Source organism: Narcine bancroftii, chromosome 2, assembly GCF_036971445.1.
Source record: "Narcine bancroftii isolate sNarBan1 chromosome 2, sNarBan1.hap1, whole genome shotgun sequence".
Lineage (NCBI taxonomy): Eukaryota > Metazoa > Chordata > Chondrichthyes > Torpediniformes > Narcinidae > Narcine > Narcine bancroftii.
This window is the reverse complement of record NC_091470.1, coordinates 341,993,910-342,138,088: the sequence shown is the minus strand read 5'-3', so window position 1 is coordinate 342,138,088 and position 144,179 is coordinate 341,993,910. Positions and strand designations below refer to the sequence as shown.

Below are 144,179 nucleotides of genomic sequence, written 5' to 3'. Positions count from 1 at the left end.
GCCAGCTTCATCCCGTCTGTGATGAAGATCTCAGTCTTGCCTCCAACCTCCAACTTGAATGTGGCCCCGTTGTTGCTTACATCCCGGAAAGGTCCTTTGTACAGTCTTTGTTGCAGAGAATGATGTGAGCCCCTGTGAATAAAGACATACTCACAGACCTGCAGGTCCTTGGGTACGTTGGTCCTCGCAGTGCCATGCTGGGATGGGAGCTGGGGCCAAGTTGCCAACTCTTTCTCTCAGTCTGCGGAGAAGGGCTGGTGTGCTGTCTTCCTGTCTGCTGGGGGATGGTGCGAATACCCCTGGGGTGACCAGTTGAGCTTCGTAAACAAGTTTGGCTGTGTTAATACGCTGTGGTACATCGCTCAGCCAACAGGTGGCCTAGAGACACAGCACACAGCCTAATGACATCCGACCACCAGGTGGGCCCAAAGGGCCCATGGTATAAAGCTAAGGTCCCGACCGTGTGCTCTCTCTTTCTCCCCCAGGATCACTTCAAGCACAGCTAGCAGCCAACTAGATATTTATATGAGTGGAATAAAACTGTGTTGCCCCAAAGAGTATTGTGCCTGTGTTTTCCTTTGGCGCAGCCTGCCACAGGCTAATGAGGTATTGAGGTCCTCTTTGGGTGCAGTGCGTATCCACAGTAGTAGCCATGGTAGCTCATCTGCCCAGTTGGGTCCATGGAGTCTGGCCATGAGCACAACCTTGAGGTGCCTGTGGAAGCGCTCTACCAACCTGTTTGACTGCGGGTGGTAGGCTGTTGTATGGTGTCGGACCACAGGCTGGAGGTGAACTGAGCTCCCCTGTCAGATGTGATGTATGAAGGCAGTCCAAGCCGTGCCACCCAAGACAAGATGAGGGCCCTGGTGGATGAGGACATGGAAGTGTCTGCCGGGGGACTGCCTCCGGCCACCTGGTGAAACGATCAACCATCATGAAAAATTAGTGGAAACCCTGAGATATAGGGTATCGATCCAGTGTGGGGCCTCACTGAGATGCTGGTAGTCACCGTATCATCTCCAACCCCCAGTGGCCTTCGGCACCATGTGTAGGGGAGAAGCCTACGGACTCTCTGACTGCCTTATGACCCTCTTCTTACAGTTTTTTAAACTCCTCCTTCGTCAGTTGGAGCTTCTCTGATGGCAGGCATCTGGCATCTTGCTCAATTTTGGAGTGGCAAGCCCTGGATGAGGACGTGATGCTGCACCCCATCCTGTGGCATCACCATGGAGAACTGGGGATGAGCACCACCGGGTACTCGGCCAGGATCTTGGCGTATTCGTCCGTAGAACTTTGTACGGAGTCCAGGTGGAGGACCAGAAGATTGGCGTCTCGGAGGGGGACAGTCTGGAAGGTCTTGGCATGGACAAGGAGGCTGTGGGCACATAGGACGTCAGCTCCAAGGAGCGGTTGCTCCACTGCCTCTAGCGTGAATACCCACAAAAAGATGCTGCCACCCAACTGCAGTTGGACCTTGCAGGTACCATAGGTTCAGATGGTGCTGTTGTTGGCAGCCCGCCCATCTGTTCCTGGTGTCCTGTCCCAATGGGGGCAGGACACTGACCTTTGCTCCTGTGTCCATGAGGAAATTTCATCCAGACTGAAGGTCCCAAATGTACAGGAGGCTATCAAGTTGGCCAGCCACCATGTCCATTAGTGACAACTGGTCCCAGCATTTCCCTGAAACGTGGAGGGAGGCCTGCAGTGGTGGGCTCTGGAACTCCATCACTGGTGATAGAAGCACCACTGTCCATTAGGGTCGCTCCTTCTGGGGGGCTGCTGCTTTTTAAGTGGGTCTACCCTGGTCTGGTTGCAGGGTCTTGTGATGAGCCCCACAGACTCCAAACACTCTCTCTTCTGCTTCCATAGGACATCCACTTGCGCAGTGACTTTCTGGGGGTCACTGTAGTCGGCATCTGCTCGTAGCATCTGGATGTCCTCAGGTAACTGTTCAAGGAAAGTCTGCTCGAACATGATGCAAAGGAGCGCGAGTTTCTTGTTCTTGAGTTCCAAAGGGGGCCTATCCCGTAGTTCATCCAGATGGAGCAGACGTGCTCCTCTCTCGTGCCATGAGCGCCCTCCCGATGAATAGCTCTTTGAAGGCAGTATAAGCTCCATTAGTTGGGGGCTCTTGGATAAAGTTGGCCACCTGGCTCACTATGTCCTGGTCCAGGGCACTCACCACATGGTATTACCAGGTGGACTCTGCCATGATCTGCCGGATCTGAAACTCTACCTCAGCTTGGTCAAACCAAACCCGTGGATGATTCATCCAATAGGTCGGAAACTTGAGGGTGACTGCGTGGCTTGCTGCTGGCTCGCTCATCGTTGGGTTTAGATGTTGTCTAAACTGTCGGGGTCACCGATTGTAGTACACGAAAGAACAACACTCACAAGTGTGGTCAGGTTAAACTCTGCTTTATTAGGGTTCAAGCCCAATTTTTATATGGGTCAAGTTCCCACCGTTTGCCTCAATTACTGATATCACATTCTGCATGACAAAGGCAGGTTTTTTCCATGCGTGGGTACACCCTTGCATGACAATGCCTTCTTCGCCCCACTCTACCCCAGTCTGTTGGTTGTACAGCGGAGGCCAGCACCATTTTAGGGTCACTGGCCCTTTAGGCTGCTTTAGCCATTCGTCTGCCGGTTTGCTTGCTGGGACCAGTGCCACTGCGTGGTCTGCTGGCTTTACATTGCGCTCACTGCCCGGAGCGCCAGCTTGCTCGCTGCAGCGGTGGGCCGCCACACCTGCAACATAGAAAAGAAGTGACCCCAGGTTTGAATCTGCGTTGTCTGTCAGGAGTCTCCCCCTGACTCTGTGGGTTTCGTCCAGGCACTTCGGTTTCCTCCCATTCTTCAAAACATATTGGGGCTGGAGGTTAATTGGGGTATTTGGGTGGCACAGGCTCGTGGGCTGGACACTTGGGCTCGTGGGCTAGAGAAACCTGCTACCGTGATGTACGCCTAAATTTAAATATTCTAAACTTAAAAATTTTAAATCTTCAACCAAAAACACTGGACAACAAATTTTTTCCAAAGGTTTACTTCCTGAAAAAAAATTAGGGATTTTGATTGATAAATTCAAGCTGAACAGGAACATAATCCAGTACTGATTTGGAAACTACAGATTGGCTGGCTTGGAAGATAGAAGTACTGATGCCGTGTTATGATGCAGAAGCAAAATTACCATTTACTACTTTCATGTGTCAAATCCACCCAAGAATGACAAATAGTTTAAAGAAAAACAGGAAATACTGGAGAATGATATCAATGTCGCTGAGGTGCAGATAGTAAAATGCTTTAACTTTTTAGGTGTAAATGTCACCAGTAATCTGTCCTAGACCAACCACATTGACAAATTGGCCAATAAAGCTCTTCTTCCCTGAACCCTACGGTAATCCAGCATTTGCCTAATGCCTTCATCCAATTTTTTTTATGGATGCACCTTGGAAAGTATCCTGCTCAGTGGCATAACAGCTTTGGTCTAAGAATTATTCTGCCAAAGGCTGCACGAAGCTAAACGCTGCAGAGGTTATAACACAAGCCAACCTTGCCTCCTTCAAATCCATCTACACTTCATGTTGGAAAGTAGCCATCAGGGTAAAGAGCCCATCTCATCCTGATCACAAAGTCTTCCTCACCATCCCCACCCTTCCTGTTGGGCAGAAGATTAAAAACACACACCACCAGATTTGAGGATAGTCTCTTTTCTGAATGTCCCTCTCATTAGTAAATGATGAACTCTTGATCTTGCAAGCCCTCCTTCAGCATTGACTTGGCACTGATTTTACTGTGCCGGTCTCTCTAATATAATACTTTGCACTTTTAGTTTTACACTATACTTACATGTGGGCTGACTTGCCTGTTCAGCACACTAAACAAAGTTTTTCACTTTATCTCAGTCCACATGACTAAACAATTCAATTAATTCAAAGTATTTGGGCAACAGCTGAGAGAAGAGAAACAGGGTTATCATTTCAAGCCAATGATCTTTCAGGGGGAAAAGGAAACGACTGCAGAGCAAAGTTCTCTGGAGACTGTTGCTAGAAAAGGAGGAATCAGCTTGATGTGAGTGCATTTCAGAAAGGGAGCGGAGAGCAAGTTAAAGGTTAAAGAGAACAGTGATGGATGGGAGGAGTAACAATGATAATAGTCAGTGACAAAGAAAAGGAGGAGCGGCCAGAGGAGAGAGGCTCAGGGTAGGAGTCGAGCTTCCAGGCTTTGGCTCACGAGGCTGAGGATGAGCTTCTTTCCACCAAGGTGAGGCCAGGTAAGATGTTTGTATTTCAATTAAGAAGAATTAATGGAGACAACAGCTAGGGCAGTGGAATGCTCCTACTGCAGCATGTGGGAAATCTGGGACAGCACAATTGTCCCTGATGACTACACCTGCAAGAGGTACATCCAGTGACAGACCGAGTTAGGAAACAGGAGCTGGATGAACTCCGGACCGTTCGGGAGGCAGAGGTAGTGACAGAGAAGGAGCTTTAGGGAGACAGTCATCCCTAAACGTCAGGAGGAAAGTAACTAGGTAACTGTTAAGAGAGGGAAGTGAAATAGGCGGACGGTACAGGGCACCCCTATAGCTGTTCCCCTCAACAATAAGTATACTTTTCTAGATACTGTTGGGGGGAGGCGGGGGGAACGATCTATCAGGGACAAGTCAAGGTGGTCACGTCTCCAGCACAGAGGCTAGCCCCTTGGCTCAGAAGGGTAGGGGGAGAAGAAGAGAGCTGTGGTGATTGGGGATTTGTTAGTTAGGCTTGTGGATAGGAGGTTCTGTGAGTGACATTAAGGCTCGTGGATGGTATGTTGCCTCCCAGTTGCCAGAGTCAGGGATGTGTCTGATTGCGTTCACAGCTTTCTGGAAGGGAAGAGTGAGCAGCCAGTTGTCGTGGTCCATATGGAGATCAATGACATTGATAGAAGTAGTGATGAGGTCCTGAAGAGGGAACATGGGGAGTTAGATAAGAAGTTAAAAACCAGGACCTCAAGGGTGGTAATCTTAGGATTGCTCCCTGTGCCTCACGCAAGAGAGGGTAGAAATAAGAACTTATGGCAGATAATATGGCATGGCTGAAAGGGGGCAGGGCTTCAGATTTGTGGAACATTGGGATCTCTTCTGGGGAAGGTCTGACCTGTACATAAAGGTTAGGCTGCACCTGAACTTGAGGGGAACCAATATCCTGGTGCCAAGTTGCTAGAGTTGTTGGGGAGGGTTTAAACTAGTTTGGCAGGGGATCCAAACGAAAATGTGAGTGCAGGGAACAGGGCAGAAGGTCAAAAGCATGATGCTATATGTTCTGAATTTGTCAGGAAGGACAGGCATAAATGTAGCAAATTAAAGCAGTTGAGATGTGTCTATTTTAATGCTAGGAGTATTAGGAATAAAGGGGATGGATCAGTATGTGGAACTAACTACAATGTTGTGGCCTTACAGAGACTTGGCTGGAGTAAGAGCAGTATTGGCTGATGCAATTACTGGGGTTTAGGTGCTTTAAAAGGAATAGGGTGCGAGTTAAAGGGGGGGATTGCATTACTGGTCAGGAATAGTATCACAGCTAAAGGAAGGGAGGACTCTGCTGAGTTTACTGAGTTGGTGTGGGTAGAAGTCAGAAATAGGAAGGGTGCAATCAATGTATTAGAAGTTATCTATAGGCCCCCAAATAATCCTCGGGACACCGAGGAGCAGATAAACAGGCAGATTTTGGAATGGTGCAGAAAATACAGGGTTGTAGTTATGGGTGACTTCAACTTCCCTAATATTGACTGGCACCTCCTGACCTCAAGAGGGATAGATTGGGCTGAATTTGTCAGGTGTGTCTAAGAAGGATTCCTGACACAGTATGTGGACCAGCTGACGAGAGGAGAAACCATACTGAATCTAATTCTGGGTAGTGAACCTGGTCAGGTGGCGTATATTTCTGTGGGGGAGCATTTTGGTGAGAGTGATTACAACTCCCTGACTAAGGATAAGGATAAAAGCAGACAAAATGAGAAAGTGTTTTATTGGGGAAGGGCATGTAGGATCGAGGAGAACACCAAGGCATTCTATGCGTATGGTAAGAACAGAAGGATGACGAGAATGAAGGTGGGGCCGCTATAGGATAAAGGAGGCAACATGTAGGTGGAGGCAGAGGAGGTTGGGGAGGTCCTAAATGAATACTTTGCTTCAGCATTCACAAGAGAAAGGGACCTTGATCAGCATGAGATCAGAATAGAACAGGCTTGTGTGCTATTCTATTCTGGAGATTATGGAAGAGGAAATGTTGGATCTTCTTAAAAACATCAAGATTGATAAGTACCCAGCACCGGATGAGATATACCCCAGGTACTGTGGGAAGTGAAGGAAAAAACAGCTGGGGTAGTAGCTATGATCTTTGAGTCCTCTTTGACTACAGAGGAGGTGCCACAGGATTGGAGAATCACAAATGTAGTCCTCTTGCTTAAAAAAGTAATAGGAGACTCCTTGGACGTATGGACCGGTAAGTCTTATGTCAATGGTGTGCAAACTGTTGGAAAGGATTCTTAAGGATAGGATCTATGAGCATTTGGAGAAGTAGAATCTACTCAAAGATAGTCAGCATGGCTTTGTGAAGGGAATGTCATGCCTCATGAGTCTAATTGAGTGTTTTGAGAAGATAACAAAAGAAATTGATGAGGGTTGGTGTGGTCGACATGGATTTTAATAAGACATTTGACAAGGGCCCCACGAGAGGCTCATTCAGAAAGTCATGAGGCTGTATCAATAAAAAATAGGCTTGCAGGTAGAAAGTAGAGCCGTAGTGGAAGGAAAGTATTCTGCCTAGAGGTCAGTGACTAGTAGAGTTCTGGGACCCCAGCACTTTGTGATTTTTATAAAAAAAAATGGGTCAGTAAGTTTGCAGCTTATATAAAGGTTGGAGGAGGTGTGCATGGAGCTGAAAGTTGTTGAAGGTGACAAGAGGCAGAGTTGGGCAGAGAAGTGGCAGTTGGAGTTCAATCCATATAAGTTTGAGGTGATGCATTTTGGAAGGACAAACCAGAAGGCTGAGTACAGGTTTAATGGTCAGTTACTTAAGAGTGTGGATGAACAGAGGGACCGTGGGGTCTAAATCCATACATCCCTCAGGTAGCCACACAGGTTAATAGAATAGATAAGAAGGCCTATGGGATGCTGGGCTTCATTAATAGGAGGATTGAGTTCAAGAGTAGAGAGGTCATGTTGCAGCTCTACAAATCTCTGGTGAAACCACACTTAGAGTACTGTGTTCAATTATGGTCACCTGATTATAGAAAGGGTGTGGAAGCTATGGAGAGGGTGCAGGGGAAATTTATCAGGATGTTGCCTGAATTGGAAAATGTCTTTTGAGGCAAAGTTAGCAGAGCTGGGACTGTTCTCATCAGAGAGTAGAAGGATGAGAGGAGACTTTTAATAGAAGTCTACAAGCTCATGAAGGGTATAGATTGGGTGAACAGCCAGCACCTGTTTTCCCAGGCAGGAATAGCAAATACCTGAGGACATATGTACAAAGTGAAAGGAGGAAGGTTTAGGGGAGCCATTAGGGGAGACATCAGAGATAAGTTTTTTAAGAAAAGTATGGGGTTGTCTGGAATGTCTTGCTGGGGATGATGGTGGAGGATGAAGCATTAGGGGTACCAAAGAGATTCTTAGACAGGCACATGGATGGAAGAAAAATAGAGGGTTACAAAATAGGGAAGGTTTCATACTTTTTAAGGACTATATCGAGGGCTGAAGGGCTTGTACTGTGCTGTAGTGTTTTATGTTCTAGTTACAGCATGAAAGAAGGCCACTTGGCATCTCAAGTCCATATTGTCTCCACACAGGAGCAATCCAGCTCATTCACCTCTTCTTACCCTCTCCCCATAACCCGGGAAATGTGTTCCTTTCATACATTATCCTTGAGTTTAATTTGGATAAGAATGAGGCATTGCACTTTGTGAGGAGAACGCATACATATCAAGCAACATTGTTGTGCAGAGAGGTATGGAGGTCCAGGTCTATACCTCTTTGAAAGTGGCCACACAAATTGTATAAAAGGTGACAGTATCCTTCCCTTGAGGCGATGGGGGATTGAGTACAAAAGTAGGAAATCATGTCAGAGTCAGAATTTATGGTCATGATCATGGATCATGGATCAAACGTTGTTTGGCTCACATTTGAAATACTATGTGCAATTCTGATCACCCCATGAAAGGAAGGATGTAGAGACTCTGGAAAGGTTGCAGAAGATCGCAATCAGAATCAGAATTTATTGTCATGAACAGGTCATGAAATTTGTTGTTTTTTGGTGGCATCACAGTGTTCACAGTTAGATAAATTACCTTGCAAAACAAATAAAAAGAGTGCAAGAAAAAGAAAAAGAAAAAGGCAAAATAAGGTAGTGTCTTTGGTTCATTGGTTATTCGGGAATCGGATGGCGGAGGGGAAGAAGCTGACCTTGTGCCACTGAGTGCTCGTCTTTAGGCTCCTGTACCTTTTTCCCAATGTTAGCAGAGTGAAGAGGGCCTGGTCTTGGTGGTGGGGGACCTTAAAGATAGAGGAAGCTTTCTTAGGACACCGCCTTTTGTAGATGTCCTCGATGGAGTGACCATAAATATTTGTGTATAATGTGTCCCATGTATAATGTGAACCCCCACCCAATTTTCGAGGGGAAAAAGGGGGAAAATTTTACCCCCATGTATAATATGACCCCCCCCTCCCCTCACCTGCCTGAGTCACATTCATGTCTCTCCACCTGCCCAGCCTCCTGAGTCGCACTCACGTCTCTCCACTCGCATGCCCGAGTCGTGCTGCTCATCTGGCCAGCTGCCTGAGTCACGTTGTCGACTACCACTCGCCCGCCCGCCTACAGAAACAAAATTTTTAAATCTTACTCTCATGTATATTGCAACCCCCCCCCCCTCCCCTATTTTTGAGGAGAAAAAGGAGGGGGGGGGGATTTTTGCATTATACACAAATATTTATGGTAAGTCGGGTGCCTGAGATGTTGCAGGCTGAGTCATCAACCATCTGGAATTTTTTTCTTGTCCTGAGTGTAGGCACCTCCTGACCAGGCAGTGATGCAACCAGCCAAAATGTTCTCCATGTTACACCTGTAGTTTTCAAGAGTCTTCGGTGATGTACTGAATCTCCTCAAAATCCTCACAAAGGATAGCCAATGGAGCCTTCTTCATGATTGCATCAACATAGAGGCTCCAGGACACATCTTCAGAGATGTTTAACCAGACATTGCCTGATTTACAGGGTATGTGTTATAGGGAGAGGTTAGACAAATATTGTGTCCAGTTCTGGTCACCTCACTACAGGAAGGATGAGGATGCTAAAGAAAGGATGAAGGGTGGCCTGATAGATGATGAGAGGCATTTATTGTGCAGATCACCTGAGGTTTTTCCCAGGGCTGAAATGGCGACATGAGAGGGGATAGCTTTACGGTGCTTGGGACTAAGTTCACGGGAGATGTAAAAGGTAAGTTTTTCCACAAAGATGGAGGTAAGTGCATGATATGCACTGCTAGAAACAGTGGGTGAGACAGGTACAATAGGATTTTTTAAGAGACTGTTAGGTACATGGAACTGAGAAAAATGGAGGATAATGCAATAATTCTAGGCAGATGTTAGAATGGCCTGCACTGTGTTCCATATAAAACTGGGTTGTGTTCTCTGGAACATAGGGAATCAGGGATGAGCTGATAATGGTATTTAAGGTGAAGGAAGAAGATGTACAAGGGACCAGAGGGGTGACTTTTTCACATGAAGGGTGGTGGATATATAGAATGCGCCGCCAGAGGAAGTCACAAAGCCGAGTACAATTTAGACAGGTTTTGGGTTAGATTCAACCGGTTTAGATAGATATGGGCCAAATGCAGGCAAATGTAACTAGTTCAAGTAGACAATTTGATTGACAAGGACAAGGTGGGCTGAAGGGCCTCTTTCCATTCTGTATAACTCCATCACTCTGACTCTCACTGTCAATACGATGAACTGGTATATGGAGTAAAACATGAAAGTCTGCAGATACCCTGATTTGAAGGGGCACCTGCCTACATTTTGTTCATACCTTGGTGAAAGGCTCAAACCCAAAATGTTGGTTCTGTATTTTTATCTTTGCAGTAAACAGTACACTGTCGGACCTGCTGTGTTTCTCCAGCATTGTGTTTGTACTTAGAAGTGATATTCGGATTCACCTGATTTTTAAATTTAAAAATATATGGTGAGTTGTGCTCCAAATGTAAGATGAACAAATGGCTGATATAAAGTAATGAAATAGAACAGCATGGAAAAACTGACATGAGGTATCTGTTATCCGAGCTTAGGCAGCTTCCTGCCTTCCATAAAGTACAAATCTGTGCAAGTTAGATTAAAAGGCGGAAAGAAGATTCAACCGGCAGTTTATTATTTATTAGTGTCACCACATTTCCAAAATATCTTGAGCTTCAGAATCCCTGATAGGTTTTACAAAACATTTGGACCTCAAAATTTTATGAGGTGCCTTTGTCTCTTCAAGTTAATGGTCAATGTTCATCAAATCAAAAATTCTGGAGAAAATACATTCTTCTTTCTTGTCAAGTAACATTTTCTTCGCCCATTTGTGTGACAGGTTCAGTGTTGAGCACAGCACGGAATCTTAGAGAATAATGCATCTCCAAACATGGCTATTTAAAGATTCGTTTTGTATTTTGAGAGGTAGTGTGAAATAAAGGCCTGCCAGTCCTTCACTTCAGATCCAGGCTTGTCAGGCTGACATTAATTACTAATTCACCTGCATGTTTTTAATTACATGAACAAAATTCTGAAAATCTTTATTTATGTACAAGGAGCAATTGTCAAATATCTCAGAGCTGGTGAAAGGGGTGCAAATATTGGGCATGCTCTGCCACACCTCTTCTTCTTCTTTGGCTTGGCTTCGCGGACGAAGATTTATGGAGGGGGTAAAAAGTCCACGTCAGCTGCAGGCTCGTTTGTGGCTGACCAGTCCGATGCGGGACAGGCAGACACGATTGCAGCGGTTGCAAGGGAAAATTGGTTGGTTGGGGTTGGGTGTTGGGTTTTTCCTCCTTTGCCTTTTGTCAGTGAGGTGGGCTCTGCGGTCTTCTTCAAAGGAGGCTGCTGCCCGCCAAACTGTGAGGCGCCAAGATGCACGGTTTGAGGCGTTATCAGCCCACTGGCGGTGGTCAATGTGGCAGGCACCAAGAGATTTCTTTAGGCAGTCCTTGTACCTTTTCTTTGGTGCACCTCTGTCACGGTGGCCAGTGGAGAGCTCGCCATATAATACGATCTTGGGAAGGCGATGGTCCTCCATTCTGGAGACGTGACCCATCCAGCGCAGCTGGATCTTCAGCAGCGTGGACTCGATGCTGTCGACCTCTGCCATCTCGAGTACCTCGACGTTAGGGGTGTGAGCGCTCCAATGGATGTTGAGGATGGAGCGGAGACAACGCTGGTGGAAGCGTTCTAGGAGCCGTAGGTGGTGCCGGTAGAGGACCCATGATTCGGAGCCGAACAGGAGTGTGGGTATGACAACGGCTCTGTATACGCTTATCTTTGTGAGGTTTTTCAGTTGGTTGTTTTTCCAGACTCTTTTGTGTAGTCTTCCAAAGGCGCTATTTGCCTTGGCGAGTCTGTTGTCTATCTCATTGTCGATCCTTGCATCTGATGAAATGGTGCAGCCGAGATAGGTAAACTGGTTGACCGTTTTGAGTTTTGTGTGCCCGATGGAGATGTGGGGGGGCTGGTAGTCATGGTGGGGAGCTGGCTGATGGAGGACCTCAGTTTTCTTCAGGCTGACTTCCAGGCCAAACATTTTGGCAGAGCCAAACAGAGCCAGCTCTTCAGCGCTTGACGTCCTGCTTTGCGGAAACTGCCAAAATGTCTGCCACACCTGACATGCCACAATATCACTGATAAATGTGACAAGGGATGAACTTGAAAATTATGAAAAAGCATCGATAGAGTGGGTCAAGGATAAAAGGAAAAGCTTAACTGGAGTCCGTTATTATGAGATGATCAGTAAATACAAACTTTGATGAGAATGTGAAACTTGCTAAAACATTGAGTGGTTGAAGAAAAAGTACATTTGAAGCGAGTTAATAACAGTGAAGTTAATAAATTATCTCTATATACTTTCCTCAAGATATATAGGAAGAGGCTCGACTGGAGCAGAAACACTGGAATGACCAGGTCAGACTGAATATGATATTTAGTTCAACTTAAAGCATAGAACTAATGAAACATTCCTTCTGTCAGTCTGAATTCAGGGAACCGTTAAGTTGAAATTAAGAAGCCGTGCAGGGAAAATCACCTGATTGCTTTAATTAGAATTAAATATCATATTCAGTCTAACTTGGGCATTCCAGTGTTTCTGCTCCAGTTGAGCCCCTTCTCATGTATCCTTAGAAAAATATATAGGAATAATCTATTACCTTCACTGCTATTAACTCACTTCAAATGTACTTAGACTTTTCTTAAACCACTCAATGTTTTAGCAAGTTTCACCTTCTCATCAAACTAAAGTTTGTTTTAAACTATCATAACATAATAATGGTCTCCAGTTATGGAACATAGAACAATACAGCCCTTCAGCTCTTGATGTTGTGCCAACCCTTATATCCCCTCCATAAAAATAGTATTAAACCTTCCCAACCCCATAACCTTCTATTTTTCTTTCATCCATGTGTCTAAGATACTCTTAAATGCCCCCAATGTTTCAGCCTCCACCACCATTCCAGGAACCCACAACTCTCTGTGTCTCCTCTAAACTTCCCTCCCTTAATGTTGTACCTATGTCCTCTGTTGTTTGCTGATCCTGTCCCATGAAACAGTGCCTCTCATAATCTTGTAGATCTCTATCAAGTCTCCTCTCATTCTTCTACACTCCAAAGAGAAAAATCCCAGCTCTGCTAAGATGCCAGGGATATATGTGTAATGGATTATATCATATTTTATATTGTAGATCTAAGAAAGGATGAAGGGTGGCCTGAGATTGTGGGAGAAGTGTAAGTCACAAACAAACTCAAACACTTCACAAACACAGGCAAGACCCCCCCCCCCCATAAAACTTGTTTCCCGACGCAAGCAACATCTTGGTAAATCTCTGCACCCTCTCCATAGCTTCCACATCCTTCCTAAAATGAGGTGACCAGAACTGAACACAATACTCCTAGCGTGGTCTTACCAAAGATTTGTAGAGTTGTGACATGACATTTCTACTCCTGAATTTAATCCCCCATTAACGAAGCCCAGTATTTCATTGGCCTTCTTAACTGTCCTTTCAATCTGTACAGCAACCTTGAGAGATGTTTGTGTAATGGATTATATCATATTTTATATTGTAGATCTAAGAAAGGATGAAGGATGTCCTGAGATTGTGGGAGTAGTGTAGGTCACAAACAAACACAAACACAGACAAGACCCCCCCCCCAACCAACTCTTCTTCCGGTACATCAACAACTAAGGGGCGGCCTCATGCACCCGCGATGAACTTGTCAATTTCATCAATATTGCGGCCAATTTCCATCCTGATCTCAAACTCACTTGGTCCATCTCCGATGATGCTCTTCCTTTTCTGGATCTCTCTATCTCCATCTCAGGAGACAGACTCTTATTTATTACTAATCCTCTAACTCCCATTACTACCTGGACTACATGTCCTCACACCTTGTCCCCTGCAAGGACTCCATCCCCTTCTCCCAATTTCTCTGTCTCTGCTGCATCTGCTCCCAAGATGAGGTCTTCCAGTCCAGAGCCTCTGAAATGTCTGCCTTCTTCCACAAACATGGATTCCCCTCTCCCACATCTCCTCCATTCCTCGCTCATCTGCCCTAGCCTCTCCTGCCCCTAGAAACAATAAACACAGAATCCCCCTCACCCTCACCTCCCATCCCACCAGTCTTTTCATCCAACACATTATCCGCTGGAATTTCTGGTATTTACTACAGGACCCCACCACTAGACACAGTTTTCCTTCTCCTCCCCTCTCAGCCTTCCGTAAGGACTGCTCCCTTTGTGACTTCCTTGTGCACTCTTTCCTCCCCACCCATTGCCCCCCTCCCACCCCGGCACCTTCCACTGTGGTCATAGGAGGTGTAATACCTGCACCCACTCCTCCTCCCTAACTGCATTCTGAGGTCCCAAACAGGCCTTTCAGGTGAAGTAACACTTCATCTGTACCCCACAGAACTCATTTACTGCATCCGGTACACCCTCTGTGGCCTTCTCTACATCAGAGAGACCGGCCACAGATTAGGAGATCACTTCGCCCAGCTCCTCCTCTCCATCCACAACAAAAGTGACCTCCCCGTAGCCGACCATTACAATTTTGAGTCACACTTTCAAGCCCACATGTCTGTCCATGGCCTTTAACACTACCCCACCCTGACTGCCTGCAGATTGGGGAAACAACACCGCATTTTTCGTCTGAGCACTCTCCAACTCCAGGGCATGAACATTGAGTTCACTGCATTCCACTAATCAGCTTGCCTTTCCTCCCACTTTAATTAATTATTCCAGCTCTTATTTCCTTTCTCTCTCCACCTAGCCTAGACTCCTTCCCTCCCCACCTTCCTGCGTTCCTCCCCCCTTTCACATCATCTCCCACCCGCACCACCACCCCCTCCACCTATCATCTTCCACCTTCACCAACTCCCCCTTCCCTGTTCCCTCTTTTGTTCGAACATCTCTCATGTTCCACCACACCTTGATGAAGGGCTCAAGCTCGAAATGTTGGTGATGTATATTTTACCGTTGCTATATAAAGGCATTGTTTGACCTGCTGAGTTTCTCCAGCATTTGTGTGTTTTTTTTTCATTTAACCATGGTGTCAACAGAATTCTGTGTTTTACCAAGGCAGATGAAGGTAAATGTCTAAATATTAACCATTGAGTGGTACAGGTAACTGATGTGGATCATTGACAGGTAAAGGTAAAAAAGGTAAAGGTTCCATTTTGCACAGGAATATTTAAGTAGATCATTAACCAGATGTAGGTTATTATTTCATTAGGCTACATTAGAAACATATCAATGACATGAAGGGGAACTATCAAGTATTTACAGGTGTAGGAGAGTGAGTGTTTAAATACTCATAGGTAGAAGGCTCGCCTTTGTTTTTGTACAGGGGAATCACTCTGCTCTCCATTGCAGGCAAAATCTTCGGTAGGATTCTCCTGAATAGACTAATACCTAGTATCGCCGAAAATGTCCTCCGAGAATCACAGTGTGGCTTTCGCGCAAACAGAGGAACTACTGACATGGTCTTTGCCCTCAGACAGCTCCAAGAAAAGTGCAGAGATCAAAACAAAGGACTCGACATCACCTTTGTTGACCTCACCAAAGCCTTTGACACCATGAGCAGGAAAGGGCTTTGGCAAATACTTGAGAGCCTCGGATTGCCCCCCCCAAGTTCCTCAACATGGTTATCCAACTGCACGAAAACCAACAAGGTCGGGTCAGATACAGCAATGAGCTCTCCGAACCCTTCTCCATTGACAACGGCGTGAAGCCAGGCTGCGTCCTCGCACCAACCCTCTTCGCTATCTTCTTCACCATGATGCTGAAACAATGTAAAAAAGACCTCAACAATGAAGACACTGTTTACATCTGGTACCACACGGATGGCAGTCTCTTCAATCTGAGGCACCTGCAAGCTCACACCAAGACACAAGAGCAACTTGTCCGTGAACTACTCTTTGCAGACGATGCCGCTTTAGTTGCCCATTCAGAGCCAGCTCTCCAGCGCATGACGTCCTGTTTTGTGGAAACTGCCAAAATGTTTGTCCTGGAAGTCAGCCTGAAGGAAACTGAGGCCCTCCATCAGCCAGCTCCCCACCACGACTACCAGCACCACCACATCTCCATCGAGCACACAAAACTCAAACCAGTCAACCAGTTTACCTACCTCGGCTGCACCATTTCATCTGATGCAAGGATCAACAAAGATAGACAACAGACTCGCCAAGGCAAATAGCGCCTTTGGAAGACTACACAAGCGCCTTTGGAAGACTACACAAAAGAGTCTGGAAAAACAACCACCTGAAGAAACACACAAAGATCAGCGTGTACAGAGCTGTTGTCATACCCACGCTCCTGTTCGGCTCTGAATCATGGGTCCTCTACCGGCATCACCTATGGTTCCTAGAACGCTTCCATCAGCGCTGTCTCCACTCCATCCTCAACATTCATTGGAATGACTTCATCACCAACATCGAAGTACTCGAGCTGGCAGAGTCCACAATGATCGAATCCACCCTGCTGAAGACCCAACTTCGCTGGGTGGGTCACATCTCCAGAATGGAGGACCATCGCCTTCCCAAGATCATGTTATATGGCGAGCTCTCCACTGGCCACCGAGACAGAGGTACACCAAAGAAGAAGTACAAGGACTGCTTAAAGAAATCTCTTGGTCCCTGCCACATTGACCACCGCCAGTGGGCTGATATTGCCTCCAACCGTGCATCTTGGCGCCTCACATTCAGGGGGCTGCAATCTCCTTTGAAGAAGACCACAGAGCCCACCTCACTGACAAAAGACAAAGGAGGAAAAACCCAACACCCAACCCCAACCAACCAATTTTCCCTTGCAACCACTGCAATTGTGCCTGCCTGTCCTACATTGGACTTGTCAGTCACCAACGAGCCTGCAGCAGACATAGACATACCCCTCCATAAATCTTCATCCGCGAAGCCAAGCCAAAGAAAAAAAGAAGGCTATAATGTTAAATAGGTTGTTAAAGGTAGGAACCTAATTGAAGATTATGCAATAGACCAGTGGTTCTCAAACTTTTTCTTTCCACTCACATACCAATTTAAGTAATCCCTATTCCATAGGTGCTCTGTGATTAGTAAGGGATTGCTTAAGGTGGTATGAGTGTGGGAAGAAAAAGTTTGAAAACCAGTTTTAATCATACCTAATTGACTCATCATGTGCACGGTTTCATAACTCCAAAAGGAAAGGGCCAATGACAATTTTTCTCAAGCAAAATATTTCAATAACAATTGGGTCGAGAGCAGTGATTCTCAACCCTCCCTTCCCACTCACATACCACCTTAAGCAATCCATTACTAATCACAGAGCATTTATGGCATAGGGATTAATTAAGGTGGAATGTGAGTGGAAAGATAAAGGTTGAGAACCAATGGATTAGACACTTATCATTTGATCTTTCCTTCTCCATATAACTCCTCATTTTCCTCTCCTCACCATTCTCTCTTCAAGTGCTTTTTCATGCTATCGTTGTCTCCACCACATCCTCACATCATCTCCATCACACCCTCACGTCGTCTCCATCACATCATCACATCATCTCCACCACATCCTCACGTTGTCTCCACCAGATCCTCACATTGTCTCCACCACATCCTCACCTCGTCTCCACCACATCCTCGCGTCTATTTTGTTTTTTTTTAAACTTTATTTAATATTTTCCAAACAAAAACTTTTACAAAATTCATAATATAAAAATTAGAACTACTACTATCCCACCCCCTTCCCCCACCCTCAACAGTCTCCACAAGGGAAGCATTTTTAAAAATACATACCGCAGTTTAAGATATTACTAAATTCATACATTTCAAACAAGGTGACCACATCTTAACAAAAAAAATCATAATTGTCATGCAAATTATATGTTATTTTCTCCATATAAATACAGAACCTCAACTCATTATGCCAACGATTTACATTTATCTCAACTTCGTCTTTCCAGGAAGTCGGAACACATTTACACGCAACTACCAATACTAAACACAAAAATGCTGTCTGAAACTTATCTAACCCTAAGTCCATAAATGGAACAATATAACCCAACAAAAAAATTTTGGGATCTAATAAAAATTGAATTTTAAACAAATTTTGAATAAATTCCCTAATTTTATACAAAATTGATTGAACTTTATCACAAAGTCAAACAGAATGTAAAAAAGTTCCAACACATAATCCACATCTAAAACACTACTCTGAATTACTAAATCCATATTTTCTCAATTTCTCAGGGGTTAAATATAACTGATGCAAAAAATTATAATTAATCATACCATATCTTACATTAAACAATTTATTCACACCATCAAAACACATCATCTCCCAGTTGGCCTGACTGATATCACAAGTTAAATCATTTTCCTATTTAATCCTGGATTTATCTAAATATATTTTATCCATAGTATCTTGTAACAGAGCATACATCTCTGAAATAAAACCCTTATCCAACAAATGAGAAATCATAAACTCAAATTTCATTAACTTGGGAGTTGTAATTTCTTTTCCAAAATTATCTTTCACTAACACTCTAATTTGATAATAAGCAAACAAAGAATTCCCTGAAATCCCAAATTTCTCTCTGAGAAAATGATTAAATGATAAAAATTTACCCTCTTCAAAACAATCCTGCAATAACTTTATTCCTTTGATCTGCCAATTTCCTAAAAATCTATTATTCCATGAAAAAAGAATTAATTTATTTTGATATATTGTGACCTGAACTTTTGACCCTATTAGTAAATTCCTTTTGGTCCAAATCCCTAATAAATGTTTCAAAAATGGCATTATAACTCTGTAATAAAACAGAGTTCAATTTAAATACAAATTGATATGATACCAGCCAATTCTACCCTGATCCAACTAGGTGGACACGAAACATCTAACATACGATTAATAAATCTTAATTGAGCTGCCTCATAATAATTTTGAAAATGGAGTAATTGCAAACCTCCCAAAGCATACTTCCAAGACAATTTATGCATTGCTACTCTTGCTACTTTTCCCTTCCATAGAAATTCTCGAACTACTTTATTTTACATCATCTCAACCACATCCACACGTCATCTCCACCACATCCTCATGTCTTCTCCATCACGTGCTCACATCTTCTCCACCACATCCTCACGTCTTCTCCACCATGTCCTCACGTCATCTCCATCACGTCCTGAAGTCTTCTTCATCACATCCTCACATCTTCTCCACCACATCCTCATGTCATCTCCACCACATCATCACGTCGTCTTCACCACATCCTCATGTCGTTTCCACCACATCCTCACGTCGTTTCCACCGCATACTCACACTGTCTCCACCACCTACTCACGCCGTCTCCACCACATCATCACGTCATCTCCACCACATCCTCACATCTTCTCCACCACATCCTCGTCATCTCCACCACATCTTCACGCCTTCTCCACCACATCCTCATGTTGTCTGAACCATGTCCTCACATCGTCGCCACCATGTCCTCACATTATCTCCACCACATCCTCACGTCTTCTCCATCACGTCTTCACCATATCCTCACGTCTTCACCACATCCTCACGTCTCCTCCATCACTTCCTCACGCCATCTCCATCACATCCTCACGTCTTCTCCTGCACGTCATCACGTTTTCTCCACCACATCCTCACATCTTCTCTATCACGTCCTCATGTCTCCTCCATTACGTTCTCACGTCTTCTCCACCACATCCTCATGTCTTTTCCATCACGTCATCACATTTTCTCCACCACATCCTCATGTCTTCTCCACTACATCCTCACATTCTCTCCACCAAATCCTCACGTCTTCTCCACCACATCCTCATGTTGTCTAAACAACATCCTCACATCTTCTCCATCACGTCTTCATCACATCCTCACGTCTTCACCACATCCTCACGTCTTCTCCATCACTTCCTCACGCCATCTCCATCACATCCTCACGTCTTCTCCATCACATCATCATGTTTTCTCCACCACATCCTCATGTCTTCTCCATCAGATCCTCACGCCGTCCCCACCACATCCTTACATCTTCTCCACCACATCGTCATGTCATCTCTACCATGTCCTCATGTTATCTCCACCACATCCTCACATCTTCTCCATCAAGTCCTCACATCTTCTCCACCATGTCCTCACATCTCTTCCATCACGTCCTCACATCTTCTCCACCATATTCTCACCTCGTCTCCACCATATCCTCACATTGTCTCCACGACATCCTCACATTGTCTCCACCAAACCCTCACGTCTTCTCCACCACATCCTCACATTGTCTCCACCACATCCTTGTATCATCTCTATTACATCCTTATGTTGTCTCCACAATGTCCTCATATCTTCTCCACCACATCCTCACATCATCAAATCCACATCCTCTCATCACATCCACCACATCCTCACGTCGTCTCTACCACATCCTCATGTTGTCTCCACAACATCTTCACATTGTCTCCACCAAATCCTCACGTCTTCTCCACCACATCCTTACGTCATCACCATATCCTTGTATCGTTTCCATCAAATCCTCACATTGTCTCCAGCACATCCTTACATCATCATCACATCCTCCCCTATTTTCGTCAATTCTCCCTTTAGATCCTCATTGGTCCATCCTCATCATGTCTTCCTTATTCTCCCTTATCATCAATTCTCTCTCATAACACTCTATTTTTCTTTCATCCATGTGTCTATTTCAGTGTCTCTAAAATGCCCCCAATATTTCAGCCTCCACCGCCATCCCTGGCAAGGCTTTCTAGGCACCCACACTTCTCTGTGTTAAAAAAAAACATGCCCCTGATGTCTCTCTTAAATGTCCCTCCCTTCATTTTGTACATATATCCTTTGGTGTTTGCCTGTCCTGTCCTCGGAAACAGGCATGGGCTGTCTACCCTTTCTATGCCTCACATAATCTTGTAGACTTCTATCGAGTCTCCTCTGATCCTTCAATGCTCCAAATAGAAAAGTCCCAGCTAAACTTGCCTCATAAGACTTGTTTCCCAATCCAGGCAACATCCTAGTAAATCTCCTCTGCACCCTCTCCATTAGCTTACACACCCTTCCTATAATGAGGTGACCAGAGATTTTTAGTGTTGTAACATGACCTCACTACACCTGAATTCAATCCCCCATTAATGAATCCCAGCATCCCATAGGCCTTCTTAACTATCCTATCAACTTGTGCAGCAACCTTCTGCGATGTATGGATTTGAACCCCAAGGTCCCTCTGTTCATCCACACTCTTATGTAACTGAGCATTAACTCTGTAATCAGCCTTCTGGTCCTTCCAAAATGCTTCACCTCACATTTATCTGGATTGAAATCCACCTGTCTCTTTTCTCCCCAACTCTGCATCCTTTCTATATCATCTTGTAACCTTCAACAACCTTCAGCTCCATCCATAGCTCCTCTAATCTTTGTGTCATCCACAAACTTATTGAGCCATCCATTCGCATCTTCATCCAGGTAATTTATAAAAATCACTTGCATGGGGTCCCAGACCCTGTGGAACTCCACTAGTCACCGACCTCCAGGCAGAATATTTTCCTTCCACTATGTTGCTATGCTCTGCTTTCTTCCTACAAGCCAATTTTTGATCCATTCAGCTAATTTTCCACTCATGACTTTCTGAATAAGTCTTTCATGGGGGACCTTGTCAAATGACCTCTCCTTCTCTCCTCATTACCCTTCTCTCCCTCCCTCTCATTACCCTTCTCTCTCCTCATTTCTTTTCTTTATCTCTCTTTTTTCATACCCTTCCTTCATGTTATTCTCTTTCTTTCTCTTCCTCACCAATTTTTATGTCAGAATATCATTTTTGTTTCTTGGGGGGATGTCAGCAATGCATGCAGTGATGGTGATGAGTTGCCTGTACAGATGAAAGTAATAAAACAAATGCATGTGATAGTGAATTCTTCCTCCTGAGACCATTATCCTGTAAAGCTTCTGCCTGATTGATCAAAATCTTGTGATCAGGAGCCAGCGTTTTCCAGAGTGGTGGGGTAACTTCAGATAGTAGACTAGGAAGGAAGGAAAAGGACTTGAACAGGAGCTTTGCACAGCATGGATCAAATATACTAGCTTAGATATGGCTAAAGACTGCAGTTCAGACACTACTAGGCTATGGAGACTACTTATCCAGGACATTTATAGGGGCAAATAAGATCATGGACAAATAGAGCAGAATGGCACAGTGCTAGCAATAATAGCACAGTTAAATAGATTATGAAAAGAAAATGCAGTTAGAAGGATCACAGGCAAGAGTTCATGGACTATCAATAAGCAGTGTTAAGTGGATCACTGACAGGCACAGTTAAATAAACTATTGACAGGTACCATTAATATGGCTCACTGATGGCTGCCGTAAATAGTTCATGAAGAGTGCAGTTAAATAGATCAGCAGCCATGGTTAAATAGACCACTGACAGTTGAATGGTCCATTGAAAGTTACATTAAATTAGACCTTGAGGGGCACAGTTTCAGGTGCAGTAAATTACAACATTGGCAGCATAAATAGATTATTTACAGTTCAAGGTTGTTATCAGCAGGTGTAGTTACGCTTTAAAGAGGTCATTGGTAGGTTCAGGTAAATAGTTAATACACAATAGTGCTGGAGAACCTCAACAGGTCCTGAAGCATCTATAGGAGGCAAAGATATAGAATCATAGTACTATTGAACATTACAGCATGGAAAACAGGCCCTTCAGCCCTATTATTCCAATAGCCAAACTATTATTCCGACTCGTCCCACATCCCACACCCCTCCACGTACTTCCCATCCATATACCTGTCCAAATTTTATTTAAATGTTGAAATTCAAAACTTCAGCTGGCAGCTCATTCCACACTCCCACCATTCTCTGTGCGAAGAAATTCCCCTTTGTGCTCCCCCTCAACTTTTGCCCTTTCACTCTTAACTCATTTTCTCTAGTTTGTATCTCACGTACCCTCATTGGAAAAATCTTACTTGCATTTCATCTACCTACACCTCCCATAATTTTGTATAACTCTATCAAATCTCCCTTCATTCTTCTACGCTGCAGGGAATAAAGTCTGAACCTGTTTAACCTTTCCCTGTAACTCAGTTCAAGTGCCAGCAATATCATAGCAAATCTTCTTTCTATTCTTTCAATTTTATTAATATCTTTACTCTAGTTAGGTGACCAAAGCTGCACAAAATACTCCAAATTTGTTTTCACCAACGTCTTCTACAGCTTTACCATAACATTCCTGCCCTCTACTCAATGATTTATGAAGGACAATGTGCCAAAAGCTCTCTTTATGATCCTTTCAAACTGTGATGCAACTTTCAAGGAATTATTTATCTATTCCCAGATCCCTCTGTTCTACCCCACTCCTCAGTGTCCTGCTGCTTACTATATATGTCCTACCTTGTTTTATCCTTCCAACATGTAACACCTCACACTTGTCTGCATTAAATTCCATCTGACATCTTTCAGCCCATTTTTCCAGCTGGTCCAGATACCTTCATACTTGCTGATCTAATTGACCACATTATCATCTAGATCATTGATATAGATAACAAACCACAATGGACCCAGCACCTATTCTTGAGGCACACCACTAGTCACAGACCTCCAGTCAGAGAGCCAATCATCCATACCATCCCTGGCTTCTCCTACAAAACTTTTGTAAAATCCAGTTTATGAGCTCACCATGAATACCAAGCATCCTTCCTAACTAACCTCCCATGAGGGACCTTGTCAAAGGCCTTATTAAAGTCCATGTAGACAACAATCACAGCCTTTCCTTCAACAGCTTCCCTGGTAATCTCCACAACAAACTCCTTATGATTTGTTAAACACAACTTACCACACACAAAGCCATATTTACACTTCCTTATCAGTTCCTGACTATTCAAATACTTGTATATCTGATCTCTTAGAACATTTTCCAATAACTTTCCTACTATTCATGTTCACCAGCCTATAATATCGTGGGTTATTTTTGGAAACTTTTTTAAACAACAAAACAATATGAGCTACCCTCCAATCAGTACCTTTCATCACGAAGGACCCAGGGTGGCAATGTTGGTTATGCAACCTATGGACTCTGCTGAGTTTCTTGAACACTTTTGTATATTAATTACAATCACCCTGTCTGAAAATTTTCCTGTTTCGCACTAGGTTCAGGTAAATGCTTGAATTTGTCAATCAGGTATATTCCTCTAAAGAGAAAAAGAAGACAAGAATCCGTTTTCACGTCCTCGGGATTTCCCGGAATGCATTATAGCCAATTCATTTTTTTAAAGTTTAGTTACTGCTATAAATTGAGCACAGCAAGGTCTTAGCAAAGAATCCTGTGGTAATGATCACATGCCTGAGTGGATAATGATGCAATTTGAAAACAAAATGAGGATTGCTTCAGTGGGAATTTGATGTGAGCAGGGAATAGATGGATCACAACAGTAGTACTTACAGAAGAAGTTTGTACTAAATTAAGGAAAACCACAGGGGAATAGATTGCAGTGGATATCAACAGTTGATGGGAGCAACCAGAACTGGTGTAATGACAGAATGGTCTCCATTGTTTCTCTAAATTCTATGAATCGAATAACCTTTGAATGCTGACTCAATGAAGCTTGTAAATGAAGAATCCTCCTTCAGGTGAAATACCTGAATGAAAGCACTTACATTTTTTTTAGTCTGACTCAAATGCTTTATAAATTTTTGCATGGTCAGGTCTGCATTATCAATCCCTCATATATTCTAATCCTGCGCTAATTCCATTTCAGATCTCCCCACATTCTCATTAACTTCCTTGAGATTCCGTCACTCAGCTGAAGACAACTTACGTTGGCCAAACACATGTCTTTGGGATCTGAGAGGAAACCAAAGCACCTGGGGAAACCCCATGCAGAGTTTTTTTTAACTATGGGCACTGCTGCGTGAAAGGAACACCGCTGCAAGTTTGTACATGGCAAAGGAGCCTATAAAGAACATCATAATTGCTGGTTAATTTGTTTGGAATTGTTGTGTGATAATTAGGCTACTGGACCAATGCAGAACACTCAGCATAGAACATTACAGCAGAGTGCAGGCCTTTCAGCTCACAATGTTGTGCCAACCTCTATAAACCTGCTCCAAAACAATCTAATTTTTCCCTATCACACAGCCATAAGCCTCCATTTAAATCCATTTGCCTATCTAAGAGTCTTTTGAGTTTCCTTATTGTACCAGCCTCCACCAGCATCCCTGTCAATGCAACCCAGGCAGCCACCACCCTCTGTGTAAAAGAACTTGCTCTGACACCTCCCCTGAACTTTCTTCCATTCACCATAAACTGATGTCCTCTGGAGTTTGCTATTGTTGGCCAGGAAAGAGGTGCTGCTTGCCTCTCATAATCTTATATACCTCTATTAAATCACCTCTCATCCTTCATCGATCTGGAGAAACATCTTGAGAAATAGATTATTAATCCAGACACACAAATATCTTATACAGACATAACTGAATCTTTCATACATCACAGGAACACATCAATTACCCATTTATGCTTATCCCACACTAATTCTACTTTTATTCTCCCTTTGTTCCCATCAGCCTCAGATTTTACCACTCATCTAGGGACAATCTACGGAGGGGAATTTACCTTCAACCAGCCTGTCATTGGAAATACCATGTGTGGGAACTGTAGTCACAACAAAAATGAGCAAAGTGGGGTTATGAGTGTCTGCAGGTGTTGGAACCTGAAGAAATAGCTTGCTGAAGGAACTCAGTGGGCTGAGCAGTATCCGTGGGAGGAAAAAGAATGGTCGATGTTTCAGACTGGAACCTTTGATCAAGTCTCAATGAAAGGGTCCAACCCAAAACCTCGGCTACTCCTCTTCTCCCTCTGATGCTACTCACCATGTTGAGTTCCTCCAGGTAAATATGCAAAGTCCACACAGGTCGGGTTTGCCGTGGCACTAATTTAACACAGCTTACAAACAAATAAAGAATGCACTTGCTAGTTTCTTTCTCCACACCATGAAGTCGACTTTCTTTGTATTCTATACTTGACACAGCATTGCATTCTTCAACTCTGCAACACCACCCAGCTAAACTCCTCTCACCTTCTCATTGGCTCACTGTCACACGGGTGATCCTGATGCTCTCACTCTCCTCCTGACAGAGGTAAGTACGCGATCGCGGCAGCCCGCCCTCCCACCCCCCCACCCTCAGCCTCTAAGCCATGCAAGGAGGCCACTGATTGGAACTGTGCTGCCATGTAACAGTCTAGAGGGTTGACAATTCATCCCAACCTCGTTCGATAGTGCAAGAGAGTGATGTACAGCCCAAATGGTCTGACTTTGGCTCTGTTGCAGAACATGGACTGTCGATATATGCCGGCTTCAACCTGCCGATGAAAACTGTGTCATCTTTTCCATTCCTATCGATCACAGAAGTCTTTGGGATGTGTCTTAAGACCTGAAAAGGACCATCATAAATAGGCTGAAGTGGTTTGTGAACAGCAGCGTGCTGGAGGAACATGAGTATATCATTGTAAATTGCTCGACTCATATACTGCAGGTGATGCCTGCCGCATAGGAGTAGGTTGTAGTCATTTCATGATTTCCTGAAGACAATCAACATAACTAGTCAAATCACAGAGCATGGTGCATGGACTCGGATTCACAAACTCGCCTGGCAAGGTTAACGTAGTTCTGTCACTGAACACCCAAGATCTGCCTTAACAGCAGAATGCATTCCAAGGAGAACCATGGGAAAATGTTCATTCCATGTATGCATCACCACCTGCTCTTAATGCTGCCTTCAATTGTCAATGGAAACACTCAATGAGGCATTGTTCGGCAGGTGGTAAGCTGTAGTGCAAGTACAGGTAGTGCCCAGAAGTTCAGTGAGAGCTCGGAACAATGCCGACTTGAACTCTCGATCCATTGTAATAGTCTCCGCAGAGATGTCAGTGATAGGAATGGCCTCCTGCCACCTGGCTGTCCAGTCTTCGCACGTGAGCAGATAAGTATATCCTCGAGATGGCGGAAGTGGACCTACCAAGTCCAGGTGCACGTGCTGGAAACGGGAATCTGGAACAACAAAATCCCCCATCTTGGATTTTATGTGTCTGGAGACTTTAGATTGTTGATATGGCAAGCAGGTCCTTGCCCATAATCCAACATCCTGTTTAACATGAGGCAAGATAAAACGTTCTGTAAATAATTTGATTGATGCTCTTCTACCAGGATGCGATAAATTGTGAAGAGACTCAAAAATCTCCAACCTCATAGCCATTGGCACAAAAGGCCTCAGCCTTCCTGTGGAAAAATCACAGACTAATGTTACCCGATTCATCCAGGATCACATCTTGAAGATGGAGGCCAGAGCTGATCCAGTGATGTCGGATGAGATTGGGATCAGTATCCTGTGCACGAATCGTGACAGTGAAATCAATGGCAGTAGCTTTATGTAAGGCATCAATATCGATCCTAGACAGGGCATCAGCCATGGCATTTGCTTTTACTTGGATGTGCCGTATGTTCGATGAAAATTGTAGGATGAAGTGCCGAATCTCTCTGGTCACAAGTAATGAGCAAAATGGGGTTACAAGAGTCTGCATATGTTGGAATCTGAAGCAATAAAACTCAGTGGGAGAAAAAGATGGTCAATTTTTCAGACTGGAACCTTTGAAAGTGTCCAACCAGAAACCTCGACAATTATTCTTCTCCCATTGATGCTGCTCAACACGTTATGTTCCTCCAGGAGAATATGCAAAATCACACAGCACTGGTGTTAAAATGGGTTGCGAGAAGCATGAGGCAGAAGTTCTTCAAGCTGCACCACTGTGTTGCTCTGGTGGGCCGAGATGTGCTCTTCGATTACTGTGAAACCTATCAGCCTACTAGACCACCCAAGCTCAATACGTGGTTGATTCTTAATACCCTCCAGAATTGCCTTGCATGGCACTTAATTCAAGAGGCATAAATATTGACTTTGTAACTCATCCACTTTTGTCATGCATGGCGAAGCAGAAAACCTCAAGTGAGGGGTTAATATTTTCCAAGGAACTAGAGATAACACCCCTGTCTTTTTTTTTGTCAAAATGTCACAGTAGGAACTTTCACACCCAAGTGAGCCAATGCAGCAAGGCTTTGTTTTAACATCTCGACTGCTTGTGAAATTATACTTTACCAAGAAGCCCACATTCAGAAGCTGGGGGGCGGGGGGGGGGGGGGGGGGGGGCAATAGCAATGGATCACTGTCAGTGGGGGTGTTGTTCACTGAAGTTTCGTTGAGTCACATTGGAGAAAGAGGAAAACCTTACAGTGAATTCTGACAACAAAATGCAGAGATCTTCTCTTGTTTTTCAGGAAGTGGAGGCTTTGATTGCTTTCCAGTTTCATTTGTGAAATAAATCTTTTAGAGACATCTCTTTCATAAAACCCTGGAGAATTTATCAAGTATATTGTCAAGAAAGGAAGCTGCTACATAATTAATATACCTGCCTCCCGGCAGGTCCCTGCAAATGGACTTTTTGTTAAACATAAATCTGTTCTATATTTATTCTATAAACAATCATTAAACAATTGTTCCATATAGTCCTGCCACTGCCATCAGAAGTTGCTGTCACTGCTCTTCTTGTCCCAGATTACCTTATTTTTCTTGCATTTCAATAAGAATTAAACTACAAGGATAATTAACTGGTTTGAAAATCTGTTAAGCAAGGTGATCTAGTTGACTTGACCGTCAGTGAAAATAAGCAAACGTGCATCTTGCCTCAAGATAATTGTGCGTTTAGCTGGTAGTCCAGTTGCTGGTTCAGTCTGACTGTCAGGGGCGGTCCAATGAATAACCGTTAAAGTCACGCTTCTCGTCAAGGTACAAAATGTTCAGCAAAACCACAAAGTACAAAACACAGATTTTATTGAGTCACACCAGGGGGAATAAGCAGTATTAGATGCATGTAGACGAGGTCACCTCACTAATACTGTTGAATCTCATTCAAAGAACCCAGTCGACAGGTACAATATTTAAGGACTATTCTTGAATACAAATTTGAGAGGTATCTCTTTGAAAGCATTGTTACAAGTTAAGGTTTTATTCAGTATTTGCGTATTTCTAAAGTCAGGAAAATGATTGATGTCAATTGCCTTTTTGCACATACATGTTATAATTAAAAGATATGAATTTGTAGCATTTAAAATTAGAAGCAGTCTGGAAAGCTGCCTGCATTTCCATGGTCCATATAGGCCTTTTCATAGTCAGTCTCTGCATGGAGCCTGGCTAAAAGCCGAATTAAAGGTATTTCTTACCTTTTCATGTAGGCCCAGAAAAGCCTGCTCCAATATCCCTTTCGAGCCTGGAGACAGCTGGGATCTTGATGCAGCATTCGGAAGTCGTTGCTACTGGTGCCATACATACACGCCAAGCAATGGTCGACTTTGCTTTTCCAAGAATGGTTTCAGCAGCATGGGGGATTATGGGTAGGGTAGACAGCCATTGCTCTGCCACATATTGAGCCACTGGTGCCAACAGGTGGCTCCAAATTGCGAAGCCGCCCTGTGAGGTGCTCTCACAGCCCGCCCCGGCCACCCCATGATGTCCCGGCTCCTGCTGGCCGCCCCTACCCTGAGGGAGTCATGGAGGGAGAGTGGTGAGTGAGTGGGAGAGCTAAAAGTGAGATGGAATGCAGGCTGATGACTTCACTGTGACATCATCAGCCCACCCCTAGCCAGCTGCTTGCAGTGTCAGTACATTCATTTTGCGTGGTGGAGCACCCCTCTCCGCCACTGACACCACTTCGGAGAGGGATTGGAGACGGTGCCTTGGAGCCAGTCAGGGAGCATTCATGAAGGTAAGTTTTCCAACATGAGGGCGGAGAATCTCCGCCTTTACTTATTTTTTTTTGCTTTATGAAAGGACCTAGTGCCTCAGTTTCAGTCATTCATTAACACTTGCAAATGCCAGTTCCACCTGAAACAGAAAGTCATCGATATTAACAATAGGGAGGGAACCTGCTAGTTTGAAGTTTTGGGAAGCCTTCAGAGTGGGATGCACATCCTACAGCCTTTGTCAGTGAGATCACTTCTGACAAGTAGTGGAATCAATCAGCCATGTTTGGTCAAGAAGCCGATTTACGAATGGGAACCTGTTTGACAAGTAGTGGAATCAGTCAGCAAGGCACTTTGTGTTATGCATCCTTAGAGCCTGGGAATACTGTGGTTACTTTGAGATGATCAGAACAGAAGAGGTAATCGATTCTAATTTTCTATCTGGAATGTTCCTTAGCTTAAAACTTGTCTCTCCCTTTCAGCCTGTTCTCTGGAAGCCTGTGACATTATTTCTGTTATAGAGGAAAATCTATGCTGATTTTCTCATCATTGATATTTCTAGATAGGCTTTAAACACAAACTTCTGCAGGATTGCAGTTCTATCAGAGGTACCAGATTAAACCAAGGATCCTTCTTCCCAGCAATGGAAACTATCCTTTGGCACTCCCTAAATAATAGGGAAATTGACCCCAAGGTCCTAATTAAAACTTAACAACTCAATTAATTTCACCAAAATAAATTATCTGTTCATATTCGAATCTAGAAGCAGGAGGCCATTCAGTCCTGCAACCCTGCTCCATGATTCTATACTATCATTGTTGATCACATAACTTCAGTACCCTGTTCTTGCTTTCTCTTCAAGCCCCTTGGTCCCTTTAGCAATTAGGGCCACATCCAATTCCCTTTACAATATAGAGTGGCCCTGTTATAACACTATCGTTGGGGTCCATAAAATGTCATCGTTAAAAAAAGCAGGGTCGCACTAAATCGAGTTTCTTTGTGTATAAACACAGTATACAGATTGGCTTGGAGTTAGAGAAGTGGGGGCAGTTTGACAATTGCGACAGATTACCAGAGGACAGGAATTTGGGGTATCTCCAAGTGGCACTAACTCATCGACTGGGCCAGAGGCAGAACCTGTTGCAGTTGGGTGGGAGAGGAGAGGGGAACCCGAATCCACCGGGATTTGGGGGGGTGGGGGGGGATCCTGCTTCGGTAGCTCCAGGCTGATTCAGTGTTCTTGTCTGCTGAACCAGAACCATATTGCACAAACCTTCTGATTGACAGGTTCCCCAAAACGGCTTTCAATGGGGTGCATATCAAGTGTTTATTGTGACTTTAGTGTCCGAGCGCCCTTCATCCCCAGTATTTTTACTCTCATTTAGAGTGTCTCTACTAAGTTTGTACTCCCAGACTCATTAAAATGTTGCGTGATTTCCTCACCATGAAAAATATTTGTTTGATTCACTGAGTATGCATGTCATCTTGCAAAAACAAGATAAATCATTACTTACCTTAATCTTTTGGATGCACAACTTCTAATCATCCAGTGCGCCACTTTTGACACATGCACCACAGATTGGCCATCCCTGGTACCATATCTTTTAAAATGGGCCCATTTAATGTCCCATCTTGAAGAACAGAACATGACGTTAAGCGGCACATACCTTTGTATATCAGTGTCCAATTACTCATCGCGTTATATCTGAATTCACATTAAATCGGGGCACGTAAAATTGGGATTTCTCTGCATATCTAATCAACTGGCCTCAATTATGCTAGGGGGTTCCACAAGCTCCCAACTCTCAGAGTGAAGAAGTTTCTCTTTATCTCAGCCCTAAATGGCTTATCCCTTATCTTTAGACTATGACTACCCACTCCCAACACCCCCCCCCCCATTTCTCCAAAATTGGGAACACTCTTCCTGCATCTAACCTGTCTGCTCCTGACAGCACTTTTCATGTCTCAATGAGATCCCCTCTCATTCTCCTAAATTTCAATGAGAATAGTTTATCCTTTCTTCATGCATCAGTCCTGCCATCCCAGGAATAAGCTGATGAACTCCTCAATAGCAAGGCTGTGTGGTGCCACCAAGGCCCAATAAGATGTCCCTGTTTCTATACTCAAACTCTCTTGCAATAAAGGCCAACTTGCCATTTGATTTGTTCCCAATCAGCCGTACCTGCATTTCAACCCTCAATGATTGATGCACCATGACACCCAGGTCTCGATTCATCTCCCCTTTTCCTAATTCATCACCATTGAGGTAATAATCTGCCTTCCTTTTATTGGATAACCTCACAACTATCTACATTATGCATTGTTCTCCACACTTACCCATTCTCCTCACCTGTCTAAACCACCCTGAGCCCTTTTATAATATTCCTCACAGCTCATACTACGACCCAGCGTCATCTGCAAATTGAGAGATTTTACACCTAATTTCTTCATGTAGATCAACCATTCTAAACCTTTTGTTCTGGCTATGCCGCCCCCTCCCAGTAGGATTCTGCTCAAAGTTGATGGCCCCCTTCACTGTGAAACAGTCACGTTTTGGTTTCTTCCCTACTTCTGCTGACTGCATTGAAAGCATTAAAAAGAAAACAAGATGTTTTATTAAATGTGCTGTGACTCCCAGGATTGAAAATAGCCAATCTAGATCATCAATATATATTGTAAATAGCTGGGGCCCCAGCACTGAGCCATGTGGTACCCAACTAGTAACTGCCGATCTGAAAAGAACAATTCATTACCACATTCTGCTTCCTGCTTGCCAACTAGTTTTCTATCCACATTAGTACATTACCATCTATACTGCGTTGTCTAATTTTGCACACCAATCTCTGTGCAGGAACCTATCAAAAGCCTCTTCAAAATCCAAATGCACCAAATCAGCTAATTCTTCATTGTCCACTCTGCTGGTTACATCCTCAGAAAATTCTCAAAGATCTTTTCTATCTATGCAGACTTAGACCAATCCTGTTACTCCTCTCCAAATGCACAGCTCTTTTCTCTTCTGGCTGTCCATCCCATAGGATGATGATGATTCTCTTCAGTCAATTTGTGGGATTGATAGGTGTGCCCTGGAGTGGCTGAAAAAGGCCGATCCTTGACAGGCACTGCTTCCCACATACTTGGCAGGTGAGGTCTGGAGGGGCAGCAGGGGCACAAGCTCTTAATCTTAGCCTTGGACACCCGCCAGCTGCGGCAAACATGCCAGATTGGTGTGAGTGGGCTTGTTGAGCTACATTTTCTAGGCCCTTCCCTTATTGTAGGGTGAGCAGTGTCTCCCTAAACAGGGCTGCTCAGATGCAGAGGGTGCTGCCTCACTGGATCTCTGCTCTGTAATCCATGTGTGACCACTAACCACCCCCTCAGCCCCACCTCCATGCAGACTTGTGACTACATCTCCCAGCCTACCACCTCGCCACTTGTCCATTGCTACAAGACTTGGGTGTATTGAGGAAAACCCATTACTCAGAGAGGAACAGCGTGAGCAGAATGGATTTTAGGTGAGAAGGGGGTTATACAGGTTGAGACCCACCCTCTTGACATCCCCTCCCTGATCTAGCAGCATGGTGAGGTCCAAAATGGTTTGGCAAGTTCTGTTACAGTGAATAGCTAGACTAAGCTTCGATGCAAGGCATGCCCTTATTACGTTTCATGACACATTTACTAGATGGCCATTGACCCTATGAGAGAGTTTGTCTGCCCTTTGACTGGTTTTATTTTTCATCCTGCTGGGTGTCTAACCACCCTCCACACCAGGCAAGCCTGTTGGGGGAGTCAGTTTAGTTGCTGACCACACAACCATGTGACAGGTAGTATTGGGTTACATGGTACCAGTAGCACTCAGACAGGTGACCTGACCGGGCACTCAACGCACAGCAATAATGCCTTTAATAACATGCCAGCATTTTCCTGACCACTGAAATCAAGCTAACTGTCTATAATTCCCTGATTTTTTTCTACCTCCTTTCTTAAAATTTGGTGTCACATCAGCTACCCTCCAATCCAGAGGAACTGAACCAAAGTGTAGAGCAGTGGGTCTCAACCTTTTTCTTTCCACTCACGTACCACTTTAAGTTATCCCTATGCCATAAATGCTCTGAGATTAGTAAGGGATCACTTAAGGTGGTATGTGTGTGGGAAGGGAAGGTTGAGAATTACTGCTCTAGACCCAATTGTTACTGAAATATTTTGCTTGAGAAAAATTGTAATTGGCCCATTTCTTTTGGCGTTATGAAACCATGCACATAATGAGTCAATTAGGTACGATTAAAACAGTGGTTTTCAAACTTTTTCTTTCCACCCACATACCACCTTAAGCAATCCCTTACTGATTGCAGCGCACATCTGGCATAGGGAATACTTAAATTGGTATGTGAGTGGAAAGAAAAAGATTGAGAACCACTGATGTAGAGAATGTTGGAAAATAATCGCTATCTCTAGGACCATCTCTGTAAGTGTTCTGGGGTACAAAGTATCAGGTCCTGGGGATTTATCAACTTTCAAAATCATAGAGTTCCACAAAATGAAAACAGACCTTCCCACCAATGTCCCTCTCATCTTAAATCTAGTTTTAGGTTCAGCCACTCCAAGAAAAAGGCCATGAATATTTATCTATTCTGTGCCCCTCATAATTTTATAAACCTCTATTTGCTCTGCCCTTCCCCACTTTAGCCACCCATGGACCAAGGAGAAAAGACTCAGCTTCTCCCTATAATTCAAGCCCTCCAATCCTGGTTAAAAAACAATCCTGCACCCTTTCCAGTATAATGATATCGTTCCTATAGCCGAGTGAACAAAACTGCACACAATACTCCAAGTGCAGCCTCACCAATGTCCTGTTAGGATGGCCCTGTGGAAGTCCACTCCTGGCTTAACCTCCCAAGTTAAATCCAATCTGCCTTTCCTGATTGCACTTTCCCCAGTAATCTTACACAAACTTCTTCACCACCCAGGAAAAGGCTGTGTTGCTGAGAGCTGAAATTCTCTGTCTGAGGTGTGATGCAGAGATATTCAATTGCCATTTTTCAAAGAGAATTGGATATACATTATAAATCAAGGTTGCTAGAGTTTATAGAGAAAGAGGGATGAGGAAAACTAATTGGATAGACCTTATGAAGGGCCTGCATGATAGGCCTCTTCTTAATCTGCAAGGTTCATAAAATTTAAAGCAAATACATATCCATCCATCGCAACCAGCAATGATTTCTCCTCCCGTGTCCATACGATTGTTCCCAGTATCTGCCCAGTGTCTATTCTTTTTTTAATTTTTTTTAATTTTCACGCTATGAACCATACTAACCAAAATACACACAAACATTTCCCTCTTGAATATACACAGTGTCATTTTCTCCCCTTTCTCCCCCTCCCTTCCCACCTTCCTTCACCCCCGCCCCTCCCCACCCACTCAATGTTCAACCTATATGATACATTAAACCCATTAAACAATGTCATCACACAATGAAAATAAACAAGAAATTTGTGTCATCTACTTTTACGTACTGGGTCAGTTCATTTCGTCTTCTTCTCCTTCTGTCATTTTAGGCAGTGGAGGTCCGCGGTAAGACTTCTCTGCTGTGTTCCATGTACGGTTCCCAAATTTTTTCAAATACTGTGATGTTATTTCTTAAATTATATGTTATTTTTTCCAATGGAATACATTTATTCATTTCTATGTACCATTGCTGTATTCTCAGGCTATCTTCTAATTTCCAGGTTGACATAATACATTTTTTTTGCTACAGCTAAGGCTATCATAATAAATCTTTTTTTGTGCTCCTTCCAAATCGAAGTTCTTTACTTCTTATATTACTTAGAAGAATGATCTCTGGATTTTTTGGTATGTTACTTTTTGTGATTTTATTTAATACCTGGTTTAGATCTTCCCAAAACTTTTCCACTTTCTCACATGCCCAAATTGCATGTACTGTTGTTCCTGTTTCCTTCTTACAATGAAAACATCTGTCTGATACTGTTGGGTCCCATTTATTTAACTTTTGGGGCATGGTGTATAGCCTGAAACAAGCTGTAAACCCAAACAAAAATGGGAACAAAACCTAAACATAAAGATAAAGCATGTACCATGGGAAAAGCTATGCTCTGGAACTATGAAAAATACAATAAACATGAGGTTACGCATGATACAATATAATTGGTTACCCAGTGTCTATTCTTGGCACTAACTTATCCGTTGCACTCAAGAGGAAGTGGGTAGAGATGGGAAGAGGGGGGAAAACAGAAGTGAGAGTTGATGAACAGATGGGGGAGAAAGAGAATGGGAAAGGAGAGATGGGAGAGAAGGATTGAAAGATGAGAGTGAAGAAAGAAAGGAGAGAGGGAGAGAGGGAATGAGGAAGAAAGTGAGAGATGTACAAAGGGATGGGAGATGCTGCAGTGTTCTGACTATCCAAAGGATGGAACAGAGTCTTGATTCCATTGACAATGACAAGTTATCAGCTTGATTCACTGGGTATTCTCCACTAACTGAAGCAGAATAACAGTAACATTTGACTCTCTCCCACCTCGATCTGCCACCCTCCGCCTCTCCATTCTCCAATCTTCCTTTTTCTACCTCCTCATTTCTCTTCTCACTCTCTTTGTAAAAACTAAGAACTTTCCAATATTCAAAGTGTAATTCCATTATTGTCCTACAATGGAATTAATTCCACAATCGACTCATGACATTAGTTTATAATCACAAACTTAATTGCAATTAAAATTTTCTTAACAAATAAATTTCTAATTTTATGATGAGAAGATATTTTATATTGTAAACCACTGCTAGTAATTATTTTTTGTTATGCTTGTAACTTGAAACTTGGTTTTTGAGGCAAAGATGGATTGCTTAAGGGTCTGAGAAAGCTCTTTTATACAATTTAGGTCCAGAAAGCCTCGTCAAGTATGCTTTTGACATCTCCACACAGTTTAGATTCCATACTGGATAAGCAAAATGTTGAGAAGGTCAAAATAATTTTGTTTGGTTTTGCTCACAAATTCCATTTCCTCACAATTAGCTCCTTCTTTTCCTTGGCAACTGCTTAAAAGTTAAAGAGGCAGTTTCCATGGTGAATATCAGATTTAACCCCACAATGAGCTCAGACTCTATACAGTATGTTATCTGTACCATCGCTAAAAACATCATATTCCTACCTCTGTAATAATGTCTGACTACCTGTTGCTGAAAGCCTTATCTATGGTTTTGTGATGTAGATTATTTCAATGCAATCCTGACCCTTCTCTTATTCTGGTCCCCTTAATCTTTAGTTTAGTCAATTTGCTATTGATGTCAAGCCCCTCAATTCCTTCCAGATACTGTGCACCTCTTAGTCCTCCTTCAAGATGCTACTTAAAGTTTAATCAGGTTTTTGGTAATTTGCCCTCATATACTGTATGTATCTGAGGTTCAATGTTTGTTTGTTCCAGTGAAGTGCCTTCAGGTATTTTCTTTTATGAAAGGCACTCTGTATTAGAAAATAGATGCTTTTGTTTTCAGTCTTCTGGCACAGAGACATAAACTGTCAAATGACTCAAGAGTACACTGGCAGAGAAAACTCAGAATGCACTCCTGGTGTCTCACCCATCTCCTTGAAAGCAGCTTGTGATCACTAGTGGGTAAAGGAATTATGAGATAAGCTTCATATCCAATCTCTTTCCAGCAGTTTCCCTTTTATGTGGCTGAAGGGGACAGAAACCTCACATAAATGGGTAAAAATATTTAATTTTGTTCACTAAGATGATCACCGATGTTTGAGATTTTTTTTAAATCAGAGTAATTAATATTGAGTGCGATCAAATATATCGAAGATTGTTTTGAGCAGGGACATTTATGACAGGAATAAATTTGGAGTTTTAAATATATCCTTTTGTTGCTATCTTTAGTTAAGATCTTATTTAAGGGACAAATTAGGTCCAGCCCTGACCTTACTGCAATGTACTGAAATAAAGACTCTGGTTCGAGGGGGAATCACAAAGAAATTTATCTCAAAATTATATTTCTTCCTTCAGGTGGAAGCTCCTAAACAAGGGCTAGATAAGTCAAGAGAGAGATGGCAATCAGATTTGGGTACAGAAATTAATTCATTTTGCTGGTCTGTCCTGTGTCGGGACAGCATGAGCAACTCAATTAATGTAAGGTATAGGCTGGTACAATGTCATTTTTTACATCAGCGGTACCTTACTCCACAAAGATTAAATAAATTGAAATCTGAATTATCCAATTTATGTTTTCAATGCAGGCTAGATATAGGGACCTTTTTTCATTTGACCTGGTCATGCCCTAAGGCAAGATCTTTCTGGGAAGATTTGGGAAATCTCCTGGAGCAAATTACTGGAATTTGATACCCTCAGGTGCCAATATTGCTTTTATTGGAGAAATTAGCAGATATAAGACCTAAAGTGATGATGTCAAAATATCAATTGAAATTTGTTAAACTCGCTTTAGCGGTGGCCAGGAAATGTATAGCCATTACTTGGAAATCTGATTCCCAACTCACTGGAAGTCAGAAATGAATAGTTGTGTTCCCCTGAAGAAGGTTATTTACAACCTCAAAAATTGCTACAACATATTTTTAAGATTATGGAACCCGTATTTAAGCTATTCAAGGGGTTAACCTTTGATAATTCCCCCCTCCAGTCTCCAATACCACTATCTCCAGTATCCCTGGTTATGTCTATGTCAAGACATTTATCCCTTAAGGGAGGACATAAACTCTGGATGAATCATGTAATGTTTCATCTGCATGTAATTAATGCTTTTGGAAAACAGATGATTTTGTCACCTTATATGGGAGAATTACCTCTTCTTTTTTTTTCCTTTTCCTTTGGGGAAAAGGAGTCTTTCTCTTTTTTCTTTTCTTTTCTGTTTCCTACTCTTTTTAAGGATCAGCACGGTGTGTAATTTTGTATTTATAAACAATAGTGCAGAATTAGAGAATTCTGATAATGTGTTGATTCTTCTTTCTTTGTATATCAACATGTAGTTCAGTTTTGGTATTTTATTGTATATATCTGTGATGTTTCTTTGATTTTGCTTGTTTCTAACTTCATATTGATTGAAAATTTTAAAAAAGCAAGAAAAAAGAACACATAAACCTTTGGTGAAGATGGGAGCAAATATTCAGCCAGCGGAGTGCCTTGGTCGTGCTTTGCTTGTACCAGCTGTTTGAATAAAATGGTGTCAGCCAGGATGAAGAGCTGGTTGATGCTGCTTGCCATTGGGTGACTCTCTTAAAGGGTCTCCTTGAAACAAAAATCGACTCTAACATTTACAGTCTGCTGCTAATTAATACCACAAGCGTGTAATAGAGCTGAACCCATACTTTCTTGACAAGTGGCCATTTGATCATCAGAACACAGACGATTATTACCTCCAGAAATTTCATGAAAATAATTACTTCATGGATTTAAGTGGAAAATTTTTTAAATTTTATTTTAATGTCATTTTTTAAAAACTGATCATTACATTACAGGCACTTACTTTTCTCACTCTGATGGAAGATCATCCTGAAGCATTGGTGAAACTTTTTCCATCACAGACGTTGCCCAACTTGCTATTATTTACATCTTTTTTCTCTGGTTTTAGTTCAGGGCACTATATGGTGCAATGCCTCCCCCTACTGCCACTTAGCTGAACTGGTTTAATTTTTAAATGTTTTAAAAATTGTGTACACAACACGGTAACAGACCCCTTCGGCCCACGAGCCCGTACCGCCCAATTAACCTACACCCCCCCCATATGTCTCGAACGGGGGGAGAAAGCCAGAGCCCCCGGGGAAAACCCACACAGATAGGGGAGAACATAAAAACTTCTTACAGACAGCACGGATTCAAACCCAGGTCCTGATCTCTGGGGCTGTAAAGGCATTGTGCTAACCACTAGGCCAACCATGCTGCCCTAAAATTGAATGAAAGCATGGTGAAAAATAATGGAACTCTTTAATTCCCCAAAACGTATGCTATTTTGTTAGGCAGGAGTTTTTTTAATATTCAAAATCTGATTAATACTGCATTCCTGTATTCCTGTATTCACAAGGATGGGATGAGAAATGGGCAAACAACCCATTTGAAAGACACAGGTTCTCAATTTAAATATATAAGACTGTGCTCTTCACTGTACTACCTTTAAATCTCAGGAAAACCCGTAACTGAAGGCATGGATGTTTGTCCATTACTGCTTGTGCACCAGTTGGGGGAAAGGTAACAAAGATTTAGACGTTCTTAGCAATCAGAACATCTAAAGCCTGTAATCCAATGCCTTCCCAACATTCATAGAAGAATCCCCATGACTGAAAATTATCTCCTGAAATCTTCATCTTCCTTGACCTTTCTGTTATCTTCCATCATGTCCTTCCTCTTCATCTTTTGCTCTGCAGTCTTCATGTACAATCCATTTCCCAGATATTACTGAATTCCCCTTCCCTCATTCCCCATTTGCATCTGAACCAGATGAAAAATCAAGTCAAGTTTCTCGTCATCTGATTGCACAGGTTCTTCTTCTTTGCACAGGTACAACCCAATGAAACAGCGTTCTCCGGTCCTCAGTGCAAAACACACAGACACACACCGACATAACACACATACAGACAAATAATACATATGCAGGACAAGAATTTTATCTTTAAAGATAAATAAATAAATTATTTTTGTTTCATACAAATGAGAGTCTCGGATGGTTAGTGTGAGCAGTTCCTCTAGTTGTTCAGCATTCTCATCGCCCATGGGAAGAAGTTGTTCCTCAGCCTGGTGGCGCAGCCTCTGATCCTCCTGCATCTCTTCCCTGATGGGAGTGGCTGAAAGATACTGCACTCCCTCTTCAGACAACAATCCCTGTAAATCATGTCAATGGTGGGGGAAGGGGGGGGAAGACTCCAGTGATCCTCTCTGCCACTCCTATGGTCCTGTGGATTAACCTCACATCCATTTCTCTGCAGCACTCTGATGCAGCCGGCTAGGATGCTCTCGGCAGAGCTCCTATAGAAGGTTGACATAATGGTGGCCAGTATAAAGAGCTGCTGCACTATGGCCATTACAAAAACGTGGCTCCAGGGCACCACTCCAGATATGGTCATCCAGCAAGTAATGTTTGTTTTGATTGTTCAAGTTATTGTTGTGTATTTTGTGTGCCCCATAGTCCAGAGAGAGAGAGACGCTGTTTCATTGGGTTGTATATGCGTAATCAGATGATAATAAACTTAAGCAATACATTTCCCCACACATATCATCTCTACCCCACCATTTCTTTGGTGCCATTTAATCACAAAGTTAGCCTGCCTCCTAGTTATTTAGTTCATTCAACTGTAGTCATGAAACAGACTTCAGACAAAAATAAAATAGCAAATGCTGAAAATTGCAAATTTAAATTTGAATTAAATTTCTTTACAAAATGGTAGAAGCTTATACTAGCCAATTAAATGTAATTAACCCAACCACCTCGTGCATTTTTGGAAGATGGGAGGGAACTAGAGTATCTGGGCAAAACATGACCTTAAAATAGAGATCACTGTAAATACTCAGCAGGTCAGGCAGGACCTGCGAAGAGAAAAAAAAAAAGGTCAATTACCTTACTTCAGGATCATTCTAAGGGAAGATTATTACGCTAAATTATTTCTCCATAATAGTCATCATATCTTGCTGGTATACTTGGCAATTGACCTTACAGAATTAACTATGGATGGAAACTAACACCTAATACCCAGGCTATCCTCCAAATTACTCTTCTTCTGAATAATGAGAATCATCAATGCCACTGACGGTCAAATCTATATCGGGAGATGATATAGTAACAGTGTCACTGAGAGATGCATCATGGAAGCAAGCAGAAGAGGCTTACCAGGGTGTTGCTGGGATTAGAGGGTATGAACTGAAAGGAGAGGTTGGAAGAACTTGAGTTTTTCTCTCTCGGGTGTTGGAGACAAGGGGAGTCCTGATAGAAGTTTATAAACTTATGAGAGGCATTGATAGGGTAGACAGTCAGAATCGTTTTCCCAGGGTAAAATTCGTATTTCTAGAGGAGATGTGCTTAAGGTGTGGAGGGGAAAGAGTTTGGGCAGTACAGTTAGTGTAGCAATTAGAGCAATGCTATTACAGCGCTGGCGGCCCAGGTTTGAATCCAGTGCCTCCTGTAAGGAGTTTTTACATTCTCCCCTTGTCTGGATGAGTTTTCCCAGGAGTTCCGGTTTCCTCCCACTCTTCAAAACATGCAAGAGATGTAGGTTAATTGAGATATTTAGGCGGTACAGGTTTGGGGGCTGGAAGGCCCTGTTATAGGGCTGTATGTCTAAATCTAAATTAAAATTTAACATTTATAAAAGTTAAATTTTCATTTAAGAAATGTGGAGAAAGTTTTTTTTACTGCCTGGAACTGGCTGCCAGCATGAGTGGTGAAAGCAGATCCAATAGTGTTTACAAGGCCTCTAAATATGAAAGGAATATCAGGATACATATGATGTGCAAGCAGCAAAGACTTGGAATCATGTTTGGCACATCATGTGGGTCGAAGGTCCTGTTCCTGTGCTGTCCTGTTCTATATTCTATGTTCTAGCTCCATCCATCAAGACTGCAACAAACATCAACCATCCATTTATATATCCAACGTTAATTCCTTTTTTTCTCTTTCCATATTATAATCAAGTGCTCCAACTCCTCCAAGGTTCTACCACTGCACACCAGGAACAACCTACAGTGATCCTCAAACTGAGCAGGCCATGTGTCTTTGGGGTGTGGGAGGAAATGGAAGCACTCAGAGGAAAGCCGAGCAGATACAGGGAAAATGAGCAGGCAGGCGGCACCTAAGGTCACAATGGAAGCCTGAGCTTCTGGTGCTGTGAAGAAATAGCTCTATAAGGCACTATGGAGCTCCACACAGATAGTGAACAAAAGATTATAAGTAGTGTTTTAACTGACAGCGTTATTACAGGATATCGTGCCGCAATTGCCAATCCTCAAAATGTTGTAAATTGGAATGAGAAACACAAAAGCTGCAGATACTGGAATGTTGAGTAAAAAGAATTGGTGGAGGAACTCAGCAGGTCAGGTACCATCCACAGGTAGAAAAGATCAGTTAACATTTGGGTTTGAACCCTTCATCAAGACTCAGATAGAATAGGTGAAATTACATATGTAAAGGAGAAAAGCTGACAGAGTGAGTAAAGGACGAGGTGTGGAAGATGGAGAGTCGGAGAAATCATCTCCATCACCTCCATCCAAGGCCGCCAACAGACCTTTCAAGTGAGGCAGAGCTTTACTTGCACGTCATTAAACCTAATATTCTGTGCACCTGATGTGGCCACGTCAGTGAGACCATCAAAGATTGGTTCACTGCTTCACTGAACACCTATGATCTGTTTATGGGTCTAAAGCTGAGCTTCATGTAGCCAACCATTTTAATTTCCCCAACCATTCCTGCAGTGACATGTCTGTTCCTGGCTTCATCCATTGTCAGAGTGAGACAATGGCATAAATTTGAGCAAACAACATACCTCATATTTTTCCTGGTCTGCCTTAAATCTAACGGCATGAACATTAACTTTTCTAATATTCGGGAACCTTCACCCCAATTTGACTTCCATCTTTTCTTTACCTACCTTTTCTTTAATCCTCTATCCTTTCTTTCCCCACTGTCCTTCCTAATGGTTGCTCCCTCTCTGTGTTTCTCTGCTGTCTCTCCATCTCTCCAGCTTTCTGTCCTATACACTGTCAACATTGGGCTCCTTCATCAGGCTCATTCCCCCTTTATATATGTGATTCAACCATTCTGTCATAGTCGTGATAAAGGGTTCACACTTAAAATACCATTTCTATCCATGGATGCTGTCTAACCTGCTGAGTTCCTCCAGCAATTCTTTGTCTGCTGTTGTATATCAGAATATTGGTCTTAATCTGCATGTTTGATACATATCACCAATTTTCCATCAAACAATTTAAGATAACTAATGGTGTTGCAATGCAAAGAAGGCAGTGAGAGGTGATGTGCTTGGGGGCACTAATAAGGGTAAGCTGTACACAATGTATGATCGGGAATTATTGCACAGAAGGACCTTTGTGTACAAGTCCAAGGATCCCTAAAGGTGGCAACAAGTTAATAAGGTAATAAATAAGCTTATGGGATATTTGTCTTCACTCGCCTTGCCATAAATATAGCGCAGGGAAATTATAGTACACAATTATGGGCGGCATAATTAGCGTAGCAGCTGTCACAATGCTATTACAGTGCCAGTGACCCGAGTTCGAATCCTGCACTGTCTGTAAGGAGTTTGCACATTCTCCCCATGATCATGCGGGCTTTCCTCAGTTTCGTCCCACCCTCCAAAATGTATGGGGTTGTAGGTTAATTTGGTTGTAATTGGGTGCCACAGGTTTAAATAGCAAGAATCAGCTTCAACCATGTTGTAAAGTTAAGATTAACCTTAAAAAGCATTGGTTAGATCTCAGCTGGAATTGCTTTGGAGAGGGTGCAGAGGAGATTCACCAGGATGTTGCTTGGGATGAAATATTTCAATTATGAGGGGAGAATGAATGGACTCAATTTGTTTTCCATGGAATGGAAGAGGTTGAGTTGATCAAATGGAGATGCTGTGTGTGTGTGGAGTTTCTGCATTTTCCCTTTCACTACCGGAGTTTATCTCAGGCATTCTAATTTCCTCCCACCTCCGACAGACCATTAATTAGCTCCTGTAAGTTACCCCTAATGTCAGTCAGGGGCAGGAGAACCAAAAAACATTAGAGACAACAGGAGCAGCAGTAGGTCGCCGGACCTATCAAGTTTGGCCCATCTTTCAATGTGATCTTGGGTGATCTTCCCGCTCTCAATTTCCCAAATCCATCAAAAATGTACCTCTTTCCTTTTGAAATATCCCAAATGGTCTGGCCTCCACAGTCAAGAATTCACAGGGAGTCCCCATCCGTGGCAGAAAGAAGTTCTGGCACCACTCGGTTTTAACCAATATATCCCAAATCTCGTTACCATGCCCTCTCATTCAAATCCTCTCATTAGTGGATACATCTCATCCTCTAATCTTTCATGCCCCCTTGGAACCATTTCAGCGGAGTTTCCCCTTGTTCTCCTCAACTCCAAAGAATTCAGATACAACTTCTTTAACCATTTTTGATAGAATTTCCCTTTCATCCCAACATTGGGCTGAAGTTGGAGGGGTAAGGGGTGGCCTGTGAGACCAAACAGGCACCAGGAAATTAAGTGCGAGAACAAACATGGATTAAATGGTTTCCTTCTATGTTGCAAGACTAGTAGAGGCAGAAAATCCAGGTCGCTACTAACATATTGGCTTTGGCATTTCTTGCCACCTATCCCGACGACTGTTTATAAACATCTTAAGGGTGAACAAAATGCCCCAGAGGCTACATATGATAGACATTCTCTTACTTTACCCTGCAATGCACTCAAAACCCTAAGGTAATGTACGAAGGCCAATAGACTGATAGAAAAGTATAAACAGAGGGAAAGAAAACCTCAAAATTACTTTGAAAGACCTATCTGACTACACATTGAGGTGAAACTCCTCAGACAACTGGCAAGAATATCTAAAGTACCTCAGAATTTTGTCAAAGAATTTTCCAACCTAATGTGTTTAATGGTGACTAGTAACATTGATACAAGGCCATAAGGCAGGAGTGGAATTAGGCTATTCAATCCATCGAGTCACCACCCCCCTCCCCCCACCATCGATCCTCTGTGGCTGATTTACTGTATTTTTTAACACCATTCCCCTGCTTTTTCCCCGTTACCCTTGACTCCCTTCCTAATTAAAAACTTATCTACCCTCCATCATAAGTATACCCAATGATTGGCCTCCACAGCCATCCAAGGCAATACATTCCACAGAATCACCATCCTCTGGATAAAGGAATTCTTATTCCTATTTTTCTAAAGGGAAGCATTTGTATTCTGATCCCAGACTCCCCACCATAGAAAACATCCTTATCCCAGACTATTTTGCACCCTAGGCAAGGCCAACTACTTGCACACCCACCAGCCCCCCCTCCCCCAACTTTGCCAACTTTGATTTTCAAAAACAGGTGTTTCATAGAAAAAAAGAAAAGCACAAAACTTGAAATTGCTAAATTTATTTTAAATTGCAAGAAAGAATTAGGCAAAATTACTGACCTAGAAGATTCTCACAAATTTTGCAGCTCTATTATATTTAACATAATATAAAATATATTAGCGTAAAAATATTTTGCATTAACAGTTAACTAAAGATAAAAACAAGAATGTATAAAATGCAAGAGACAGTAATAAACAATAAAGCTAATAATGTAACAATTAGTTTAAAACATAATAATGTATCTTTTGTCAATAAGCATTGAAACTACTCACAGGCCTGACTACTCACAGTGATAGATTTATCTGCTGTTAAAGCCAAGTTTCCTGAAATTTACTAAAAAGTTATGTTGTGTCATGAGTGTGTGTGGGTGGTGCACAGGATCAATGCAGATATCTATTATAAACAAATTACACAACACAACAAATATATGAGCATGAAGAAACTGATGGGGGAAGCAAAGCTCTATTGACCTACTGCTCGATAGCAAGGCAGACATGATCTTTTGTTCCCAAGCAATGTGTGTGAAATGCGAGCATTGTGGCAACAATGAGAAGAGTGGGAAAATATATTGTATATTTTTATATGTGTGACCACCACAACAAGGTACATATAATAAATCAAATATAAGTTGTTTACAGTTACCTGAATTTATTTATCTATATTTTATCTGTATTCATTTCCCCCCCCCCCCACCCCCGGCTCTACCAGGAGGAGGAGGCCCCCTCAAAATCGTAGGCCCATACCAACTGGCCCACTTCTCCCCCTCCCCCAACGCGCCATCATTCTGGCCTACCTTCAAAGCTTGCCACACAGTTCTCCCCTTGACGTTGACTAAAGCACGGTGGCCCGCCAGCCACAGTACTCAAATCCATTGTGCATGCACTAGCTGACCCTCGCACATGCGCAAAAGAATAAAGATGGCCACGCCCAGCCAGCCAATTGACCGCAGGATGTTGACTAATAAAGTAAGTACACGTTTTCACATTTCACACAGGACATCTGGCCAACCTGACTGCACCCCTCTGAGGTCTGCACCCTAGGCAATGGCCTAGTTCATATAGTGGTAGTCCTATCCTCATCACATCCACTTTATCCAGGCTTTTCACTATTCAGATAAGTTACATTGAGATTCCCCTTCATTCTTCTAAACCTCAGAAAATGCAGCTTCAGAGTTTTCAAACACTTCTCACATGATAACCCTTTCATTCCAGAAATCGTTCTAGAGAAATGCCTCTGGACCATCTCTCATGCCAGCACATCCTTCCTTAGATAAGGAGCTCAAATATTCCAAGTGCTGTCTGAGCACTACCATTTAAAGTCTCATCATTGCATCTCTGCTTTCATATTATATCCCTCTCAGAATAAATGCCAGCATTGCATTTTCCTTCCTTACCACCGATTCTAACTGCAAATTAATTTTTAGGCAATCTTGCACGATAACTCCCAAATCTCTCTACACCTCAGATTTCTGAACATGTTGCCTGTTTAGAAAATAATCTACAGCAGGGGTGGCTAAACCATGGCTCGCGGGTCACATGTGACTCTTTGACATGTAATGCACTTCTCGTGGAAATATGCTGGCTGGAGGAGATACCAGCACTCCCGAAACTGTCCCGGGATACTCCAAATCACTGAAACCAGATCAGGTGATCTTGGGATGATCACAGCCCGGGCAATGACAAGGACAAGGAGAGGGAAGAGGCAGTAGGCACTAGAGGAATGGCCCCTGGAGCAGAGCGAGCAGTGCACACTGGAATCAGGTTCTCCTCACTCAGGCTGGGCCACACCACAGCAGAGCACTGCCAACGTGGGGTGTGCGGTAGGAGTGTCAGACAAAGCTGAGGATTCTCTGCAGGGAATGGCACTAGAGGTCAAGAAGCCAGGGCTAGATCAGTAGAGCTCTGAGGTGAGGCATAGCCTGCCCCAGAGGCACTCTGGCAGGGAAAAGTAAGATGACAGAGATGAGGAGGAGAGCCTGGAGGGCGCCACAAAGAGGACCACATCCAGGCACCATCAGGACAGAGCTGGAGCTGGAAGCAGCAGTGATGGTCCTGTCAGTGGCCAAGGGTAAGCCCTGGCACCACTGGATGGAAAGTCAGCACCAGGCAGCGCAGAAGTTAGACCGCTCCATCCCCCAGCCTCTGTTCCCAGAAACCAGTGGCAGGAGCGTTCCCAAAGAGAACACAACAGAAACAGGAGCAGGACTTGTCCATCCGGCCTGTCGAGTGTGCTCCCACATTCAGTGAGATCACAGCTGATCTGGCCGTGAACCCAGTTCTGCCCTTCCCCCATTACCCTTAATTCTCCGGTGATACAAAAATCTATCTTGCTGTGTCTTAAATATATTTAATGAGGCAGATTCTACTGCTTCCTTGGATAGAGATTTCCACAGAAAATCAGTCAGGATTTTGAAATTATTTGGTACGCAAATAATTTTGATTATTGAAGAAAATACAAATCAGCAGTTTTTAAAACTACATGCAGGAATAAATTTTATTACGTACATGTATTTCTTAATATTTATATAATTTTTTGTAACAAAATATGCATTTAAGATTAAAAATGTGCATGTAATATTTTTTCATGTCTTGCACCTCTCAAACATCTGAAGTTTATCATGAATCTCCTGGGTTAAGCAACATTGTCCACCTCTGGTCTACTCCATTGTTCCTTCCACCAAAGTGCATGATCATACATTTCTCTACACTGTGTTCTAGCTGCCATTTCCTTGCCCAATTTTCCTTACCTGCCTAAGTTTTTTCTGCACACTTAATACTTCCTCAAAATGACCTGCCCCTCCTATCTTTGCATCATCCGCAAACCTGGCCATAATGAATTTCCTGTATCACAAAAACAATACTTTCATGTTTTTGGCAACCTAAATACCCATCTATAATCAAGTTTATCCAGCAACTGTTGTAAGAAGAGTATATTGTGTTACCTGCAATTATTGCTGTCAGTCTCTACGCTGTTTTCCTGTTAACATGTAGTTGCCAGCTGTAACATGCAGGGACACCTTGTTAAAAGCTTTAAATTTAAACCTGCTGGCATGTGGAGTGACATATTTTTTAAAAATCATCGACAGATTCATATCACTTCAGATTTTAAAGACGAGAGATCCTACATTGGAATATCAGCAGTGTTTTGATCTTGTTCATCTTACTCGCTTAGCCTACCCACAGAGTTATAAATTGTCTTGTATTTAAGCTTGACAGTGCTTATTTATCTTGCATTGTGCTTTGCTCGTGCCAGACTGTAACCAGCTGGCAAAAAGCATTCATCGTATCTCAAGGTGACTCTCTTAAAGTCATTCTCCAGTGCTGTGGCCGTGACCCAGCTTCCAATGGTGGCGCAGTCAGAATGAAGAATTTTCCTTACAAAAACAATAAGGATCAACTTATAATCAGCAACTGAAGAAGTTTCTTTTCCAGCATAAAATTTTGCAGTAAGCATTTTTAAAAATTCTTTTCTCTTTGTTTGAATGTGAAGTTTCTTTATAATTTCTCTGTATAACCAGTGCGTGTCAATTATTTAATCTCTTGTTCTGACTTTGATAACTTGCCCTGAATTTCTTCTTATCTGTTTTGGACTTTTCACCATATTTCATTCTTTGAGTTCACTTCTCAATTGGAATCTAACATTATTTCTTCTCATTTGCTATTTTCTCTCCCTATCCCTCTTATCTGTAAGGAGTTTGCATGTTCTCCTCATGTCTGCATGGGTTTTCTCGGGGGGGGGGGGGGTTCTCCGTTTTCCTCCCATCCTTCAAAAAAGCAGGTTAATGGGGTGTAAATTGGGTGGCCTGGACTCTCCTAGGGCCAAATTGGCCTGTTACAGTGCTGTAGGTCTAAATTTTAAAAAAATTATATGTCTTTTAAAAAATCCTTTTGTTTTTCCCTTTATCGCTCTCTTTTATATTCTCTCTCTCTCTCTCTCTCACTCTCTCTCTCTCTCTCTTTCTCTCTCTCTCTCTCTCTCTCTCTCTCTCTCTCTCTCTCTCTCTCTCTCTCTCTCTCTCTCTCTCTCTCTCTCTCTCTCATTCACTCTCGCACAATGGAGTGGATCTATTTTTTTGCTCTGCTTGAATTGTGGATATGCATCCAGCAGAGTGCGGGCAATCCAGAAATGAAAGCTACACCTCGGTCACTCTCTCTTTAGCTCACACTCTATTACCGCATCATTTCACTGTAAGCTGCAATTGCGATGACACACATGATGCTGAAGAATAGACATGGGAAATAAGGTAAAAAGGGAGTGTTTAAACTAGTCTTTGAGAGCTCAGACTGCAGTAGCCCAAAAGTATCAAGAATGAAAGGGAGGGCACAAACAGAAAATGGCAAGTGAAGTAAAGAAAAAATATATAAGAAAAAAGCATAAGAAAATAGATGAAAATCTCAAATGTAAAGAGAAATACTAACAATTCAACAGGTGAGGGAGATCTGTGGCGAAGGGGGTAATATTTCAAACTGATGACCTGCGGGAAGGTCATGGATCTGAATCTTAAGCTGAAAGATTAATTGAGACGTCTGAGCCTTTCGCACATTGGATGCATGTCCCACATGACTAAGTGATTGCAGCCTCTCTTTTCATTTGTCAAGACAGCCGGTGTTAAAAAGCTTTGATTAATCAAGGGCCATAAGAGAGAGGAGCAGAATAAGGCCATTTGATCCATCAAGTCCTCCCTGCAATTCCATCATGGCTGATTCACAACCCTATTTTCCGCCTTGACCCCGTTACCCTGATTCCCTTCCTAATCAAGATCCTGTTTACCTCTACCTTAAATATATGCAATAATTTTGCATCCACAGCCATCCATGGCAATAAAATCCATAGATTCACCACCCTCTGCATAAAGAAATTCCTCCTCCTCTCTGTACTAAAGAGACAGCTTTGTATTCTGAGGCTGTGTCCTCTGGTGCCAGAGTCCCCCACCAGAGGAAACATCCTCTCTACGCCCACCCTAGACAGTCCTTTCAGTAATCTTGACAACTTTTTACAGGAGTACATTTGAAAGGGTCCTGCGTGGTTGCATCATTGTGTGAAATGATAGCTGCTAAGTATCAGACCAGAAGTCAATACAGAGGATCATCCAAATGGCAGAAAAGATCACTGGGGTTTCCCTTTCCTCTGTTGATGATGTTTACCAGAAGCATTGCTTAAATAGAGCTTAAAGAATTGTAGAAGACCCTTTCCATCCAGCACACAGTATATTTGACCCCCTACCATTAAGGAGGAGGTACAAGAGCTTCAAAATGAGTGCTGCAAGACTGGGAAAAAGCTCCTTCCCTCAGGCTGTGAGTTTGATGAACATGTATCTTGTAATCCAAGATGTTTATATATTTATTTTGAATTCTATCTTTAAGAAATTATGTGATTATATACGCAAGAAAAAAGAATCTCAGAGTTGTATGTAATGTCAAGCGTGTACTCTGGCAATAAATCTGAACTTTGATTCTGATGTACTGTGATTAGCGTATATGCGTATGCACTATGGTCCAGAAAAACATTGTTTCATCGGGTTGTATATGTATAGTCAGATGACAATAAACTTGAGCTTGCTCTTATAAAGACTCAACATTACATCTCTGCTGTTAGGTTCTATTCCTCTTGATATGAATGCAAGCATTGCATTTGCCTTCTTTATCACCAACTCTATCTACAAGTTAACCTTCAGAGAATCTTTGCACGTCTGATTTCTGAACTCATTAACCATTTAGAAAACAGTCCACACCTTTATTCCTTCCACCAAAATGCATGATCATAGACTTCTCTACTTTGTATTCCATGTGTCATTTCCTTGCCCAATTTCTTAACCTGTCTAAGTCCTGCTGCAAACACAGTCCTGCCTCAACACCACCTGCTCCTTCTCCTATTTTTGTATCATCTACAAACTTGGCCACAAATCCATCAATTCCTTAAGGGCAATCAATATTAAAGAAACATTCTCTATCCAACCAATATGATTAAACATACTGTGGCTGTAATAAAGAGATTTGTTGAGGCTTTCATCTGTCAGATGGGACCAAATACTAAACAGCATAATAATTCAAGGGGAAGGATCAAGTTGGATCATATTCCACCTATGCAGTTGACAGCCCAATGATATGAATGTTGAATTTTCCTATTTCTGGTAATATCCCCTCTCTCTTCTTCCCAGCTACTTCCATTCTGCTCCCTTCCCCACATCATTTTCATCCCTTTTCCCAACCAGCCCCCAAATCATTCTCATCCCCCTTCCATCTCCACTTTGTTTCCACCAACAGTGGGCAACCATTTTTTTTCTAAAGGTTTGCTTCCTGAAGCCAAAGATAACTTCAGATTTGCTGTATCACGTAGGAAGTTGGAGAAACATTAAATGAACTTTTATTGAATTTAGCATGTTGAATCACAAAATGATGCTGACACATTATGTTAGTTAAACTTTTTTTAAACTTTATTTATTTGTTCAAAAAACAAATAATATATGACATATACAGCAATTAAACATGAACATGAACGTTTTTTTATATATATAGAAAAAAGAAAAGAAAAGAACCCCCCCCCTTCAGCCAACTCTCCTAAGGAGAACCATAAAAAAAGAAAAAAGAAAATATTTTAAAAAGTTAAATATACATATTAAAATTTAATCAATATAAATTGAAATGTAAATATTCTGAGTATAACAACCACTTATTAATTAAAAAATTATAATTATCATGTGAAACATATGTAATTTTTTACACTATTAAACAATATTTAATCTCATTATGCCATCTATTAATATCAATCATAATTGTATCTTTCCACGTACTAGCAATACATTTTTTTTCGCTACAGATAAAGCTAAATATACAAAAGCAAGCTGGAATTTATCTAATCCCAAGCCTTTCATAGATTGTAAACTAACCAATAAAAATACTGTTGGATCTAAAACTATTTTAATCTTATACAGATATTCTAAAAATGATTGAATTTTCTTCCAAAAAGATTGTTTTTGTATCATAACCAAACAGCATGAAGAAAAAGTTCCAACCGTATCACCACATCTAAAACAAAAATCTGATTCATTAAACCATATTTTTTTTATTTTTCAGGTGTCAAATATAATTGATGTAAAAAATTGTAATTAATCATTGCATAATGAGGATTTATCAATCTAGTTACACTATCATAACAGATATCTAACCAATCATCTTCAGAAAAAATAAAACCAATATCTGCTTCCCATTTAATTTTAGATCTATCCCAACCCTTTTTATCCATACCATCCTGTAATATTTGATACATAAATGAAATATAACCCTTCTCTGGTACCTTCATAAGAAAAGTCTCAAATTTAGTCATTTTAGGTAAAATCATATCTCTACCAAACATACATTTTACCAAAGATTGAATTTGATAATAAAGAAATAAAGAATTCTTATCAATACCAAAATCTTCCCTCATCTGATGAAAAAACAATCTCCCAAATTTTTCACACCTTTAAATCCCCAATGCAATAAACTTTGATTATGTATTGAAAAAGAAATAAGTTGATTATTATACAATGGAGTCAAAGCCAATAATTTACCCCTAGAGCCTATCATTTTATTTTTCTTTATCCATAACTTCATTAAATGTTTTAGTATAGGCACATTATATTGTTGTAATAAATTTATATTCCACCTAAACAAAAATTGATGTATTTCAAATTCAGAAATACTTGACATCTCAATTTTAGCCCAACTAGGAGGCCGTACCAAATCCATAAATGAACTGATAAATTTAAGTTGGGCTGCCTCATAATAATTTTGAAAATGTGGTAAATGTGATCCCCCTAACTCATATTTCCAAGTTAATTTATTCAAAGCTACTCTCAAAAATTTACCCCTCCATAAAAACTCCCTAAATCTCAAAAAAAAATTTAACAAGTAAATAACGGAATAGATTGAAACAAATATTGTATACATGAAAAGATATTCATCTTAATTGTATTTATCCTTCCCATTAAATTAATAGGTAAATCTTTCCATTTAATCAAATCAGTTTTAATTTTTTTCATTAATGGAGCATAATTTAATTTATATAAAGATTGATAATTAACATTCAAAATTATACCCAGATATTTAATTCGATCAGTCCACTTCAAATTAATAATATTTTTATAAACTGAATAATCTTCACTTACCAGTAATATTTCACTTTTTTCCCAATTAACTTTATATCCAGAAAGACATCCATATTGTATTAAACATTCCTTCAAATGCAAAAGTGACTGAGCTGGGTTTATTAAATACACCAATACGTCATCAGCAAATAAATTAATTTTATACTCCTCATCTAAAACTCTCAAACCTTGTATCTGTGTATTTTGTCTTATCAACTGTGCTAAAGGTTCAATCACTAATGCAAACAAAGCTGGTGATAAAGGACAACCCTGACAAGTTGATCGAGTTAACTTAAAAGATTCCATAATCAAACCATTCATCAATACTCTTGCTACCGGTTTACTATATAGAGACCTAATCCAACCAATAAAAGAAGGACCAAACTTAAATTTCTCCAAAACTTTAAACAAAACTTTCATTCAACTCTATCAAATGCTTTTTCTGCATCTAAGGATATCACCATTGGATAATCTAAAGATTGTCAAAATCTATTAATCTAACTAATCACACGCAAAATGTTATCTGAAGCATATCTATTCTTTATAAAACCTGTTTGATCAATATGAATCAACTTCGGTAAAAATTTAGCCAATCTATTCACTAATATTGTAGCTATCATTTTATAATCTACATTTAACAATGCAATTGGTCTATATGAAGATACTTTCAAAGGATCTCTATCTTTTTTAGGAATTACTGTAATTAAAGCACTAGAACAAGACTCAGGTAATTCATAATGTTCACCAACTTGATGTAATACATCCCCAAACACTGTAGATAAATCATCATAAAAAATTTTATAAAATTCAACCGAAAATCCATCATCACCAGGCGATTTACCATTTGGCATTTCCAGCATAGCCATTTTAATTTCTGAATCAGTAAATCGTTCTTCTAACTCCCGTATATCTCCATCCTCTAATATCGGTAAATTCAACTGTGATAAAAAAAGATCAATTGATCCAGTTTCCTGTTTTCCTTCAGATGTATATAACTTTTTATAAAATGAATAAAACTCATCATTAATCTCACGAGGTTTATAAGTAATAAGAGAATTCCGTCTAATTGCATTAATAGTCCTCGATAACTGTTCTCTTTAATTGCCACGCCAATACCTTATGTGCATTCTCTCCTCATTCGTAATACAGTTGTTTAGTTCTATTAATCACATACTCAAATTGATAAGATTGCAAAGTATTATATTTCAATTTCAGCCTAGACAATTCTATTTTCTGATCTTCTGTAGCATCTTTCTGAAATTCCTTTTCTAACTCATCGATCTGTTTCTCTAATTCAAGACTCTGATTTAATTGATTCCTTTTTATTTTAGAAGTATAACTAATTATTTGTCCTCTCAAATAGGTTTTCATAGCATCCCATAATACAAACTTACTTTGAACAGAATTAGAATTTTCTTTCAAAAAAAATTAATTTGTTTTATATTCCGCTTTTTGTATTTTCCCTTGTGAATGTGCCGATACTAAAGAGAAGTCAATCCTTGAAAACGATTCATGTCGAGATGAATAAAAGCAAAACATTTTCTCTGTCGGATTAAGATGTCTCCAAATATCTACTAAATTAAGATCTTTCATCAATGCTTGGACCTGAATTGCCATCTTGAATTTTTTAACTTTCTTCAGAGATTTATCTAATAAAGGTTCCTTTTTTTTCTTTGGCTTGGCTTCGCGGACGAAGATTTATGGAGGGGGTAAAAAGTCCACGTCAGCTGCAGGCTCGTTTGTGGCTGACCAGTCCGATGCGGGACAGGCAGACACGATTGCAGCGGTTGCAAGGGAAAATTGGTTGGTTGGGGTTGGGTGTTGGGTTTTTCCTCCTTTGCCTTTTGTCAGTGAGGTGGGCTCTGCGGTCTTCTTCAAAGGAGGCTGCTGCCCGCCAAACTGTGAGGCGCCAAGATGCACGGTTTGAGGCGTTATCAGCCCACTGGCGGTGGTCAATGTGGCAGGCACCAAGAGATTTCTTTAGGCAGTCCTTGTACCTTTTCTTTGGTGCACCTCTGTCACGGTGGCCAGTGGAGAGCTCGCCATATAATACGATCTTGGGAAGGCGATGGTCCTCCATTCTGGAGACGTGACCCATCCAGCGCAGCTGGATCTTCAGCAGCGTGGACTCGATGCTGTCGACCTCTGCCATCTCGAGTACCTCGACGTTAGGGGTGTGAGCGCTCCAATGGATGTTGAGGATGGAGCGGAGACAACGCTGGTGGAAGCGTTCTAGGAGCCGTAGGTGGTGCCGGTAGAGGACCCATGATTCGGAGCCGAACAGGAGTGTGGGTATGACAACGGCTCTGTATACGCTTATCTTTGTGAGGTTTTTCAGTTGGTTGTTTTTCCAGACTCTTTTGTGTAGTCTTCCAAAGGCGCTATTTGCCTTGGCGAGTCTGTTGTCTATCTCATTGTCGATCCTTGCATCTGATGAAATGGTGCAGCCGAGATAGGTAAACTGGTTGACCGTTTTGAGTTTTGTGTGCCCGATGGAGATGTGGGGGGGCTGGTAGTCATGGTGGGGAGCTGGCTGATGGAGGACCTCAGTTTTCTTCAGGCTGACTTCCAGGCCAAACATTTTGGCAGTTTCCGCAAAGCAGGACGTCAAGCGCTGAAGAGCTGGCTCTGAATGGGCAACTAAAGCGGCATCATCTGCAAAGAGTAGTTCACGGACAAGTTTCTCTTGTGTCTTGGTGTGAGCTTGCAGGCGCCTCAGATTGAAGAGACTGCCATCCGTGCGGTACCGGATGTAAACAGCGTCTTCATTGTTGGGGTCTTTCATGGCTTGGTTCAGCATCATGCTGAAGAAGATTGAAAAGAGGGTTGGTGCGAGAACACAGCCTTGCTTCACGCCATTGTTAATGGAGAAGGGTTCAGAGAGCTCATTGCTGTATCTGACCCGACCTTGTTGGTTTTCCAAAACACAATTAAAATCACCACCAACTAAAATATTATCATTAGCCTGACCCAAACATAAAAATGCATCTGAAATAAATACTTCATCATCTGTATTTTGGGCATAAATATTAAGTAAAGTCCAAAATTCACTAAAAATCTTACAATTCAGTTTAAGAATACATCCTGCCTTTTCCTCCATTGATTATAATTCAAAAGATAAATTTTTATGTATCAAATTTGCTACACCTTTATCCCTAGAATTAAATGAAGAAGAATATACATCCCCATCCCAGTCTCTTTTTAATTTCATGCTTTCCTTCACATTCAAATGTGTTTCTTGTAAAAAGGCATATCAATTTTCATTTTCTTAATATACGCCATGACTCGCTTACATTTAATCAGACTATTTAATCCTCAAACATTAAAAGTAGCAAACCTCAACTTTGACATATCAACTATTATTACTAAATACCAATAATATCTTTATCTAAAAACTCAAATCAACGTGTATAGGCCCTCCAATAAAAAAGAATCACAAAGTAAAAACTTTTAAAAAATAAAGAAAAAAAAAAGAAAATCTCATAAACAAAAATTGGATATGTGTCACCCACCATTGGCTGATGACTAGTAAAGAACTTAGGATTGCAGAGGGATTTGGGCTGCTTAGAAAAGTGGGCTGCTTAGAAAAGTGGGCTGAAAAATGGCAGATGGAATTTTAATGCTGTTAAGTGTGAGGTGCTTCATTTTGGTAAGAAGAATCAGAATAGGACATATGTGGTAAATGGGAGAGCATTGAGGAATACAGAAGAGCAGAAAGATTTAGGAGTGACGGTACATCGTTCCCTGAAGGTAGAAACTCACGTGAATAGGGTGGTGAAGAAGGCTTTTAGTATGCTGGCCTTTATCAATCATTGCATGGAATATAGGAGTTGGGAGGTGATGTTGAGATTGTATAAGACGTTGGTGCGGCCTAATTTGGAGTTCTGTGTGCAGTTCTGGTCGCCTAATTATAGGAAGGATATAAACAGAGTGGAGAGAGTGCAGAGAAGGTTTACCAGAATGTTGCCTGGGTTTAAGCATCTGGAGTATGGGGAGAGATTGGACAGATTGGGTCTTTATTCTTTGGAGCGTAGAAGGTTGAGAGGGGATTTGATAGAAGTATTTAAGATTATGAAAGGGATAGACAGAATGGATGTGGATAGACTATTTCCGTTAAGAGGAGGAAGGATTAAAACAAGAGGACATGAGTTAAGAATTAAGGGGCAGAGGTTTAGAGGTAACATGAGGGGGAACTTCTTTACTCAGAGAGTGGTAGCCGTGTGGAATGATCTTCCGGGAGAAATAGTGGCGGCGGAGTCAATTGTATTATTTAAGAAAAGGTTGGACAGGTATATGGATGAGAAGAAGATGGAGGGTTATGGGCATTGTGCAGGGAGGTGGGACTAGAAAGGGGTGTTTGGTTCGGTGCGGACTAGAAGGGCCTAATGGCCTGTTTCCGTGCTGTAATTGTTATATGTTATGTTATATAACAGTCAATAAATAAGATAATAGTGCAGATCTCTCCCTCCCCAGCCAAACAGTCAGTAACATCAAAATATCATAATAACAAAAAAAATAGAATAAGAAAATTCTTCTTTTCATCCAGAAGATTCCAATCTCGAAGATCCCATTTCATAAAGAGGTAGACTCTTTCCATTCCCATTTTTCCCATTTCTGCCATTTCTTCTTTTTCCAGAGCAACCAGATTTTTCTTTAGGAGATAATGGTGGGCTACGTCTTTGTCCTCTTATATCTGGCAATGAATCAGCAAAAATCATTGCTTCTCGATCAGTTTCAAAAAACCAAAATTGATAGTCTCCAGAAAACACCTTCAACACTGCAGGGTAATGAAAAGTACACTTATAACCTTTACGCCACAAAACTTCTTTAACTGGATTGAATCGACATCGACGTTGAATGACCTCTTGACTCAGATCAGGATTAAAAAAAAGACTCTGCTATTCTGAATCAACAATGGGGTTTGTCGTCTCGTATTTTGTTCTGCAAGTCGAAGATTTGCTTCTCTATCCAAATAACTCAAACATCGAATTATTACCTGTCTCAGTGGTTGACCAGCTGAGGGTGTTCTTCTTAAAGCTCTATGGGGTCTTTCCAGTGCCAATCCCCCAGAGAAAAATTCTTGCCCTAATATTCACGGAACCCAATCTTCTATACCTTCTGGCAAACCAACAATTTTCACATTATTCCTTCTGCTTCGATTCTCCAAATAATCTATTTTTCTTTCTAGCTCCTTCTCACGATCTCCTAATTCTATGACTGATTTTTCGACCTTCAACACTTTTTCTGTACTAGAAGTCACTTGTTGTTTACAGTCCAAAAAGCAGTCTGAAAATTTTAATTCTTCATAAGATGAATCCACACGTCTCTTAACCATATTTAATTCTGAACGTATACCAGCATTCATATGAACCATTTCATTCATTTGAGATGTCAACAAAGGTTTTATAACAGCTTGAATAATTGCATACAATGTAAGTCAGCTCTGCTCTCTCTGATATAGTGGCAGAACAAGGTAACTGCAGCTCCTGCTGCAACTCAACAGAAGGAATTTTAAAAGTTTTACTGCGAGTCTGGTCTCCCAGCGACGGCACCCCGACTTCCTCAGGGAGTCGCCGCTGGTCTCCCCCCGTATCTCGTTGTTTTTTCATCAATTCACGAAGAAAAACAATTTCTTCAGATTGAAATGCTACCTGATGCATTTCCAACAATGGAGTCGTCTTCCTGCGTGCTCCCTCAATCGAAATCGAAAGTCTTTCCAAATCGGGGTCCACTTCTTGGGAACACGCATCTTCTTCCAGAGAACGGGTAATTCCAGCGCCATCCTTCATTTGGTGAGCAATAGATTTTTTTTCAGCCCCCACAGGCGATCTTTGGGGTTTAGACAATGAAGAGATTGAGCCTGGGGCTGTATCAAGTCGTCTAGGTGCCAAATCTTCAGCACTTCGAAAATGTAACTTCTTATGAACTTGAGGTTTAGTCTTTTTACCATTAGTGGCCATAATAATTCCTTAATACTTTAAACTAAAATTTTAAAAGTTTAAATTTGAAAACAAAGGGTTAAAAAATGGGTATTTAAAAGTCTAGCCAGAGAGGTCTAGACTCTACGCCATCTTGCCATGCCCCCCCCCACATGACCTTTTATTCTCTTGCCTGACTCTCCCTTTGTCTGGGATCTGCCAATCAACTGCCTCCACCTTCCTATCAGTCCATTATTTCACTACTACCTGGTCTACTAAACTCCTCAGGGCTACTGTCCAATCCCTCCCATTCTTTCCTCCTTCTACTGCCTATCTCCCCTCTGCACTCCCAAACTTAATGAAGGGTTCCATTGCAAAATATTGACCATTCTTCATTCCACACTGATGCTGTTTGACCCACTGAGTCCTTCCATCAGGTTGTTGCTCCAGATTCCAACATTTGAAGTCTCCTATGCATCATCCTTTACTTCTTCTGGTTCACCAATCCCCTACTGGCCCCGTCCAACCTCTCCTATCCTGTCCTCATTATACTGGCCAACTCCCCTTTGCATGTTTAATTTTGATGGAAGGTTCAGAATTGTAACGTTGACCATTCTTTTTCTCCCATTCAGTTCCTCCAGCAGGTTGGGGTTTTTTTGGCTCCAGATTCTAGCATTTTAAGTCTCTATCCAACAAAGAAACGGACTTTATTGTCAACAAGATTTTGTTTTCTGAACACTTTTGGGTGTGTTTTATAGATTTTGGGCTGCTGATCATGGAAATCGCCTTAAAATTTTCCTTTCACTTTTGTTTAGATATATCCTATTTTTTGTGATTTTCTGTCACATTTTAATTCTCCTTCAACTATATGAAACCATGAAATGCAACATGATACTGAAAATTCATTTTCTGCCTTCGCACTTGGACGTCTTCCCGACTGATTTTGGTGCAGTCAGTGACGAACATGGTGAAAGGTTTCACCAGGACATTGTGACCATGGACAAGCGATATCAGGGCAACTGGAATCCATCAATGCCGGCCGATTATTGTTGGACATTGACATGAGAGTCACCAGATGCAGAATGCAAATGAAAATCAGCGGCAAAACATTTTTAAGTCAGTTGAACTAAAGCAATGTGTCAGCAAACATGAGATGATTAAGCATACTAAATTCAATAAAAGTTCATTTAATGTTTCTCCAACTTCTGACGTGATACTCCAAATCTGAAATTTGTGTTCAACTTTTTGTCCATCATAATCCCCTATTTTTTTCAAGAAATGAACCTATTACTTTATAGTAGTGACTCTTTATTAAATTATCTAATATTCCTATTCAAAACTATTAAAATTCAATCCAAAACCAGAGCCCATAAAATCAAATTCACCCACGAATAAGGATATCCTAAAATCACTTGCAGACCCCTGAATTGGAAGAATTGGCAATCTCTGTTAGACCCTGGGTCCTTTAAACAGCCGGCACTCATGCAAGTTGAACACTACGTGAGTTTTAAACAGTTAGCGATCGGGCCATTTAAACTTCAATGGAATCGCAAACAGCAGACCCTCAATCCATTTAAACATCGCAGGAGATTTAAAGGACCTGGAACATCTGGCGGTCAAGTGCCACCCATCCTACCTGCCAAAGGAGTTCACTGCCATCATTCTGGTCGTGTATATTCTGCCCCAGGCTAACATCAAGCTGGCACTGGAGGGACTGAGCACTGTGATTAACAGCCATGACAAAGCACATCCTAATGTCTCCCCGGTCATTGTAGGGGTCTTCAATCAGGCCGACCTGAAAAAGTGTCTTCATATGCGAGACCAGGGGACCACTGCAACACCACTGTGAAAAATGCTTACCAAGTGTTTGTTGATGCATCGAATAACCAAACACAAAACGGTAACCTCAGATGAATGCTTTACTGTTAAATTCAACAGTACAATGTATAACAGGAAACCCTGGAAATGGCATTCACCACCAACCAAGCTCTGTCTCCTTTTTTTAACTAGAGCGCTTCTTGGGGACTCGCACATGCACAATAGCATTGTAGCGAGTACAGGGCTGCAGCAGGTGCAGACAGCCAAAAGAAGTGGCTGTCTACACCAAACCATACCATGACTATGCTTCAGCAAGTCAGATCACCTGGTTGTACTTCTACTCCCAGCGTACAAGCAGAGACTAAGGACCACAGCACCAGTAGTGAAGACAGTGAAAGTATGGTCAAGGGAGGTTGAGGAACGTCTGCAGGACTGCTTTGAATTGGTGGACTGGACCAATAGGCTTGAATGAATATCCAAAAGGTGCAACCAACTTCATCAAGACCTATGGGTGTTCACCAACCAGAAGCCCTGGATGAATCAGAGAATCCGCAATCTGTTCAGGATGAGAGCAAAGGTGTTTAAAGCCAGGGATCGAGATCTTTACAAGTCTAGGTATGACCTGCAGACAGCCATCTCTGAAGCAAAGTGGCAATTCCGGAGGAAATTAGAGACAGAGACAGATACACAGCAGCTATGGCAGGGAGTTCAGGCCATTAAAGTCTGCAAAGCGAGGGCAAACCAATAGATGGCTGTGATGCTTCATTACCCAATGAGTTGAACACCTTCTATGCTTGCTTTGAGAAGAAGAACCAAACTGCGTCTGCTAGAATCCCTGAAAAGGCTGAGGACCCAGTGATATCTGTTTCTGAGGGCAACATCAGAACATCATTCAAGAAGGTGAACCCTCACAAGGCGTCAGGCACTGATGGCTATCTGGCAGGTTACTGAAAATCTGTGCCAACCAACTAGCTGGAGCGTTCATGGACATTTTCAACCTCTCATTGTGACAGTCAGAGGTTTCCAACTGCTTCAAAAGGGTATCAATCATCTCAATACACAAGAAGAGTAGCATGGCTGTCTCAACAACTACCGTCCAGTACTGTGATGAAATACTTTGAGAGGCTGGTCATGGCCAGAATTAACACATACCTAAGTAAAGATATGGACCCACTGCAATTCGCTTATTGACGCAATTAACCCACAGCAGATGTAATATCACTGGCTCTCCACTCAGCTCTGGATCACCACAAAAACAGCAATTCATACATAGGGCTGCTCTTTATAGACTACAGCTCGGCTTTCAATACCATTATTCCCTCACTGCAGGTCAAGAAACTACAACTCTGCAACTGGATCCTTGACTTAGGCAGTACGAATTGGAAGCAATTTCTGTTCCTCACTGATTATCTATACAGGTGTGCACCTGGATGCATGCTTAGCCCTACTTACTATACACCTGTGACTGTGTGACCAGGCATAATTCCAATGCTATCCACAAATTTGCCGATGACACCACAGTTGCCAGTAGAATCACAAACAGCAATGAAGAAGTGTACAGGAGGACGATAGGTCAGCTCATTGAGTGGTGTCACACCAACAGCCTTCTGCTCAATGTCAGCAAAACCAAGGACAACAGTATGGAGTTCAGGAGGAAGTCAGGGGAACATGATCCAGACCTCATCAATGGCTCAGTGGTGGAGAGGGTCAAGACTTCAAGTTCCTAAGTGTCAACATCACCAAGGATCTGTCCTGGAGCCTCCATGTCAATGCAATCACAAAGAAGGTTCACCACCATCTATACTTTGTGAGGTGTTTGTGGAGATTTGATATGTCACTGAAGAATCTCAAAAACTTCTACAGGTGTACTGTGGAGAGCATTCTGGATGGTTGCACCACTGCCTGGTATGGAGGTGCCGACTCTCAAGACAAGAAGAAACTCCAGATGGTTGTTAACTCAGCCTGCAACATAACAGGCACTAGACTTTACTCCATCGAGGACATCTACATGAGGCGGTGTCTTAAAAAAGCAGCCTCTGTTCTCAAAGACCCCCCCAGGCCACGCCCTCTTCACTCTGCTGCTATTGGTAAAAAGGTACAGGACCCTAAATAATGAGCACTCAGTGGCACAAGGTCAGCTTCTTCCCCACTGCCATCAGATTCCTGAATAATCAATGAATCAAAGACTCTGCCATACTTTTCATGCACTTTTAAAAAAATCATTGTTGTAAGATGATTTATGTGATCGCTGCAGCGAAACAATGAATTTTGTGACTTTGTTCATGACAATAAATTCTGATTCTATTGTCGAGTGCTTTCAACTGCAGCATTTCCATGAGTTTTTAATTATTCTCCTAAACTACAATTACCTTCTTGTCTTATTTCAAAAAGACCTCACAAGAAACTTCAGAAGGTTTTGGATTCTCTGTTAAACTTAAAAATGTGCTTAAATAACACTCTAATTGACTAATTAACATACAATAATAAGCCACCCAGTTTACCTCAGGAGAATTACCTGCATCCATCCTAACATACCCTGATTAAAAATGGAATCTCTGACAGGAATTCGCACTCCCAAACATTTTTTTGTACCCCACCCCCTCAAAAGCAATGATAATATCCCCTCTTTTCTCACTATCCTCCCTTTACATTCTCCTCATTCTTAATAGTCAAATGGAGAATGCCATCAAAATTCACTACAGTGTACAAACTATAATTAGGGCAGCATTAGATTCAAGTCATAAATAGAATTATCCTCCTCCAGCTTTTTGTTTTAATTGAAGGTTTGTTAACTGATTGCTATGTTCCAAAATACATGCACTTTTTTTTAACTTGACGTCAGGAAATGAAAAGCCTTACTCAATTTCTGAGATCCTCTTTATGCAGGGATGTACTTCTAACTGGTGGTAGAGACTGGTATAATAAGGACATTTAAAAGACTTAAATGGGTTAGAAAAATGGAGGAAAGGAAGAGGTAGATTGATCATGGAGTAGGTTGGGATAGCACATCATTGTGGGCTGAAGGGCCTGTACTGTGGTGTACTGTTCTCTGTTCTATGAAGCAGTTCTGAGAATGTCCAACAAATTGTTAGGTTAATGAGGTCAACTGCATTGTAATATGATCGAACCTGGGAATTTTTCAACATTTCTTTGGCTTCTTTTTAAAAATAAGAAATCATTTACCTTCTGATTTGTGACTTTTTTAAATCCCTAAACAAGAAATGCACTAGTAATAGAAACCACAATTATTTTGATTTTCCGTGAAAACTCATTTTAAGATATAAAGCCAATGAAGAAATACATTGTCATAACAAATGAGAAGCACTGCTGCCAAAATACTGTATAATATTGCATTGAGAGTGGTGGCAAAAAAGGTCCAAAACAAAAACACCTCTTTAGCAAATATTTCCCCATCTGGCTGGCCATTTTGAGTGAAATTCTGTGTGAGAAGTTATGTCAAAAAGTGAGCTGTGAAATAAAAGCAGAAGAACATGCTGATCTGAATTAATTGGACTGCTTGTTCTTTTTTCCATTCTTACCTTCAAAACATGCTGAGTCTTGTTCACAATTGATAAAACTACATCCTGGAATCACTGCAGTGACAGTCATACTCATTGCTCTTTTCAGTGAAGCCAGCTTCTACTTCTCTTCCAGAAATGTAAGCATCTTTTGCCAACTGAAAATTGCATTTCTTACAGACATGTTTTTCTGTTGGTTTCAAACAAGTTCACCAGATATCAAATACAGGTTGAGTACCCCTTATCCAAAATTCATGGGACCAGAAGTGTTTCAGATTTTGGAACACCATTTAAAAATTCACTCATTCATTCAGACTTAAATATACATGCATTCATATTACAATACAAATATTTACATATACACAAATTAACCGAAGTTGTAGCGGCAGACTAACAACCACCACGTTGGAGGGTCTCAATTACCTTTTTATTCAATTCCCCTGTGCGCCCCTTTAAGGGCAGCGTGAGCTCTGCCCCCATGCAGGCGGTGACATCATCACGGCAGCCTGAGACGCACGCTAGGCTAAAGCCACGAGGCAAGGAGGTCCCCCGATGGCACCATCTTTTTGTGGCTGCCCTGCCACGCGGCGGTACAAGCGGGGCCGGTTCGCCATGAGTAGGTGCGCTGCCACACAACCCCCACCCAGAACCGGCTTACGCGTCCTGCCACTTGGGTGGACGGCCTCAGCATTTGGGCTGAGCTGTTTGAACAAGTTGAGTGAGGTCCATCTGCGTCGCCTTGAGGCGGTCTACCGTAAACAGTTCGCTTTTACCCCCAATGTCCAACGTGAAGGTCTTGCCGGACCGCTGCAAGACTCTGTACGGACCTACATAAGGGCAATGCAGGGACACAGTGTGGAGGCCGTGCCGGACAAACACGAATTCGGACAGATCCAGTTCTTTGGGCAGTTGGGCTGATCGGGCACTGCGGTGCGTAGGTGGCAGGAGAGACAGCGAGGCAAGTTTGTTGCGGAGATCTGCCAACTGCAGACACTGCAGTTCCTGGGACACACCATCTTGGTGACCGGAGTCGCTCCGGGACCAGAAAAAGTCGCAGCCATGTGTCATTTTCCAAAACCCACCACCCTCAAGGGCCTGCAAGAGTTTGTTGGTATGGTGAACTTTTACCATCGGTTCATCCCCGGTGCAGCCCACATCATGAGGCCATTATTCTCGATGATCGCTGCAAATGACAAAGTCCTGGTTTGGTCGGAAGAGGGGGAGCATGCCTTCACAGCAACAAAGGATGCACTGGCGAGTGCCACACTATTGGCCCACCCACACCCAGAAGCCCACACCGTGCTCTCAGTAGATGCCTCAGCCATGGCCATTGGAGGCATGCTGGAACAGTGGGTCAATGGCCACTGGCACCTGCTGGCTTTCTTCAGCAGGCACCTTCAACCTCCAGAGCTCAAGTACAGTGCCTTCGACAGGAAGCTCTTGGCCCTGTACCTTGCCATCCGATACTTCCGGTACTTCCTGGAGGGCAGGCCATTCACCATGTTCACCATTCTCAAGCCACTCACACAGGCCCTCGCAATGGCCAAAGATCCCTGGTCGGCTCGCTAGCAGCGCCACCTCTCCTACGTGTCGGAGTTCACCACCAACATCCGGCACAGGGCAGGTAGAGACAATGTCGTGGCAGAGGCCCTCTCTCGACCCACAATCCACAGCCTGGCCCCCGGCCTAAACTACACCCAGTTGATGCAGGCACAGAGGGAAGACGCAGCAATGCAGGCCCTCCATACAGCCATTACTGGGCTCCGCCTCCAGGACATTTGTTTGCCAGGCAGCCCAGACACGCTGCTCTGTGACATTTCCACTGGTTCACTGCGCCCAGTAGTCCCACCGCAGTGGAGGTTGCGGGCTTTCAGCATGGTCTACGATCTAGCACACCCCTCAGTCAAGACATCGGTGTGGATGGTGGCAGAGCAGTTTGTGTGGCACGGGCTCAAGAAGGAGGTAGCCCAAATGGCAAAGAGCTGCATGCAGTGCCTGACCTCCAAGGTCCACCAGCATACAAAGGCCCCGATTCAACAGTTTGACCCGGTGGTTGAAAGGTTCCAGCACATACATGTTGATATTGTGGGCTGTCCAGGGAGGTGCGCTACTTGCTGATACTGGTCGACCAGACCACGAGATGGCCGGAAGCCATCCCCTTCAAGAACACTTCCACCTAAACGTGTGCCAGGAACTTGCTTGCTCACTGGATCGCCAGGTTCAGAGTCCCGGCACACATCACCAGCGACAGAGGTGCCCAGTTCACGTCCATCCTCTGGACACAGTTGGCAAGCCTGCTGGGGGTTAAGCTCCACCACACCATGGCGTATCACCCACAAGCTATTGGTCTGGTGGAGCGATTTCACCACCACTTGAAGTCGGCCCTCATGACCCGCCTCGCTGATCCCAGATGGGCAGATGAGTTGCCCTGGGTCCTTGTCGGCATCAGGACAACTCCAAAGGAGGATCTGCAGGTATTGTCCGCAGAGTTGGTGTACGGCGTGCCACTGTCACTACCTGGTGAGTTCTTTGGCCCGGAAACAGAATCCACGACCAACCACACAACCCTGTTTGCGAACTGGCACTTGGCCACATTGACCATGAGACTAGACTCTGCCAAATGGGCAAACAGGGTGCAGAGATGGACCTTGTGCTCCTCGTGGTCATGGCTGGCAATAAGAATGTCATCGAGGTATATGAACACAAAGTCCAGGTCCCTGCCCACTGCGGCCATCAAGCGCTGGAAAGTCTGGGCCGAGTTTTTAAGTCCGAAGGGCATCCACAAGAATTCAAACAGCCCAAACAGGGTGACGATCGTGGTCTTACCAGCATCTCATGGTAGCCCCATACCAGATCGACTTTCAAGAAGACCTGGGGGCCATGCAGGTTTGCTGTGAAGTCTTGAATGTGCAGGATAGGATACCTGTCCGGTGTAGTCGCGTCGTTCAGACGTAGATAATCCCCGCAGGGTCCCAGGAAGACTTGGGGACCAGGTGGAGAGGGGAGGACCAGGGACTGTCAGACTGACAGACAATCCCCAACTCCTGCAGGCAGGAGAACTCCTCTTTGGCCAGCTGTAGCTTCTCGGGTGGTAGTCGCCTGGCCTTGGTGTGCAGCGGGTGGCTTTGCATAGAGATGTGGTGAAAGACCCAATGCTGGGGCATGGCAGCGGTGAACTGCGGCTGCAGGATCGTGGGGAACTCATCGAGTATGCTGGAGTACTCGACCATGGGAGCAGTGATGGCAGCTATCTCCGGCTTGCAGTCTTCCGTGGCTTTGAGGCGGACTGAGTGGAAAGTGCGAGCATTGACTAGTGGTTTGCCCTTCACATCCACCAGCTGGCCATGCGCTCTGAGGAAGTCAGCCCCCAACAGCGCAGTACCCACTGAGGCTAGCACGTACCTCCAGCGGAACTTGTCTTTCCCAATTTAGAACTGCGCCCTGCAGATGCCGAATGTTTTGATGGTGGAATCGTTGACTGCCTGCGTGGTGGGACCCTATGCTCGGGTGCGGGTCTTGAGGGTGGTCAGGGGTAAGACGCTCAGTTCCGTTCCAGTGTCCACCAGGAAACGCTGGTCGGTGGACTTATTGGTCACATGCAGGAAGCTGTTCGCGTGGTCAGCCGCCGCAGTCATCAATGGCGACTGGATGATATATTTCCCTGAAAGGTACAGGGCTGCCTGCACTTACAAGCTTGAGCCACCCACCACTGGTGGTAGAAGCACCAGGTGGGGTGGTGCTCCTCCAGCTTGTGCTGGGGGTGGGAGGGGGCTGTGACTAGCTGGGCCCTGGGCGGGTGACCTGGTTGAAGGTGGCTTCATTTTCTCTTTTGATTCGCCAGAGGGTGTCTGCTGGGGCTGCCACTCGCATTGAGTCCATAGGTGCTGAATAACTTCGGGCATCTGCTCCAAGAAATTCTGGTGGAACAAGAAGCAGGGCTTATGATCCTCCACCAGCGCCAGCATCTCATCCATCAGGGCTGACGGTGCTTTGTCTCCTAGCCCGTCTAGATGCAGGAGTCTGGAGGCACGCTGCTGTGGGGAGAGACCGAATGTGCCAAAAAAGAGGTTCTTGAGGGCAGGGTATTTACCCTCGGCCGGTGGGTCATGGATGAGGTTATCCACCCTGGCCGCAGTCTCCTCGTCGAGTATGCTCACGACGTAGTAAAACATTGTGGCATCTGAAGAAATGTTCCTGAAGCGAAACTGCGCCTCCACCTGCCCGAACCATGTACGTGGGCTTTGTGTCCATAAGGGGGGCATTTTCACCACAACAGCATTGATCTCTGCAGGATACATGCTGAGAGGCCAGAAAAACATCTGGACTCGTCAGGCTCGCCAATGTAGTGGCAGCTACAATTAAGGAAACTAACGACCACCACGTTGGAGGTTCTCAACAACCGTTTTATTCAAATCCCGCACGCGCCCCTTTAAGGGCAGTGTGAGCTCTGCCCCCATGCGGGCAGTGATGTCATCATGGCTACCTAAGGCATGCACTGCTAAAGCCACGAGGAAAGGAGGTCCCCCGATGGCGCAGTCTTCTCGTGGCTGCCCTGCCACGCAGCGGTACAAGCGGGGATAGTTCACCACAAGTATGTGTGCTGCCACAAAGTAGACATATAATGAAAAATCAAGTCAGCTGTGTCCCGTTCTCCAACCAAGATCTCTGAACCCTATTACGTATTACTTTATGTGACCATGGATGAAAGAATTTTGGATTTTGTCTGTATTTTTTTTTAAACTGCAGTGACTAGTTTGGAGCATCCAGAGATTGAGAGTGAAACTATATTTTTCTCATGTAAGACTGGAACTATTTCTTTCTGCCTTACTTTGTTCAGCCAAGAGAATAATGTTCTCTACCCTTCTCTCCCCTACATCTCCCTTTACTCCTTTTATATTTCATCCCTTGATCACAAAGCCAAAGGTCCTCCGCTGACCAACGATCTTGTACGACATTACTGGATTGGCCATTTCTATCAAAACAAAATGATACTTAAGGTGCTGAAATATGAAATAAAAACAGAAATGTTGGATGAACTCAACATGGAGGAGGAAAATAGAAATACCATGCGGAGCTGATGATCGAAAGAACGGGCGATCTATTAAATCTGATGTGCATCAGGAGACCAGTGAAAGCTGATCACCTAGGCATGATTTTGGTTCAGTTTTATTCTCTCCATGGACACAATTAGAGAAACTTGATTAACTTTGTTTTACTGCTTTGATTACACAGTGGGAGTTACAAAGATCAAGTTAATGGGAAGATAAAGGTTGATTACAGAATAAGGTGCTTATTTATCTGTAAGTTTAACTTAGTTAACAATGGGTCTGTTTCTGTTTACAACAATGGTGCATGTTGTGATTCCAATATTCTATTAACAGCAAAAACATAACTGAGTGTGTTCCTTAAACTTGTGTGCCATCACTGCTGTATTCCACAGTTCTACTTTTGGGCCTGGCTTTGGTTCCCTGTTACCACATTAGCACAATGCACATCCCTCTTTACTCAGTATCACCCTCACATTTCTTTCCCTACAACACAGCCTATCTTGCAGCATTTTATGGAAAGATAAACCAGTCAACATTTCTCCTCAGCAATCTGTTCTCAGAACTGAAAGTTTCCCCAAGCCCTATCAGTGGGCACTAAAACTCATCAGAAAGTGTTCAAGCTAAGAACAGAAGTGCCTGCAATTGTCTGAGTTGTTTCTTTTTCTATGCCCTATGCAAGTCTGTTACACCTAACACTATCTCATCTTGATCATCTGGTATCCTGCTGTGTTGCTCAGCTTCCTGTAGAACCTGGCGGCCCAATGGTATCTCCCCAGAAGTATAATTTCACTCAAGGTCCCACATGTCTCTCTCAGTCGCTGTCAGGGTCAGCCGCACTCTCAGAAACCTTATCTCAAGATCTCGGCAGGTGTTGTGTATTCCCAACCATGGCAATCCATGTACCATCTACAGCTACTTCGACTCTTCTTTCTCTAGCATTCACAAAACATGCAGCATTTACAGGTGAAATACAATGCAGATATATGCAAAGTTATTCACTTTGGTACACATAACAGAATAGTGGAGCTTTTGTTTAATGGTGAGATATCAAGCACTAGACCCAATGTCTGCAGATTTTTTTTGTTTATTATCAAAGATTGGGTCATATTTTGTTGAAGGCCAAGGTACAGCAGACAACTAAGATGGCAAATGCTATATTGGCCTTTGGCATGAGAGGTTTAGAAAGCAATTGTAGGGAAGTCTTATTGCAAGGCCTTAGTTATTATTCTATGAATAAGTATACCGAACTGTACATATTACTCTAGAGTAGTGTGTATAGTTTTGTATACTTATGTAAAAAATACTCTTGTTATAGAAGGTGTGCAGTGAACATTGGTTTCAAGGTCACCAGGTTTGCTATTGGAGGACATGAGTAGATTGCTTTGTATTCAAGATTCAATTTATTGTCGTATAATAAAACAGGGTCATATTACATGAAATTGCTCTTGCCTGCTGTAAGGCAGACAGATTTGCCATCGGCAGAAGTTGCCTGAAGCGCCTCTAACGGTCAGAGAAAGAGAAAGAGAAGCAAAAGAGAGCCCCCCCCCACCCAGAGTCACCGAGTCGCCGTAGATTCACCTCCAGCAATTCTGCAGCCTCCGCGGCCACACAGAGTCCAGTCCAAACCGTTGGCAACCCAAATTCCAGATCTGAATTTCCAGCGCAATCAGGGACCCTTCAGCGTCTTCAGCACCCTTTTGAATCCTGGCTCCAATACCTGGTACCCCTTCAGCCAGTTTCGAGCCAGTCTCCAGAAGTCTGCAGCCTGATGCGAGTCCCCCAAAAGCAGTCTCCAGCAGCCCACAGTGTCTGTGGGTTCCTCACCTTGAGTTGCCAGCAGTCCGCCTCACGCATGGGATTCTCAGACGCAGAACACCCTCACAGTCCTGCCCATAGGTCATCTCCTCTACTTCTTCTCAGATTGTTGGGGGGGGGGGGCAGGATGATCTCCCCATTTGCTGGTACCCTACGCCAGTCCTCCACTTCCCTGGAGACTGCAACCCTTGTGGCTGCTGCCGATTACAGATACCACCATAATGGCCCCAGACCCTGCGGTCGCGAGATTCTAAATAAAACTACCATCAGGCTCCTTCAATGGGCCGTTCAATGGGCAGATCCTTTTATGCCAAACTGTATGACACAAAGGCTACAACCTGTGTGGAGCTGATGGCAGCTGGCTAAGTAGTTGGACCCCAGGGGAGCGCTGTATATTCGGTCCTCACTCTCTGTGAGTCCACACCAGCGGCAGCGTTGCCGTTACAGCAGCCCTTGGCAGCATCACCATTCGCTATAGTTAGAAAAATGCAGGAAATGTTGTTCAAAATTTATATACCTAGAAAAAGGAGCGACTGTTCAGCACTGAGGTAAGAAGACATTTATTTACTCAGAGAGTGGTGAACCTTTGGAGGGCTGTAAAGTCTGAGTTATCAAACAAAATCGAATAGATGTTCAGACATTAAGAGAATCAGGAGATATGGGCACTGTGCTGAAAGATGAAGTGGATATCAGCTGTGACCTTAATTATTCGAAGTGAGGACTTAAAGGGTCAGATGGCTTACTCCTTCTCCTATTTCCCATGCTCTTGAACTTTTACATTTTCTCTCGACTTCTCCATTCCAATCAATGTCTAATTTCTCCCCAGCTCCTCCAGCCTTCTCCATCTGCTCTAATAAAACTCCTGTTGTCTGGAATTCAAGCAGTTGGTAGCCTCAAGCAACCAGCCAAAAACAATCGTGGAAAATAAATAGATAAAAAAATACAGAAGTTTTAAAATTGCCATGCCTCGCCATTAATCCACCAATCATGCAACATGCAGTCTCAAGCAACAGTAAAATTCACTCGCCCGGCATCTAACAAACCCCATAGGTGTTGGTATTTTTCAGTTGCTTGAGTTTTATTCTTATAATGCCTAACTAATACATCTGCATTAAGAATAAACAGTTGAAAAGACAAAAAATACTACACTCTACTTGGACTGAACAAATTTCACTTGCATCAATATATAAACCTTATTACTTTATTTTCCTACATAATCTTTGAAAACATTTAACCATCAATGTGCCTGCAGGTTCCTCCCCCTCCATGGAGCCACCCAAAATCCAAACAACGTTATAGATAATTAACCTTCCTTTCCCCAAGTTTACAGATAAAGCATCTGACTGCAGCAACTCTTAATAAGCAGGGATAAGGAGACACTTTTATAGAGTCACCCCAATGGCGAGCGGTAACAACCAGCTCTTCATCCTGGGTGACGCCATTGCTGTTTCACACAACTTTATTCAAACAGCTACTATGAGCAAAGCTTGTCCAAAGCTCTCCACTGGCTTAATATTTGCTCCCATCTTCATCAAAGTTTATTTGCTACTTCAGAGAACATTTGCAAGTTTAAACTTCTGTTATTTTTTTTTAATTTAATTTATTTTCCTTAATTTTTTTTGATGGTTGCTTCAGGCTTCTGGTTGCTTGAATTCTGGATTAAAAAGGTTATACCATAGTTGTTAAATTAATATATCCTGGATTAACAGTTTCACCATTACCCAGGGGAACAATTCCATACAGCACACAGGTCCTGGTCCAGTGCAGAAAACAGTGATGTAATTAACAGGTACTGGCTGGAGAGCACAGTAGTGCCAGAATATCAGAAGCAATGGAAATGAGAACATCATGTCTATTCATCAGGAGCACACAGAAGCTCAATGTGAGTGTACCTCCTCACCAACTATACATCCATTTTGCTGGCCATATTCAGAAACATCTTTAACCTCTCTCTGCTACAACTGAAATTCTTTTATCCTGATTCCAAAGAAAAGTAAGATAACATGCCTCAATACCATCCAACATTATGAAATGCTTTGAAGAACTTTTCTCAGTATTCTATGTATTTTGTGTCAAATAAACTTAAGAAAGTGAAACAGGAAAGTCGATAGACGCACACAGCAGTGCTGGAGGAACATTTTTCACAGAGTTTGTAAAGATATATTACCTGTTTCAGGCCTGGGCTCTTCGTCAAGGTATGGGCAAAAGGTAAAAAGCAGGCAGATGTTTGAATAAAAAGGCTGGGGTGGGATGGAGAGGGGAGTAAAAGCAGAGGCCAGCAGGCAGAAGGTGATCATAGGACATGGAGGGGAAAAGTGAGCATTGATTGGAGGGGGTGGCTTTGTGAATGCAGAGCTGCAGGAAAGGAGAAAGAGAGAGAGAGGGAGAGAGAAAGTTAAGCTCTACCAGTCTCTGGGAGACTGGGTGCAGTGCAGAGTCCGTTACCCCACCATTCCAGGAGACTGGGTGCAGTGCAGAGACTGTGCCCACCCCCCCCCCCCCCCCAGTCTGGGAGAAGGAGAATACAAGCCAGTCAGGAGAGTCAGGCAAGTGCACAGCCAGATCTCCACACCGCCCCCTTCCACCCCACAGTGATACCATCAGTTTTGACTGAGAAGACCCCACTTCCAGAGGAAGATCACCTGTTCCTGAGCCCAAAGTCAGTAAGCAGTTTATCCAATCGCTGGGCAGGAGGCCTCAGGCTGATTGACACTGGACTGTGGAGACTGAGAACTGGGGATTCCAATAAACCACACTGGAACTTAAAATAGAAACTCACAATGTGCACAGTGTCAAACGCCAAAGTCAAGGCTGATGTGACTTTCATACAGAAGTGTAGGTTCTCACATCTCACGATCCATCAGATGTGATCACAATGGTGGCCCCATGAGTGGTCTGCATGGTCAAGGGAATGATTGTCTTGCACCTGGTTTGAGTATCTTACTGCAAGGAGGCAACTTTGTAATCACCGAGGTTAAGGAGTATGTTGGGGGTGCATCTCCTAAAGCCTAAAGTACCATGATATCCCACTACAGCTGATCAATATCCATGCCTCACATGTGCAAAGCAAGATGCTGGCTATCTTCCAGCAGCTCCCACTGTTGCTGGTAACGTCAAGGCCATTTGCTCTGGCCAAAGACTTCAAATGCATCATCAATGCATCTGGGCAATCCGGCAGTGCCGTCAGCAGACTGAACAGTTCCACCAGACTCCTTATGGAGATGGTAAAGGATGCCCAGCTGTGCGATGCATTCAAGAACCCTGCAAATGGAGCACAGCTGCAGCCTACCTGGTCAGCTCAACCCAGTCTCAGAGAGACTTTGTCTTTATATCAAAGATATAAAGCGACATCACGCTGGTGTTTTTCTCTTCTCCTTTGCACCTTCTGTCACTAACAGGAGAAGTAAAAAGTGGGCAAGGGAACATGGAAGCTGAACGTGAGGTTGCTGACCCCAGAGAATATAGAGAAACTAATGAAGGAGTATGTTGGTTGGAGAACTGTGCCACCCTCTTTTTGACTCCCCAGTGAACTGGAGGGAAGTGACCTAAGAGAACATCAAGAGGTTCTTTCTCCTCAAGAGGGTTCAGAGAGCAGGACAGAGGCAGAGGAAACTGAGTCAACTCCAGACTGACATGCAGCAACACCTCTTTCTGCAGTTGAGAGGAGTGAACGTGAAAGAGGAACTCTGAGAGATGAAGAGCCAGTAAGCCGCACTATTCACCTCGGAGACCTCCAAGATCATCTTCCAATCTAGAATCCACACAGTGGAGCAGGATGTGCTCAGACGTGCTCAAGCATCTTCCAAAAGGTTCGCAGAGGGACCTCTGTGATCCATAGCATTAAGGAAGAGGACAGCTCAGTCACATCCTCAGCAGATCCTTTTATGCCAAACTGTATGACACAAAGGCTACAAACAGAATGGCCTCTAAAACTTCCTGTTCTCTCTCATGGAGGTCTTAGACAAAAGTAAGTGTGAGAGCTTGGACCAGCCAATGACCTTGGGGGATCTGAAAGACTCCATCCATTCCCCTGGGTAGTGTAAAACTCCCACAAACGAAGGCTTACCAGCTGCATTTTACCCAGCTCTGTGGGACTGTGTGGGCCTGGACCTGCTGGAAGTCTCCAATGCTGTGCTTCTGATAAGCAGCATGTCAGACTCTATGAGGAAGGGCTCATCTTCAAACAGAAGAGGGAGAAGGAACAAATCAGGAATTGGAGACTCATATCATTCTTAAATCTTGGCTACAAAAATTCTTTTCCAAGCCATCACCAATCGTGTTAAGTCTGGGGCAGGCAATCCACCAGATCAAATATGCACTGTTCCAGGGAGGAAAATCTCTGACAGCTTTGCACTACTCAAAGATACTATTGCCAGTACAGGACGGGACACCTGTTTGACTAGCTGAGATCAGGAAAGGACTTCCAACCTGATATTGCACAGATATATGATTGACATGCTCTCCAAAATAGGCTTTGGGAAGGGAATCCAAAATTGGATTAAACATGAACATCAATGGAGCAGTAGCAGTCCAAATCAATGGGTGGAAAAGAGATAGCTTCCCCACCAAGTCTGGAATCAGGTAGGGTTGCCATTCTTTCCAGCCTTATTTGTGTGTTGCATAGAGCCTAAATCTATTAGGAAGAATGAGAGCTTAAGAGGTGTGAAGTTTCCTGGTGCTCAGGTCAATACTTCCCTATACATTGATAACGTTGCCGTCTTCTGTTCAGACAAGTGATTGGTCCACATACTGATCAGCAACTGCAACCATTTTGAGTCTATATCAGGCGCCAGGCTAAAATGGAAGAAGAGCGAGGTAATGCCATTTGGTAACTGGTCTGGCCAGTCCACCATCCCCTCCACATTCAGATCTGACTACCTGAAAGTGTTGGAGATCTGGTTCAGAAGGGGTGAGGTATGCAAGAAAAATGTGATTGAAGCGGATCTCAAATGTCCACCAGAAATTGGGTCTGTGGCACAGTGCTCCCTCTCAATAACAGGCAGGAACCTGGTCATCACGTGCAAGGTGCTCTTGGTACAGCTATACATGGCGAAGGTGTATCCCTTCCTCTACACCTCCGCCATGGAAGTTACCAGAGCAGGCTTCCAATACATAAGGGCATCCAAGATGGAAAGGGTCTGAAAGGTCACCATGTACAAGTCACCAGACAATGGGGTGAAGGGTGAACCCAACATGGCCCTCACCCTGTTGACCATCTTTGTGTGTGACTGCATTAGCATGAGCATTGAACCAAAGTACAAGGGCACCAAATGCCACTATGTGCTGAGATTCTACCTGTCCCAGGTGTTGTGAAGGATGGGCCTGGCCCTGTTGCTGCACAATGTCCCAATCAGCTGGACTTTGCCACACCACCTATCACTTGTGGAAATGTTTTTTCAGACAAACACCTTTGACCACAATGTCGTCAGGCAGTGGTCAGTACACAATGTCCTGCAAACACTGAGAGATAAAATATGGTGGAATGATTTCCAGAGCAGACCACTGAGGTCATCTGGCAGAATTTGGCAGTGCTCACAAACTAGCACAAGGACTTGACCTGGCTGATAGTGAGAGGAGACCTTCCAACCAGATCCTTCCTGTACATCTGGAACATCACCCACAATGCATGCTATCCCTGAGATGACTGCAGTGGAGTGGAGACAGTCACTCACATCTTTGCAGAACGCAGATTCTCTTAGAGTGTGTGGAGAAGGATGCAAGGATCCTTGTCAAGGTTCATCCCCAGCAGTAATATGACAGAGGACTCTCTGATTTCTGGGCTGTTCTCGAGGACGCACACAGAGTCGGACAACCCGAACTTCTGGAAGACCATCAATTTAGTGGAAGTCGTATTTTGATCAGCCCTAAACCTGTTGGTCTTTCATCACATGGAGATGTCAGTGTGGAAATGCCGCTGACTGCATATTCCAGGCTGCAGGACTACATGCTAATGGATGCACTGAGGCTTGACGCAGTTGACAAGAGCGCACTGTTGGGGAAGAACCACAGCCTAGAGTCCTTTCATTATTGGGCATTGAGGGACTGAGATCGAGGAGAAGCCCCTCAATAAACTGCGGGGGAAGTAATGATAAGGTGCCACAGTAAATGAATGTAAAAATGTACAGTGATGAAAATCTGTGGAACAAGGGAAGGAAGAGACTTTGAACAGTTTACCTTTTGTAAAGTCTACTTTTGGTTGAAAGAATATATCTTTACCATCTCTGGATGTTGTGAGACCTGCTGAATTCCACCAGCAGCTTTCTGTTTTTACGTTTAAACTTAAGAAAGTCTGGTCATGACTTTGCTCCCAGACAACCACAATCCACTATAATTCATCTACTTTTGCAATTGGTTCACAGCAAATGCAGTTCTTCTTGGCCCTGCACTCTGTCCTGGGAAATTGCAATCATAAGGACATCCTTGTCAAGCTCCTATTTATTGCCTACTGGTTTGCCTTCAATACCATCACGCCAAACAAATCCATCTTTCTGCATCTGGCTCCTTGATTTCCTGACGCAGCTCGCCAGTGGTGAGGATTTGTGACAACACCACAGCCACAAATATCACATCAGGCTCTATATTCAGCCCCTTTCCATACTCCCTAGGCACTCTTGACTGTATAGTCAACGATTACTCTAACTCCATCCATAAGGCTATTGGACCAGCAGACAAAAGATGTTTTTTGGAAAAGATAAAAGTTGATTTTGGCTCTGTGAAAAGAGACAGAGGGAAAAGGGAAGAGAAAGAGAGAGAGATACAGAACTAGGTGTGATGGAGACAGAGGAATTGAGAGAAAGGAATGAAATCCTTATAATAGAATTGCTTGAAAGGATTCCATTCCTTTCTCTCAACTCCTCCATCTCTGACAGATCCATTCCCAGGATGAAGTCTTCCATGCCAGATCATCAGAAATGTCTTCCTTCTTCAAACAACATGGGTTTCCCTCTACTACCATCAACTTGACCTTCAACCACATATCCTCCATTGCCTAGATATCTCCCCTGCACCCCTCTGCCCCCAAGCGCAACAAGGACAGGATTCCCCTTGTCCTCACCTACCACCCCACCACCTTCTGTGTCCAACATTTCTGCCATTTCCACCACCTACTATGTGATCCCACCACTGTACTCCCCTCTCCACTTTCAACAGGGACAGCTCTATCTATGATTTCATTGTACACCCCGCCCCCCTTCCCACCAATCATCCCCAAGGGTCCTGTGATTGCAGGAGATGCTCAACTCACACCTGTTAATATAGCTATTAACACTGTCTGTATGAATGTTCTGTATAGGCTGGCCAGCCCTGTGCCAGTGACTCTTCCTCTCTGAATCCCTATAAAGGCTCTTATGCCTAAACCCTTCCATCAGTACCTGCCTTGGAACCAGGTTAGGAGCATGTAAGATGTGTTGATGCTTTATTATGATTAAAGCCTATTAATCACAATTCTCAGGCTAATGTGGTTCATCAATAGCACTACAATTTAATCACCATAATGTTCATGCCATGGACAAGGCAATACGGACGGATAAACTGGACACCAACGCTAAAGATCTGGAGGCCTCCATCAAATTCGATCAATGGCTGCACTGCCTCAATGCCTTCATGAGATGCAACAACGTGCAGAGTGAGGAAGATAAATGAGACCTACTCTTCGCTCAGGTCAACCTCCACATTTTTCAAATGATCAAAGACTACAATACATACTCAGTCACTATGGAGCTCCTGCAGATACAACATCAGACCCCAACAAATATCATCTATGTCAGGTACCTTCTGGACATTTGTAGACAAGTGCCTGATGAGTCGGTGGCCGAATACATATGTAGCTGGATTCAAGTCTTATCTCATCAGACAGAGACTCTGAGGTAAGGGTAATCGAAGCCTGCAGGAAGTCGTTGACCTGGTCAAATCGCTTGAGACAGTGCAGCTAAATGTGGAGGTCTTCTCCTCTGAAAACACAGCTGCCATGTGGGAAGCATGGGCACCGCCATCTTGGGACAAGGGGACCCAGGTCACCACTACCTCCATCAAGTACCCAAAGTGCTATTTCTGCAGTCATGCTAAACATCCCCTTAAGAGCTGCCTGGCCTGAAATGCAACATGTTCTACCTGCAGGAAGAAGGGATACTAAGGGAAGGTAGGTTGGTCCCAACCTTCCTCCAGCTGCACCACATGCGGCTACACTGCATCACTTCTGATACCATTTCCATTTGCGGGTGACGGCTCAGCGGGACCATGGAGATGGCAAACCTTCTGGTGGCGAGGAGCAGCACCATGTGTATGGCATGGGGAAGCCATCTTGGTGGGGGGTACCCACGAACCAGTACTACAACAGTGACTAGACATTGGCCTCAATCAATCTGGGCCAGGACAGCCCACATCAACTAGCCAGAACCATGATGGACATCAAGGGAAACTGTTGCATCACAAACTATCTATTTGATACCGGGAGAATGGAGAGCTTCATTCACCCAGGTACAGTACAGCACTACTCCCTCATGGTGATGCCAGCGAAGTGTAAAGTTATCCTGGCCTCCAAGTCCCACTCAGCCAAGATCCTTGGCATTTGCACCGTGACATTGACCATGCATGGCACTAAGTACAAGAATTTTAAACTCCTTATCATGCCACAGCTCTGCACATCAGTCATACTGGACTTTCAGTGTAATTTCAAAGAGCATCCAGATGCAGTTTGACGGGCCCAACTGCTCCCCACCCCCCACCACTCACGGTCTACATCTATCAATTTTTAAACCACCCGCCCTCCCCTCCAAACACGACCTGCCACCTGTCCACCCTCTGGGTCCCTGTTCGAGAATCTTACCTTTGACTGCAAGCCTGTCACCACCAAGGGCAGGTGATACAGCCCTGGAGGCAAAGCTTTCATTAAAGCCAAAGTTAAATGACTTCAAGCTGATGGGATCATAGAACCCAGTACCCGACCCTGGAGGTCACAGGTGGCAGTGGTTAAGAGTGGAGAGAAACATGGTCATATACTATAGTCAACCCATAAACCGATTTACCCAAGTGGATGCCTACCCCCTCCCCACATCGCCAAGATTGCCTAGTACCAGGTCTTCTCAACCTCGATCTCAAATCGGCTTACCACCATCTCCCAATCCATCTGGAGAACAGCCCATACACTGCCTTTGAAGCAGACGGCCAATTCTACCACTTCTTCCGGGTCCCCTTTGGGGTTACCATGATGGAGATGGACCAGATAGTAGACAACTACGAGCTAAAGGCCACATTTCCTTATCTGGACAATGTGACCATCTATGGCCATGATCAGCAGGATCATGAAGTTAATCTACAGAAATTTTTCCGTCGACCAAAAGTCTCAACCTCATGTACAACCAAAAGAAGTGTGTGTTCCGCTCTTCATGGCTGGTCATCCTCAGTTGTGTGGTGGAGAAAGGCATCATTGAGTCTGGACCTGGCCATTTGTGCCCGCTCTGGATTTCCCACTGCCACACAACCTCAAGGCCCTGAAAAGGGTTCTTTTCCTACTACGGCCAGTGGGTCCCTAATTATGCAGACAAAATCTGCCCCCTGGTGAAAACAACCACCTTCTCCAATCATCAGAACCCCAGACGGTGTTCACACGCATCAAAGGTGACATCACCAATGTAGCGATGTACGCTGTGGATGAATCCATCCCATTCCAGGTGGAGAGTGATGCTTCTGACTTTGCCCTGGCAGGCAGGCCCATGAGGGGCCTGCCATCCATCCCATTCCAGGCATGCTCAACCAGGCAGCCAGGCCCATGATATATTTTTTCTGGACCCTCCAGGCCCCAAATTCCGGCACTCAGCCATTGAGAAGGAGGCCCAGATGGTAGTGGAAGTAGTGCGCCACTGGAGACACTACCTGGCTGGAAAACTGTCCACCCTGCTGACTGACCAATGTGTAGTTGCTTTTATGTTCAAAAACAAACAGTGGGGAAAAATTAGGAATGACAATATCTTGAGGAGGAGAATTGAGCTATCCACCAGCAGATCCACTAGGAGATTTTGTACTAGACTGGGAAGCTCAACAAGCCTCCCAATGCCCTGTCCCGAGGGATATGCATTAATGCACAGCTGGACCACCTCCAAGCCATCCATAACAGCCTCTGTCACCCCGGGGTCACCAGGCTCTACCACTTCATTTGGCTTGGTTGAGGATATCAAGGAACTGACCCAAAACTGCCTGGTCTGTGCCGAATGCAAACTCCAATTCTATTAGCCTGACAAAACCCACTTGATTAAAGCCACCTGCCCTTTCAAATGCCTGAGAATGGACTTCAAAGGCCCCCTTCCCTCCACCAGCAGGAAGGTATACTTTCTCAACATTATTGACAAATACTCACACTTCTCTTTCGCTCTCCCCTGCCTGGACATGACCATAGCCATAGTCATAAAGTCACTATTCAGCATATTCACACTGTTCAGATACCCCTGCTATATCCATAGCGACTGGGGATCCTTGTTTATGAGTGAGGAGCTGCGCCAGTACCTGCTGACCAAGGACATAGCCACAGGCAGAGCTACAAGCAAGACCATGAGGTATAACTCCTGAGGGAATAATCAGTTAGAAAGAGAGAACACCACCATTTGGAAGACATTCCTCCTAACCCTCAGGTCGAATGTCCTGCCCATTTCCCAGTGGCAAGAGGTCCTCCCCGAGGCACTCCATGCTACCAGGTCCCTCCTCTGTACCACTACTAATGCTACCCCGCATAAAAGGATATTTTCCTTCCCCAGGAAGTCAGCATCAGGAACCATGCTACCATGCTAGCTGTCGACCCCTTGGCCTGTCCTGCTCCTGAGGCATGCCAGGAGCAACAAGACTGACCCCCTTTCAAGAAGATCCACATACTCCACGCAAACCACCAGTACACTTCCATTGAGTACCAGGATGGGCGGCAAGGCACGGTGTCTGTCTGGGACCTGCTAAATGCAGGGACCCCCCACCGATCAATCAGTATCCCCCTCCCTCCCATGACCACCAACAGCATAACAGGCCACCCAACCCCACTAATTTCACCTAGCACCCTGCCCCAACCACTGACTGAGCAACCCCATAATCCTATTAATCCCCCTCAACCACCAGAGACCCAGCCTTTCACACAAAACAGGAGCCAACAGCTGAGCCACAGCAGGCACTACGACAGTCACAAGGACAGTCAAGACCACTGAACAGTCTGAACCTGTAATGGATATTGATACACTTCACTCCATCATGCTCTGTTTTAAAAGAAGGGGGAAATATGGTGGAACCAGTGTACAGCTATTAACACTGTCTGTATGAATACACTGTATGGGGTGGCCTGCCCTTGTGACTCCTCCCATCAGAATCTCCATAAAGGATGTTATGCCCAAATCCCTCCCCTCAGTAACTGCCTCGGAACCGGGCCAGCAATATGTGAGACATGTTGATGTTTTATGGTGATTAAAACCTATTAATCTCATTCTAATATGGTTAGTCAATAGTGCTACCCACCTACCTGTCCTTCCTCTCCACCATTCACGGCCCCAAATAGCCCTTCCAAGTGAAGCAACATTTCACTGGTGAATCTGCAGCTTTTATCCCCTGCATCCAGAGCTCCTATTGCTCTATATCAGAGATGCTGGCCACAGACTCTAAGATCACTTCAGTGAGCACCTCGGCTCTGTCCACCGCGATAGTGTGGATCACCCAGTGGCCACCCATTTCAATTCTCCGCCCCATTCCCTTGCTGTCATAGCTGTCCATAGATTCATGCACTGCTAGTCTGAGACCACCTGGAAATTGCAGGAACAACACCTCATCTCCTGTCTTGGCACCCTCCAACTGGATGGCATTAACATCAACTTCTCTGGCTTCATTAAAAACCCACCTCCCCCATCTTCGCTTCCCTCTCTCCATCTTTCTCTCCCACGCTGTCTCCCCCCTTTTTCTCAGACTCCTTTCTCAGCCAAGATCAATTCTCACCAATTAGCATCTTTTATCTGTTGGTCTGGACTCCTCCCCCTTCCATTCTTCCCCCTTTCTCTCCCTAGTCTTTATTTAGATGCTTGCCTGCTTTTCGTTTACACCTTGAAGAAGTGTAATATACAGTCTCTTTACCTCCTACAGACAGTGTGAGACCTGTTGGGTTCCTCCAGCATTTCTGAATGTTTCTACTGCTATCATAATGCTATATTTCCATTTGTGTATGCAGCTCAACAATTTTAGTTACCATGGCCCACACAATGCTTTGCATTTATTTAGAGTTATCCTTGTGGTTAGGCCATTCAGAGAAATTCAAAGGGGTTGACATAAAAGGAATCATTGAACAGGTTGGTCTTATTCTCATTGGATCATAGAAAATGAGGGATGGCCTTACTGAAACAAAATTCTAGTGGGACATTAGAAGCTAATATGTTTTGTATTGTGGGGAGAACTAGAACTAAGGGTCATTATTTCAAGATAAGCAGTTTCCCCTGAAGATAAACACAAAGAATAAACACAAAGAAGATAAAACACAAAGAAGATAAACACCAAGAATATTTCTGTGAATTTTTGCAATTTTCCAGCCAGAATGCAGTGGATGCTTCTTTGGCTTGGCTTCGCGGACGAAGATTTATGGAGGGGGTAAATGTCCATGTCAGCTGCAGGCTCGTTTGTGGCTGACAAGTCCGATGTGGGACAGGCAGACACGGTTGCAGCGGTTGCAGGGGAAAATTGGTTGGTTGGGGTTGGGTGTTGGGTCAGCATTGAGATTGACCGATATTGGGATCATACGGGAGTCAAGTATGATGGGATCCAGGTAGGCAAGTGGAGTTAAAGCCAATAATCACATCTCTCTTGATTACCCTAACACTAACGAAAACTACCAAATATCTGAAACAGCATGTTTTTGTATTCCTGCAACTATGAATTTTTATCCTTTCATATTTTTTTCCCTTCATGTCTTATGTTAATTCAATTTGTACTTATTGTGTGTTAGTGTATTTGTATTTTGGTGTAGTTGCAACAAGCAGTAAACTCACATCATGGTCAAATCAACCATAATTCCTAAATAGCAAAAGAGGCTTGAGGGCCTGTGCAGTTTTTTATGCCCATTCTGATTTCATTCTTAAACCATTGTTAATTTAATTTGTATTTCTTTGGTTTCTTCCCTATTATTTCTGAACCATTATTTATGCCATATATGCCGCTTGCAGAACTATGTACACTTTTTATTATATTGCTTACATTCGCCCATTGCCTCCCATGCCAAATTGAAAACTAACTTAATGGATGGTAAACATGAAAGTGTTTAGCAAGATAAAATTTATTTTGAAGTTGAGATGGCACTAAAGAGGATGTTCAATCCTGTCTCCCTACCATTTCCACTCTAAATAATGTTCACTCAAATGCTTATTGCATTTTTCAATAAAAGAAAACTTGGAAAATTACGGGTACCTTTAACACGCATCACCAGTAAGTTCACCACCTGTCGTATATTATCCACCATTATCTCAAGGCATCTATGAAAATATGTCTTGGCTCTCTTTCCCACTCGCATAAATGTCACAATCCTCAGAGAATGATTGGCAAGCAATTCAGGACAGAGATGTGGACAAACTTTTTCTCTACAGTTGTGAATTTATGAAACTCCCTACCATGGAAAGTCATTGAAGCCATTTCTTTTCATGCATTCAAAAGGGTATTGGATCTAACCCTTATGGCTAAAGGGTTCAAGGGGTATAGATTGAAAGCAGAAATAGGATGCTGAGGTCACATGATCATATTGAATAGTGGTGCAGGCTTGAAGGGCTAAATGACCTATTCCTTCATTTATATCTTGTAATTCTGTCATTCATTACCATCTCAATATAACCAAAAGTTTCATCCATAAATACAATGAAACTTTGATAATTATGATTTGATGATTTGTAAATCCCAGTAGTTGCATATCGAGCTCTCTCATTCCTGTGGTGATATGTTTCCTCCATTGTATATAGTTACCATTGTCTACTGTATATTTGGAGCTGGCCCGCCCACGGATATCTCATACCCTATGACTCCTCCCTTGTGGTCCTAAGCCATAAAGTTTGAGCCACCTCTCCCTTCCCACCATTCCTATGCCTGGATCTGGGCCAGCAAGGTTCTTCTGTATATTAAAGCCTATCATTTCCTCAGTCTTGTCTCTGTGGATACTGGTAGTGCCCTACAATTCCATGATCCTTTCCTCTCATTGTGACACGTGTTAGCACTCTCCTTCCTCAAAAGGCCTCAGTTCTCACTCTCTCTCTGTTCCCACTCAACAGAGCCTTGGTCTCCACACTCCTGCCCCTTTCACAAGGGCCCTAATTACCATGCTTTCTTCTCACTGATCAGCGTCTCAGATCATTCCGACTCACCAGAGCATAGCCTAAAATTATATTAGGTTATTATCATAAGTATAATATACTGATTCATTGGAATTCTTACTTGCTTCAGGCACACAGTATGTAAGATACACCAACACCAATAGTAAATATTAAATTATCATATTATAATGTGAGCTGTTTTGAAAGTGAGGCTGGTTTCAGAGTAAGGGAAGGGTTTTACTTCCTTCCTTCTTTTGAGCTTGGAGTTGTCGAGTGGTCCTTTTTCAAAGTAGAAGTTACCACACATCATGTTGCTCTTTTCACGAATCTGCACAATTGTTAGAGACATCGCCATTGATCTCAAATAATAAATGTTGTAGAACAAAATATACTGTTCACAGTTATTAAAAATGCTCGGTTGTATAAGAAAACACAATTTAGATCTGGATATTCAATGTTACATTTCGATTTCATTGAGGTGAAAAATAGATGATAAAAGGAAACTGCAAACAGCAAAAGAAATGTTTTTTTTTAGACTATGTAAAACCTTGTTTTAACAGTGTTTAACGTTGATGTGTTAGGTAAGAGCACCAAGTAAACTGTTTCCAAATGTTTTCAGAATACTTTATTGTATAGGAAAACATGTGTTACATGAAGATATCTCATTGAATGTAACAGAGAAAGCAAACAGCAAACAGGACAGAAAAGAACAATAATAAATATATTATATAAAATAATAAATTTTGGTGCAAAAAAAAGTTATGTTCAAATAGTGCTCGTTTTCTATTCATCAGGGTTTCAGTTCCTGCACCCATTTAGCCTACATGGGTTATTAAAAATCTATTTGTTTTACATCTAAAAACTAGTGAATTTAAAGCTCTCAGGGACACTGATAGAAAATAACATGCAGTAGTCCCGAAAATTAGCCAGGCTAACGCCACGATCCTGAGCGACCCAGATCCTGGGATCCTTTTTGAAGGGCTCAAACCCAAATGCTGGTTCTGTATCTTAATCTTTGTTTGACCTGCTGAGTTTACGCAGCATTGTGTTTTTCTCCTTATTACAGTACTGTCCTCTACCGGCATCACCTACGGCTCCTAGAACGCTTCCACCAGCGTTGTCTCCGCTCCATCCTCAACATCCATTGGAGCGCTTTCATCCCTAACGTCGAAGTACTCGAGATGGCAGAGGTCGACAGAATGGAGGACCATCGCCTTCCCAAGATCGTGTTATATGGCGAGCTCTCCACTGGCCACCGTGACAGAGGTGCACCGAAGAAAAGGTACAAAGACTGCCCAAAGAAATCTCTTAGTGCCTGCCACATTGACCACTGCCAGTGGGCTGATATCGCCTCAAACCGTGCATCTTGGCGCCTCACAGTTTGGCGGGCAGCAACCTCCTTTGAAGAAGACCGCAGAGCCCACCTCACTGACAAAAGACAAAGGAGGAAAAACCCAACACCCAACCCCAACCCACCAATTTACCCCTGAAACCGTTGCAACCGTGTCTGCCTGTCCCGCATCGGACTTGTCAGCCACAAACGAGCCTGCAGCTGACGTGGACTTTTTACCGCGAAGCCAAGCCAAAGAGTACTGTCTTATTAGCTACTTCACCTCTACACCTGATTGTTTGCTACAGAGTTGGGGTCTGTGAGATGAGAAAGTGGAAACCCATCAGAAAGGAATGCAAGACTCCGAATGTAACATCTATTGTCAATCAGAAGTCAAAGCCCGCCTCTTACAGTACGATTGGCAGAGAGCGTGTCCGAATCGGCATTCTGATTGGGTCTCCCGCTCTGTCAATCTGCGAAAGAGCCGTCGAGTCAAGGGAAGTAATCGCGCCATTCGATTGGCCAGCTGAACTGTCTGTCTAGCGGAGGGGCGGAACGCGGTGGGAGTGACGGTTGGGGCCTAGGTGATAATTTGGTTGTGAGGGGAAACGGGAGTTTGGAGAGAGAGAGAGAAAAAAGGTCAAGCGAAAGCCGGAGGCGGATTGGGCACAGATGGACGGGATCAGACCACTGGGAACGGAAAATAAAGTTTACAGCATGTACTCTTCATTTAAGTGGAGAGGGTTTGGCGGTGGAGCTGGTGGAAGGAGGGACCGTGACCGTTCTGTGACCTCCTCTCCTCTCCCCCTCCCCTCCTCCCCCCCTCCCCCTCCCCTCCTCCCCTCCTTCCCCTTCTCCTTCTCCCCCCCCCTTCCCCCTCTTCCCCCTCTCCCCCCTTCCCTCCCCCTTCCCCCCCTCCCCCCCTCCCCCCCTCCCCCCCTCCCCCCCCTCCCCACCCATCCCCCCCTCCCCCCCTCCCCACCCACCCCCCACTCCCCAACCCCCTCCCCCTACCCCCCCCACCCCATCCCCCCCCCAACCCCCACCCCCACCCCCCAACCCCCCAACCACCCACCCCCAACCCCCTCACCCCCACCACCCCCTCACCCCCACCCCCCAACCCTCCCCCCACTCCCCCCTCCCCTCCCCCCCCCCTCCTCCCCCCTCCCCCCTCCACCCCCCCCACCACCCCCCCACCTCTCCCCCCCACCACCCCCCCTCCTCACCCCCTCCCCCTCCTCCCCCCTCCCCCCCTCCCTCCCCACCCCCCTCCTCTCCCCCTCCCCCCCTCTCCCCCCTCCCCCCCTCCTCTCCCCCACCCCCCCTCCCTCCCCCCCCTCCCCCCCTCCTCTCCCCCTCCCCCCCTCCTCTCCCCCTCCCCCCCTCCTCTCCCCCTCCCCCCCTCCTCTCCCCCTCCTCTCCCCCTCCCCCCCTCCTCTCCCCCTCCCCCCCTCCTCTCCCCCTCCCCCCTCCTCTCCCCCTCCCCCCCTCCTCTCCCCCTCCCCCCCTCCTCTCCCCCTCCCCCCCTCCTCCCCCCCTCCTCTCCCCCTCCCCCCCTCCTCTCCCCCTCCCCCCCTCCTCTCCCCCTCCCCCCCTCCTCTCCCCCTCCCCCCCTCCCCCCCTCCTCTCCCCCTCCCCCCCATCTCTCCCCCTCCCCCCTCCTCTCCCCCTCCCCCCCTCCTCTCCCCCTCCCCCCCTCCTCTCCCCCTCCCCCCCTCCTCTCCCCCTCCCCCCCTCCTCTCCCCCTCCCCCCCTCCTCTCCCCCTCCCCCCCTCCTCTCCCCCTCCCCCCCTCCTCTCCCTTCCTTCCCCCCCTCCTCTCCCTTCCTTCCCCCTCCTCTCCCTCCCCCTCCCCCTCCCTCCCCCTTCCTTCCCCCCTCCCCCTTCCTTCCCCCCTCCCCCTTTCTTCCCCCCTCCCCCTTTCTTCCCCCCTCCCCCTTTCTTCCCCCCTCCCCCTTTCTTCCCCCCTCCCCCCTTTCTTCCCCCCTCCCCCCCTTCCTCCCCCTCCCCCCCTTCCTCCCCCTCCCCCCCTTCCTCCCCCTCCCCCCCTTCCTCCCCCTCCCCCCCCTTCCTCCCCCTCCTCTCCCTTCCTCCCTCCTCCCCCTTCCTCTCCCCTCCTCCTCCCCTGACCCCATCACGGTGGACGTCGCTTTCACTCAGCCCCCCGCTTGTGGGGGTAAGAACCTGCTCACTTTAGCATCCCGTTTATCAAGAATTTAGTGTTTCATTCCACCTTTTTTTTTGCTTGAATAAACAACGGTGATGATTGGAAATTCGCAAATATTTTAAAGCAAGTTTATTTTTAATGCAAATACTTCGAACTGTGTGAATGTGAAGCCACGCTAGTGCATTTCTGTTTATTTTAGATGAATGCATTAGTTTTTTTGGTAAAGTTTAACTTCAATATTTGCTTTCCTGTCTATCCAAAAGTTAGGGGTTTTTTAATTGATCGAGGGGAGAGTTTTCATTCGGAATTTCCATTAATTTTAGCCTCGTTTTGTTTTAGCTGTGAAATGTCAACTTGTAATTGGCAGAGATTTCACAAGTCGGCTCTTCTCTCCGCATGTTTTACAAAATGTTGCTTTCCCCACCCCCGAAACGTTTATCAGTCGGATTTTGATTTTTTTGACTCGTTCTTCGTGTCCATGAACTTGACCTGATTTGGTAACGTTGAGCTATTTTGATGGCCGTGGTATTTTTTTGTGGAGCTTGAGGCACTATTCGTTTGTATCTGCTACTTGGCGATTGCCTGCGAAGGTGTTCCCCCATCGTTGCATCGTGATCAATTTGACAAGGTAGGAATGAATGTCTGTGTGTACCGAGAAAGGCAGAAAGAAGACAGGAAATTCGTCCAGGAATGTCTTCCCCTTTCGGCTGCTCGGTGATCTTTTCCCTTTTGATTTGTGTTTTAAAAGTACTGAAAGACTTGCTTATAACTGGCAGTTCAAATGATTTTAATGGATGTTTTGCTGTTGAGATGGACTGGTTGCTTTGAGGCCATACTGTCCAATTTTTAATTGAGCAAGATGAGATTCATTGGTTAACTAACTTATCTAAAAGCTTTGGAAACTGGAAATTGTTGATAATATTTCAGTCTTTGGGTCAGTAGCTGTTAAAACAGACTATCATGAGATAACTGCTGTGTTTTGAATAGATTTGCACAAAATTATCTTGACAAAGATAGCAGGTATTGCTTTTGGTCATCGGGATTTTTGATCCTGTTCAATGGTGGAATTGATTAAATACGAAGACATTAGTATGGGATTATTTAATTGTAAATCCAGTGTAGTTGAATAGGCGTAGACATTTTCAGTTGAAAAGAAAGGGTCAACACTTCGGAGGCATTTTTTTCAGCTTTCAGGAAAGTACCTTCATTCTGGCTTCATAAGTTTTGCCCTTGGATATGTGGTGAAAAGATCTGATTCTTGAAGGCTGTCGGGTGTTTCGTTGTCCTTTTTGGGTGGATGTAAAATGAGATCCTATCATTCTTGAATGAGGTCAGGGAGTTTTCTTGGAAACCTAGTGATTGTTTATTCCCCTAATCAACATTGAAAAAATAGTTCAGTTGGTCATGTACTCTTTGGAATTTCCTTCTGTGGAAATTCTCTTTTTTTTCCTTTATATATTAACAGTAAGTTAATGTGGGATAACCAGCGATCATGAAGTTACAGCAGTTTTCACAATAGTTCTTCCTTTCTTCCCCACCTCTTTAACATTTCCTACTTGTTAATTTGTAGCATTGAGATTTGGGGAAATCTTTGGGAGAAAAAGTTTGCTCTAAACCATCATTATTTTGTGATTCTGATTAAATTTAAAATAACACATCTATTGCTTTTTTTCCAATATGTGCAAAAGCTGTGTTTTCTGTGGGGAATGATGTGACTGTAAATCTTTTCCTTGTTTATTGTTTTCACCTTGTTGTGTTTCATCAAATGTTTATAATATACTCTGAGTTAGTTCAGTAAAGATCCTGGAGAAATTTATACAGAAAGAGTTATTTTAACCAAAGCTTGGTCTTAATTTGAACAGGTTGGGTGGAACTAAGTCAAGATAATGATCTTGTTGAAGTTGAATTCAATCATAGTTGATGAACACTGAGGCGAACATTAAGGTTTTTTTAAAAAAGCCAATGTGATTCCTATCTTCAAAAAAGAAAATGTTGACAACATTCAATCAACCACTGCAAAACTGATCTCTCTTAAAAATAATATCTGAAGTGGCAGCCAATGTAGTTTCAAAAGTAGAGATCCTTTCAGGAATAGAATTACAGGGGAATAGTGGGTTCAAAACCTATGATTACAGTAGGAAAATAAGACAAATGATGAACATTTTATCACAATCTGGTGTGGAAGTGGAATGTCAAGGGTTTCTGACAATTAGTTATTTCTAATGTTCTCATTGTATAGTTAAGTTGTATGGTGATAGCATGGTGGGATGGCATTGTCTGAACATCGGCAAAAAATTTACAAGTGTTAGTCCATTTAAAAAGATTTAGTAAGCAGCCGGAGCAGGTGAATGCAGGTTTCCATAATAGAAGTCAGAATTACTGACGAAGTTGTATGTGACAATATGTCTGGAGCAGATACAAATTTTCTGAGCATCAGCTTCGTACTTGCAAATGCTTTCTCAATTTCGGAGGCTCTCAAATGTTTTTCCACAGTGAAAAATAATTTATGATCATAACCTTTTTTATTGTAACTTTAAACAAAATTTTCATCTTTATTATTGAATTAAGACCATGAATATCCATCCTTAAAATTCAATTGAACTGTTTTCCTTATTTTGTGAAGTAAAACTAACTATCCCATTGCTTTATTAAGGTTTAAGAAACTAAGTAGTTTCTATGTATTTGAGAGAGCTTACAAAGGTGCCATTTAATTTCAATACATCTGTTTTTACAAAAACAAGATAAGTCTTCAAGTCTATATTGTAGCTTATACAGGCTGGAGATACTTTTGTGATTTAGATCTACTTCAGCAACAGGAGTAAAGTGAGTACAGTTGCTGCATTTTTCCTTAACATTTCATTTTGGCATTTGGACTTTGAACAAGTGTTAGTCCCACTCATTTGATGTTTCATAGCAATGCTGGAGATGGGATTTGTGTCCATAGGTTAATAACAGAAAATATACATGAGGAGGAGGAGATACCAGGGCAGAAGAGTCATTTGAGGGTACTATCAGTTACATCCTTTAAAATCATTCAACATAAGATGATGCTTTCTGACATGCATCAGTTCATCATGTTGAGCAAGGATAAAATATATGCAATGTAAGCTACCTTTTTGTATTTTTACAAAAACATTTGAAAAGATGCAGTCATTTCTGGAGAGTATGGAATATAGAAGTATTTGTTTTAGGGTCACACTTAGTATTCTGTATATTTCTTGGATGGATATGGAGTCCATAAAATGATAGGTAAGCATGTTAAACAATAATAGAACATAAAGAATCGGGTACATAATCCCAAGTTTGTAATACAGCAGAAAGGAGGAAGAAAACACATTTTGTAGAACCTTGTCTAACCTCTGGATTGTTTCTAGCTGATTAAATTTTATTACTATCTTTGCTGTGATGTTGGTAAGTAAATATATTGTTATTTTATATTATATAAAAATGTTTTTAAAGGAGATAGATTGTGGGGGGGTTAGTGTAGATCACAAACAGATACTTACACTTCACATCTCATTGAAAATGCATCAGCGGCTTTGCAAAAGACAATGGAACTGCTTTGGAAGGAATTTCAGAAGTAGGTGCAAATGGAACAAAGTCCTGCTCAAGTGGTGATTTTAAAAAAAAAAAAAAATCTTTAAAGGATTGGATTTGGAGCCTTGGGAGGGGTTCTGGTTTTTACGAGAGAGAGAGAGCTTTTGGAGTCTGCAACATGGCAAGTTGGCAGGCATGATGAAAACCCCTTTTTGAAGACTGGTAGTGAGTTTTGAGTTCAGCCTGTTCAAAACCCTTGTAGTCCTTACAAGAGAAAATGGTTGGCTAGAGTGTTTCTCCTGAAATAACAGAAGCAAGAGGAACTCTGGTGACCTGGAAGAAGAGGTTATCATTTGGAAAACCCATGATGCAGCAAATTTATTTGGCAAGACACTGAAGTGACTGATCGGAGGAAATCAGTTTGTGTCTGTCTAATGAGCAACAAATATCTCTCTGAAACTAACAAGAACTTTTCTGAGCAGTAACCATTTACCTTTAAGCATCAGAGCCTGGTGAAAATTCATGAATGTTAAATTCTGTGCATGGTATAAGAATTGCCTGATACCAGTGAATTTGGAGAAATGGACTATTAAAGCAAAGAACTTTTCTGAACATATGTACATTATGTGTACGTGGGCATAGAATTAGAAGGGGGTTAAGTTGGGTTAGTTAAGTCAATAGTGATAAGTTAAAGTGTGATTCTGTTTTCATGTGTAAAGATAATTAAAAGCAACTTTTGTTTCAGTAACCATTTGTCTTGGTGAATTTCTATTGCTGCTGGGTTTTGGGGTCCTCTGGGCTCATAACAATACCAATTGATTTGTGTAAAACAAGGGTGCGAAGCAGCAGATTATTTCAAAAGCAAGGCTCTCTAATGAAGGCCCAGCAATTCATTACCCAATTTTACCCCAAGAAAACAGTTATGCAGATAAAGTTGTGCTAATGAAGTGTTAAGTCATTTTTGTACACCTGAATGATTAAATGCCTATTGTTAATAATATGGACTTTTAATGCAGGAAATTTTCCAATAAATACTGTTTTCTGTTCATCTATTTTGAATTTCAATTAACATTGACAATTGTACAAGATGCAAAATTTGTTTTTGTGGAAAACTCTGGTCATATTAATTTGAATCCTGACTGGTGATGTTCACTTGTCACAGAACCAACTTTGAATAATGTTGAAGGCACAAAGTGAATGTTATTTCAAGGGTTGATAAACTGTATCTTGCATTCATATTGAAACAAATCTCAAGCAAATTGACCCAAATGGATTTCTTTCTTGGACTTCCTGCTGGTTTCCTATTCTCAGAAGCAACTTGTTCCCTAATTTGCTACTCATTGTTGCATTGCATTAGCTCATCCTGAAAATTGGGAAACCTTCTATTTGCTAAATGTAAATACATAATCTGTAAAAGACTTCAGCTACTTTTTTGCGGCTCTCAAAGGTGCAAACATTCATAGAGGAATATTTTGCAGTAGGTACATGAATGGGCATTAAGCTCCTCAGACCTACTCTGCCATTCAAGAATATCATGGGTGACTTTGTACTCCATTTTATAGCTCTATCATAATGTCCCTTATTTCCTTTTAATATCCAAAAATCTAGCCATTTGGATAAACATAACAACGTTGCCTCTGTAGCCTTTTCAATTCCAAACTTTCTGCCATAGTGGCTTTATTATATGTAGAAAAAGCTTCTTTCTGTATTCTTTGTCACAAATCCATGAAGTTTCCTCCTTCTTTCCGCCCCCCCCCCCCCTTATTGAAACATACACCTAAAATCTAAAGGTTGAATTGTGTTGAGATCCTTCAAGGGGAAATACCCACAGTCAGTCTGCAAGGAACTGTACATCTTGTATTGGAATTTACCAATTTCTGATTCAGTGTTTTAGGTGAGGTTTCTTGCTGGTGCTGTTTTTCAACTTGGGTTTTAAGAATTTTTTTTAATGGCATAAGAGAGATGGATGATCGATACTAATACCAGGAAAAATGGGCATATTTGTAGCTAAAATCAACAGTTGAGGGATCCAGATGGAACTTAAATAGAGGGATGGGAAACGAGTAGCACCTCAATAATTCTGTTCATGAAACCTTGCTTCATTTCGTTGATTAAAAGTTGACTTCTGGGAAGGCTGTATTTGTTCTGCCTTTTATTAGAAAGATCTAAGTTTGTTTTCCATTTAGTTAAATAGTTGTTGGTGCTAGATGACAACAGTACTTGAATTGTAGCTTTTCTATTAAATCCTTGCAAGCTACGAGTTGTGTCTCGTCTGCAGTGGTAATTATCAAATTGTCAGAGTTTTTTAAAACAGCTTTGAAAGACTAAATGAGAACATTTATGATTTTTAAAAAAAATAATAAATTGAAATATTTACTTCCAGTAAATGGAAATATAAATTCTATTTTGAATGTCCAAAGATGGCTGTCATAGATTGTAAAGTCTCACTTCTTATTTACAGGTTAAAAGATTTGGATGAAAAATAATATACATTCAACTTGCTAATCACTAAATTGACATTTTTCTCATTTTGAAGCAATATGGGCATGAGCCTTCACCTAGGTCTTGAATATCTTTGCAAGTTTCATTATTGCCTTACTGGCATTCCATCCAAATGCTGCAATAGATTGTGAAATATTTGTGCTTTATCCCATCAAACTGCTTTGTGTTTGCTTCTAACCTTTTTATTTAATTTTATATTAGTACAGAACCAGTTTCCTTTTTAATCTTGGGTGCTTATCAAGACAAATGTCTCACAACAATACTGCAACTCCATTAGTTTTTACATTCCTGCTTTTATTCTCACCAGAAGAATTTCAATTCAGTATAATGTGTTATTGGATCAAATTGGCCTTTACAAAAGACTTATTGACTGAAGAGTGCATCGAAAACTTTTTTTATGATTTGGTGTATATTTTCCTGACTCATTTTATGAAACAGCAGGAATACACCATTCACCTTCTTTGCTCTGCTATTCAGTAAGATCTCTGCTGACCACTTGCTTCAGCATCTCTGTCCTGCTTGAATTCCATTTCCTTTGGTTGTTGTAACATCTAAAAACCTAAAACAACTCTGTCTCAATCTCTTTATTTTCCAGTCCTTCATCTTGGTGTTTGGGACGTCAGAAGTAAAAATGTATCCTAGTTTTGAGAGACTGCATTTTAAAAGTTGAATGATATACAGGTATCATGAAAATGTCTCATGAATAGCACAATATAAATAGCTCCATGTAAATCAAGCTGAAAGTCACTTGTGATTTTATCATATTTGTTATTTTGTGAACCTCTTATAATGTCATTGCAATATCCCTGACAAGGGCATTTTCTATACCTGGTGCATTTTTCTTTACTATACCTTGACCTTGGTGTACTACTTCTACTCCCAATCAAAGAGTATTTTATCCATAAGACCAGAAGAGATTAGAAAAAAAATGTGCTACAGTATTTGGTCCATTTAATCTGCTTCCCATTCGAATCATTGTTGGTGTATTCTTCCCTTTAACACCATTTTTCTGGTTACTGGGCCCCTTTGAAATTCCACAGATTCATCACCCTCAGAAGAAATTTCTCCTCATCTCTATTCTAAAGAGGAGTCTCTTATTATGAGGCTGTGCCCTCTGGTCCTAACCCCTTTCACTCCTGGAAACATCTTCATGTCCACTCTATCCAGCCCTTTCAAGATTCAGTACATTTCAATTAGATCCACCCTCATTAAACTCCTGCAAGAACAGGCCCAGAGCCATCAAACACACCTCTGTTAATCCTCTCCTCTCCAGAATAATAAGCCTCCCCTGGCCAGTGCGCCCAAAGCTCACAATGTAGTCTGACCCATGCCATACATAACCTCGGCATTACATCTTTGCTTTTGTGGTCTAGTCCTATTGAAAAGATGCTAATGTTGCATTTGCTGACCTTACTACTGACTCAACTACTGCTAAGTTTTAGGGAATACTGTACTAGGACTCCAATACCTTTAGACCTCTGCTTTCTGTATTTTCTAGTCATTTAGAAAATAGTCTACGCCTTTATTTACTTCTTCCAAACTGCATGGCCATAGACTTCCCCACACTGCATTCCATCAGCCACTTTGAGCTCCAACTGATTTGTCAGGTAAGACCTCCTCTAAAGGAAAACCTACTGACTTTGGCCTATTTTATTCTTGTGCTTTCAAATACCCTCAAGCATCATCCTAATGAATTCTAGAATCCTGCCAACCACTGAGATTAAGGTATCCATCCTATAATTTCCTCGCTTTTGCTTCTCCCCTTTTCATTGCGTGCCGCGTTGTGTCAATGGAGCCTGCTTGATAGCAATCACCTTCAGCCAATGCCCAGCAGATCAATCTACACAATCTATGAGGGTCGATGTATATGCCAAATGCCAATGGCCTATCTTGGGCATTGCCATTTGCAATTATCTAGTCCTATGGAACCATTTCTGACTCGCAATTTCTGAATGATCATGAATAATGCATTCTTAATCTCTTCAGCTATCCCTTTCAGAACCATGGGATGTAGTTCATCCGGTCACTAATTTCTATACCTGACTCTCGAATTTCTGGCAAGTCTTTAGTGTCTTCCACAGTTCATCTGCCATTTCTTTGTTCCCCATTACTACTACTCTAGCATCATTTTCTTGTGATCTGATGACTGCTTTATTTTTAAACTCTATATATCTGAAAAAACTTTTGGTGTCTTTTATGTTACTGGCTAGCATACTTTCATAGTTCTTCTTTTCTCCCCTTTTCTCATTGCTACCATGAGGGAGGAGATACAGGAGCTGGAAGACATACAGTCAAAGTTACAAAAACATCTTTTTCCCCTCCACCATCAGATTTCTGAACAGACAATGAACCTATGGATACTACCTCAATTTTTCTTTTTTTGTTTGCAACTTATTTTTTAAAAATCTTGTTTTGCATATTTATAATTTTATTGCAATTTTGTGCCTTGTTCTAAATTGTTCTTTCTTTGGCTTGGCTTCGCGGACGAAGATTTATGGAGGGGGTAAAAAAGTCCACGTCAGCTGCAGGCTCGTTTGTGGCTGACCAGTCCGATGCGGGACAGGCAGACACGATTGCAGCGGTTGCAAGGGAAAATTGGTTGGTTGGGGTTGGGTGTTGGGTTTTTCCTCCTTTGCCTTTTGTCAGTGAGGTGGGCTCTGCGGTCTTCTTCAAAGGAGGCTGCTGCCCGCCAAACTGTGAGGCGTCAAGATGCACGGTTTGAGGCGTTATCAGCCCACTGGCGGTGGTCAATGTGGCAGGCACCAAGAGATTTCTTTAGGCAGTCCTTGTACCTTTTCTTTGGTGCACCTCTGTCACGGTGGCCAGTGGAGAGCTCGCCATATAATACGATCTTGGGAAGGCGATGGTCCTCCATTCTGGAGACGTGACCCATCCAGCGCAGCTGGATCTTCAGCATCGAGGGTCCTCTACCGGCACCACCTACGGCTCCTAGAACGCTTCCACCAGCGTTGTCTCCGCTCCATCCTCAACATCCATTGGAGCGCTCACACCCCTAACGTCGAGGTACTCGAGATGGCAGAGGTCGACAGCATTCTAAATTGTACTGCTGCCGCAAAACAACAAATTTTATGACGTATGTTCATGACAATAAACTTGATTCTGATTATTGCTTTGCTGTCTTCAGTTGGTTTTGGTTTTTCAAAGCTATCCTAATCCCCCAACTTCCCACAAATATTTGCTAATTTTGCCTCTGTTAGTATATTCACTCCCAAGTTTGAAGTTGTGGCATTGAAGCCCACAGCAATTCAAGTTCCTCATCTAGACTTGATGGTTCAGTGCATCACTAAGAGAATGCTTCATAGATAATATTTCTTTTAATTTACCTCTTCAGGAATTGCTAAGGATTTTGAGTCATTTCAGAAGAAGATCTGGAAGTTTTAATGGTATCCTTGCTAATATTCTCCAGTCTACATCAATCAAGATAAGTTAACTGGTAACTTATTTATTACTCTGCTCTAATTGGCTGCTGCAGTTCAAAAATAATTTGTCTTCAAATATATTGAAGACAATATGTTAATGACGGAGATGAGGAAAAAACATTTTTCCCAGAGAGTAGTGAATCTGTGGACTGGATGGCCTGCTCCTGCTCCTATTTCTTATGTTCTCCACTTGATATCTGCAAACCTTGGGTCTTCAAAGGTGTTGCATTTTTTTTTAAAGTCTACTTGATATGGGGCCATGATTCAGATTTCTGGTCTATACTTCTCAAAATTTTAAATTCAATAGTTAGTCATTTTTATGCTTTTGGTGTATGATATTTGGCTTGCTTCTGGTCAAATGTGAACCATTTGTATATACTGTACATTTTGGTGTCCAAATAAAGTCGTGAAACCAAAAAAGTGGGGGTTGACTTGATATGCCAGATATACTTTTGAGATTTTAAATTCAGCTCAAATTCAGTGTACAATTCGACCCTTGAAACACCTTCCCCCCCCCAAAAAAAACCTGACTACAACAGATTTTAATTGAAAACAACAATACAATTTGCACCCTTCAAAATCACTCTCGCTATTTAAACTGCGATCACTGTTTAAACAGTCATCATATGGGTCCCAATCTGTATCTGATGAAGCAGTTTCGACTTCGTTGTCAGTGTCCCACAATAAATCATCATTCGTGCCATCAATTGCACAAGAGATGTTGCACTTACATTTAAATGATTTTTATCACTGTCTCACTTTAACTTTGTCCTATGTCTTGAGCACAAAGTTGTAGATCAAGTGATGCAGCATGCATCACCACCTTTTGTAAAAGACTTTTTCTGCACTCGACATCATGTATTCCATTCCTCGGGTCTTTGAATGGCTTGTTTGAGCAGACGTCGCGAAGTTGCAACCACCTGGGATAACTGCCATGTAAGTATTATGTAGTGTTGTTAATCTACTTTTAGTGTTCTCAGTTAAGTGGCTAGAAAACATATCCAAGACCAGCAAACTCTGTTCTTTGCGTAAACCGCCTGGCCGCTTGTCCCACACATTGTCTGTCCATAGTTTTATACCATTTTCGTCCATCCATCCTTTTTCATGAAAATGTTCAAAAATACCTGCTGGGAATTTTATTTTCTGTTAATTTTGCATTTGAAGATTACCATAGGCCTTTGTCCTGTCGGCCATCCACTATAAACCTGGTCCTTTCATGGCCTGTAACTTGTTTGCACAGTTTTAACACCTTTCCATTCCATTGTTCTATTGCCTATCATGTCAAAATTCATGGGTGTTTCGTCCATGTTTCCAATATTTGTCAATGCAAACTGGTGTTTCTACTGGTGAAAATTTGCAACTTTATGATCAAGATCTTTTGGTTGTTTCTGTGCAAATTTTGGTGTTTTTATTTTGGCTTAATACCAGGTTTTTCCTGTTCATGAAACTGAATCATCACTGAGATCTGTGTATGACTTGGCCCACTGCAATGCAAATGTTCTTTTATTTCAGGTGACTGTGTTCTAATCTTGCCTCTGTTCACGTCCCCATTCTGCAACGTGATTTTTCGACTCTGGCCACCAAGTGATTCCTTTTCTCAAAGAACATTGCCTTTTTGGTATTTTTCTTAGTCTCTTGTTTTCTTCCTCTAAACTCTTACTAACTTCTCTTGCACCTCAAATTTTCTTGCAGCAGCGCAGTTGTTGGTTTACTTGGCCATTTTTATCACTTTCACCTTAAAGCTCACTTCATAATTTTCATTGCGTGCTGCGTTGTGTCGAGGGAGCCTCCATGATAGCAATCACCTTCAGCCAATGCCCAGCAGATCAATCCACACGATCTATGAGGGTTGATGTATATGCCGGTCAATAGCCTATCTTGAGCATTGCGAGCTTTGAGGGTTGATGGGAATCTCAGGCAACCAGAAAATTGGGGTTGAACTGTATGCTGAATATATCATAAAACCCTTAAAATGAGGCTGAAAAAGTGGACTTGACTAGTATGCCAGTTGACTTGTATACCGAAATATACGGAACTGCTGCAGCAACATAGTATTGCTTAAATCTGTAGCATAATTACCATTATATTAAAATGATCTTCATATTTAATGTTTTTATGATTTGTTTGAAAGCTGTTCTTTCTAAGTACTTTGAAGTTCCAGATTCTTTTCAAATCTGTTTGCTACTTTGACTAAGCAGCTTGTTTTTTTTTTGATATGGGGAAAAGCCAGCTCAGAATCTGAATACTCATGAATTTAATAAATCTCCGCAAATCCCAATGCTAATTGAGGAAAAGGATTTGAATAAATAGACAATGAGATTCAAAAATGATTGGAACAAATGACAAAAAGTCTATTTTGTTGAAGTTCATCTGGCATGTTATCTGTATTGTTTCACTGGGCCATCATGCAGTCTTCATTAGTTGAACTCTAATGGCTAGAATCGTACCAAACAATGTGAAATCCATAAAAGGGTTCCAAATTCTTAACTTGAAGGAATTCTTCAGTTTCATCAATGATCCTCCATTACAAGTTCAAAATAGAGTCATTCATGGCACAATTTCCATTTCAGTGCACCATAGCAGGGATTATAAAAGTGATGGATTTAGTCCAATATGCAACTTTCCCTCTGGCTTCTCAAACATCTTGTGACTCCTGATAACTGCAGTGGACAAACTGATCTGGATTAAACACTCAATTATATTAAGAATTGAGCAGTTGATTGATTGAAGCTACTGCCACTTAATGCTCACTTCTCAAATATGATTGCATTGTTTATTATTGGCAGACTGAAATGCCTCATTTCATTAGATTTGTTTAAATTACTCTTTCAAGTTCTATGGCATTAATTACTAGGTTAGAGTGGCAATGTCAAAGATGCATGGTCACTTCCATATCTTTTTACTATCTTGAGTTGAACATACTAGTATATTTTCATTTTTGTTAAATTATAATTTGTTTCTTGAATATGATTGCCACAAGAGTTACACTGACAAATGTACAATGAAGCATTTAATCTCATTTCTGATCATTGTTCAGTAATTTTCTTAGGAGAACCTATTGGATATATCGTAATCTGCGTTACACATTGGACTGTGTTTGATTAACAGGTCCCAATGGCTTGAAATGGCCATTTGGTTTCTCATTCAAATACCACCAAGTGTGCTATATATTAAAAGTACCCCACTTTTGAATGAAAAAAAATGAATTTTAAAATAATTGCAATAAATTTTAGGTGCAGTTTTCCCACTTTTTATCTTGTAATCTTTGGGCCACTAATTGCAATATTATTACAGTTGTCAATGGACATGCTTTTAACTTATCTTTGATTTATCATGGATATCATTAAATATTTTGCCTTGAAGGCTAAACGGGAGGTATTGTTTAGCCTTGCACCAGTATTAGAAGAAAGTGCCTTTTTTCCCCAGTTCTGTGCCCGGAACTTTATTCTGTGCTTTTATTTTTATAAAGGAGATCTCTGAGCTTGAATATTCTGCTAAAATGGTCATTTGGTTCATTTCCCTTAAGAATAATATTAAGGCTATGCTTTTGATCGCATTGTCCTCTTACAAATCTTTTTAAATAAGCTATCTGCTTGTCTTATCAAATCCATTAGGGGCAGATTTGTCTACATTTGTTTCTAATAAAAACATAACATTCTTCCTTGTTGTTTTCATTTGTTCCTTCCTCTTAAACTTGAGCCTTTAGTTGAAGACTGATCAATAAAATGTTTATTTCTTGCATATTGCAACTCATTTGCTGAGGCTGAGTAATCTTGGCTTTGGAGTTGTTACTGCAAGTTGAACAGTTTCCCATAAATCTGAAGATTAACTCTACTCCCACAGGAAAATGATTTGAGGTGAGATGCAACATCACAGCAAAGAAAGAATAAGAAATGTTTGGTCAGTGATGCAGTTTTGATTAAGACCAAGTTGCACTGGGAATAATTACTGTACGTTACAAATGCATTGGTTACTATTGGACTTGGAATGGCTGTGACAGCCTATAATTTTTTTTGGAGTTGCTGCTGGATGAAGATCCCATCCACTATGCTTTTGGATCGGTGGAATCCATGTGTGAGGAGTAGCTCTTCAGACCCAAGAAGCAGATGTTTGAAGGAGACATTGACTTTCCCTATGGAAGATGAGTGGTTGGGGGTTGGGGGTGGGGGGAGGGTGGAATCCCTTAGTAGCTGGACACCTCTCTTGAAGATTATGATTACAACATTCCAAAGGCTTCCTGAAAAATAATTTTCTTCTCGCATTTGTCTGATAAGGCTATGGATTTGTGACTAAAACTGTAATGAATTTTAAGATTTAAGCAGCAATATTGTAAATTCCTGAGGCCTTGTTATTATTTAAATTGAGCTATTTCCTTGACTGTTAGCCTGGAATGTGGGTAAGGGACACTGCGATAGGCTGTTAGGGATTTTGAGTCCTCGTGTTGAGGAAGTCTTTGTTGTGGAATATTTAAATGCTTTTCTCGACCTCACCAAAGCTTTGACATTGTCAATCAAACAATCTTCTGGAGAAACTCAACAGGTCAAGCAACATCAGTGGGAGGAAAAAGAATGGTCGATGTTTCAAGCTGAAACTCTTCATCATGACCCTCTGACTATCAATTGTGAGGAACTTTGGAACACCAGATTCTGCTTTTTCCATGACTGCATACAAATTGCCATATTAACCAATGGATCAGCAGTATATTATGCAGGTCATATCATTGCATGCCCAAAACAGCCACTCTATTCCAGATTATGTTATAGGAGGACATTACCAAGTGGACAAAGATAATTATTGGATTAATTTTGGTACTAAGTATTAGAGAATCAGAATAGAAGATCACCAACAGCTGAAAGGACCTGTCCAGATGGATGGATTGCACCTTAACAGGAGTGGGAGTGTTGTTCTGGTAGGAAGGTTAAAACTTAATTTGCTAAAGGTTGATACCAAAATAAAACAAACAAAAGAAAGTTGCACATAAAAATGGGAATCGAGAGAAAAGTATTAGTATTAGTTGGACATAGATAACAGAGTATCCAGAATCTGGATTTATTGTCATAAACAAGTCATGAAATTTGATGTTTTGCAGCAGCTTCGTAGTGGAAACATTCATATTATAACCATCTTACAACATTACTATAAAAAATAACAATAATAGGACACGAAAAGTGAGGCAGCATCTTGGTTTATTGATTATTCTGGAATCTGATGGCAGCGGGGAAGAAGCTGTCCTTGTGCCACTGGGTGCTCTTCTTTAGGCTCCTGTACCTTTTCCCTGATCGTATCAGAGTGTAGAGCACATGACATGGGTGGTGGGGGTCTTTGAGGACAGAGGTTGCTTTTTTAAGACACTGTCCGATGTAGATGTCCTCGATGGAGTGAAATCTGGTGCCTGTGATATTGCAGGCTGAGTTAACAACCCTCTGGAGTTTATTCTTGTACCAAGAGTCGGTGCCTCCACACCAGGTAGTGATGCAACCAAGCAGAATGCTCTCCATAGCACACCTGTAGAAGTTTACCAGAGTCTTTGATGATATACCAAATCTCCTCAGACACCTCACAAAGTATAGCTGCTGAGGAGCCTTCTTTGTGATTGCATCAACATGGAGGCTCCAGGATGGATCCTTGGGGATGTTGACACCAGGAACTTGAAGTCTTGACCCTCTCTACCACTGAGCCATTGATGAGGTCTGGATCATGTTCCCCTAACTTCCTTCTTAAGTCCACAATCATCTCCTTGGTTTTGCTGATTTTGGGCTCAAGCTGGTCGTTACACCATTCAACGAGCTGATCTATTCGCTTCCTCATTGCTGTTTGTGATTCTGCCGACAAACCATCAGCAAACATTACTGATGTTAGACCATCAACCAGTGGGAATGATGCGGATGAGCAAATCTACAGGGACTAGATTGTTAAATAAGAGCTGCAGAGTGATTTCTGGGCGATTTCAGTTGCCTGATATTAATTGGTATGAAGAAAATGCAAGAAAAGGTTTTCTGAAATGACTTCAATTCGACTTGGATAAATATGTTTCCCAATCAGTGAGAAAGCAAATCTAGTTTTTGGAGTGTAATTAGACCATGTTTTATAAGGTTCAGAATAAAAAAAGAGTAGAACCATTGATACCAATTGAAGGAGGGATGAGGTGGGAGCTGGCTAATGTAAAGTGGAGTTTTTAAAAAAAAACAAGTGAACATTAGTTAATTACACGATAGCCACTTTCCCACATGGAAGAAAGTGATTGATGGAGGAAATAGAAAAGATGAATAGAAAGGAAATGTGTGACAAGACTCATCAGGTGATTAATTGCAGCATGGTCCAGTCTGGAAATGGGAGTGGGGTGGGTTTTGGAAATTTTATAGCAAAATAAGATAAGGAAAGTGATGAAGGTGAAAAAAAATTATCATTAACATAATAGGGCATTTGAATTAATTCTACAGGGATGTAAACATGGAAAATTGTGACCACTTCGGATTGTGTAAATGTTCCCAATTAGCAGATTTTTTTCAGTGGATGCAGTTAAACGTTGCATAAAAGATACAAAGAGGATGTGAGGGATAGTGATCTGGTGTAAGCTGTTTGTAAAGGCAGTGGAAATGCTGTCAATAGAATAAAGGAATAGGATGGGACGAGAATAATTTTCAGGGCTACAGTGAGGGAACCAGGAAAAGGGACTGATGCGATTGCTCTATCAAGGGCAGATGTGCCAGGCCATGCTATAATGGTTCTTTGATTTAATTTTGTCAATTTTAAATTCAATTTTCAATTTGATGTGGGCCCAGGGAGGATGAAAAAGGTGAAACGCAAGTTAAATTTGTTTCCTGCATCAATAGTGATATGCTGTCTCTTCAGTATTGCAAAACGAGCTAGAGTCTTTCATGGTATTGAATACAATTTACATCAGGTTTACAAAATGGTGTGTAGCCATTAGGGTTGACGCCATAAACTCAATTGAAGATGTGTTATGAGCCATCATACTTTTTGAGTATTTAATATTGTTTACTAGTTTTGAAGGTGATGCACTTTATGAAGAGATTCATGTTGTAGTTGTAATGTATTTGTGTGTGCCACTGAATAGATTTATTTTTGAGTTATTAAAGTATGGGCATTGAAATTCTAAAGTTCATCTAATCTGCAAGGATGTTTGCAAGAGGGTTTCTGTAGAATACTCTAAATTATTAAGATAGTCAAATGTTATCTTACCACATTTTAATCACATTTATTGTTTTCAGGGCAAACATGGTATATCAAGGAAGCAAGAACCTATATTCTGTGTGCTCTATCCATGTTTGAAGTCCATTCTATGTTTTTAAAAGTGTATCTAATTGTTGCTTGTAAACAGTGTACAAAATGTTTGGTTTAATAAGATAGCATGTGATTCATGTGGAATGATGACCAGCTAAAACTTTATAGGCTGTGTGTCCTGTGTCAGCTGCAGTATTCATTGTGTCTTTGTGTGAATCACCATAAAATGGTCATATTGTTGGAAGGATAATGCCATAGAATGTTGCTGCACATAGTATTGACTGTTGAATAAGTGTTAAAAGTCTATAGAAGTACTAATGAAAGCCAAAGATGCCTTCTCTGGGGATTTCTCATGTATTTGCTTTGAAGATTAATGTCATTGAAATTCAGCAAGTGTTTGTTTATGCTAATTAAGTAGATAAAAGGACTCTACCCTAAATGCTATCTTAGAAACAACAGTACAACTTCATAGCCAGCTTTTAAACAGTTCTAATTGCTTGTAATATTTTCAAGAAATTGATTAATTATTTGTAGGAAACCATTATTTGAACTTCCCACAAAGTGAAAACTTGGAAAATGCTGAAAAGTTTAATTATATTTAAGATTTTATAGATATACACAATCTTCACATTGTACTTGGATGATATTGGGTAACTCAGTGACGCAGCTAGAAGAGCTGCTGTCTCATCACGCTTGTGACCCAGGTTCAATCCTACCTTTGACATCTGTGTAGAGTTTCTGTGTTCTCTCTGTAACTGTATGGATTTCCTCTGGGTTTACAGGTTTCCTTCTGTATCCCAAAGACGTGTGAATTGACTCATTAAATTGGGCATTCAAATTGCTCATGGTGTGTAGATTAATGGCAGAATCTAGAAATAAGTCAAGAATAAGAAGCAAACTTGGTCGAATTGGACTTTAGCTTACAAAAACTATTGAAGTGAGAACAATTTGAAAGAACAATATTTCCTTGAATAAAGCATCAGGGCATACTTGACCTCCCTCCCTTCGTCCTACTATCGTTGTAGTATCCATTTTATAATTGCTCCACTGAACAAAATCATTACCCTCCCTTCTGCAATGTTTCCAACAATACAGTTGCTGCTTCTGGATATACATTAAACCTTTTAAAAAGTGAAGTCATGCCTTTTAATATACAGGATAATAGCATCAAGAACCTAGTCAAATGCTTGCAATGGTGCCTGAATGGATTTAAATATTTTGGCATAGGAATTGGGAGATCTGCAGACAAAATCCTCAAAGATAATTACATCAAGTTATTGAATTCGGTTAAATTGGATCTACAGAAATGGAGGGAACTGCCATTATCTTTAATTAGCTTAATTAAAATGAATAAATGCTTCCCCGCCCCAATTTCTATATTTATTCCAATGTGTCCTAATTAAAATTCACGTCTTTTTAATGAATTAAACAGATCACTATCCAGCTTCTTATGGAAAAGTAGTCAAACTGTCAACCTTTCAGGCCCCATATGCCAAGGGAGGATTAAATTTTCCTAATTTTAAATGTTGCTATCTTACCGCTCAATTCCATCCAATATGGTGTTGGTTGCCCTCTGAGGACAATGAGGCTAGATGGCTTCCTATTGAACAACAGCAACTAGAGAATGTTTCTTTAAAAGTTCTTCCTTTTTTAACATCTAAGAAAGCACTCTTAAATATTACTAAGAGCCCAAAAATTCTAAATTCTTTTGCAGTACGGCAAGAAGCTCACACAGTTAGTTATTGGTATAAATACCTCATTATTTCAGAAAACTCCTCTACCTGATGCAGATGATTTTTTTTTAAATTGGGTTAATAGTATTTATAAAAACAGTTGAAGATTTATATAGCCAAGATAACCGCCAATTTTCAACAATTGTCTGGTAAATTCAATCTACCAAATCATAGTTTACTCCAATATTTTCAGATTGGACACTTGGTCCATAAGTTATGCAGACTCTCCACAAATTCCTATGGAGTCCCTGTTAGAAAAGCACTTGCTTAGTGAAGCCCCCCTGCACACTACAAAGGGTCTGACATCATCTATTTGTATCACTTTAAACAGTAGCTATACTGAGTGGGAATCAGATCAGGAATGTAATTACAATGATGCTGATTGGTTTCCCACCGTACTAATCTCAACTAAACATAGACAAATACACTTTAATATCTTTAAAGATATTAAAGACCCACTACACTGCACAAAACGACTAGCTTCTCTCCCAGTTGTCAGATGTAAAACTTGTGGTGGAATTGCTTTGCAATTGCTCTTATCTGAAAGACTTTGGGAATGCATTGTTAGAATAGCCTCTGATATAAAACATAAATTTCATTTGACCCTAGGGACTGGATTTTGGGAGATCTACAAGGTCTTAATGTGAGACACAATTTAAAAAAAAATATTTTGTATTGTTTGTGGCCACAGCTGGGAAAAAGTATATCCTACAAAACTGAAAATATGAATTTCCTCCACAGAGGCAATGTATTAACGAGTTAACATCTTATAGTACACCTGAAAAGATCTTGTATAGTGTGAGGAGGAAACCAGCAACTTATTTTTTTTTTTTAAATGGGGCTCTGTTTTGGCTTTATTACCATCATTACACCTCAGCCACTGAATTAGTACAATACAATGAATAAAGTAAAATTGTCCTCCTATCTACTTAATGTAGTAATGTATTCCTTATTGTATCTTCTTTGGCTTGGCTTCGCGGACGAAGATTTATGGAGGGGGTAAATGTCCACGTCAGCTGCAGGCTCGTTTGTGGCTGACAAGTCCGATGCGGGACAGGCGGACACGGTTGCAGGGGAAAATGGGTGGGTTGGGGTTGGGTGTTGGGTTTTTCCTCCTTTGTCTTTTGTCAGTGAGGTGGGCTCTGCGGTCTTCTTCAAAGGAGGTTGCTGCCCGCCGAACTGTGAGGCGCCAATATGTACTTAATACCTTACTTGATTGAATTTTATTTTGCTATTTTTCAATTGTGAACGTGGGAGAAATTTCTACCATGCCAGGGTGGAGGTGGGTGGGAGCATTTTGTTTGTTAATTTTGTTGTTTTCTTATCATTATATAAAAAATATTGCTATTTTGCTTCAATAAAAGTATATTTTTAAAAATAAAAAAAAAGAATTGCTCCACTGAGAATTCTGTCACCCAAAAATGAATTGAAAAGATTCCAGTTCATTACCATAGTCTCTTACTTGGGACATCCTTTGTGATTGAGGATGAGTTGCTTCTATTCTCATTTAATGGCGATAGTTGGGAGCCATGTTTCTGGTACTGTTCAGCATACAATTTCTACAGTTTTGGGTACCATGGGCCAGAATTTTTCAGAAGTTAGGAGGGATGCTGCACATCTTCAAAGAAGCTTGGAGCACATTGCTGAATCACCTTATTCAAACCACTAAATTTAAGATCAACCGAAACTGTGGTATAATCAGCTCTTTTGTGTAACACAAAGTCCAAGATCATTTAATCATTACTCATTTCAAGACAATAATTACTGACTTTCAATTATCTATTTAAGATTTCATTTAGCTCAAATGCTCCCTCCCCACATCCAAATATCACTATTATTACTTGCAACATTTTATTTCCTAAAGACACAATGGTGGAACTGAGCATTGTAACAAAGGCCGAGGAGAGAATGCTTGCTCAGCACGGAGGTCCGAAGGCCCTTTGTTAATTGGTCAAAAGCCTCTGTTATTTTGCATAAACCATTATAAGCATGGTCAGAATGGTTTCCCAGGAAACAGAGTACAGACTGTTTGGGTAAAGAAAATTTGCCCTTTCAAAATGAATAAATTCCTATCCAAAATTTTGAGATACTGAGTAAAAATTACTCTGAGAATTTATCTTTGGGGGGGGGGGGGGGTGGAGGAAGTAAATAAATATGATTATTTTTTTTCAAATATCATTTCTAAAAGTGCATGCAAATGACTGCCTTATGAAACATCATTAAATGGTTAGTTTTCCAGGAAAGTAATTCCCCCCCAACCCCTTCCCATAACATGGGGGTTATCTATGTAATCTTCTCATCCATTGTCACAATATTAGGTAATGCTAAGGAAAGCCTTGGGACTTCAGTATAATTCAAAAGGCAATGCAAGTTTTCCGAATAGAAAATCATTTCCCTGCTATAATGGTTGGATGCTTGTGCCACTAGGACCTCCATAATTGAGGCAAGTAGTGAGAGAATTGGGGTATGATATGACTGCTAATAAGCTCAAGAGGACCTTGATGGATGGGTGGAATTTTTTGGTTGAATGTGTGGAAAATGATTTGGGGCCTCAGGATAAGAATGTTCTGGAATAAGGGATAGCATATAACCAATGATTTGTGTTTGGTGTTGGCAATGGGTGTTGATAATGGTTGTGTCGTATACAGTCATTCTTGCATACAAAGATAAATAGAAGAACTTGCCTGGTATTCCTTTCAATTTAATGTTAATGAAAAGTCTTCTCAGAGTGCCTTGCAATTGTTGATTCACTTACAGAATTTGTAGTGAGATCATTAACATTTATCAGTCAGGTGAGCAGTGTCAATACCTGTTTTAATTTCTGCTATAACATTAAATATAAATAAAAATTGAAGTTGTCATTTTTGATTTACCCATCATGGTGAAATTGGTATGTCAGGATCCATAGCTAATCCAATAAGTTTATCAAATTTGCATAAAATTAGTTGAACCCAATCTGTGATTACATTGTACCATGAAACTCCCAATAATTCAGCATTTGGGTATTTGGAAATCCTGATGGTCTATTATCTGTCTCAGTCATTAATCCAAATTGTCAGATGTGGTTCCAGGAAGCAACCATGGTTGGGTCTGAATTGTGGGGTGGTTGTGTGGCAGATGCCAGGGTTGGGATAAGGAACGTCAGAGGTCAGGAAACTGGGTAGTTTTTGCAGTTGGAACTGGAGTGCTTATGCATTTCCAGCTCTGCTTAAATTTACCAGATTATTTGGAAAATATATTACCATGTAACATGTTTAAAATAAAAGTATATTTGTGTATTATGAGGTACAATATTGTATAGGTTGGAAAATCTGTTTGTGTGGCACTACCAATGTCCGGAGGGTGCTGTGTTATTGAAGTTTTACTTTATTCATTGTATTGTGAATATAGGTGTGAATTGGTGCATTAATTTTGTATATTTGAAAATGCTAATACTTAGACAAGAATTTATCTTGCCTAAGATCTTCATATATTGGGTTTAATCTCTCTCTCTCTCTCTCTCTCTCTCTCTCTCTCTCCTCTCTCTCTCTCTCACACAGATATGGTAATGCCAGTAGTATAACTTTAATTTCAAGAATTAATATTTCTTAAAACATAGGTTTGTGAGGGGAAAGTTGTGTTTGACGAATCTTGTTGAATTTTTTTAAGAGGTGATCAGAAAGGTTGATGAAGGTAGAGCAGTTGATATGGTCTATTTGAATTCTAGTAATGCTTTCGATAAGGTTCCACATGAAAGGTTAGTGAGGAAGGTTCAGTCTCTAGGGATTAATACAGAGATAGTCAGATGGGTTCAGCAGTGGCTAGATGATAGGCACCAGAGAGTCATGGTGGACAACTATCTATAAGGATGGAGGCCAGTAATGAGCGGTGTACCTCCGGGATCAGTGTTGGGTCCTTTGTTGTTCATCATTTATGTTAATGATTTGGATGACAGGGTGGTAAATTAGGTGAGTAAATGTGCGGACGATACAAAAATAGGGGGAGTTGTGGATAGTGAGATGGGTTTTCATGGACTACAGAAGGATTTGGACTGTTTGGAAAAGTGGGCTGAAAGATGGCAGATGGAGTTTAATGTAGATAAGTGTGAGGTGCTTCATTTTGGGAGGAATAACCAAAGTAGGATGTATGCAGTGATGGGGAGGACATTGAGGAATGGAGAGGAGCAGAGGTGTCTTGGAACAATGGTTCAGCTTTCCTTGAAGGTGGATTCCCATGTAGATAGGGAAGTGAAGAAGGCTTTTGGTATGCTGGCCTTTATAAATCATAGCATAGAATATAGTAGCTGGGGGGTGATGTTGAGACTGTTTAAGGCATTGGTGAGGCCAAGTTTGGAGTATTGTGGGCAGTTCTGGTCTCCAAATTATAGGAAAGATATAAATAAGGTTGAGAGGGTGCAAAGAAGGTTTATGAAAATGTTGCCTGGATTGCAGTATCTAGAATATGGAGAAAGAATGAGTAGACTGGGACTTTATTCATTGGAGCATAGAAGGTTAAGGGAATTTGATAGGGGTATTTAAAATTATGAAGGGAATAGATAGAGTAGATGTAAATAGGCTCTTTCCCCCTGAGGGTAGGAAAGATTGGTACAAGGGGTCATAAGTTGAGGGTTGAGGGCAAAAGTTTAGGAGTAATAGAGCATTCTTCTTCACTCAGAGAGAGGTGGCTGAGTGGAATGATCTACTAGAAGAGTTGGTTGTGGCATGGTCAATTCTGTCATTTAAGAGGAGGTTAGATGAGTACATGGATGTGAGGGAGTGGGAGGGTTATGGACAAGGGAGTGGGTAGGTGGAACTAGTGGAGTTTCACGTAAAACGGTGTGGACTAGAAGGGCTGATATGGCCTATTTCCGTACTGTAAATTGTTACATGGTTAATACAAAATTAAAATGTACAAGCAGTAGAGTTGGTTTTTTTGCTGCACAAAAGGGCAAAATGTTTACTACTTTGAATTGGTGTTTAATTTTCATAACTATGCAAAAACATTATTGAACTTGACAAGTATGAAAGACAAATAACACAATAGGCCACAACTTCAATAATTAGACAATAAATGATGACCTTGCCTGCAACCTTCACACATCTTGTGAATGATTGATTGAATTAAGAAAAAGGTTCCATCCAAATTCCGCTTGATGTTTAAAACTTGCTTCTTTTGACCATGGACTGAATTTTAATTGAAAGTATAAAAGGGACTTAAATAGGAGGGCTTAAGGTTGTTGAACCAATAAATAGCCATCATCAGAAATGAATTTTGTGGTGTGCTCTTTGCAGTGTGGAAGAAGTTTTTTTTTTGCATTTAAATTATAAAAATTTTAGTAAATTTTTTAAAATTTGGACCCAGCACAGTAACAGGGCCTTTCAGTCCATAAGCCCATGCCACCCAATTACAACCAATTAACCAACAACCCCTGGAGAAAACTCATGCAGATGCTGGGAAACTGTACAAACTCCTGCAGACAGCGCTGAATTTTAACTCTGGTTGCTGGAGCTGTAACAGCATTGCGCTAAGCGCTACACTAACTATGCGGTCCACTAATTTCTACGATACTTTGCTGCATCCCTAATAAAATAATAGAAATCAAGCAACACAATGATCCAGATGGAAGAAATTGATAGAAACTTGAAGGACATATTTAAATATTTTATATATTTTTAAATCTCAAGGAGTGCCACTGTTGATAGAAGCATTAAAAAAATCTCACAAATATAACTTGTTAAAGGTTGCTTAAAAGTGACGTGTTAAATATTTTTGAATATTTATTTGACCTGTTAGAATTTTAGTAGTTTCTTGTCATTTAGAATGAAAATTGGAAAAAAAGTGTGTAAACCAAGTTACCAATTATTTATTTTCCAGATTCATTGAGTATTCATTATCATTGTGAGTTCATGATTTAGTTACAAATCTGATGAAATAAAGTCTTGGAAGGCACTGTAGGGAGAATTTAAGAAGGTTGACAGGTTGATTGAATGGAAAAAGAAAAATTGGAGATTAAACATGTGAGGAAAATTGGATTATTTAAATTGCAGGAAGTATAGAAAACAAAAATACTAGGTGTTGGTGTGGTGCTTCATGAGACACTGAGAATAAATGTGCAAGAAGAGCAAACTATTGAAAATAATAATATGTTGACCTTTATTGCAATGGAGTGCAAAAATATGGATTTCTTGTGGAGTTTGTAAAAAGTTGTGGTGAGATTTTATTTAATGTACTATGCAATTTTGGTCTTTAGTAATAAAGATGAGCAAGGTCATTAATGTTCTCATCTGTATTTACTGTAGATAAGTTGATCAATACTAAGGAATTGTGGAATATAGCCAAATAACAAAATATATAATCCATAAATCTTCGTCCGCGAAGCCAAGCCAAAGAAGACTAAGTTTGTTGTCATATACACATGCATTGAAATACTTAATTGCTGCAGCCGAACAGGTACTTGATTTTTTTTTTAATACAACAGTATACATTAAATGAAAGTAGTAAAGAGACAAGTACAAAAATGGATGATAAATATGCACAATTACTGTAGTCCAAGAAAAAAATATTGATGTTACAAAAGGGGGACTGCTTGCTGTCTTAAAGCATATTAATGGATAAATTCCCAGGGCCTGACCAGATGTATCACCTAACATTATGGAAAGCTATGGAAAACTTTGCAGTAGCTGAGAAAGAGATATTTTCATTATTGGATGAAGTAGCAGGACACTAGAATGTGATTAATGTTGTACTTTATTTAAGAGCTGCAAGATTCAGAGGGACAGGAGCCATCACCAGTTGGATAGGCAAGGACTGATTAGGGAAATTTGCATGGTATTGTCTTGCAAATTTTGTTAGTCTTTTCAAGAGGGCACCAAGAGCATTAATAAGGACACAGGGGTGACATTATTGATATGGACTTCAGCAAGGCTTTTGATAAGGTCCCTTATGGTAGGCTGATAGAGAAGGTTGGATCAAAAGGGAGCTAACCAGTTGGATTCAAAATTGCTTTGGTGATTGTGGGAGATTGTTTTTCCAGATTATTGTACCACAGATCTATGCAGGGTCCAGCATTTGCCATCTGTTAAAGAACTGGATGGTGCAGCTAATGTGGGAAGTATGTGGATGACACCAAATTTGGTGGTATGGTCGACAGTGAGGAAAGTTCTCAAGTTTACGAAAGGATGAACTGGAGAAATGGACCATAGAATGGCCGATGGAATATACTTGGATGTGTGAGGAACGTTAAACCAGCACAGGACTTGCACAGTTGAAGGGAGGGCCATGTAAAGTGTTTTGAAACAGCAAAATCTGGGGTTTTATGTATATAGTTCCATGAAAATGGCAACCCAGGAAGACAAGTTGGTAAAGAAGGTTTTTTTTTGGGCATGTTTACCTTTATCAGCAAGGGAATGGAGGAGTAGGGATTTTATGTTGCAACTGACCAAGGCATTGGTGAGAATACCTTTGGAGTATTGTGTGCAGTTCTGGTTGTCTTGCTATAGGAAGGTAGCCGTTAAGCTGGAAAGGGTGCAGCAAAGATTCATGAGAGATGATGCTGGGACTAGAGGGCTTGAATTATAAAGGAGAGCTGGATAAGCTGAGATTTTTGCTTCATGAAATGTAGGAGGCTGAAGGGGTGGCCTTGAAGAGATGTGCAAGCTCATGACTAATGGATCAGTCTTTTTCCCAGGATGGGGGAGGACGATAGCAGTGAGTGTAGTAAGAACAAGTAAAAGGAAAAAGATGAAAAAAATCTGAGGGATACCTTTTCACAGGAAGTGAAGTGGGTCTGTGGAAAGAGCTACCAGAGGAAGTGGTAGAGATGGATCTAATTTCAATCTTCAAAATGTACTGGACAGGTATGTGTGGAAGGGTGTAGAGGGCTATGGGCCAAACATGGGTGAATGGGACTAGCTTAGGTATACAACTTGGTTTGCATGAACTAATTGAGCCAAATGGCTATTCTATTTTCATGTTCTAACCGTGACCTCTAGAACAGAAGTACATAATCTTAATTAAAATGTGAGCTGTTTTTAAAAAAAAAATTGTACAGGTGGTTATAAATTACAAGTTTTAGTTTGAAGGGCTGCAGATTCACAGCCATTAAGTACCATATGTTTTGGATATTTTACAAACTTAACAGGTGGAAAAATCAGGAAAGTGTCCTTGAGGAACAGGATCCACTGTTATGTTTGAATGGATGAGCAGAGCTTGTACTTTATGGCCTTGTCCTGTTTCTTTTTCTTTGGATTGGGATGTTAACCTGTAATAAAGGTAAAGGTTCCATTATTGTCACATAATACATGTTTAGAAATCTAGGAATTAATTAGGTATTCATATATTTCAGAGGTTAGAAAATGAAGACAATTGAATTTTATATATTTTTAAAAAATGAATGCATTTTGTGTTCCTCAAGATTTGGTTACAGATATCTTTACTATGCTACCTATTCAGGTCCCGATGTGCTCTTATTGTTTGCTGTGCAATAATAAAAATGAGGTTCCTGGTGCTAATATTACTTCATGATAAAAGATCTTGGTTTGTCTATCCACAATAAGAACAAATCTGATCCAACTATTCTTCATGATCAAATTAAAAATCGTCAGTTACAACAGGAAACAACATCAAATTGCTAACATTTACTTTTGAATTTTGCCACAGTTGTTTAGTCCCAATTCTAATCACAGCCTTGAGGCAGAATTGGGCACAGCCTGAATCCAAAAATATTAGTAAGTATTGCTACCATTGAGATTGAGGTAGCATCTGAACCATCATCGCTGGCTGAATATTTACAAAGCCTAAAGTGGTATTCTGAATCTTTGTTCTGCTTTACATAATCACTTGTCATAATGTTCTTGGATCTCCTGTAATACAACCGTGGTCTGTTGCTGTAAACATCCCCGACTGGAAGCTGTAAATTTGTTTCTCTAGCTTTCAGTCAGATGTTTACGACCACCGGCTGCATCATACCCAGATTCTTAAATGATGGAACCAGATCAATCCTCAATTGATCTGGAAGTGGAATGATTTTGTTGTAAACTCTTTTGATTTGGTTAATCTCATTTGGGTATAATTACAAGATATATCCCTGATTCTTTATACAAAATGATTTTGGAAACTTTATAGCCCAGTTGATAAACCTCTTTTGTGATGGTCAGTTGTTGCAATTTGCCATCATTTAAGGGAATAAATTAGGCAGGATTACTAATCAATAGTGACCAGCTGCTGATGTGTGCTAAATTATGGTCCATACAAGAGAGATTTCATCTATTGATCACTGCTATTGCTCTCCAGTAACCCTAACCCATGGAAATAAATGGGCCAGTCAATGCAGCTGCCATTTGCCTTGCACCCTGTGCCCGCCCCTTGCTAAGACAATGTTGTGCAGTAACAGCAAAGATGGCTTATCATGGAGAGTGGGGTAGATTAGAGGGGAAGAAAGAAGGTGCTCAAGTGAAGAATAGGATATACAGCAGAAGGCGAGAGGAAAGGGGGCAAATTATGCCATCGTCTAGAGCAAGGATGGGCAACCATTTTTAAAACACATATTCCACCTGAAGTGTTCTCGATGCCATGCGTTCTCTGTGATTAATAAAGGATTGCTTAAGGTGGTATGAGAGTGGGGGAAAAAAGGTTTGAATCATACCTAATTGACTTGTGAGGCAAGGTTCTTCAGAAGTCAGAATACTGCTCCAGGTTTAGAGAGTTGGTATGCATGACTGCAGCATGCTGACTTCATACTTTAGTCAACCGAAGTCTTAGACATAGTATTTTCTTACCTGACAGGGAGAGGAGCTATAGGCACCAGTACATCTTGATAAAGCTCATCTCATGCAGATGAAGTTTCTGTTTCTAGTTTTCCCCTTCCAGAAGGTAATATATGATCCAGAGGCAAGCAGGTCCAGGATGACAGAAGACTAAACTTTTCTATATGAACATGTACAACAATGTACAAGTAACCTGGTGCATGTCAGCACTCATCAGAAAAGAGACAAGGGCAGGTGGGCTTAACCATCATTCTCGTCACTTTCTTCTCAATCATCTTCCCTATGGACGTCCCTGAATCCCTTCACTGTCCCTCCCCAACCCCCATATCCAAATCTCTGTTCACACTTTCACAGAACCACACCATCCAACTGTTATATGTCCCTCTTGCACCCAACCATTTGACAGAGTTTAGTCTTCCTGGTTTCAGAACTCCAAAGGAAATTGGCCAATGACAATTTTTCTCAAGCAAAATATTTCTGTAACAATTGGATCTAGAGCACTGGTTTTCAACCTTCCCTTCATATACCACCTTAAACAATCCCTTACAGAGAACTTGTGGCTTAGGGAATACTTAAGGTGAGTTTAAAAAATGTTGCCCACCCATGATCTAGAGAGAAAAGATGACCAAATGGTTGGGTGCAAGAGGGACATATAACAGTTGGATGGTGTGGTTCTGTGAAAGTGTGAACAGAGATTTGCATATGGATATGGGGGTGGGGGAGGGACAGTGAAGGGATTCAGGGACAAGATAGATCTAAGGTGAGGGATGTCCATAGGGAAGATGATTGAGAAGAAAGTGACGAGAATGAAGGTTAAGCCCACCTGTCCTTGTCTCTCTCTTTTCTGATGAGTGCTAACATGCTAGCATTCTGATGAGTGCTAACAATGTAACATGCACATTGTTGCACATGTTCATATAGAAAAGTTTAGTTTTCTGTCATCCTGGACCTGCTTGCCTCTGGATTGTGAACTTGTTCCGTCAAGTTTTTGGGATAGCTGGTACTTGCTGTTCCAGGTCCCAGGCATTCTGTTGAAGAGTAAGAATTGCCTATGAATGAGAATATCATTGGGTAGCCACAGTAGCAGCTGACCTGCACATTAATTGCTATAGCTCAGGAATCCAAAAACACCAATATTGCTCTTGCCATTACTACAACCCATTTGGATATATTACCTTCTGGAAGGGGAAAACTAGAACAGAAACTTAGTCTGCATGAGATGAGCTTTGCCATCAAGATGTACTGGTGCCTATAGCTCCTCTCCCTGTCAGGTAAGAAAATACTATGTCTAAGACTTCGGTTGACTCAAGCATGAAGTCAGCATACTGCAGTCATGCATACCAACTCTCCAAATGTGGAGCAGTATTCTGACTTCTGATGAACCTTGCCTCACATCTTTGAGGAAGACAAACCTCCTGAGGCAACACATTTGCACCACTAGTATAGCTGATGCCTCACAGTGCAAAAGACCGGATCGATCCTGACTGCTGGTATTTTCCATATGAAGTTTGCTCATTCCCCATGATGGTGTGGGTTTCTTCTAGATGCTCTAATTTCCTTCCATATCCATAAGATCTGCAAGTCAGTAGGTTAATTGGTCACAGTAATCCCTTCTGTGTAGTTAAGCGATTGGGGGGGGGGGGGGGGGTGATGATTGATGAGTATATGAGAATTATCATAATATTGGGGAAAATAAATGGTTGGCAGGGATCTCCGTTAGCCAAAGGGCCTAATTCTATGCTTTACCTCTCTGATTTTCAAGCAAGTTTTCAGCCATGGTGGGAAAGGCATAATCTTTTGACAAGGTGTGATGAAGAAGGGAAACTAGCATCAATGGATTCTTCTTGAGCTCATGTCTAGCAACTAATACCTGTTTTTCCTTTGGGACAAACCTGGGGACACCCATCTAGTCACTGTCATTGTCTGAATTAGATCTCTGGGATGAAGATCAACAGAAAACTTGTGACCTAAAGAACAGATGATGAGTGAAAAAACTAAGAGCTGCATCAGCACATTAATGAATTTGAATTAATAATTTTTCAGCAATGTGAATATCAAACATCTCAAAGTGACCTGAGTTGCATTATGGATTCTTTCCATCTTGAAGCATGATGAATGTGAGATCCTGTGTGCCAGCTTCCATAAGAAGTGCCTCTAAAGGTTTTGACCGCAAAGAAGCCTTTGACTCTGAAAATCCAGGGTAGCTACGAAACATCTTTCAATAACTATTTGCAGAAGTTTAAGCTTTTGCAGTCTTGTGTCAAGAAAGTTGGAGTTTTTTCACCACATCATTTCCATTTAACTCCTACGAGCTCCTCACAAGAATTAAGCCAATATGCAGGACCAATGGGAAATGGTTAACTCGGGAGCCAGTTGCACTCCAATTTCATTAGTTGAGATGGTGATTATACATAGATAATACAAGTTCACAAATTGAAAGGCTGTCTTCCAAGTTACTGCCAACATATTCACTTTTATGGGAGATGATGGATAAACATAACGAACCTAAGGTTCTCTGCCAACTAGTCCCTCCACCCCATCCATAGAATTACAACAACAATGGTACTGAGAATGTGAAGTCCAACATGTGCGGGAAAAAAATCAGTGTAAACAAGGGGAGGAGTACAGAACCTTACAAGGTACCCTACTCTGTCAAAATCCCATTCCAGAGACTGCAGGTCTTATTTTGATCTCATCAGCCACCTTAATCCATGGAGCTGATGCAGAAGAAAGACATCCTCATTTGCAAAGGGGTTGGCTAAGATAATTAATTATTTTTTGGCAGTTTTGTAGAATCTTGTTTAATCCTAACCTTGGCTGCTGATTGTATAAAGATTGCAATGTGTCGCAATGACTGTTTCCTCTGAGTGCTCTGTTTTAAAAATTAGCCAAGGTACATTGCCCTTGGTTTGCAGATGAGTGTTGGAATAGAAGGGGAAGTTGATGGAATCATGGGATGGATAATATGGGTTCAGGTGGAATTGGTGAAAAATGGTTGGTTGGTTTTTGGCAAGGACGGTGGGCCAAAGGCCTTTTTTTTGGCTGTATCTCTCCAAGACACTATACTTCGGCATTTTCTCATTTCTGAAGAAGTCACCTGCTGGAAGTATTTTTTTTGTCCACCAATACTGTCTGATCTATGGAACATTTCCATTGTTTTCTCTTTATTATTTGTCTCATGCAAATTTATTAAGAAAGCTATTTTTAGTTCCATTCTCCCAATTTTCAAGTTAAGATGTTCTTGTACTTTGACATAATAATGAGGCAACTGAGCTGCAGGCATTGTAAACATCCTACACTCAGCTGTAACAAGGAGAAAGGCTGAGGGAAGGTTGTTTACCTTGACTGGCTTGGAACAGCGACATTTTAAATGAAGAGAAGATATCTCGAAGTTTATAAAAGTTGGCACAATTTTACGATTTCTAGATCTGCAGTGGGTATGAAGACACAAGAGACTCCCAATACCAGAATCTGGAGCAAAAAAGCAAATTGCTGGAGGACTCGGGTGGTCAAGCAACATCTTTGGCAACTAAAGGATTTTTGACATATTGCATCAAGACCCTGCATCCAGACTGAGAGCATAGAGGGAAGATTGCAAGTACAAAGAGGTGAGGTGGTGGCTGGTAGGAGATGGGTAGAAATGGGGTGGGAGTTACTGATGAAGCCTTGTTTCCCTAGTAGAGCATTTCAGAACTAATCCACTTCCATAAGTATTGGAGCCCTCGATTATATTTACCCTATTTCCCAAAAGATCTCTCTCACTCTGCGTCTTCCAAGGCAGGACAGAGTTCCGTGCACATCATCCTTTTGCTAGTTCCATGAAAGACCACAACCAATTACATCTTCCCCTTTCCCTCACTCTTCCATTTTCTGCTTTCCACATGAATATCTCCATATCATGCTACCTAACACTCACTCTTCCCCTGTCTCTACCACTTTCTCCTACAACTGTAGGAAATGCAACACATTTTTATCAACCCACCACCCCCTGCTTCCTGTCTATCCATGGACCTCCACCTTCAGGAGAGATGAAGATTCAAGTTCACCTTGTTTATGGCAGGTGATGGTCTCATCTACATCACCAAAACCACAGAGCATCTACCCTTAATGGACATTTTGTGCTTGCGGTTGCATGTCACTTCAACTTCACATTCCCACACCATTTTGTCTATCGTTGCCTATCTCCATTGCCAAGATGAAACCAAACATAAACTAGAAAAACAGCACCTTGAATATTCCATTTGGATAGCCTATGGTCCAGTGGTATGAACATTGAATTTTCAAATTTCAGATAAATCTTTGACCTTTACCATTCATGACCTCTCACCCTCACGTTACCTGCATTCATTACCCTCCCCAATTTGGTTCCATCTCTCTTGGTTGACCTTTCCTATCCCCCTCCTCCACATGGTCCCATATGTTCTTATCCTTCCATTTATCTCCACCTCTTTACCTTCTACCACCACCTGACTGCATGTACCTATTTAATTTCTTATCCATTTCCATCTATCACCCAACAGACTGTCTCAAAACATACCTCCCATGCCTGGATCCATCTGCGCATCATACCATTCTTTCTCCTGATCCCACATCACCTACCTGTGGCAATAAGGAAGCATACAGGAGGGAGAGAGATCCACTTGTTGAGTGATGTTACACCAACAAACTTGCATTCAATGTTGGCAAAATTAAGGAGATGATTGTGGACTTCAGAAGGAAGTCAGGAGAAAACAAACCAGTCTTCATCAAGGGCTCAGCAGTGGAGGGAGTTAAGAACTTCAAATTCCTAGGTGTGAACATCTCCAAGGATCTGTCCTGGAGCCTACATGTCGATGCAATCACGAAGAAGGCTCACCAGTGGCTATACTTTGTGAGGAGTTTGAGGAGATTTAGCATAAAGACTCTTGAAAACTACAGGTGTATTATGGAGAGCATTTTGGCTGGTTGCATTGCTGCCTGGTGCAGAGGTGCCATTGTTCAGGACAGGAAGAATCTCCAGAGGGTTGTTAATTTGGCCTGCGACATCATGGGCACCAGTCTTCACCTAGGACATCTACAAGCAGTGGTGTCTTAAAGCAGCCTCTATCCTGAAAGACCTACCACCACCCTGGCCATGCCCTCTTCACTCTGCTACCCATGGGGGTGGGGGAAGGTACTGGAGCTTTAAGACAAGCACTCAGTGGCACAAGGACGGTTTCTTCCCCTGTGCCATCAGATTCCTGAATGAACAATGAACCAGAGACACTGCCTTTCTTTGAATTTTTCTTGCATTATTTTTATTTATTTTGTAAAGGGCTTTGTATAAATGTTTGCACTGTGATACTGCTGCAAAACAATGAATTTCACGGCATGTTCATGATAACAAATTCAGATTCTGTCCCTCCACTTCCTTTCACTTCTATCTGCACTCTCAGTCTGATGCATTTCTTTGCCTTCATGGGTGCTGCTTAATATTTTAGGGTTTTTTTGCAGCAAAGGGTATAATAGTTTTTTTAATTACGCTCCCAAAGAAAACATTGAATTATTATCTATTTTACTAAGAGTAACCATGCAGTAAATTGCTACTGAGAAGTCCTTGTACAAAAAGTTTCTCCATTCTTCTGCTTTAGCTCCCAAAAACAAAGTAACACTGGTCCTTATGTCCATTCATATTGAGCCTTGATTACATGTATGCTATTGGGTGCAGACTTTACTTAGTCTTGAAATAAAATGAAGCTTGTTTAATGTCAATGAAAGTGTAAACTCCCACGTGTTCCTTTTCTGAGCAACGAGGTGGGAAGTTCCTGAAAAATAGCAGGAATAAAAGCCATGTGTTTCTTTAATGAGGTGATATTCCTTTTGATGTACTTTTGGGTTTCTGTATTTGGCTTCTAACTTGGCCATAGCATTTGTGCTTTCTGGAAATTACATTAATCTGGGCTTTGGTAAAAGTTAACCGATTTTAATCTTGCAGCAAGATGAAATTGCTGTATTGCTCTGGAACCGACCAGAATGTGACTTGAACAGGTGTTCCTGTGTGTGTGACTCACACCAATTTAGATTCCTTGTGGGATCTGAAAGGTAAACAAGCAATTTTGTTTGCATGACAGAGTTTTTCATTTCCTGAGACCTGGTTGTTAATTTATTTATTATTATTATTTCTTAAAAGATAACAGCAATTTACAATTTTGTATTGCCCTGCTGACTTGCGATTGTTACTTTTCAATTTGTTACTGAGTTTGAAAAGTTTTAAATTATGTTAATTTAACTTATCTCCACAAAGTTGTGAAAGAAATTCTCATAGTTGGGAGAAGTAAGAGAAAATCATTTTGCTGCTAATGTTATTCCATGCATTTTAAGTCTAGTATTGAAGGAGGTCATCAAGTTTACTCATCATTTCTGTGCCTTGTTTGACCTCATGCCACTGAAAGGAAGTAAGGCCAAGAAAAGAAAACAAAATATTAATCGTACTTTGTTGATTTGATTTGTATCTTTCCTTTCCTCTTAGAAAATCCCAGTGCTGAAGAACTGAGGACATTGACCAAATTTTCCCGATCTTTCAATATCAAAAAGGAATTGGGCAGCTATCACTTTCAAGCTGTGAAGACAAGCAACTTGCCTTTTGTTTTGATACTTTACATTTCGTACAAAATTTGTGCAAACTTTTTGTATAGATGTGAGTTCCTGTAATGTGCCAGAACTTGTTGCTCTTTCTTATTTAATAAGAACACAACCAAGAGTCTGGAGATGGAAAGTTTTGAAATTCAGTGTGTATGCAACAGTTGGGTGCTGAGGAGTTTGAATAATTTATGCATTTAAATCCTACATAAACTAATAATACACAACAGACTATCTTGTTACCACTGATACTTAGCATTTTCTCTTTCAAAGATTACACTGTGCATTCAGGAAAAAAAAAGTCAACAGGAAATTTGCATCTAAACTTAACTAAATTTATATACAATTACTGGTATCTAACTTAAAACTCTTTAACTATACGCAAATACGTTGGTGTGTGTGGAAATACCTCAAGCCACTACCGCTCAATTCTTGGAAGGCAGTTCAAAGTTCAGTTTCGGAAATTCAGTGATGTTTGAAATTGATGCGACACGCAGGCTTTAGGATGGGTGAGGCACACAACCCCACAAAGGAGGTCGAAGAGCTCGTTACGCTTGTGCTGCTTCCTCAAAAATGGCCGCCTGGGCAAGCTGTGTACTGTTTTTAAATCAGCTGGTCACATGATCTCTGCTCCTGGCTTCGAGGCTTTTTCCTCACTCAGCAAATGTATCCATTTTTAGAACATGGTGTCTTTTAAGCCTTTTGCTAGTTCACAGTCATGAGGAAATCTGGTCTCAGATTTTACAAAGCTGCAGAGTTTTTAAATCATGGTTCTCCTTGCTAAAACCTGCAGGGCTGTGTAAACTGTTCTCTTAAAGGGACAATTCCACACAAATAAAATGATCTGAAAAATGGGAAAACGTCATAAAACTCATTAAGTGCTTGATACCAATTTTGTAAACATTCCAGTTTTCTGAAGATCCTTCACTGTTTCACTACTTTGAAAATGAAGCATAATGCAAGTTATTATTGTGGAGTATATGCAGTCATATAACAAGGTTTTTCAAAATACCGAAATGTGGGCGACAAAGTAATATTGCCGATAGGGCTGTTGTCACACTGCTGCAGTAATCCATGATCAATCTTGATCTTCATTGCTGTGCATGCATTTTACACCATCTGCAAGAACTTCTCCAATTTTTTCCCCATGCCAAAGATGTGCAAGTTGAGAAAATTGCTTTAAATTGACTTACTGTATGGGTAAGTGATTAAATCTGGATGGAATTAGAAGCAGAGAATACTGCAGCACAGAATCAGGCCCTTTGGCCTATCTAGTATTGCCAAATTATTCTGTGTTACCCTGTGACCTACACCTAGGCTATAGCCCTCCATATCCCTCCCATCAATGTATCTATCCACATTTTTCTTGTCCACATTGAACCTGCATTCACCATTTCAGCTAGCAACTAGTTCCACATTTGCACCACTCTGCATAAAGAAGTTCTTCCAAATGTTCCCTTTAAGCTATTTCACCTTTAACCCATGACCTCTAGTTCTTTTCTCACCTCAGTGGAAAAAGTATGCTTTTATTTATCTATGCCTCTCATAATTTTGTATACCTTCTCCTGTCAGGGAAAAGATGCAGAAGTATCAGAGCCAGAACCACCAGGAAAAACCGCTTCTACCCACGGGCTGTGAAGTTGCTGAATGACTGATAAAACAACTCTCCATTATTCTACTATTTATTAAGAATATTTTTTAATATATGTGCATATGTTCTGCCTGTTTGTCTGTTTTGCACTGTTCTGCACCTGAACCAATGAACCTGTTTCGTCAGTTTGTAATAGTACAATCAGATGACAAATAAACTTGAACTGTATCAAATCTCCCCTCATTCTTCTGTGCTCCAGGGAATAAAGTCCGAACCTGTTTAACCTTTCCCTTTAGCTCAGTTCCTCAAGTCCTGGCAACATTCTTGTAAATCTTCTCTGCACTCTTTCAATCTTATTGCTACCTTTCCATTGATGGAAAATGGAGAGACCAGTTTACAGGGAAAAATAGTGGGAATGGGATTGCTGTGTGATACAGCACGAACTTAAGGAAATGGGGAAACTATCTGAAAACACACATTCCAAACCTATCTTAATGAGTGTTCATATCGAAGAATCTCTTTCTTCTCAGATGAAGCTGGCAACATGCTGTTCAGCAAATGGCTATAGGATCTACTAAAATGCACATTGTAAGTATTGTACTTAAGATGTTATTACTGAAATAAATATGCTTTTCACAGAATTCCATTGATTAACCATTTCGAATAAAAATTGTTAATCTAATTAAGCACCTGTAATGCCTTCTGCATATTCAACATTAGATTTACTTTGTAGAATTATAACAGATGTACTTGTACGATATCAATTCTAACACACTCCATTTGTTTTGCCCTTTGAAATGTTAACTACTTAATTAATCTGAAATGGCATGAGCCTGACCAAAACCAATGTAACAAATGCTTCTCTTAACTATTTGTGTCCATGCTGCATTACATGTAGCCAACAGGCCGCACTTTCTGGATGGTTGCGGAATGTCTTACATGTAGAAGCAGTATTCTTAGTTTCCATGAGTTAACTGGCAGCAGGATGTACCTTGACAAGCCTGAGTTCAGTTCCTTTGGGGTTGCATAAAACATAGTCTTCCTGGCCAGTCCTTTTTTCTCCCAGCATAGCTACTGACTGCATTCAGATTTTATAATAAAGACCTCAGTTTGTCAAACAGCCCAGCAAATCAATATATATTCACAGAGAAGTTGCTAATTTGACAAGTGATGGCTCTGTACTACCCAAGGTGATTGCTTGATAAATGCCTTGCCTCGAGCTGGATTCATCTGCGTGATGAACTGTTCACATAATGATGCCAAATTCTGTTAGAACCAGCATTGGGTTCAGAATATGGTTGACAGATGATGGAATGATTCTGACTTCAGTTTGAGGTGCGGAAAAATGTATAAATTTAGATGATCTAATCCAAGGAGTAGAAGTTTGTATAAAAACACTGACTCATTGCTGGTTGGATTGCAGTGCAGACTTTTATTGAGCACATCTCTGATAGTCCAATTTGCTTGAAATAATTTTAAAACAAAATATGGAAACACCTAGCATTGTTCCTTTTTTAAAGAAGGAAACAATTATCGTTCTGTGGGAATGAGAACAGAAACTCCACTGTTGACCAAAATATCAGTTCTGCTATGTATAATTAAATAAAACTTGTTTCTAGCCCTTGAGAGATTGTTGGAATTATAGAGAGATTGTCATAAAAAAGGTGAACTGTTGGTTTTAGTAATGAATCTAGTATTTGCAGAAAGGTTCAGTGCCTGAAATGTTAACTTGCTTCTTCATAAACATTACTGCCTGAGTATTTCCAACATTTTTTGTTTTAATTTCTAATAATTCATCATAAAATTAAAGATTTTTTCTCTCTTTAAGACTATTTTGTTCTTGTATGATACATTGACATAGCCTCGAGGACCTGTTCCTGTGCTGCACTGTTCTCTGCTCATGTATTTCATACACATTGATTTGCTGAAAATTTTCAGGCGAGTACATAGTTAGTTGTACAGTAGGTTGCAAGCAGCAACTCAAATATTTTTTATTCATTTAGATTGCACAAATAAACATTTTCTGAAATGATTCTGCTGTTTTTCTTTTGGTTGTTGACATTTGTCTTCAAGAGTTAGGATAAGCGTTTTCCTGGAGAATATCAGTATACAGTGGGAGGCCCAACATGGGAAAATTTCAAAACTTTTGCATGAACGATAGCTTTGCTATCATGAGCACTCCCCAACTGTTAGAGTAATCAGTGTTCTATAGTCCTGTATGCAAAGGAAAATACTTTGAAGTTTATAAATTATGTCATGTTGAACTTGCGGAAGCCATGGGGAGGAAAATCTCTGAACTTTAGAAGAGTTAACCTTCCAAGTCTATTGTATCATGGGTGGTGGCAGTGGACTGGAAAATTGCACACATTACAAATTTGTTCAGGAAAAAAAGGTGGGAAGTAAATGATATCATTCACCACTTTTGAACACCTTTCCCACCCTAAAAAAAAGTTTGTTTTCTTTTGAATGGTAGTGCAAGATATAAATAGCTAATCAGTGTTTTCTTTGAACAATTCTACCTGTGGTTATTTCTTAATGCCTTGGAATAAGCAAAAACAATGACGGAATTTCTGATGGATCATCATTTTATTGAAGGACTATTGAAGCTGGGTGGAAGGAGGGGAGGAAACTAAATGTATGTTGTTATATGCAAAGGTCCTTAAATTTCAGGAAGACTTGAGAATCATTATCATAACTGCTGCCCTTTTTATACCAATAGATTTTTGTTTGTGGCCGAGAGACAGAAAATTAACTCTTTGTGATGCACACAAGATCTGCAGGGGACATCTGTGGAAGGAGAAAATTAAAACTTCGTATTGAAGAACCTGGAGGATCTTGATTTCTCTTTCAGTTCATTGGGTGTGTGTCGGCTTCAACATGAAACGGTAACTTTTTTTGGTGCTCCCTGACCTTTCCAGCATTTTTAATTTCAGATATTAACGAAGTTTACCCTTCCCCCCCCCCACCAAGTTCAAGTTTATTCTCATGTATATTGAGAAGGCAGCAATTGGAGGTTTTGTGAGCAGGCTAGTGGACATCTCCTACATCGTGCAAGACGTAAGACCATACAGGAGTACAATGTCCAGTTACAGGAAAAGATCAGTTGATGACGGAGTAAAGGCAACACCATTTTACTATTTTGTGAAGTTTGATAGTGGCAGGAAAGAAACTGCACTTTAATCTTGTGCACTTGAGTCTTCCTGATGGGAGTGGGTGAAGAGAGTGGCTAGGTTGGTTGATTTTTTTTAAAAGCAGCAAGAGTTACAGATGGGGTTGAAGGGAAGAGGGTTGAGAGAATTGACTGAGCCATGTTCACAACCCTCTGCAGTGCCTTGTGGTCTTGGGCAAAACATTTCCTGTAACATGCAGTAACATGTAATTCACCTGTCAAAGTTGATAAGGATGATGAATTTATTAACATACATGCAAGTATACACTTGGACTTCTGAGGAAGTAGAGGCACTTCTGTGTTTTCTTGGCCATCACTCGATGTGGGTGAACAAATCACTAGATGTTTAACCCAAGGAATTTAAAGATGACTACGATCTCCACCTTGACGGATTGATGTAGATTGGGAAGTGAGCTCTGCCCCTCCTCCAAAAGTTCCTTTTCATCTTTGTAAAATGCATTTGATTTTAACAAAGAACTTGTACAAACAAAAAGAATACAATTCAGTAAGATAGTATGGACAGTTACATAAATGAAATAAGATTCTGTAGATCACTAACATAAATTGTAAATCATATCCATAATTCATATTCTAAATAGAATGTACATTTTTAAGGTTTAAAAAAAAATGTAAGGAACATGGAAAAGGTACAAGTCGCACATTTTATAATCTTACACCAATATAATTAGATTAAGATAGTAAGTCATAAATGACCCCATAACTTCTGGAATCTTCTATCTGAATTATTGAATAACGTGTAGCGGCCCGCAAACCGGGACGTAACCAGTACACAAGGTGGTCGACGAACTTTGTCCCAGATGACAACCCGCATGGTGGGAACGCCGACCAATCTGAGGCTGGTGCAGCCAAGACGTCACTCCTGTCGTCAGCGGCGGGGACAAAATATAAGCCTAGTTGCCAGTGCAATAAACTAGTCTTCGACTTTGATTTCTTTAGTTTGTGTCATTCTTTCCACTCTTTGCAGTTACAGCCATGCTAAGTTCAAACAGGACATGATGTCACACAACCAGTGATCATGAATAGGTGCATGCAGGAGGAACCCATTCGCCAACGTACCCCGTAAATACACTAAAACAAATTGGGAGGGTGGGGTCTGGTGGTCTTGTATGCTGTCAAACACAATATTTCTTTAGCATTAATCTTTTTTCACCTTATTTCTCAGACTATATTTGGTTTTACTATCCTCACCATCTGCCTTTATGTCGAGTCAAGATTATTGAATGCTTTCTGGCAAACGGAGACTACTTTGTGCCTTGTAGAAGATGGAAAGCACATTAGGTGAAAGGAGTGGATATGCTTGAATTGGCATACTCAGCAAGTGACCTGCTCTTGTACCCACAGTATTTTTATGACTGGTCCAGCAGAGTTGCTGATTGATGGTAACCCCTGGATATTGACAGTGGAATAGAGTTGAGATTATATTCTCTCATGTTGGAAACAATTGTTAGGTGGTACTTTAGAAATCCAAATGTTATTTTCCACTTGTCAAACCTTGCCTGAATATTGTTTTGAATTATTGTAATTTTTTTTTTAATAATGGAAAAATACAAGTTTTGCTGCATTCAGGCATGGACTGTTTTTTTTTGTTAGAGTTGCAAGTGGAATTAAACGTTGTGTAATCATCACCAAATATCCCCATATTTGTCCTTTTGAGCTCGGAAAGTCATTGATGCTGGTTTCTCCGTGGTCAATGCTCTGAAAAACATCTGCTGTGATACCCTGAGATGATTGACCTCCGAAAACTACAACTATTTTGCTTTATACAAAGTATAACTCTAACCATTAGAATGTTTTCCTTTTGGTGCCATTGAGTTCACTTTGCCAGAACATCTTGACCCAACCCTTGATCAAATATTGCCTTGAGATCAATGACAGTCACTCTCAGTTCATTTCTGAAATTCAGTTGTTTGGTCTTAGCTCCATGTGATGAGGTCTAAAGCCAAATGGGATGTTGTTTGGTTCTGCAGCTTTTGTTGTATCAACTGCTCTTTTTCTTGATGTCATGGGAGTTAGTTGGAGATTGACATCCATGACAGTGGGGATCTCAGAAGGAAGCTAAGATTAATTTTCTATGCTGTACTTTCGGCTTAAAAATATTGATAAAATGGTCTATGCACAGCTTATGTTTATGAACTCGTGCTTCAGGGCACAACATCATTACAAGTCTATGCACTGTCAGAATTCCAAAGCTCACTCGTCTTATTGATGCCATTTATTGCTCTCCCTTGAAATTTTTGCAAGGTGGTAGTGAGCTGTCATCTTGAAACACTACAATGTTTCTGGTGAAAAGTCTTCCATGAGGTAGGGAATTTAATGATTTTTTTCGAGAAGCAAAGAAGCACGACGATACCTATGTATCCAAGTTATGAAATAGAAAGTAGAAGCATGGGGAGGGATTGAGAAACAACCCCTGAGAAAGGGAAGGCATGTCAAACTAAGATGGGAAGGAAAGAGATTCATGAACTGGAGCAAGTGAGAATGGATGGTAGGGAGGGGGTTTTGGAGTGAAGGAGTTCACGCCAATCAGTGATGTCGACTGTTGTACTATGTCCTTTTCTCTGCGAGTCAGTCAACTGTTGTGTTTCTTTGTAACTGGGATTTCCAGTTCTCGGGTCTATTCATGAACTAAGGGAGTTGGTGAATTAGATGAAGCTTTGGGTTTTTTTTAAATTGTGTATTGTGAAAAATTACAACATTCTCATTTTTGTGGTTCGTCACACATTGTAAATAGTTCATAAAATTGTACAAACACTTAAAGGAAATTATTGATAATTTAAACTAGGAAGAAATACTTGGTCTGTTCTTTTGTAGTTAACATACTAGAACCATCTGCTAAGCATAATTTATTTAAATGTAACCTGTAAATCTGTTTATTTGTAGGAAAAACATGATGAATCAAAAACTTAATTATTTTATTCAGGGCTTGGTAATGTTTAAAGATTCAACAGATAACATTTGCAAACGGTGAGCATGTGCCGTAATTAAATGTCACATTTTAATCATCAAATGAACAAAACGATCAAATACTATATGATTAAATCATACCAAAGTTGGTAATTTTAGTGCAAATATGCATACAGAAAATGGAACTGTCTACCAGTAACAAGAGTTTCAGAGCAAAATATAAATTTCTTGGTGACATTTTTTTGAGAGGCTGGGCTTTTAGAAATATTTATAATATCAAGATGCCTTAAGGATTCCACAACAAAAAGAATCTATTTATAAGTGGAATATTAAATTATTGGTTAGTTATAATGATCCACCTATATTGAAACATTTAATTGAGTTGTGGAATAAAATAGATTGAGGTAGGTGGGAAAAGTAAGATTTCTCCTAAAACGCCATTCTATCAAAATAAACTTTTTCCTTTTACTATTAATAATCAAATTTTAAAGATATAGAGTCAAATGGGGATTAGGTTGATAGAAGATTGTTTTGAAGCTGGTTATTTCTTTTCAATGAATGAAAGAAAAATATAATGTTCCAAATAATACCTTTTTTTATTACCAAGTTAAAGTTCTTTTAACTGAGGAATGAGGTTAGTTTTAGATTACCTAGAAATCTGAGTTAGAAATTTTACTTACTAAAGGAGGTATTAATAACTTTATTTCAGAAATGTGTATATTACTTCAAAGGAAAATGCCCAAATTAGATATTCATAAATCAAGATTAAAGTGGTAAAGTGATTTAGGTAGAACAATAGATCAAGATGATTGGAGAATGTTATGTAAGGATACTATGACTAAAATTATTAATGTAAGATATAGATTGAGTCAATATAATTATTTGAATCAATTATATTTAACACATTAAAAAATTAAAAAGATTTAATTTAATTTGTTCAGAATTAGGTGTCATGAAGAAATAGGTTCTTTCATTCGATTTGACAGTGTATTAAGGTTGTCTTTTTGGATGCAAATTAGATAATTTTTAGAGAAAATGGTAAAGGTTAAACTTACAGTAGATCCAATGTTATTTTTATTAGGAAATATTAAAGTGTATAGTTTAAAATTAAGGTGAAATATGAATCAAATTTTTTTTTATGATTGGCTTTAGCTGTTTTAAGGAAATGTGTAGCTATTACTTGGAAGTCCGATATAGATATAGGGATGCAAAGATGACATGCTGAAATGAGATCTTGTATTTCTCTTGAGAAAAATCATTTATAATTTACGAGATGAATATTCTTTTTTTGAAAATATGGAGCCCATATTTACAATAAGTAGGTTTGAAAATTTAAACTCTCAATGACTCATCCTGGGCGGTACTTGACTCCACGGTGGCTAATTAGAATCTGTCTATTCATTGTTAATCTCTATCTTCTTCTTTCATTGGGATGTTTGGGGGGAGGGAGGGATATACCATGTATTCTTTTATATGTATAATCCTTTATTAATTGTATTGTGGATTTTAAAAAATTTGTATAAAATATTTTTAAAAATATACCTTTCTGCCATGCAAAACATACAATGTTATTTGTCAAATGCTGATCAGCAGTCACAAACTTTCTTGTACAGGTGCCTAATCTTTTTTCAGTAGATAACATCTGGTCATCAAAGATAGAGTTTGGTGCCAAACATGGCCTGTCGCGACCCTCGTGTATCCTGTTGCGTTCTGCGTCAATAATTCGCAGCACCATCACCTAGTAAGTGGCCCTTCATGGCCCTTGCTAATTAATGTGATTATCACGCTATAAGAGCCTCTCCCTGTCGAGCGTCGTCGCCACCCACCCTCCCAGTCGGAAGCCTCTGAACGTGGCAAAGAGAGCTGCAGTCCCGCCATGGGTAACTGTAAGATGTAGAAAAGGAAGAGTCATCATCGATTGTGCAGAAGATAGAGTTATCGTGGAAGCTTGATAGTGGCGTATCTGTGTCGTCTAAAGGAAGATTATGGGGTGGGATCGTCCACCATCTATGATTTGAGGAAACTGAAAGAACAGTTGAAGTTTTATAGTGGAAGTGACAACCACAGACTGATGAATAAAAGGAAAACTGCATAGGGCAAAAAGCGTAGATATTGACCGAGTGCTTATTGAGTGGATGTGACAACGACAAAGTGAACCCATGTCACTGACTGATCTGCTAGTAATGAAACAAGTTCGAAAATTCCATGAAGAACTGAACCTTGAGGGTGAGTGTGAATATTCACATGGTCGGTTGCAAAAAAAAAATTAAGTGTCATGGTATAAAATATCTTAAAATCTGTGTAGAAAATGCTTCTTCAGATTATGCACTTGTTCATGCCTGGAGAAATGTAACTGAGGCAACATTAAAATATGCTTAGCTTTGGCTGTCAGCAATGTTCAATGAGAATGAGCCTACAGGTGAAGACTTTGAAGGCTTTCGTGTCAGTAATGAAAGAAGGATGATCATTAACCTCATTACCAAAAGTGTCGCAGCAGAAACCTGTTAAAGGGAACTGACATCGAAGAAGTGCTGAATATTGACAATGATGCATTTCTTGAGTGATGGGGAAATTGCTGAAATGCTGTTACAGCTCAATAAGCATGAGGAGAAGCGTAACGAGGAGGGCGTCGATGTGCGCACACGGGAAAAAATGGCCATTGATGATAGGGTTGAAATGTGCGGTAAAACAATGTGGAATGAAACAACATTCCTTTATCAGTGAATATGAGATGATGGCTGTTTATTCAATTAAAGAGAGACAACGTAGAAACTTTTAATGAAACATGACACTGGAAGGTTTTTAAAAGGTGATCATTCTGACTCGATATTTGAGCTGTAAAGTGTGTTTACTGCATTTGCACTGTCTGCGATGTCTGAGCCAGTTTTATTTTGAAGTTTTACTTCAAAATAAAAAAAACTAGTGCCTTTATGGTTTTTTTAATGCTTTTTATTTATCTAAATTCATCTAACACCCCAAGTCCCCTGTTTTGTGCTATTTTGTGCGTTTTTGAATCATTACCTTTGCTTAAAGGGACCGTCATTTTAAAATTATTCCATAATCTACTAGATTCTGAACAACAGCAGGTGTCTAGACTCGACAATTCCAGATAAAAGATTAGGCACCTGAACATCCTATCTGAGCAAGAAAATCATTTAAAAAATATTGGTCAAGGAATAGGATCATAGAGATTTACAAGAGAACATCTAATTCTTAGAACATGCAACAGGAACAGCCCACTATGTCTGCGCCTAACCCAATGGCAGTTTAAATTAAATATCTTGCACGTGATGCATATCCCTCTATTACCTGCATCTGCATGTGCTTATTTAAAAACTTCTTAAATGCCACTATTGTATCTGCTTGCACCACTATCTCTGGCAGTACATTCCAGGCACCTACCTTTCCATGTGTGTGTGCACAGGCGTGCATCTTCTTGAAACTTTTTGTACCCATCTAAACACCAATGTGCCAATGTTTTCCTCATTCCTTTGTAAATCTCCCATTTATATTTAATGCAAAAGCTTTTCATGCTCAGCGTAAATGCTAGTCTATAATTCTGTAATCATTACCTAGGAGATGTTATTTTTACCTTGAAATCATTTGTGTTTCGTTATGCATTACCAGACTCCTAACCTGGTGGTTCCATAATGTATTTTTTGTTTGTCACCATCATTTCCAATTTGATTGAATGAATGGACTGAAGTCGCTACAAAAGTACAAAGAAATTTTCAGTTTCCTCTTTATGATATTCTTAAATTAATGACCTCATGGCAGAAAATAGTTTCTTTTTCTCTTTCAAAATTCTAAAGAATTGTAAACATCTAAACAATAAACTACCTGGCTTTTTCCATGCCAATGGAAATAGCCAAAGTGCACTTGCTTTAATATTACTTGTCCTTTTCATGACCTCCATATACTTAAGTGCTTAGCAACTCTAAATCTGTTTCTTCAGCATGTGATTAAAGTCTGAAGTCCTGCATGCAACCAAATTAATGTATAACAAATGAAGCAGCCATCCATTAAGGCGTCCTCCCCTGTTGACCTAGGTACTAGAAACTAGTCAGGATATGAAGTGAGGAAAAGTTCCATGGTAAAAATTATAGATGCTTTGTGCATTTAGTTGCCCACTTTTGCACTGTGTTTATAACTAGGGTTGAATATCTTGATAATTTTTTTATGGTTTAGTAGCTTTTGTCACAGTTTCATGTTCCAATTGATGCCAAAAGCACTCTTAGCATGCACAGCACTTGCTATGAATCTGACCAATATAACATGGAAGTTCTTGGATAAGCATGCCCAGTGGTTCTCAACCTTCATCTTTCTACTTGCATACCACTTTAAGTATTCCCTATACCATAGGTGCTCTGTGTATCTTATGGTAAATTATGTCCCCTAACTCTCCAAACCCCAAATGTGTGAGAGAGTACTTTCCATCTGCCTTCGTACAGGTACTCCCTGACTTATGACCTACGCAACTTTCGTCCATCCGCACATGTGTCTGAATTTTTTTTAAAAGCACTGTACAGGTAGCACTCTCCCTTGTCCCTACCAGGAGGCCAACATGCCCGCTACTTCCGGGAGCTGGGTAACTAGGGGCAGCATCACCTTGCAACCTACGTGATTTGGAATGCATGTGCAGATTGCCGTCGCTCTCCCCCTCCCCAGCGACAGCAATCTGCACATGCATTCCAAATCACCTTTTTTTTAAAAAAAAAAACAGCATTGGTTCCGTCAAAGCACATTTCCTTGATGTCACTAGAAAAGGAGCATCAAAATGAAAGAAAATATATAAAATTTACACGATTACGGTGAAAATTGGGCCTATCTATGGAAAATAACACCTCTCTCTCGAGAGCTACCTTAGTGGCCACCATGTTGTATTTGACAAGCTATCACAGGAATACAGGGCAATTCTGACATGCATCCATTCCGAGGTACGACCAGTAGGCCAGAACAGAACATGGATGTATGTCGGGGAGTACCTATAATAACATTCCAACGGCACTGAAGCTGCTTGAATCCATGCAAGGTAAAGCAGGCTACTTGATAGCTCTCCATTCACCATCCTAAACATTCACTTTTCACCTCCAGTGCACCTTTCCTGCAAAATGTAGCAGCCATTGACACCTGGATAAGGCTTCTTCAAAAGCAACTCCAACCCATAATCATTATTACCTGGAATAATTAAAGCAACAAATCTGACCTGGAATTGCATCACTGTTCAACTGGAACTTTAATAGAATGAAATTCCTTTACAATGTGAGAGTCCTGATGAAAGAGCATTACCCTGAGATATTCATTCTTCACAGATGCTGGCCAACCTTCAGAGTATCCTGGAGTGAGACCCGAGAGTATCCAACATTTTGTTTTTCAGTAATGATTTGATCTGAGATTGATATTGGGCTCTGCTGTCTTTTCGCAGCAATCACCTGGGTATTGTCAGTTTGTGAAGAGGAATCTGCAGGATGTCTATATAATTGGATATGGACCAGTCACTGTAACAATGTAAAAAGGAGCAGTAACTACTACAGCAGCAGCAGTTTTGGGCCTGGTCTGATGTTCAATGTGTTCCTGCTTGTTCCCCATAACCCCAGACTTGCCTAAATTCTATGACTGACCATGTGAATGGCTGTTTGAGGCAAACTGAGCTCCATTGTGAACTTGTTTGATGATCAAATACTCTGTGATCTGCTTGGTTATTGAATAATTACTGCCTATGAAAAGTATGGCTCCCTACACCAATTATTCATTTCCAGGAATGCATACATATTAGCACCTCTTGATATCCAAATTTTGTAGTTTACTGTATTGCCCAGATTCTGAATTCAACTCCATTGGAAGCTCTCCTGGGACTGTAAGTGAAATACCAGTGTCTTTTTTCCCATAGAAAGTTAGTCCAAAAATAACACTGAAAGAAATTAGATTTATGAGAAAAATCTGAATAAAAGGGACAAATGTCTGTAAATGAATGTTGTAGTCAGTCTCCAACTTCCAGTGACTAAATTTAGTGAGAGAGTGATAAGCTGAGAAATGGCATTCACTTTATTTTGTTCCGAAAGCAAATTGTTCTTCCTCTCTTTTCTGATCTATTTGCAAGCTTTTGCTGTTTTTTTTTAGCAAAACCTCCTCTTTCAGTGTCAGTTCACTCGTTGAGCAGAATAATGTCCTTTCTGCAATCAGTGGATGTCCATGATAGCTTCTCATTTCTGTACTATTACTTCCACCCATAGAGTCATGCAGTACAGCCCAGAATGCCAACTTGGTGAACCGAACACATCCATGCCCTCCAAAATGGCATTTTGGGCAGGCACATTTGTCTGAATTAGGGCTATAATTCTTCCTATCTGTCCAAATGTTTTTTGAACATTATTTAATTGTATTTGCCCCTGGAGCAGTGGTTCTCGCCTTTTTCTTTCCACTCACATACCACTTTAAGTATTCCCTATGCCATAGGTGCTCTGTCATTAGTAAGGTGGTATGTGGGTGGAAAGAAAAAGTTTGAGAGCCACTGTTTTAATCGTACATAATTGACTCAATATATGCATGGTTTCATAACTCCAAAAAAAATGGGCCAATGACAATTTTTCTCAAGCAAAATATTTCAGTAACAATGGGTATAGAGCAGTGAATCTTAACCTACCCTTCCCACTCAAATACCACCTTAAGCAATCCCTTACTAATCACAGAGCACTGATTGCATAGGGAATAATTAAAGTGGTATGTGAGTGGAAATAAAAAAAACACTTAAGAACCACTGCCCTAGAGCTTCCTCAGGCAACTTGTTCCAAATACAAACCCTCTGAGTGGAAAAAGTTACCCCTCAGGTCCCTCTTAAATCACTCTCCTCCCATATTAAACCCAAGCCCTTTAGTTATAGAATTGTCTACCCTGAAAAATAGGCTTTGAGATTCTACTTTATCTATGACCTTCTGATTATTTATCAAAACTCTCCCTATAACTCAAGCCCCCCAGTCCAGCAACAAAACAAATACGTTGTAGAAACAGTGACACAGCATCCATAGTGTTAAGAGCCCAGAGGACCCCAAAACCCAGCAGCAATAGATATTCACCAAGACAAATGGTTACTTACCAGCCTATAATTTCCAGTGCTACGAGCCCAGAGGACCCCCAAACCCAGGAGCAATAGATATTCACCAAGACAAATGGTTACTTACCAGCCTATAATTTCCAGTGTTAAGAGCCCAGAGGACCCCAAAACCCAGCAGCAATAGATATTCAGCAAGACAAATGGTTACCTAAACAAAATTATCTTTAAACATTAAAATTGAATCAGACTTTAACTTGCCACTTTTGACTGACTTAACCCCCTTCTAATTCTAAGCACGTGTGTGTAAGTTCAGAAAAGCTCTTTGGTTTCCAGACCAATCTCACTTCTCATTCCTCCAAGTTCACTGGTTGTATTGTGCACAGAATTTAACATTTATAAAGTTCACCAGGCTTTGGTGCTTGAAAGGTAAATGGTTACTGCTCAGGAAGGTTTTCAGAGAGAAATTTGTTGTTCCAGGTCATCCACAACTGATGTACTTCCGTCAGCCACTCCCGTGTCTTGCTGATGAAACTTGCCCCTTCAGGGTTCTCCAGATGATGGACTCTTTCTTTCAGGTCACCAGAGTTCCTTATTGTTTCTCTTATTCCAAGAGAAACATTAGACAGCCAGTCCTCTCCTCTTCCATGAACCACAAGGGCTTTGACCAGGCCGTCTTCCAAATGAGGCTTTCCACAAGCTTGCCAGCTTGTCCTATTCCAGTTCCAGCTTCTGTTGCTGGCTGTAACACTCGAAGTTCTCGCTCTCTCTCTCTCTCTCTCTCTCTCTCTCTGAGAGGAAGCCTGTTTGACTCTCACTGCTTGCAAAACCACTTGGTCCTCTTAGAACAACAAGTTCTCTTCCAGTCAATCTGCGGCTCCAATAAGAACATTCATCTGTTGCCTTTTGTAAATAACAATCCATTAGTGAAGCCTCTTGAGCACTCTCCAAGCTCATGCAAAAGCTGTGGAACCGATATGTCTAGCATTAGCAGATCTCCAGTATTCCAAATAAGATCTGTTTTAAAGTGTTTGTATGTAACCTACTCTAACAAACCTTTCCCACTTTATCTCCCAAAAACATATCAATATACTCTATCACAATAGTAAGTGAAGGTTTACCAACGTTTCAGTCCTGGACTCTTCATCGGGAATAAGAGAAAATCAGACAACTGCCAGAATAAACAAGTGAAATGAAGGGGGAGAAGGAGAGAGGAATGGGAAGGTGGAGAAATGCAGGCTAATAGGTAATAGGTGGATGCAGGTAGGAGGATAGAAGAGAAGAAAGCTGAGAAGTGAGAAGGAAGGGGGCTCCTCTGATAAAAGGAAGGGAAGGGTATGGGGACCAGGAGGAAAGGAGACAGGATAGGCAAAGAGACAGTTAACAGAGGGGGTTTAACAGAAATTAGAGAAGTTGATGTTAATGTGTCTGGTTAGCGACTTCCAAGATGGGGAAAGCTAGCTGTTCCTCCAATTTGCATGTGGCCTTGCAGAACACAAGGCCATGACAGACATGTCAGTGTGACAATGGTGTGGAATTAAAATGGTTGGCTATTGGGAAGCCTTGCTGTTGCAGAGGACAGAGTGAAGGTGCTCAATGAAGCGATCTCTCCGTCTGCAACCAGTCTCTGTGATATCTCGAAGGCCACATCAAGGGCACCAGGTGCAGTAAGTGACCTGTTCATATTCAACAAGGAAATGACACAAAAGACCACGGGTGCTGGAAATTTGATGAAGTGCTCCAACCTGAAACATTTCTTCCACTGATGGTGCTTAATCTGCTGAGTTCCTCCAGCAGATTTTTTTTTTTGCTGTATGTAATTCTTACTTGCCTTCATCAGCTGAAAGCTCAATTTTGATTTCATACGGAACCATTTCTAAAGCAGTGGATTTTGATTTCATACGGAACCATTTCTAAACCAGTGGATAGAGATGGTTATTACATTTTAAAATATAACTTACTTTAAGGGAAGCAAACGTTAAGTGCTTAATTAATTAAGATTTCAACACTTTTTATTTCAATAGATTTTTAGCCTGACATGAATATGATTGCTTAAGAAACTCACTTTTGGTTTTACTGCAAACATGGTTGAGAGGAAAATTATAAAATAGTCCAAAGAATTCCCAGGCAGTGTAGCCTCATAATACAGAAACCAATTTTCATTCAGCATTGATGTATTTTGGAATTTAATGAATGCTAATGCGAAAGTCATTAGAATAATGTATGAAGTAGTTATGGAGTAGCTGCAAAAGCAACAGGGTTGTGTAAGGGGAGATTTTAATTTCTCCGATATTGACTGGGACATCCTTAATGCTTGGAGCTTAGATGGGACAGAATGTGTTAAGTGCTTCCAGGAGGGTTTCTTGAAGCAGCGAGAAGATCGTCCAGTTAGGAAGGGGCCATACTCGATCTTGCATTGGGAAATGAGTCTGGCCAGGTGATCAGACTCTTTCTTGAAGCAGCGTGAAGATCGTCCAATTAGGACGATCCCATCTGTCCCATCTAAGCTCCAAGCATTAAGGATGTCCCAGTCAATATCGGAGAAATTAAAATCTCCCCTTACACAACCCTGTTGCTTTTGCAGCTACTCCATAACTACTTCATACATTATTCTAATGACTTTCGCATTAGCATTCATTAATTAGGAAAGGGCCATACTCGATCTTGCATTGGGAAATGAGTCTGGCCAGGTGCTCAGACTCTTTCTTGAAGCAGCGTGAAGATCGCCCAATTAGGAAGGGGCCATACTCGATCTTGCATTGGGAAATGAGTCTGGCCAGGTGATCAGACTCTTTCTTGAAGCAGCGTGAAGATCGTCCAATTAGGAAGGGGCCATACTCGATCTTGCATTGGGAAATGAGTCTGGCCATGTGATCAGACTTTCAGTGGGAGAGCATTTTGAGAAAAGTGATCACTTTGTTGTTTAAAGGGAAAGTTTTTTTTTCTCATAGTGGAAGGTGTTTGGAATCGGCAAGGTGGAGTACTGGTGGAAGCAGATACAATAATAGTATTTAAGAGGCTTCTAAATTGGCATGTAAAAATGTAGGCAGGAAAACTTTAGTATGAACTGGACGTCATATTCAGCACTGACATAAGGGCTGAAGGACTTGTGCAATACTGATCAATATTTTGTACTTCAACAATCTGAGTGAATAAGATGTACACAAAGCAGGTTAATCTGCTGCAGTAAATTGAGATTCACTGGTGGTGTATTATACTGATGGCTGGCTCCACCCCCATCTACCCATATATAACTCTGGTTTCCTGCCTAAATCCTGAGCCCTTCAGAAGACCACTGTAAGACCCTACCCTCAATTATAAGCTAATAAAAGTGTGTGTTCTCCCTCCAGTTGTGAGAGCTTTTATTCAAGCTACATTTGCCAAGACCCTCCAGTACAAAGCCCATTCCATACAGCATTGGTACTGCTCTTTTACGAGAGTTCTGGAAATGTTCTGTTTTCATACTCTGTTCCCTCTCTAAATTAGTACATCTATACCCTTAAAGATCATAACAAATAGCTGTTAAACAAAAACATTTGCAGATGCTGAGGTCGAGTGCAATCCACAAATGTTCAAGAGAAACTCAGCAAACTACGCAGCATCCATAGAAAATCGGACAGCAGGAGCAGTCATCGAGGATCCACATCACCCAGCACATGCTCTGTTCTCACTACTGCCATCAGGAAAGAGGTCGAGATGCCACAAGACTCACACCACCAGGTTCAGGAACAGCTGCTACCCCTCCACCATCAGAGTCCTAGAGAACAAACTCAATCTGGGACTCATTTAAGAACTCTTAAACCTTGATTTTTTTCCTCTCTATTTTACCCTGGCAGTTTATTTACATATCTATTTGTTTACATGTGTGCGATGTGTACAGATTTTTTGCATTACCAATAAATGTTGATTCTTCCTCGCTTGTAGGAATAAGAATCTCAGGGTTGTATGTGATGTCATGTATGTACTCTGACAATAAATCTGAAATTTGAAGTAAAAGGAAACCTGAATGTTTTGGGTCTCGGGTATAACAAATGGCTGTCATATTCTCTCAATATCTCAGATTGTTCTGTTGAATTGACTTGTTGAATATTTCTTGCCACATGAATCAGGACATCTATTCCTCACCATAATAAATATGGAAGGATCTAGCAAGTGAATAAAGGCTGTTTTTTAACACACACACACACAAAATATTAATTAAGATGTGTCCTATGCACCACGAGAAATATTATTAATTGACTCCAAGAAGAAGCCGAACAGAATTCTTACACCCCTGCAGTTTTTTTGGAAAATATATTTTCACAATGCTGTTGAGTTAGGGGGTTCCATAATTTTAACCCAGCAACAATGAAATTACAACAACCCTAGTCCCAGATTGTGTGTGGCTTGGGTGGGGAATTTGGAAGTGTTCCCATGTACTTTCTCTTTGGTGGTAGAGACTGCAGCTATGTAACCCTCCAAGTCACGCATGTAATTGGCAAAGCGCTCACACAATGTTGAGAACAAGAAACCTTCCATTATTTCCCTGAGAAATAAATCAGAGATTTTTAGACTGAAACATAGCATTGAGATTTACAAAACAGTTTTAATTTTCAAAGGATCAACTGAGCAATCAGCTCAATTTGTTCTACAAAGAACTAATATGTTGATAAGCAGAGGACATAGATTTAAGTTAATTGGTGGGAGGATTAATGGGAAGCTGAAGGGAAAAAGTTCATTGTAAGATTGAGAGCGAGGAAGTGGGTGTAACCCAAACAGCTCAACGATTGGCTGACTTGGACACAATGAGGTGAATGGCTTCCTGTTGTGCTATTAATTTCTGTGATCCACGATTCCTTAAAAATTAGTACGGATGGCATGCATATTTTTTCATCAATGTCCTTTAAAAGTTACTTCCCAAAACTGCTGTTTAAGTCAATGAATGTGTTGACTTGGAGGAGTTGAATATTCTTAACCGAAATTATACACTTTACAAAAACAACTTGGATTATAATTTTTTTTTTAACCATCAC

The 144,179-nt window shown here is 41.5% G+C and overlaps 2 long non-coding RNA genes across 10 annotated transcripts; one reads left to right on the top strand and one right to left on the bottom strand.

Moving 5' to 3' along the window:
- The first annotated feature begins 48,927 nt into the window (after positions 1–48,927).
- On the top strand, positions 48,928–143,331 carry LOC138755734 (uncharacterized). Of its 9 annotated transcripts, none has more exons than XR_011352507.1 (8): positions 48,928–49,044; positions 87,208–88,190; positions 114,373–114,523; positions 116,214–116,344; positions 121,264–121,445; positions 124,325–126,613; positions 128,745–128,910; positions 142,710–143,331. It is a non-coding gene; the product is annotated as an uncharacterized lncRNA (long non-coding RNA). The 9 variants fall into 9 exon arrangements; XR_011352509.1 differs by lacking the exon at positions 142,710–143,331 and adding an exon at positions 133,755–135,890; XR_011352508.1 differs by lacking the exon at positions 142,710–143,331 and adding an exon at positions 133,752–135,890.
- On the bottom strand, positions 95,971–109,942 carry LOC138755735 (uncharacterized). The gene is made up of 3 exons (XR_011352515.1): positions 109,544–109,942; positions 107,078–107,230; positions 95,971–96,314 (listed from the first exon to the last, which is right to left on the bottom strand). It is a non-coding gene; the product is annotated as an uncharacterized lncRNA (long non-coding RNA).
- Positions 143,332–144,179: the final 848 nt, after the last annotated feature.